Source organism: Aptenodytes patagonicus, chromosome W (genome assembly GCF_965638725.1).
Source record: "Aptenodytes patagonicus chromosome W, bAptPat1.pri.cur, whole genome shotgun sequence".
Taxonomy (NCBI): Eukaryota; Metazoa; Chordata; class Aves; order Sphenisciformes; family Spheniscidae; genus Aptenodytes; species Aptenodytes patagonicus.
The window spans coordinates 43424592-43568770 of NC_134981.1; the positions used below are offsets into that span (position 1 = coordinate 43424592).

The following is a 144179-nucleotide window of genomic DNA, read 5'->3' on the forward strand; positions in this document are numbered from 1 at the left end:
GATTGGCTCAGCCTTGGCCAGTGGTGGGTCCACCTTGGAGTCAGCTGGCACTGGCTCTATCAGACATGGGGGAAGCTTCTGGCATCTTCTCACAGAAGGCACACCTGTCGCCCTCCCGCTACCAAAACCTTGCCATGCAAGCCCAATACAGAAAGCGAGAAATCAGAATAGAGAGAGAAAGGGAGATCTAGAAAGCGAGTGTCATAAAGCGAGAACGCAAGGAAGGAAGAGAGTGAGAGCAAGAATGCAAGAGCAAGGGAGAGAAAACAAGCAGAAGAGAGAGGGGGAGAGCGAGAGTGAGAGTAAAAGTGAAAGTGAGAGCAACCGAGAGCAGGGAAAGATAGCGAGAGAGAGCACGAGGGCAAGCAAGGAAGTGACAGCGAGATCGAGAAAGCAAGCATGAGAGATTTCAAAAAGAGAGAGAGGAAAAGCAAAAGAGACACCAAGAAAACAAGCGAGAGGAAGTGATGGAGCGAAAAAGCAAGAGAGAAAGCAAGCACACAAAAGCAAGTGAGAGTAAATGAGAGCACGAGCAAGAGTGTGAGACCACAAGAACATGAGAACACAAGCAAGAATGCACGGGAGAAAGTGAGTTAGTGAGAAAGTGACAGTGTGAAAGTGAGAAAATTAGTGCAAGAAAGTGATACAGTAAGAAAGTGTGAGAGCAAGTGTGGGAAACTGAGCGCATGATAGAGAGAAAGCAAGATAGAGCATCGAGAGAGAGAGAAAGCGAGAGCGAACACAGGCACAAGAAAGTGAATGTGGAAAGGTGAATGCCAGTGCACTAGTGAGAAAGCAAGAGTGAGAGAGCATGCACGAGAGAGGGAGAGTGCGAGGGAAATTGAGCGAGAAAGCAAGATAGAGAGAGAAAGTGAGCGCTAGAAAGTGAGCGTCAGAAAGTGAATGTGGTGGGTTAACCTTGGCTGGACACCAGGTGCCCACCAAGCTGCTGTATCACTCCCCCTCCTCAACTGGACAGGGGAGAGAAAATACAAACCAAATAAAGTGAGAAAGCGAGAAAGGAAGAGAGGGTGAGCAAGAACACAAGAGCAAGGGAGAGGGAAAAAAGCGGGGGGGGGGGGAGAGCGAGAGCAACCGAGAGCAGGAAAGAGCAAGAACGAGCGCAAGAAAGCAAGCATGAGAGTGTTAGAGAGAGCAAAAGAGGCCAAGGAAGCAAGTGTGAGAAACTGAGAAAGCAAAAAAGCGAGGAAACGAGCACAAGAAAGCAAGTAAGAATGAGTGAGATCATGAGCAAGAGTATGAGAATGCAAAAACATGAGAACGGAAGAAAGAATGCGTGAGAGAAAGTGAGTTAGTGAGAAAGTGACAGTGAGAAAGTGAGAAAGAGAAAGGAAGTACAAGAAAGCAAGAGTGTTGAAGTGAGAAAGTGATCATGAGAAAGCTAGCTGGAGAGTGAGCGCAAGAGAGTGGGAGCGAGAATGAGAAGAAGAAAGCAAGTGCAAGAAAGTGATAAAGTGAAAAAGCATTAAAGTGAGAAAGTGAGCATGAGAAAGTGAATAGGAGCGAGTGAGCACAAGTGAGAAAGCATGAGACGAAGTGAATTAGTGAGAAAGTGACAGTGATAAAGCGAGAGTGAAAAATGAGTGCAAGAAAGCAAGTGTTAAAGCGAGAAAGTACGAGTGCGAGAAAACGAGCAAGAAAATGGTAACTGTCACCTGACACTAGGGGGACAGACAGGTTCTTTAAGGGGTCCTTGGCAGAATGATGATGGCACTAAGTTGTAGTTACAATTGAAGCTTTATTTTTTTAACAGGTTTTTATGATTAGCATAGCATAGAATTTATGATCAGAATAGCACAGGCTTTCTACAAGCAGAATCAGTGTAGCACAATTTTATAAGTAGCATAGCACAGAATTTTATAGCACCACTTAGCTTATGGTTTCTAATCACCTGGACCCTCTGCAGATCGGGTCAAATCTTAATACTTGGCTTGCCATATCAATATAACAATCATAATCTAGACTCAAAAGCACATAAAAGAATACGAGTCACTTACTCAATCCTTGGAGGAAGCAGACGACGGTGGAGGCGTCCCTGGCCACCGGGAGGTCACGGGTCTCACTGTCCAGCAGCAGTTCCGGTCCAAGTTCCCACTTAGGACTTGTAACTGCTTGATTTTATAGACAGTGCTCTGTGTGCTGTTGCGCTTCCCTGTTCTGTGACGGGGTCATCACCACCACCTGGTTGGCCGGGTGCCTGGGACCTTCAAGGCTGGTAAGGAGGGGAGTAGTCGGCCTGGCGCCCAGGAATCTTGAGGCCGACAGGGAGGGGAAGAAGAAGAAATCTGTTTGATTTGCCTACTTGGTTCACAGGACCTTCAGGGCCTGATAATGAGGGGAAAGGGGACTAATACGTGACCCACTCAGTCACAGAGAATGGCCATTTGCCTTATAAAATGGCGTTAGTTATGTGCTAACCATATTACCAGGGGTCAGGAGCAGAGGGTACCGGTCACAGTAATGTGAGAAAGCGAGCAAGAAAGTGGTAAAGTGAGAAAGTGAGTGCCAGGAAGTGAGTAGGAGTGAGCGAGAGCACAAGAAAGTGAGTAAGAGCAAGAGTATGAGAGCCAAGAGGGAGAGCAAAAATTTGAGAGGGAGAGAGCTAGAAAGCAAGAAAAGTGAAAGCATGAGAGAAAGCGTGAGCGCGAGGTAAGATGTGAGCAAGGGGGCACAAGCAAGTGCAAGTGAGAGAAAGCATAAGCAATCGCTTGTGCAAGAATGTGAGAGAGAGAAAGCAAAAGAGGGATAGTGCAAGAGGGCGTGAAAGCAAAAGATGGAGAGAAAATAAGAGCAAGATAAATTGATGGAAAGCAAGAGCGTGTGAGAATGCTTGAGAGTGAGAAAGTGAGTGCAGGCAAGAGCGCAAGCAAGAGAGTAGAGGTGAGAGCGAGAGAAAGAGAGTGAGAAAGTGAGCACAAGAAAGAGTGAGCAAGAGAAAGCAAGCTCAAGGTGAGCAAGAGCAATAGTGAGAGAGAGTGAGAGAGAGAAATCAAGAGAACAAGCGAGAGAGAGCAAGAGCATGAGAGAAAGCAAGCATGAGAGAAAGCAAGTGTGAGAAAGTGAGACAACAAGAGCGAGCAAGCACAAGAGTTAGTAAGCAAGCGAGAGCGCAAAAGCACTAGAACAAGAGAGAGAGTGAGAAAGTGTGAGAGCAAGTTAGAGTGCAAGTGAGAAAGTGAGAGCAAGAAAGTGAGAATGAGAGATAGTGAGAGCAAGAGTGGGAAATTGAGCGCAAGCACATGAGTAAGAGAAAGTGAGCATGAGAGAGAGCAAGAGTGACTGACAGCAAGAGAAAGGATGAGAGAGAAAGCGAGAGTGAGAGAAAAGCGAGAGCAAGAGAAAGTGAGAGAGCGCCAGAGAAAAGGCGTGATATATACATAGAGAGAGAAAGCAAGAGATAAAGCGACAGAGAAAATGAGAGCAAGAAAGCGAGAGAGCAAGAAAACTAGCATGAGAGCGAGCACGAGAGCAGCTGAGAGCGTGTGAGGGAAAGAGAGAGAGACAGCAAGAGCAGCACAGAGTTAAGGACAAGGTTTGTGACATAACATTGTCTCTTCCATGTAATTCTCACGTCATAATGATTTCCAGGCTCATGTTCTCCTTACTTTGGGGAGACAGCTTTATTGTGAAAAATATTTCTTGCGTGAAATATTGTTTCATAGTTTATTTTGTGCTAATTTATATTTGGACTGAACCTGTACACTCTTTCACTCTTCCTACTCTTGCAGTGCTGCCCCTTTCCCTCTGAGATTTTTCTTTTTCTTCATCCTTTCTCCCTACATATTCTGGTGGATTCTCCTTTCTGCTCTCCCACTCTCCACAGAAAAGGAAAGCACCGTGCAAAGCTCTCCATGTTTGTCCTCTCCCTCTTTTCACTCCAGATGATTTCTTTGATAAGTAACATCAAGCACATTCAGACAACTATCTCCTAAAAAAGGATGAAATGTGATCAGTTAATTTACTTTTGTTTTGTTTTCAAGTCAGCTGATTCTGTTGGGTTTTTTTTCTACAGACTGACAGTCGTCTTTCCTCGGGTCTTCTAATGTGGCCTAGATAATTTCTCTGTACATTTTCCTTGATGCCATTCTCTACCGCCAAACTACTAAAGCAAAGAATAAGTTAAGAAGGATGCAAAACAGACTGGATTTTGAAACATCAGGTGAATGTTCCCTTCCTCAAGCCATCCCACAAAAACGCACAAGATAAGCAGGTTTAGCACTTCCACTACTGGAGCAGCAGCACTAAATCTTAACCACTGCCATGAAACCAGACATTCAGAAGCAGCCAAATGCAACAACCAAAGGCAACTTCTGAGGAAGGAGAGTCATTGAGAATGATCCGTGTGTTCTAGATGGGGAAACTAAGGTGACTGTTGATTGATTTAAGTCATCACTCTGATGCAAAGAAAAATGGCCAAAGAATTGCTTGATAATGATTCATAGCTCAGTTACCTGCATCTCATAACTTATCCTACACCTCCCAAGCTGCTCCCATGGTTAGAGGCAGATGAAAATGCCTACAAAAGTAGCTCACAAATATTTCTATACTTAAGTATCATATATTTAACAATGATGCCTAGCTTTTACAAGATTAGAAGCGAGTACCTCAGACAACTAGGGACTCCCCCTGCTCCTCTCAAAAATGGAAAGTTTTCGATATTCTAGTCCTGAAGATACAGCTAGATTTTGCCTGAGAGCCCTTATGATGGAATAAAGAGGGAAGAACAGGAAAACTTCACTGGCAGAATAACTGGAGGAAAAAGCATAATCTGTCTGAGGGGTCTCAGGAATTTGAAAAGTTGGAATTAACCTCTGGCTAAAAACTGTAATGCAATACAGACAAAAATCAATTATGCAAACTTTATTAAATGTGTTCTTCTGAGGATCTATCAGATATGTTTTTGCTGCACTATTACAGTGTTCAGTGTAATCACCCATCATGACCCAATTAACAGACCAAAGCACTGCAAACCACTCATGCAATCTGTCAGTCCCCAAAAAGGGTAATCAATAAAATCATACTTGCCAACTGCTCAGACTACATGCAAAGAAATGTGCACTTTTGTCTGCCAAGCTTTAACTTTCTTTAATGGTATTACCATTGTACTAACTCTACTTATCTTTCAATTTTAGATCTGATTTTTCCTACAATAGCTAAACTTACTACTCAGTTACATTTCTGTAACATAGCTCCACTTTAAGATTAGTCTTCCTCTCAAAGATTTTTTTTCTAGTTTTTTTTCTGCTGTTCTCATTGAAGCTCATTTTTGCTACTGTTTTAGCATATATTCCTCTTTAAAATGAAGTTTAACATTAAAAATTCACTTTACTCAGACTAACCTCCCAAGCATCCACAATTTCAGAATTTGATCATGTTGTACATTTTCTGTTTCAGATTCTTTGGTAGCACTGAAAGAGCTGGAAACAATAGTGATGTTATCCATCGACAACTCTTTGCTTAGGAAGTATTACCTGCAGTATTGACCTTCATACTACAAAGACCCATTTGATCCATAAAACTTAACATTACTTTGTCATTGACCTTAAGGTTGGTTGTTTTTTTTTTTTTTAACTGTGACTTACCAAATGAAAATACACTTTGAAACCCACTTTGATTTTTTCAGACCATAGTTTTGTGCTCTGGATAGCTTTTTCATCTTTTCAAAAGCAAATTATACAACCTGACATGACCTAACTTTATCTGAAATTAACCTGTTTTTATCAGCTCACATTTCTCCAGGTACTGTGTATTTTTGAAATTTATTTTATGCAGCTTATGGCCCTTCTACTGTTTTCTTGTAATTCTTAAAGATTATATTTGCCCACAAAAAACCAAAATTATTTATACTGCAATCACTGAACCACTCAGAACCTTCCTCCATCTCCAGACAGTAACATCTGCATTTTGAGCAGTTTAAGAATAACTGTTCTCCACTCACTTCTCCATTCTTCCCAGAAGAAACAATATGCCTAGTAGAGCACTTTTAGAAAGAGTTTTAAGAGTTTGGCTGTTATTTGTTTTGCAATACTTTCTAGTAGCCCCAATCAGCAATTAAGTCCCACTGCAATAAGCATGCTCATCAAGAGAGAGCATCACCCAAGAAAACTGACCAAGTATGAGTCAGTGTATATTTTGGTATATTTTAAAATAGGCCATTAGTGCCCCAAAATTTAAGATTTGGCTCAGTATCCCGGTTTATGCACTTGTACTTGATTCCAGATTTGCTTTGGTATTAAAGGCCTGTCAAACAGAAGATTAGGCGAGCAGCTCCGGTGCCAGCACGATCCACAGTGGAGCACTCCAGCATGGTGTAGAGGTGGGTTTCCTGAACCAGGGAAACCTCAGGGGAGCGGAGAGACCCACCAGGAGCCCGCAGCTTATGCGAGAGCAGCTGACAAGACCTGGGTGGGGCCAGGAGCAACCGCAGCCAAGCACCCACACCTATGAAAGCAACTCCTAGGGAGCGCTAGTGACCAGGAGTGCTGCAAACAGGGCGTGGTGCATCAGCAAGGGTGTAGTGTGGCAGTTTAACAGGGCATGGTGCGTCAGCAAGGGCATGGCATGGCAGTTTGCGTGGAAGGGCACACAGGAAGGGCGCTGTAATTCTGCCGGCTCAATCAGGCAGCAATGGTATCTACCTGGCAGAAGGCCGTGTCCTCTCTAAACTCTGCATCTGCCATGACTGACGCAGCTTCCCAGACAGAGCTCTGATGGGAACATGCTGCTACCCAGATGTCAAGCTGCAGGGTGTGCCCTACTCTTATGCCAGTACTGGCTGTAGTAAGTACACCTGTGGGAGGTGCGCCCAGGTAGAGGAACTCCTCCGCTTAGTGGCAGAGCTCCGGGAGGAGGTGAGTAGGTTGAGGAGTATCAGGGAGTCCAAGAGAGAGATAGACTATTGGAACCGCATCCTAACTTCCCTGGGACAGACCTGTCAGGCAGACAGGACACATGATACGGAGGATTCCCTATCCTCTCTCTGCCTGGCAGAATGCAGTGACTTAAGGGATAGGGGGCAAGGGCAAGGGGTTCCTGCCTGGCGCAGCAGGCGCGTCTCCTCCGTGACTACCCCACCTTCCCAGGTGCCTTTGTACAATAGGTATGAGGGTCTGCAAGCAGAACTGAACAATGACGAGGATGATGGTCCATCTAGGTTGGGGGTGTCGCCAAGGCTAAGCCAGCCTACGCCCTGCATCAAAACCACTTGCATTAAGAAAAAAAGATGGGTCACTGTCATAGGAGACTCTCTCCTGAAGGGAACAGAAGGCCCAATATGCTGACCAGACCCACTTCTTAGGGAAGTCTCCTGCCTCCCTGGGGCCTGGGTTAAAGATGTGGCGAGAAAACAACTTCTGACCCTGGTACAGCCCTCAGATTGTTATCCATTATTGATTTTTCAGGTAGGCACCGCTGAAGTTGCAACTAGAAGTCTGAGGGCAATCAAGAGAGACTTCATGGCCTTGGGACGACTGGCTAAGGGATCAGGAGCCCAAGTAGTGTTCTCCTCGATCCTTCCAGTTGCAGGGAATGATGAGGGAAGAAACAGGAAGAGCCAGCAGATCAACACCTGGCTCCGAGCCTGGAGTCACCAGCAGAATTTTGGGTTTTTTGATCACGGGTTGATCTACATGACACCAGGCCTGCTGGCAACAGATGGGGTACACCTGTCTCAAAGGGGGAAAAGGATCTTTGTGCAGGAGTTAGCAGGGCTCATTGAAAGAGCCTTAAACTAGATTTGAAGGGGGGAAGGGATAAAACCAAGCTCGCTAGAGATAAGCCTGGGGGTGGCACGCTAATGTTTGAGGGACAGTGTGCTAGCAAGGTCTTTTGGTCTGCTCCATTATGTGCTGAGTACACTGGAGCACATTTGAAATGTCCCTATACTAATGCGCGCAGCACCTTAGCTATCTCAATGGGGGTAGGGGATGGAGATCCACGCAGCAGCAAAGACACAAGGGTTATTGATGCATTAGAAACCATGGAAGCACCTGAGAATAGTCACATAGGAATTAGGGCTTCTCCCCCAAAGAAGGTGGCAGGATCAATGGCCCAACTGAAGTGCATCTACACCAATGCACGCAGCATGGGCAACAAACAGGAGGAGCTGGAAGCCATTGTGCAGCTGGAAAACCGTGATATAGTTGCCATCACGGAAATATGGTGGGATGACTCGCACAACTGGAGTGCTGCAATGGATGGCTATGAACTCTTCAGAAGGGATAGGCAAGGAAGGAGAGGCGGTGGGGTAGCCTTGTATGTTAGGGAGTGTTTTGACTGTCTAGAGCTTGACGATGGTGATGAAAGGGTTGAGTGTTTATGGGTAAGAATCAGGGGGAAGGCCAACAAGGCAGATATCCTGCTGGGAGTCTGTTATGGACCACCCAACCAAGATGGAGAGACAGATGAAATATTCTATAAGCAGCTGGGAGAAGTCTCACGATCGCTAGCCCTTGTTCTCGTGGGGGACGTGAACTTACCAGATGTCTGCTGGAAATGCAATACAGCGGAGAGGAAACAGTCTAGGAGGTTCCTGGAGTGTGTGGAAGATAAGATAACTTCCTGACACAGCTGGTGAGTGAGCCAACTAGGGAAGGCGCCCCGCTGGACGTGTTGTTTGCAAACAGAGAAGGACTTGTGGGTGATGTGGTGGTTGGAGGCCGTCTTGGGTACAGCGATCATGAAATGATACTGTGTTTGATTCTCGGAGAAGTAAGGAGGGAGATTATCAGAACTGCCACCTTGGACTTCCGGAGGGCAGACTTTGGCCTGTTTAGGAGCCTGGTTGACAGAGTCCCTTGAGAGGCAGTCCTGAAGGGCAAAGGAGTCCAGGAAGGCTGGACATCCTTCAAGAAGGAAATCTTAAAGGCGCAGGAGCAGGCCGTCCCCATGTGCTGAAAGACGAGCCAGGAGGGAAGAAGACCAGCCTGGCTGAACAGAGAGCTTTGGCTGGAACTCAGGGGAAAAAAAGGAGAGTGTATGACCTTTGGAAGAAGGGGCAGGCAACTCAGGAGGACTACAAGGATGTTGTGAGGTTATGCAGGGAGAAAATTAGAAAGGCCAAAGCCCAACTAGAACTTAATCTGGCTACTGCAGTAAAAGACAATAAAAAAATGTTTCTATAAATACATTAGCAACAAAAGGAGGGCTAATGATAATCTCCATCCTTTATTGGATGCGGGGAGAAACATAGTGACAAAGGCTGAGGAAAAGGCTGAGGTACTTAATGCCTTCTTTGCCTCAGTTTTTAAGACCAGTTGTTCTCAGGTAACCCAGCCCCCTGAGCTGGAAGTCAGGGATGGGGAGCAGAATGAAGCCCCCATAATCCAAGGGGAAATGGTTAGCGACCTGCTAAACCCCTTAGACACACACAAGTCTATGGGGCTGGATGGGATCCACCCAAGGGTACTGAGGGAGCTGGCGGAAGTGCTCACCAAGCCACTTTCAATCATTCATCAGCAGTCCTGGCTAACCAGGAAGGTCCCAGTTGCCTGGAGGCTTGCCAATGTGATGCCCATCTACAAGAAGGGCCGGAAGGAGGATCCGGGGAACTACAGGCCTGTCAGCCTGACCTCGGTGCCAGGGAAGATTATGGAGCGGTTCATCTTGAGGGCGCTCACAAGGCATGAGCGGGACAACCAGGGGATCAGGCCCGGTCAGCATGGGTTTATGAAAGGCAGGTCCTGCTTGACTAACCTGATCTCCTTCTATGACCAGGTGACCCGCTTAGTGGACAAGGGAAAGGCTGTGGATGTTGTTTACCTGGATTTTAGTAAAGCCTTTGACACCATTTCCCACAGCATCCTCCTGGAGAAACTGGCTGCTCATGGCTTGGATGGGTGTACTGTTCGCTGGGTAAAAAAATGGCTGGATGGCCGGGCCCAAAGCGTTGTGGTGAATGGAGTTAAATCCAGTTGGCGGCCAGTCACAAGTGGTGTTCCCCAGGGCTCAGTATTGGGGCCGGTCTTGTTCAATATCTTTACCAATGATCTGGACGAGGGGATCGAGTGCACCCTCAGTAAGTTTGCAGGTGACACCAAGTTGGGCGGGAGTGTTGATCTGCTCGAGGGTAGAAAAGCTCTGCAGAGGGATCTGGACAGGCTGGATCGATGGGCTGAGGCCAATTGTATGAGGTTCAACAAGGCCAAGTGCTGGGTCCTGCACTTGGGTCACAACCACCCCATGCAGCGCTACAGGCTTGGGGAAGAGCGGCTGGAAAGCTGCCTGTCGGAAAAGGACCTGGGGGTGTTGGTCGACAGCCAGCTGAACATGAGCCAGCAGTGTGCCCAGGCGGCCAAGAAGGCCAATGGCATCCTGGCCTGTATCAGAAATAGTGTGGCCAGCAGGAGTAGGGAAGTGATCGTGCCCCTGTACTCGGCACTGGTGAGGCCGCACCTTGAATACTGTGTTCAGTTTTGGGCCCCTCACTACAAGAAGGACATTGAGGTGCTGGAGAATGTCCAGAGAAGGGCAATGAAGCTGGTGAAGGGTCTAGAGAACAAGTCTTATGAGGAGCGGCTGAGGGAACTGGGGTTGTTTAGCCTGGAGAAGAGGAGGCTGAGGGGAGGCCTTATTGCTCTCTACAACTACCTGAAAGGAGGTTGTAGCGAGGTGGGTGTCGGTCTCTTCTCCCAGGTAACTAGCGATAGGACGAGAGGAAATGGCCTCAAGTTGCGCCAGGGGATGTTTAGATTGGATATTAAGAAAAATGTCTTCACTGAAAGGATTGTCAAGCATTGGAACAGGCTGCCCAGGGAAGCGGTTGAGTCCCCATCCCTGGAAGTATTTAAAAGCCGTGTAGACATGGCACTTAGGGACATGGTTTATTGATGGACTTGGCAGTGTTAGGTTTATGGTTGGACTCGATGATCTTAAGGGTCTTTTCCAACCTAAATGATTCTATGGTTAGTGTTACTACCTTTTATTGCTTCTACCACCTTTACTCTTCTAATCATCTGGAAGATATCTATAGGCCGCAGGGAAACATTGTGTTCTCAATGCATTTTTTTCTTTTAATTTATTAGAAGTATAGTGAGAACTCTGTATTCATAGAATCATAGAATGGTTTGGGTTGGAAGGGACCTTCAAAGATCATCTAGTTCCCACACCCCTGCAGGGGGCAGGGACATCTTTCACTAGATCATGTTGCTCAAAGACTTGTGTAACCTGACCTTGAACACTTCCAGGGATGGGGCATCCACAACATCTTTGGGTAACCTGTTCCAGTGTCTCACCACCCTCATCGTAAAGAATTTCTTCCTTATATCCAATCTAAATCTACCCTCTTTCAGTTTAAAACCATTACCCCTTGTCCTGTCGCAACAGGCCCTGGTAAAAAGTCTCTATCTTTCTTATAAGCCCCCTTTATGTATTGAATGGCCGCAATAAGGTCCAGAGCCTGATATTTAGTAAAGATCTCACTTTGAGAAGTCAGTATTGTTCACATTCGATTTCATTTTAGTAGTCTGAAGAACCATCTTGCCTTTAATTTTAATAGATTAATGTAAGACATTATAATTTTCAAAAATAAGACAAGATTAAAAGCTTTCTTATGTCTGAGATTTTGCTTCTTTTAGAAGTAAAAACAGGAAATCAGTATATGAATTTAAGAGTTGTAATTAAGAACATTACAAATCCAACTTAAAACAATATGGCTCTTGAATGATTATGTACTTTGCAAGTGTAACTGCAAGTGTAAAACAGTTAAGCAATGTTATCAGGTGCAATCACTTTCAGAAGCAAGCCACCAGATGGAAAAAGTACTAACAAATTTTTCATGTTTGAACTTGGCAAGACAGCCACCAGCCTCTCTATAGATGTAGCTATACAATTACTGTACAGGACCAAAGTAACAATATGCACAAAATGTACTAACAATTGTATGTCTGATTTCCTGAAACAACAGAAGAATCCTAACTGTCTAAATATTTCACAGAAGTATAAGATTCCTGCTTTCAAGTTTTAATGATTCCTGGTCTAAAGTTGTATTTTTAAATGTCCTCGTTCTTCTACACAGCAAAAGACTCCACAAAAATAGGTATTTATATCACTCTCTTTATTTTTCAGCCAGAAATACATTTTCATAGGGTGTTTCAATAAATAGTGGTGTTTATTCCTTAGACAAAACTCCATCACTCTGGCATCTGACCATCTTCTGTTTTTCAAACTAAAGACTACATAGGAAAAGTTTACTTTAGAGATCATTGTTGAATACATTAAATTTACAGAGGTGCAGTTAACTCTTTAAAATACACATCAGTTGTAAATATTCTAATAAGCCAGAAAACATTAACCAAACCAGTAAAACATAGTCTACTGGGCTCCTCTTCACTGCCTTCAGTTACAATTGTGGAGTAAGTGGCAGAATGAAAAGAACTCTTCATTTTCCACAACACATGCACTGACTAGTACTTGCTATTCATTCTGAAGGAGAAACAAAAAAAACTGAATTGTACCAGAAACAACTCATCAAATAAGTTATGTTTCAAAACAACGTGATCTTAATTTTAACTTCTAACCAAAATGAAGTTGCACACTGCTTCAGTAACAGATCACACCTAAAAATGTCTAAAAACTTTTTTTAATTTTTAAACATAAGTTACTAACATGTTTTAAATATATCTAAGAATACAGCTGTCAAAACTGCATTTGATGTCATATTTGGACAAAAAATTCTTAAGCAACAAATGAAGCCAGTGTATTCAATCTACTCTGTTGAATAATCCAGAATCAGCTCTTCAGGGCTGATACAGAAACACTTCACTTGCACTCCATCTAAAAATCTGCCTTCCGGATCTTAATAAAAGTGTTCAGTGCTTCAAATAAACTAAATTTCCAAAGCAATGCTAGAGTTATTTGACATCTTCCATTATTACTATACTACATAAAAATAATGAATTAAAATGAAAAACTTTATTGACATACTGATGCAGACATTCTAGTGTATTTACTGGAATCTGAAGTGAATCCTTGTTTACATGTCAAGACAACGTAAAAAATAAGTCATATTAACAAAAAAACCCAAACCCTTCTCAAAAATATTTTTTAATATTCCAAATACTTATTCCAAACTAGTTTTATAAAATAGAGGAGGCAAAACAATTACTTCCATGCAGAAACTAAAAAAATAATTTAATAGGTTTAAAGTAACAAATGAACAAAGGTTTATGAATGAATTTCCCCCTCACCACCAGTGCAAACCCAGTTTCAAAATGTTTGAATGGGATGGTTTAAAATAACAAGTGATCTAATTTAGCCAAGCTCACATTCCTTCCCATGATGTAAAAAATCATACATACATTTTACTGTAGAATACAGTAAGAAACAAAAAGATAACTTGAGTACTTATCCAAGAGCAATTTCTAACATCAAGCCAAAATTAGCAACAACCAAGCAGACCATCAATTTTTCAGTATTAAATTACCATAAATACTAGATAACTGTACAAAAGAAAAAAACCCAAATCCAAAAACCAAAAGCCTTTTCTTTGTTAAAAGGTGTCCAAAGAAATATCCACCAGCTGCAGTCAAATTTGCATTAGAAGCTGCTTGCTCTGGAAAGATTTTTTCCCCTCCAAGTATTTATAACACAATGCACTGTTAGAACTGTATTCAAATAAATTACTTTCTGATAACATTTAGCTGATACCATCTACAATGTGGACAGTCATGTACACAGAATGACAGTGGATTTTTGCAGCAACAGAGAAATAACCAGAAACTGGTTCTAAATTCTAGATTATAGTTCATAGTTCATGTGTTATTTCTTGCAAACATACGGTCCCCTCTAAGGGTAAGGTGTTGGAGCTGGTATTGTAGCATGTCTGTGTCAGCAGGTTCCTCGATGCTCATTTTGTCTAAATTGAGGTAGTCCAGGGATTTAGAGTGAGCCCTTTTACCTTTTAAAAGGCAAAGAGGCAGGGGACCATGAAGTGCCTTGTAAGGTTCATATGGTAAAGCCTTAGTGCATTTATCCCCTGAGCTGGGCATCCGTCTCCTCCTCCTCCCATTTACTGCTGGGATCTCATATGGCTGATAGTACCTACTTCTAGTTTTGTACAAATGGGAGGAACATGCAAGTCCTGAATCAAGCTGTTTAGAGTGCAAGTTAGGCCTAGATTCCCCTTTATTATCTTCATTTCCTGTATACTTTTGGGCTAATTTTAGCAGCTCCTCTCCAGTCGTGAAGCCAACCAGGTAGTTAGAATCCATACGAAGGATCTGATAGCCTGAAACTGTCTGTCGCATTGGTGAGCAGGGGGTACTGGAACATCGTGGTTTCTCTGCTTCTGTTTTGCCTGCAGAACTGTCCTCTGCAAGAGGTACAGGGAGGGTAGATATGGTAGTTCTGGACTCTCCATTTATGTCCATTTTAAGCAAAGTGCTATTCTCCTAAAAGTAAAACAGAGATTGATCACAAATAGAGCCTTTAGCCAATAAAGGAGCTGAGAGAGGATCTCAGAAATCAGATTTTTTATCACCCAGAAACCATAACCAGTACTTCTCTATTCAGTTTTGTCTTACACTCTACAGAGTGTCTCATAAAAAAACTGTCACTGACATCTGCCTTTTAAAATTATTTTGGCCCCCTTTTTAATAACAAATACTATAAATATACTCTTGATATTCTTAAATATGTTAAAAACATATTCTTGAGTAGTACCGTACAAAAAACTGAAGTATCTTTCCACTTTATTTTTTAATCCTTTTAGTCTATTTGATCCCTTGTAACCCCTTTCCTTTGAGGCCATCTACATCCATTAGCTCATCCACAGTAACACTTCCTGTATTCAGCTGCATATTTTTTCCATTCACAATAATATCAGTTAACATACCTTTAAAAAAAAAAAAAAGGCATCTAACAGTTACTACCTCAGGCATAACCATGGACTAGACCTGACCTACTAGGTACTGCAATGTTTCCCTGTGGTTGGTTGACCTTGTCTGGCCGCCAGGTGCCCACCAAGCCACTCTATCACTCCCCCTCTTCTACAAAGATGGGGGAGAAAAATACAACGAAAAAGCTCGTGGGTCAAGATAAAGACAGGGAGATCATTCAGGAATTACCGTCACGGGCAAAACAGACTTGACTTGGGGAAATTAATTTAATTTATTGCAAATCAAAATCAGAGTAGGATGAGAAATAAGAACAAATCTAAAAACTCCTTCCTCCCACCCCTTCCTTCTTCCCAGGCTCAACTTCACTCCCGAATTATCTACCTCCTCCCCCTGAGCAGTGCAGGGGGATGGGGAACGGAGGTTGCAGTCAGTTCATAACATGTTGTCTCTGCCGCTCCTTCCTCCTCATGCTCTTCCCCTGTCCAGTGTGGAGTCCCTCCCATGGGAGACAGTCCTTCATGACATTCTCCAATGTGGGTCCTTCCCATGGGCTACAGTTCTTCAAGAACTGCTCCAGCATGGGTCCTTTCCACAGGGTGCAGTTGTTCAGGAATGGACTGCTCCAGCGTGGGTCCCCCATGGGGCCACAGGTCCTGCCAGAAAACCTGTTCCTGCATGGGCTCCTCTCCACAGGGTCACAGGTCCTGCCAGGAGCCTGCTCCAGCACAGGCTCTCCACAGGGACACAGCCTCCTTTGGGCGCATCCACCTGCTCCGGCGTGGGGTCCTCCACGGGCTGCAGGTTGGATATCTGCTCTGCTGTGGACCTCCATGGGCTGCAGGGGGACAACCTGCCTCACCATGGTCTTCACCATGGGCTGCAGGGGAATCTCTGCTCTGGCGCCTGGAGCACCTCCTCCCCCTCCTGCTTCACTGACCTTGGCATCTGCCAGACTGTGTCACATTTTTCTCACTCCTCTCACAACTGCTGCACAGCATTTTTTACCCTTTCTTAAATATGTTATCACAGAGGCAGCCCCAGCATCACTAATTGGCTCAGCTTTGGCCAGCGGCGGGTCCGTTTTGGAGCTGGCTGGAACTGGCTCTGTCCAACATGGGGGCAGCTTCTTGTGTCTTCTCACAGAAGCCACCCCTGCAGCCCCTCCCGCTAACCAAAAATCCCACAGTGTTTTGGTAATATATTTATAACAAAGTAAACAGTATACTAGTGTTCAATAAATATACCATAAGATTCTTAGAAGTATCTTAAGAATAACTAATGTTCAGATTTCTATGGACTTTTTTTGTTTTTCATTATTTTTGGAAACAGACTACTTTGCCCTGACTTTTCTCCCCTCACAGCTATTCCAAAATCTTCAGTTCAGTGCCTTTACAGATACAACTTTCCACCACTAGCCATTACCATTTTTAACATGGAAAGATAAGGTTGATATCACAGCAATTATATGCAAGTGGATCCCAGAACACTTTGAATTCTGCCTTGAATGTCATCTACACTATCTCTGTGTAGCTATTTCACAAAATGCAAAGGTCACATCTGTTTCCAATCCACCTTTCCTTCATTGTCAACCTCACCTTTGCTCTAAACAGTAGCTAGTGACTCTCTAGCAAATAGATTTCAGAAAAAAAAATCTACATAGCTTTGTAATGTTTAAAGGCAACGAGACTCAAAGAAGAAAGAAAAGTTAGTATGTAAGTGTCCAGCAGAAAAAAAGTTCATTATAGGAAATTGTAAGACACATTAATGGTTTAGTAACATTTCATAAATGAGACCGCCTTTACAGCGTGCTATTACCAGTTTGCAAACTTTTAAAGCTCCTACTTGATCCCATCCTGAGGCTTGAGAGGTCACAGACAGAGAAGCAAAGGTGTAACAAGCAAGGGAAGGAAAGTACCACCTCCTTTTCAGTACTTTATTCAATCATTTGGAATTCGACACCCCTATATAAAATAGGAGTAAAACAAACAAACAAAAAAACCCCCATCAAGGTTAACCACCATTCAATTGTCTTAAAATAAGAGGGGAAGCTTCGTGCAAATCTCACTTGCAAAAAAAAAAAAAAAAAAAAAAAAAAAATCTATCCTAATGCAAAATTTAAGCCTACTTTGTTTCTGTTCAGGGATTGTGAAGGAGCAGCTTAAGTAACGCTCCCGCCTCTACTACCCTGCTTAGTCTCAAATCAACCTGCTGCTTCACTCCCATTCTAATTAAATAGGAGTAAACAAAATCCTCATAGTTTTGCTAAACAGGATTTATTTGCTAGTCATCGACAAAAAACTTCTATTATGGAGACATTATTACTTTAATTGTTTAGTCTTAAATGTCCTTTTCCATTTCTTATAATTGTGGTCTAATTAGGATTCTTCATTATCAGTTTTGTACAGCATTGCTTTTACAGATAAGTAGATACACTTCATCCAGCACATTTTAAAACATTTTGTATTAAAAATACAGATAATGCAGCAAAAATGAAACAAAAAATGAAAATACTATATTAAACATAACACTGACATTTTTCACTGAAGAAAAAACTACATAAAAACCTCAATAATGTTGCTTGTTATATTTAATTTGCTTTCTGAAATATATTTATGGAGTCAATTCAAACTTTCAAAATAGCAGAAACAAATGTTATTTCCTACTTTAGCACCGTATCTAGACATTGAGACAATAAATACAGTGAGGTTTCAGCACACAGAGTTAAAGATACTCATGACAATTCCTTATGTAGAAATTATAGTTCCTGCACCATCAAGAATCAAGGTTACTGGAAACGTAGCACAGAAAAGAAAAAGCATTAAAACTTTTGGCTACCATGGACTTTTAGCCAAGAAACAAATATTTAACTGTTCCTGCTCTTTTAATTCCTAGCTTTTATCCTCCACTTCAGAAATATTTCCAGTAATCTTCTAGGAAGATTCAACTTTTTTTGTTAAAAAGCAGAAACAACACTAGAAGAAGTATAAATAAAATAGTTTTACAGCAAGGTTAGAAATTACTCTCATTACCTAGACACATATGGGATTAAAAACCAGCAAACCTTCCCACCCCCCCAAATATCACTTGCTAAAGCGATGATGCGTGCTCTAAGGACAGGGAAGGATGAAGGGATGCCCCCATGCAAAGCTAAAAAAGCCTTAAGAGCTGGAAAGCAAAACAAAGGCTCTTCTCAAAATACAGCTTATAAAATTAATTTACTTTAGTTCAAAACATGGGTGTGTGTATTGGGTTTGCGTGGCAAGGTTTTGGTAGTGGGGGGGGCTACAGGGGTGGCCTCTGTGAGAGGATGCCAGAAGCTGCCCCCATGTCAGACAGAGACAGTGCCAGCCAATTCCAAGACAGAGCCGCCGCTGGACAAAGCTGAGGCAATCAGCGACGGTGTTAGCACTTCTGTGATAACATATTTAAGAGGGGGAAAAAAAACCTGCTGCGCAACAGCAGCCGGGAGAGAGGAGTGAGAATATGTGAGAGAAACAACTCTGCAGACACCAAGGCCAGTGAAGAAGGAGGGGGAGGAGGTGCTCCAGGCGCCAGAGCAGAGATTCCCCTGCAGCCCATGGTGAAGACCATGGTGAAGCAGGCTGTCCCCCTGCAGCCCATGGAGGTCCACGGTGGAGCAGATATCCACCTGCAGCCCATGGAGGACCCTACGCCGGAGCAGGTGGATGTGCCCAAAGGAGGACTTGTGATCCCATGGAGAGCCTGTGCTGGAGCAGGCTCCTGGCAGGACCTGTGACCCCATGGAGAGGAGCCCACGCTGGAGCAGGTTATCTGGCAGGACTTGTGACCCCATGGGGGACACAAGCTGGAGCAGTCCGTTCCTGAAGGACTGCACCCCGTGGAAAGGACCCATGCTGGAGCATTTCGTGAAGAGATTGAGGTGGAAGGACTGGCAAAGACAACGTGTGATGAACTGACTGCAACCTCCATTCCCCATCCCCCTGTGCTGCTCGGGGGGAGGAAGTAGAGAAAATCAGGAGTGAAGTTGAGCCCAGGAAGAAGGGAGGGATGGGGGAAAGTATTTTAAGATTTGGTTTTATTTCTCATTATCCTACTCTGATTTGATTGGTAATAAATTAAATTAATTTCCCCGAGTCGAGTCTGTTTTGCCCGTTACGGTAATTGGTGAGTGATCTCCCTGTCCTTATCTTAACCCACGAGCCTTTTGTCGTATTTTTCTCCCCTGTCCAGTTGAGGAGGGGGAGTGATAGAGTGGTTTGGTGGACACCTGGCATCCAACCACGGTCAACCCACCACAATGTGTACCCTGTTAACAAAAGTCAGTCAACTTTTGAAAATAACTACAAGCAGGAGGGAAGGGGGCAAGAGGTCTTTGTGGAACAATCATAGAATCATTGAATCATTGAGGTTGGAAAAGACCTCTAAGATCATCGAGTCCAACCGTCAACCCAACACCACCATGCCCACTAAACCATGTCCCTAAGTGCCTCATCTACACGTCTTTTAAATACCTCCAGGGATGGGGACTCCACCACTTCCCTGGGCAGCCTGTTCCAATGTTTCACCACTCTTTCAGTAAAGAAATTTTTCCTCACGTCCAATCTAAACCTCCCCTGGCGCAACTTGAGGCCATTTCCTCTCGTCCTATCACTTGTTACTTCGGAGAAAAGACCAACACCCACCTCGCTACAACCTCCTTTCAGGTAGTTGTAGAGAGCGATGAGGTCTCCCCTCAGCCTCCTTTTCTCCAGGCTAAACAGTCCCAGTTCCCTCAGCCGCTCCTCATAAGACTTGTTCTCCAGACCCCTCACCAGCCTCGTTGCCCTTCTCTGGACACGCTCCAGCACCTCAACGTCCTTCTTGTAGTGAGGGGCCCAAAACTGAACACAGTAGTCGAGGTGCGGCCTCACCAGGGCCGAGTACAGGGGCACGATCACTTCCCTACTCCTGCTGGCCACACTATTTCTGATACAGGCCAGGATGCCATTGGCCTTCTTGGCCGCCTGGGCACACTGCCGGCTCATGTTCAGCCGGCTGTCAACCAGCACCCCCAGGTCCTTCTCTGCTGGGCAGCTTTCCAGCCACTCTTCCCCAAGCCTGTAGCGCTGCATGGGGTTGTTGTGGCCAAAGTGCAGGACCCAGCACTTGGCCTTGTTGAACCTCATACAGTTGGCCTGGGCCCATCGATCCAGCCTGTCCAGGTCCCTCTGCAGAGCCTTCCTACCCTCGAGCAGATCAACACTCCCGCCCAGCTTGGTGTCGTCTGCAAACTTACTGAGGGTGCACTCAATCCCCTCATCCAGATCATCAATAAAGATATTAAACAAGACCGGCCTCAGTACTGAGCCCTGGGGAACACTGCTCGTGACCGGCCGCCAACTGGATTGAACTCCATTCACCACAACTCTCTGGGCCCGGCCGTCCAGCCAGTTTTTGACCCAGCGCAGAGTCCACCTGTCTAAGCCGTGAGCCACCAGCTTCTCTAGGAGAATGCTGTGGGAGACAGTGTCAAAGGCCTTACTGAAGTCCAGGTAGACCACATCCACAGCCTTTCCCTCATCCACTAGGCGGGTCACCTGGTCATAGAAGGAGATCAGGTTGGTCAAGCAGGACCTGCCTCTCATGAACCCGTGCTGGCTAGGCCGGATCCCCTGGTTGTCCCGCTCATGCCTTGTGAGCGCCCTCAAGATGAACCGCTCCATAATCTTCCCCGGCACCGAGGTCAGGCTGACAGGCCTGTAGTTCCCCGGATCCTCCTTCCGGCCCTTCTTGTGGATGGGCGTCACATTGGCCAGCCTCCAGTCGTCCGGGACCTCCCCCGTTAACCAGGACTGCTGACAAATGATGGAGAGCGGCTTGGCGAGCACCTCTGCCAGCTCCCTCAGCACTCTCGGGTAGATCCCATCTGGCCCCATAGACTTGTGAGCGTCCAGGTGGCATAGCAGGTCATTGACTGCTTCCTCTTGGATTACGGGGGGTTCATCCTGCTCGCCGTCCCCGTCTTCCAGCTCGGGGGGCCGAGTACCCTGAGGATAACTGCTCTGCCTGTTAAAGACTGAGGCAAAGAAGGCATTGAGTACCTCAGCCTTTTCCTCATCCTCAGTGACAATGTTCCCCCCTGCATCCAATAAAGGATGGAGATTCTCCTTGGCTCTCTTCTTGTCATTAATATATTTGTAAAAACATTTTTTGTTGTCTTTAACGACAGCGGCCAGATTGTGTTCTAGCTGGGCTTTTGCCTTTCTCATTTCTTCTCTGCACGACCTAACAAGATCCCTGTACTCTTCTTGAGTCGCCTGCCCCTTCTTCCACAAGCGGTAAACTCCCCTTTTTTTCCCTGAGTCCCAGCAAGAGCTCCCCGTTCAGCCAGGCCGGTCGTCTTCCCCGCCCATTCTTCTTACGGCGTACAGGGACAGCCTGCTCCTGCGCCTTTAAGACTTCCTTCTTGAAGATCGTCCAGCCTTCCTGGACCCCTTTGCCCTTCAGGACCGTCTCCCACGGGACTCTCTCAACCAATGTCCTGAACAGGCCAAAGTCTGCCCTCCGGAAGTCCATGGTTGTGGTTTTGCTGCCCCCCCTCCTTACTTCACCAAGAAGCGAGAATTCTATCATTTCATGGTCGCTAAGCCCAAGATGGCCTCCGACCACCACATCTCCCACCAGTCCTTCTCTGTTTGTAAGCAGCAGGTCGAGCGAGGCACCTCCCCTGGTAGGCTCACTTACCAGCTGTGTCAGGAAGTTGTCTTCCACACACTCCAGGAACCTCCTAGACTGCTTCCTCTCTGCCGTGTTGTATTTCCAGCAGACGTCCGGGAAGTTGAAGTCCCCCACGAGAACAAGGGCTAGCGATTGAGAGACTTCTGCCAGCCGCTTGTAGAACGCTTCATCCGCCCCTTCATCCTGGTTGGGTGGCCTATAACAGACTCCCAGCAGGATATCTGCCTCGTTGGCCTTCCCCCTCATCCTTACCCATAGACACTGAACTGTACCATCATCACAATCGTTGAGCTCTATACAATCAAAACACTCCCTAACATACAGGGCCACCCCACTGCCTCTCCTTCCTCGCCTGTCCCTTCTGAAGAGTCTGTAGCCATCCATTGCAGCACTCCAGTCATGAGAGTCACCCCACCATGTTTCTGTGATGGCGACTACGTCATATCTCTCCCGCTGCACAATGGCTTCCAGCTCCTCCTGCTTGCCGCCCATGCTGCGTGCATTGGTGTAGATGCACTTGAGCTGGGCTATCGATTTCGCCCCCGGCATCGGCACGCCACCCCTAGGCTCATCTCTAGCGAGCCTGGTTTTATCCCCTTCCCCCTTCGAACCTAGTTTAAAGCCCTCTCAATGAGCCCTGCCAATTCATGAGCCATGATCCTTTTTCCCTTGTGAGACAGCTGGACTCCGTCTGTCACCAGCAGGCCCGGTGCCATGTAAACCTCCCCATGATCAAAAAAGCCAAAATTCCTCCGATGGCACCAGCCCCTGAGCCACGTGTTGATCAGGTGTGTTTTCCTGCTCCTTTCGGTATCCTTCCCTGCCACTGCAGGGATAGAGGAAAACACTACCTGTGCTCCAGATCCTTCAACCAGTCGCCCCAGTGCCCTGAAGTCCCTTTTGATCGCTGCAGGACTTCTCTCTGCAACCTCATCACTGCCAGCCTGTATAACCAGCAGCGGGTAGTAATCAGAAGGCCGTACTAAACCAGGGAGCTTCCTAGTGATGTCTCTGACCCGGGCCCCAGGGAGGCAGCAGACTTCCCTGTGGGACGGGTCCGGTCGGCATATCGGGCCCTCTGTTCCCCTCAGAAGGGAATCGCCTATGACAATTACCCTCCTTTTTTTCTTAGCAGCAGCAGTCATAATGTGTGGGGCTGACTGCCTCACCCTAGGCAACCCCCCAGATGGACCTTCATCTACATCCTCATTTGCCTCGCCCTCAAGTTCCAGGGCCCCATATCTGTTGTGTAAAGGCAACCGGGAAGGTGAGGGAGGCTGGGCGGGGGTTCGCCTGGCACGCCGAGCAGGGACCCATTTCCATCCCCCCCCGTCGCTTAGGTCCCCTCTTTCTACCTGGTGGCAAGAAGGCAGGGGATCCTCTGCTTCTCGCGGAGCCTCCTTCTGCTGCCTCTGCCTCAGGGACGGTAGGGTGCAGCTCCACCAATCTATCTCCCTCTCACACTCCCGGATACTCCTCAACCTTTCCACCTCCTCCTTCAGCTCTGCCACCAGGCCGAGCAGATCATCCACCTGGTCACACCGCACACAGGTGGTGTCTCTGCTGCCCTCCGGTACAGCTGACAGGCTCAGGCACTCCCTGCAGCCAGAGACCTGGACAGCTGTATGCTTGCGTGTGAGCTCCATCTGGGTCGCCACATTCCTTCTGGCGACGGCTTTCGGCCGAGTGGAAACCATAGCCGGTCCTCTTCTCGGTAGCCTACGATTACCAATTGAATTGGCCTCTGGAGCCGGGCTGCGCCTTGCCCGCTCGCCTTCCCTGCGCGAACTGACGCGCCGCGCTCCAGGTCGCTCGCGCTCCCTGGTGCTGCTCTTCTAAGTGAGGGGGTTAGGCTGTTCCTGTCCCCGCCCATGCTGAGTCAGAGCTGCCACTCGTCAGGAACGCCCTCCTCCGGCTCGGGGAATGGGGGGGCTGGGGCTCCCTCTCGCTCCCTGCGCTTTTGCTTTTCGCGGTTTTTGCCGCTTCAGGAAGGGTCCCCCGTCGCGATCCTCCGCTCCGGAGCCCTTCGCCTCGGTGGCTTCGCTGAAATGGCGGGTACAGTGGGTTTTTAAACTGCCGCCGCCCCTCCTGTCCCCGCCCACGCTGAGTCAGAGCTGCCGCTCGTCAGGAACGCCCTCCTCCGGCTCGGGGAATGGGGGGGCTGGGGCTCCCTCTCGCTCCCTGCGCTTTTGCTTTTCGCGGGTTTGGCCGCGGTTTTTGCCGCTTCAGGAAGGGTCCCCCGTCGCGATCCTCCGCTCCGGAGCCCTTCGCCTCGGTGGCTTCAATGACCCCCTCACTCGTCAAGAACAGTACAAAGGAAAATCAGGAGAAAAATCTTCAAGTCAGCAACCAGTACTTCCATTTTAAAAGATTATTTCTTCAGATCACAGTTGCCCTTTCTTCTTGCTTCTTAAGGAGAATGAGAGCAATGTCAATTCAACACAATTTATAATTAAGTCTTTACTATAGAATCAAAACAAGATGAACAAGATGGCATATGCTTTTCTTTGCTGCTTCTTCACACATTTAAAAAGAATAGGAAATAATTGAATTCACTTGACCAACAACCATTAAAAGTGCTTCCAGAATACAGTTCACTTGATTAAGATTTTACAAGATTTTCATTATTTTCTTTCAATTTTAAAGCAGGCTTTTAAATTATATTATAAATTATAATTAAATTATAAATTAAATTATAAATTAATCTGACCCAATCCAGCTAAATATCAAAAAAGTTGGCTAAACCACAGAGAAAAGGAATAATGAATACAAAGACTAGGTTAATTATAAATAATTGTATTATCTTAAAGAATACATTAATATGCTTGGGATAGAACTCTGAGGGCCAAACCAACAAAAATAAAAAACCCCACACCTTGCACATAAAAAAGCTTTCTGATTTTTGAATATTTACCAAAGTGGCAGATACCACTCAAGGATTAGTATGTTATGAATGAAAAACAGAAGTGCATTACACATCAATGTCACATTATGTTAGATGAACTAATTTGAGCAGCCTTTATTTTTATGATGAGCATTAGATTTCTGTATATCCAGCTACTGATTTATTATTATTATTCTTTACAGATTTATCTGCTTTTATCCATCAGATAGCAATCCTGCAGGTAGCACTGTTTGTTAAGAACCACAAAGATCTCTCTCACTGATAAAATACTCTAATTGCAACAAGCTGATGGCTGAATGGAAAGATAGCAATAGAGTCAGCACACACCAACTCTGCACAAGGGTCAAAAACATTGGCTAGAGATAGCAAATCAAGCAGGACCAGTATTCACATTTCCCCTTCTCTGTTCTTCTATTACTTCTAAATATATACAACTCACTTAAAACATATGATATTTCTCTGTAAAACATTAGGAAAGAACACAGGAAATAAAGTCACCCACCCAACACATGTAATTATAAGAGAACTGCAACAAGTGAAGTCAACACATTTTTTATTAAATTTTTTTATTACATAATAGGTATCCAAGATAAGAAGTGAGAGATACCTTGCTCCCAGCTTCCAGCATAAATTTCCTTCCCCCCCCCCCCCCCCTTCTGCAGGGAGAAAAATTTACCATTTGCCCCGGAAGTCACTCCCCTCTTCTGGTCACATCATCTGTTGTGATTGGCTGGCAGGACCAGCCACCCCTACCAGTTTACCCAGAAGCATGACAGAAAAGGAAGCCCCCACTTTTGACAATGTCATTCCCCATGTGTTTTCACATTGCTTTGTGATTGGCTGACGGCCATTTTTGACACTGTCATACCCACATATTCTCAGAACTCCCTCTGATTGGCTGCCTGCTTCCTTTGTACCAGGAAGGGCTCAGATATAAAAATATACACATTTATATACAATAGATGGAATAAAACATATATAGAAATATATATAAAGGAGTGTACAAAGATGTATCAAATATATGTTTTATTTATTTATACATAGATACACTATTTTCTATATATACTTATACATGTATCTACATATGTGTGTGTATATACACAATTATAAAGATATAGACATTAAATATATATAAATGAGTAAAAGCATAGGTATAAAATGGCTAAAACATTCTTTAATAAGACCTAATGGCATGAATAATTAAAGTTTAAATCACAGCATCACAGAATGGCTGAGGTTGGAAGGGACCTCTGGAGGTCATCTGGTCCAACCCCCCTGCTCAAGCAGGGCCACCTAGAGCCGGCTGCCCAGGACCATGTCCAGACGGTTTTTGAATATCTCCAAGGAGGGAGACTCCACAACCTCCCTGGGCAACCTGTGCCAGTGCTCAGTCACCCTCACAGGAAAAAAGTGTCAATCAGTGACACTGGGGCTGCCTCCATGATAACATATTTAAGAAAGGGTAAAAAATGCTGCACAGCAGTTGTGAGAGGAGTGAGAAAAACGTGAAACAGTCTGGCAGATGCCAAGGTCAGTGAAGTAGGAGGGGGAGGAGGTGCTCCAGGCACCGGAGCAGAGATTCCCCTGCAGCCTGTGGTGAAGACCATGGTGAGGCAGGTTGTCCCCCTGCAGCCCATGGAAGTCCACAGTGGAGCAAGATATCCAACCTGCAGCCCGTGGAGAACACCACACTGGAGCAGGTGGATATGCCCTGAAGGAAGCTGCAGCCCAGGGAGAGCCCAAGCAGAAGCAGGCTCCTGGCAGGAATTGCAGCCCGTGGGGGACCCACGCTGGAGCATTCTGTTCCTGAAGGGCTGAACCTTGTGGAAAGGACCCATGCTGGAGCAATTTGTGAAAAACTGCAGCCTGGGGGAAGGACCTACTTTGGAGAAGTTCATGAAGGACTGTATCCTGTGGGTGGGACTCCACCAGGGGAACAGCGTGAAGAGGAAGGAGCGGCAGAGTACAAGAGTCGGGAGCGAAGTCGAGCCCAGGAAGGAGGGAGGGGTGGGGGGAAGGTGGTGTTTTTAGATTTGTTCTTATTTCTCATTATCCTGCTCTGTGATTATTTGGCAATAAATTAAATTAATCTTTCCCAAGTCGAGTCTGTTTTGCCCATGATGGAAACTGGTGAGAACTCTCCCTGTCCTTATCTCGACCCATGAGCTTTTTCATCTTATTTTCTCACTCGGTCTTGCTGAGGAGGGGGAGTGAGAGAGCGGCTTGATGGGCACCTGACAGCCAGCCAAGATTAACCCACCACAGGTGCCAAAAGGCGGGGGGGGGGGGGGGCACAGACAAGTTGGAACGTGCCCAAGGGCTATGAACCCCTCCTAGGAATCACATCAAGGGGCCCCCTGGGAAAACCCTGTCACATGCAGAGAAGAGACCAATCCTGTGAGCTGGACTGAGAAGCTCCTGCATCTGGACCCAGACCATCAGGATGACCATACAGTGTTACTGGGGCAAAATTTGGGCTTTGCGCAGCTCTGCAAGGCACAGGCAATGCTGGCTGCAAAAATGGAAAACCAGAACAAAATGCCAACTTCAGAAGAACATGTGTGTGAGGAAAATAAGAAAAAGACCCTAAGGCATTCCTGAAAAAGGCCACGCAAACCAGAAGAACTGGCCAATGGGCCTGTGAATCGCAAACTGGATTTTGACTTGTCACACAGAGACCTTTGCCCATGGTTGTGAGTGATCATACAGCTACTACCTGTAAGACTGTTATGGGTTGTAGGCTGGTGCTATACGCTGTTAGGAATAACTCATTCTCTAAGTATTATACCAATTAGTCTTTATAGTATGAAATTGTATTAACTTTCTTAAGAGAGAGAGAGATATATAGTTTACATTGTATACTGAATAGCCACGCTTAAGCAAGCAAACTAAAGGACCCCAGCTCATTACAAGGAGGAGGACAGCCCCACCCTGGAGATAAGAACTTTGCTTCTTGGAATCTTAAAGCTGTCCATGATGGATAAAAGATACCCCTGGATAACCAAGATAACGCCAGCATCCTAGCCCCTCTAACACCTCTGTGAAACCCTCCCATTGTCTGGCGTCATAGATAAGTAACTATAGCAAGACCGACTCCAGGAAAGTCTAGATCAACAGAGAAGCATGTGGATGATGACATCATAGAAATAGAGTTGCTTTGCGAAGTTTTACTAAGATTAGTAAACAGTAGTGTGTGTGTGTGTGTTAAGTAGCGATTAGTCAATTCATGTTGTATCTGAACGCTTGAAAGGTATAAGAACCCTGTGTAAAACCACATTTGGGGTGCCCACATTTGGATGGGACACCTCATGCGCATGAATAAAAGAATTACTCTTGTAATTCTATACTTTGCATCCTAGTCTCTCTCCTTGGTTGGGAAAAAGGGTTGGGGGATTTTTAAGCCAAATGACAGTTTTAGATATCCCAAGACCTGTTTCCTCCTTTTACATGATGAACATTATTATGGTGTTAAGGATGTCAGGAACGTATTTAGGGCAAGAAACTTTTGTGAGCTTTGTCATACATTGTATAACCATGGCCACAGCTGTAAATATTATTGCCAGCTCTGCTTGTCTCGCAACTATGCAGTTAACTTGGGGACAAGGATAAGGTGCCCCAGCTGCAGGCTGTTGTGCAGGTCTGGGAAACGTTTACAGAGGCACAAGGCCCTGGCTATTAAAAAACAAATTGATTGTTTGGCTATGATTTTCTGTTAAAAGTGTAAGACCTATGTAGAAAAATAGCATGGATGTAAAGGCTGGAAGTGCGGAATGTGCTATGAAGAGTTCTGTAACGTAAACTAGTACCAGTGTTTCATGCCCGTGATCAAAACTCCAGTGTGGGGATGGGAATCTCTGGAGTTTGACTTTAATGAGTAAACATTGTACCACCTGGCACGAGAAGGCACATAAACAGAAGATATGCTGCAGCTGAAAGGAGGAAAAGGAATGTGCTGCAGCTGGAAGGAGAAAACAAGATAAAGGCCATGAAGGCATTTTGTGGGAAGAAGAATGGGTCAGTCTGCTAGAGCATAGATGTGTGTGAACATGAGGTTATAACCTCTCTGCAAGCTGCAGGTAGTGCGTGTACACTTCTGCTTGCCATGAAAGATGCGATCAAAGAGCAATAAAGGTCTTTGGCTACTGTCTGCCAGAGTCTGTGCCGTTTAAATCCCTACATTCCAGAAGCAGGGCAGGGCTATATTATCTATGACATGGAATGTATGCAGGAAACCAGAACACGTGTCCCGAACTACATTTTTGCCATGGAATTACACCGGATGCACCTTGGGATGAAGAAGGGGCAGAAAGGAAAACTGAAGGAGAATGGGAGTTTAAAGGGTACACATACCTGACTTGCAAGAACTGAGTTACTATTGCCAACAAGACATAAAAAGTCTGAGGGAGGCCTGCAGATCATACAGGAATGAGATTATGGTGAATACCCATTGCACATTCTATGAGAAAGAGGACAATGAAAAGGTGAAGGTTTATTGCTGTATAGATCTATTTCAGTATACAACACTGGCCTCTACTTGCATGTCCACATACCGGTTTATGTTCCTTAAACGTAACACAGTTGCACTCCTCCCTCCAGATGGCAAGCATTGGAGGAAAAAAAGATATTCATCCCACTCTATTTAATGGCTTAAGTATGCAACTGAAAAGGAAAATATTCAAATCCATCAAGCATTACAAGATGGTGAATATCAAGTAGGATCCTACTTATTGGGTGGCTATGCAGTCATTGATGGGGTGCCGATAGCTTTTGATCTTAATAGGTGCTTTTTCCATGGCTCTATCAAATGCTACCATGAAAATGACTGGAATCCTCTGGCAGGGGCCACCTTCAGATATTTGTATTGCACAATACAACAAAAAATGGACTACCTAAAGAGAGCAGATTTTAACATCAGATCTATATGGGAGCAGGAGTGGGTTGCTATGACAAAATCAGATGGGGAGCTTGCAGAGTTCTTAGCCAGGACCAAGCTGTGTGAAAGGCAAGATGCTAACTGCAATACGACTTGCTTAGAAGAATGAACACTACCTGAGACTATGAGCTTTTACCTCAGGGTCGATGTGACCTGAAGACCCAACCTAAGCCAGCTCTTACCAGCTGAGAACACCCCGTACAGACAATAAAACAATAGAAGATTTACCCTTCAATGAAACCAGGCATATAACCATGGCCAGAACCGCAATCGACCAGAATCCAGGATAAACCCCCACACACCTGCATGGGACATCGGTTTAGAACAATGAAGATGAACACACCACTGACCATATGTCCGCATCACCTGCACGGGACAAGCACGTACTGATTCTGCATGGGAGAAGTACATACTGATTACGTGACCAATAGTAACTGATTAGCCCACCCCTTAACATGAGTAATTTGATCGGTCTACACAACTGTATTATAACATATTTAAATCCTGCTTTCCTCTGTATCGGGGTCCTCCATGCATTAGGCTGGGGCACCGCTATGTGCATAACTAAAATAAGAGAATAAATTCCCTTGGTAATTTTATGCTAAGCATCCTTGTCTCCCTCCTTGGCTGGTGAAGAACTGACTCTTATAACTGCCCACACTGTGCAGAGATGTGCTTTTCGGCAGCAGGACAAATGCCATTTTTCTGTATTACGAAGAAGCCCCCAATGAAAAGATACATTACGATGATTTCACTAGTATCTATCCCTTTATCAGCAAAATAAAACAATACCCTCTGGGGTACCCCAAAGCTATTTTTGAGAATTTTGACAACTTGGCAACCTACTTCAGGATGGTCAAAGTAAAGGTGTGCCCACCTTGTAGGTTCTTTTTCCCCCGTGCTTCCCGTGAGGGTAAATGGAAAGCTATTTGTTTCCCCTGTGCCACACTTGTGCTGAAACCTGCTAGGCCCTCTGCACCCACAGTGATGAAGTAAGAGCCCTTGTGGGTACCTGGTGTTCCCCAGAACTGAACAAGGCTCTGGAGAAGGGCTACAGGGTTCGTGAAATCTATGAGGTTTAGCATTTTGAAAAGAGGGGCAGCAGTCTTTTCTCAGATTATATAAAACTCCACCTCCGCCAGAAGCAGGAACCTTCAGGCTGCACAGCCTGGTGCACAGATAATGATGATATGTTGAAGATTACAGGCAGAAAGAAGGTGTCATTTTGTGGCCTGAACATATTAAGAAAAACCCTGTCCAAATGCCAAGTTGCAAAGCTGTTTTTCTCTGTGGAGAAAATTTGGACAGAGATCCTACCTACCCAACACCACCATAGTAAGAGAACCAGATGAGGTATATGGTTACCTATTTTCTCTGGTTTATGATGTGTCTTCTTGTAATTTTATTGACAAGGATGTGGTCGTTGTCTCATGGAAGAACGCCAAAGGACACGTGACCCTGGAGTGTAACACTAACATTTTTATAGCTTGCTTCACCACAGCATATGTGCATTTAGAGCTTTACAATTTCTTAGATGCCCTGCAAGACAATTGCCTTTATCATGACACAGACTCTGCGATATCTGTGAGTCATCCATGGGATTGAAACCCACCCACTCAGGGACTATTTAGGCAAGCTGACAAGCAAGTTGCTGCCAGATGAGAACGTTACTGAGTTTGTGTCATCAGGCCCCAAATCCTACAGCTACATGCAGTTTAAAGGAAAGTGTTGTTTAAAGGTTAAAGGCATCATTCTAAATGCAGCAAACGGATTACGGCATAAATCCAGACAGTGACAACCCTAAAAAGATCATGATAGAGTAGCATTCTATTGTCAGGAACAAACAGAAGTGGACAATAGAAACCAGGCACCCCTGGAACATGCAGAAGGTGGTCTACGACAAGAGTACCGACTAAAAATTTTAAAAGCCTCCCCTATGATTTTTGATTATGGACATGCACTGGAAGCACCCCTTTTCTGCTATTCTAGCAGGGCCTAGCAACTGTGCAAAAAGTTATTTTGTAAAAAGTATTTTGGAGTATGTCGACTGCTTGCTTTCTGTTATGCCTGAGAATATTGTGTGGTGTTACAGATGTTGGCAACCGTTGTATAAGACCACTCTATAAATATCCTTTTATCTAATTTGTGGAGGACTTACCTGAAAGCCTTACTGATAGCCATTTATTTCTCCCTAATGAAGTAAATATGGTTGTGATATATGATTTGATGAACTGCTTGTGTGAGCAATGAAATTGAGAAAGCTTTTACTAACTATATCACAGGAATCTTAGCATCCTGTACAGTGTCCAGAATTTTTTTTCCAGGGTAAAAAGAGCTGCGCCATCACCCTCAATACAAAATATATGGTGTTATTTAAGAACCCCCAAGATAATCTCTAGGTTGTGTCCCTAGCCAGGCAGATCTATCCTGGCAAGGCCTGGTTCTTTTTAGAAGTGTTTGAAGATGCTATGAAGGCACCTGTGGTGGGTTGACCCCAGCTGGAGGGTAAGCCCCCACTCAGTCACTCGCTCGCTCACTCCCCACCACAGCAGGATGGGGGAGAGAATCGGAACAGAAAAAGCGAGAACAAAAAAAATTGTAGGTTGAGATAAAGATGGTTTAATAAGTGAAGGGGGGAAAAAAAAGAAAAAAAAAAACGTGATGCAAAAGCAATTACTCACCACCAGCAGATTGATGCCCAGACAGTCCCCGAGCAATGGCTACTTTGGAAAAACTCCCCCCCCCCCCAGTTTTAATGCTGTGGATGACATTATATGGCATGGAATATCTCTTTGGTCAATTTGGGTCAGCTGTCCCGGCTGCGTCCCCTCCCAGACTCTTGTCCACTCCTAGCCTACTTGCTGCAGGGGCAGAGTGAGAAACAGAGAAAGCCTTGACTCTGTGTAAGCACTATTCATCAATAGCTAAAACATCAGTGTGTTATCAACACTGTTTTGGTCACCAGTCTGAAACACAGCAACATAGGGGCTGCTATAAAGAAAATTAACTCCATCCAAGCTAAACCTAGTATGGCACCATATGGGTACCTGGTTGTCGATTAAAATGCTTCGACTCCTGAGGCTTTTAGGCTAAGAATTGGTCTTTTCCCACCAGAGTGCTGGCCATTTACATATTGGGGAAAAAAAAGACCGGTTTCAGCACTGACTGACACCCTGTGTTGCTATCGGTGCAGACTCAGGAGCATGATGTCCCACTGTCTGAAGAGTAACCTGTCCCTCCTGGAAGTGTTGATCCAGTTCTCCCCCTGGAAGAGAAAAGCAATACTCTGCTTCTGATGACCTGATAAAGGTCATTTCTGAAGTTGCACTGAATACCTTGAAGGGGAACATTCCATTAACACCCCACCAGATACACGTTCTGAAAAAGGGGCACAAATTCATTAAAAGCCTGAGTAGTAAAAGTGTGTCCTTCAAAAGAAAGAAGCTACTGGTGAAGGAAGCTGGTGGCTTTATCGGTCCTCTTCTAAGTTTTGCTCTTCTGCTCATCAGGGGACTTTTGGTAAAGCAGTGATGGAATATGCAGAAAAAAATGTATCCGGTGCCTGCAAACTGTTTGGAGCAGCTAAGGATGCCACTATTACCCAGGGAAGACATGAGGGCTGATGCAGTCCACTCTTTGGATGCTGAAATGAGGGACATTCTCCAAAAACCAGTCTTGACGGCCTACGAGAAAGCTAAAGCGTATACAGCCGCTCTTCAGAAGTACTTGGCACACATGAAGGAGACCGATCAGGAAAGGGGGGAAAAAAAACTCTTTTTCCAGAACAAAACAAGGCAGAAGCAGAAAAGCCCTTTGGGACTCCTGAGAACCCTGACCCTGTTGTCCAGGAAGTGTTTGATAATGTGCATCCATGATATAGGAAGAATGCACAAGTGCTCTGATGTGAGCAGCCAGAAAGGCAGCCTGGTTAGAAGGGGAAAACTGCTGAACAAGGGAAAAAGCCTGCCAGCCTGGGAGCTGTGAGCCTGGCAACCCGGCCTTGGAACCAGAAACATCCTTGCAAAGTGCAGCTGGCCTCTTTGAAGTATAGCTGGGGTACCTAGAAACCAGAGACATCCTGAGATACCATCAGTAAGCACAAAAACATCATCATCTATTGGCTGTTCCAGGTGAAAAATAGAAATTAACATCACCTATTGGTTGCATCCTACGCCCTCTTATGTCTCTATGATATAAAAAGGACTTAATTTTTATCCAAAATGGAGCTTCTCTCTCTGAGAACTTCCCATGCTGCACATACTTTTCCTTTCCTAAACAGGTTGAATTCCGCACGAACTTTCTATGAGATCTTGGACTCTCACTGGAGATGCCTGGCTGACTCCAGACTCTGTGACGTGGATCGTCTCTGAAATGAGACTCTGTCTGTTATCTTATTGGTCCCCCTTTGGGGGCCCACTTTCGGGGTTGGTTCAGTTTGTCCTCCCCCACCTTTGAGATGGTTTGGCCCCTTCTGAAATCAAATTCACTTGATACCAGTATTATATATCCACATAAGTAATCTATCATAAGTATATCTGCTGTTATATTGTTGATAAGTTGCTTCACTAATGATAAGTTTGTAGTAACCTGTAATAGTATATACCTACTTGGTTGTTGCTGTTATTGATTGTTGCTATATGATTGGTTGCTACTATTATTGATTGTTGCCATACTAATGATTAATACTATATTATTGATTGCTGATAGTAATTTGTAATAACTTGACTATATATATTCACTTTATTAATCATAGGTAAACTTGCTAGTGGTGATTTGTATAGTATTTGTGGTAATCTGTAATAAAGTAGAGAAATTTAGAGGATAAAAGCCTCTGTGTCCTTGTGTATTACGGAATCCTACGAACTGACGGTTGCGCTCTCTACACATCTGCAGGCCGGGCAACCCTTTAGGTCATGACATGCTCCTAGGTAAACTAGGGCAACACAAGCATATTTCTTCTTGGGACAACCAAGGAAGTTTTGTATACAAAGGAGATGTCATCAGGGGGTCCAGCCTGCTTGACAGTCCAAGGCATCCTTCAGACTCGTGCCCCTCTTCTAGCCTGAGAACACCTAAAAGATGGAATGTTTTTATGAAAGCCATGGCTGCGATGAATGTCCAGTCTTCTGCCATGGGTCATACGGCAAACCGGGATCTCTTGGAACAACTAAAAGTGACAGAGGAGGACCAAGAAGCACCACACACACGATCTAAGAAGAGAAAGATACCCAAAACAAGCCCAGTGGCTCACCCTGTAAAATTTACTGTTGAAAATAAATATTCATAAAATCCTTAAACTTTGTTGTCTGTAGCGTCCATTTAAAAAAGAAACATATTGGGGGGGGGGTGTTTAAAGAATATACACACAAACACAAAGCCCTGCAGTTGGGTTGTAAGTTTTATTTACAGAATACATTTATGAAAATCATTACAAGAGATGCAGGCCTGGGTATTCTGAAACATTTTTTCAGTAGCTCTGGTCACGGCAAAAGCTCCATGCTCATATTTTACAAAAGGCATCACCATCTGGTCATTTTGTACTAGATCGTTAAAATACAGTTTTAAAAGCTCTTCAAAAGGTAGTCCATTGTTACAGTGATGTAGGAAAAAGACACAGTGGTATCCACAGGCCGTGGAGAGGGGATGCTGCAGTTGCTTCCTGTAGCAAGCAATATCCATAGCATTGTGTTTTAAAAAGGACATGATGCTTTCAGGAAAGAGAGTGCTTTTTGAGGGGGGGGATAGCCATACAAGTCAAAAAACTCTGTGCGGTTCTGATCTGCCAGGAAAATTCTAGCCAGTGCTCTCCAGATCGGTTATGTAGATGCATATTCACAACCACACTCACTGGTCTTGGAGAAACATGGGCCCTAAGGAGCCAGTCGCACGGGTACACGCCTAGAAATGGTTTTATGGCATTGAGATCTGCTGAAAAAAACCAGGAAAGCTGTTTGGTGTCTATCCTCACATATAGTCAAAGAGCAGGTGTCTCCACCGGTTTATTTGAAGATGTTGTCAAATACAAATACATCGTACACAATCATATTAACAGTGGTGGTCAAGGCCCCTGTAAAGTGTACTTCTACTCTCAGGTTTTCTCTTTTAATCAGGGAAATAGTGATCTGCACATTCTTGGTCTGGAGACAGGTCAAAGGCGAACAGGGTATAGCCACAGGTGAACTCTTCCCTGTCAAGCAGCAGGGAATGGTCTTTCATATGGCTGCCAATCATCTGAACAAGCTACATGCATTCTCTCACACAGCAGTCATTCTCAAAATCAGGCTGCAGTTGTTCACCATCCACGTAGAGGGCCACAAAATGTACATCATAATATTTAAAGTTGAAAGAGTTCTTAGCATAATTGCTGCTAAAAGCATTGTTAACCGAAAAATAAAAAGCTTGGGCAGCTGCCTCAGGAACAAATTTTCCTAGTTGCTGACACGACTGCTGGCTGGTATGCTTAACACTTTCATGTCCACCCAATCCACTGTGTATTTAACTTTGGCTGTAAGTAATGCCTAAGTGTGCCCCAAACACACTCCAGGCATCCACCTGCCCTTTCTTCACAAATGTTGAGGCATAGGTAATAATCAGCTTTCAGGCTCCCGCTGCCTGGGACCTCATCAAACAAAAGCTGTCTTTGCTGCACATCAGCTTAATTTTATATCCACACCGTTCAAAAAAGCTTGTCTTGAAAGAACAGATCACTGTGGAGGGGTCCTGATAGTTCAATCCTCCTACTCTGGGCCATCAGAGCCGAGCATTGCCTAAATCCCTGATTAACAACACCATCCAGCATGACTGCTTCCTGCTGCCCAGCTGTGTAGAACAGCCTTGTGGAGAAATGTGTGGACAAAGTGACACGACTGTAATTGAGAAACAACTCAATGAAGGCACAATAGAGGTAGCAGTTGTTGCTCTGGCTTATCAACTGGTTCCTGTCCTGGTTTCGGCTGGGATAGAGTTAATTTTCTTCCTAGTAGCTGGTATAGTGCTGTGTTTTGGATTTATCATGAGAATAATGTTGATAACACACTGATGTTGTAGTTGTTGCTAAGCAGTGTTTATACTAAGTCAAGGACTTTTCAGCTTCCCATACCCTGCCAGCGAGGAGGTGCACAAGAAACTGGGAGGGAGTATAGCCAGGACAGCTGACCCAAACTGGCCAAAGGGATATTCCATACCATATGACGTCATGCTCAGTATATAAGCTGGGGGGAGTTGGCCGGGGGGCAGCGATCACTGCTCAGGGACTGACTGGGCATCAGTCGGCAAGCAGTTGCATCACCTCTTGTTTTTTTCCTTCCTGGGTTTTGTTCCTCTCTCTCTCTCTTTCTTGTTGTTTTACTTTCCATTACAATTTATTATTGTTGTTGTTGTTATTATTTTATTATTTCAATTATTAAACTGTTCTTATCTCAACCCACGAGTTTTCTCGATTTTGCTCTTCCGATTCTCTCCCCCATCCCACCGGGGGGGGGAGGGTGGGCAAGCAGCTGTGTGGTGCTTAGTTGCCGACTGGGGTTAAACCACGACAGTTCCCTAGTGTAACATCCAACTGGCTGAAAATACAGATCAGTGGATAATTCACGAGGCCCACAGCTTCACCAGCAAGGTTGGACCTGTCAGCTTTTTCAGTCCTACAGCAAAGGTACAGCAGGGTGTTCAGATCTCTGCAATCTTCCCCATTCCCAGCTAGGAAAAAGTCCAGAGGTGCAGACTATGTAACAGTGGAAAGTGGAGCCACCTCAATGAACAGGCTTTTCTCAATGATGGTCTATGTTGGTGACACTTCAAACAAATCCAGCTCAGATTTGGTACATTCTTCTGAGCAGCCATGAACGAAAGCCACCCCTTTTAAAATATATCTATCTCCTTTATCCAGCGGTAGAATGGGCCCTCTTTCTCCAAGTTTTCTATTTCTTTTGTAACATTGGGGCTGGCTTGTTCTTTTTCTTCTTCTTGTCCTGGTCAGACTGTTGTCTGGCACCTCCCCGTATTGGGTTTACGTGACAAGGTTTTGGCAGCATTGGGGCTGCAGGGGTGGCTTCTGTGAGAAGATGCCAGAAGCTTCCCCCATGTCAGACAGAGACAGTTCCAGTCGGCTCCAAGACGGACCCACCACTGGCCAAAGCTGAGCCAGTCAGCAACGTTGGTAGCACCTCTGTGATAACATATTTAAGAAAGGGTAAAAACTGCTGCACAACAGCAGCAGAGAGGAGGGAGAATATGTGAGAGAAACAACTCTGCAGACACCGAGGTCAGTGAAGGAGGAAGGGGAGGAGGTGCTCCAAGCGCCGGAGCAGAGATTCACCCACAGCCCATGATGAATACCATGGTGACACAGTGTAGGGCACGAGAAGACTTTGTTACTGTAGCGCAGGATAGTTCACCTCTCCCATCTGAGTATGTAGAGTCCCAAGCATGTCTTATCTTGTCACGGTAACCCAGGATAGTTCACTTCCTCCCATCTGCACCTACCTTTGCACGAGCACCAACCTGACGTCCAGCTAGACATGCATTACATTAGTGAGTTTGCTAATGAGCAAAACAAGATGTTGCATATGTATGATATGTTAATCAGTGCGAGTTTTATTATCCACCCCTGCGGTGCTTTCCCTTGACCTTCACTCCCGAGCAGGGCTCTGCTGCTTTGGGTCCCCATTTTGACTAGCATCGGTGTCCTGGGGCTCCCACTGTGGTAATGCTATGCTTTCAATAAAGCCAAAGCTTTCACATGCTGAATGTCATGCCTCATCCCTGAGGGATCCGCAGCTGCTTTTTGCGCATAACACACAGGTTGTCCCCCTGCAGCCCATGGATGTCCATGGTGGAACAGATATCCACTCTGCAGCCCGTGGAGGACTCCACACTGGAGCAGGTGGATGTGCCCTGAAGGAAGCTGTGACCCTGGGGAGAGCCTGCGCTGGAGCAGACTCCTGGCAGGAACGGCAGCCCGTGGAAAGGAGCCCATGCAGGAGCAGGTTTTCTGGCAGGACCTGCAGCCCCATGGGGGACCCATGCTGGAGCAGTCCATTCCTGAAGGACTGCAGCCCATGGGAAGGATCCATGCTGGAGCAGTTCTTGAAGAACTGTAGCCTGTGGGAAGGACCCATGCTGTAGAAAGTCATGAAGGACTGCCTCCCGTGGGAGGGACTCCACGCTGGAGCAGGGGAAGAGCATGAGGAGGAAAGAGTGGCAGAGAGGAAGTGTTATGGACTGACCACAATCCCCATTTTCTGTCCCCCTGTGCCCCTCAGGGGGGAGGAGGTAGAAGAGTTGGGAGTGAAGTTGAGCCCGGGAAGAAGGGAGGGGTGGGGGGAAGGTGGTGTTTTTAGATTTGTTCTGTCCTGCTCTGTTTAATTGGCAATAAATTAATTTCCCCAAGTTGAGTTTGTTTTACCCGTGATGGTAATTGGTAAGTAATCTCCCCGTCCTTATCTTGACCCATGAGCTTTTTCATCTTATTTTCTCACCCTGTCTTGCTGAGGAAGGGGAGTGAGAGAGCGGCTTGGTGGGCACCTGGCAGCCAGCTAAGGTTAACCCACCACACCCCCTTTTTCTTTTAAAGGGCTGGTATGGGCCTTTCCTCTGGGGTTGTGACACAACTCTCCTTCTTTTAAGGCTTTTTCTTTCGATATAAGCAAGTCCTGAGCCTTCCTGATTTGCCCATGTTTTCAACTTATCCGTGACAACCTTGGAAACATTACTAAACACATTTTTTTGCAATATCTTGAGCAGCACTTTTAATGTGTGGCTTAACAATTTCCAAGCCCCTTTTCACAAGCAGAATGGCTTTTCTAAACAGGCTACAGAATATACCTCCAGCACCTACACCATACATCACAGCAATGCTTTGAAAAACAGGGAGACCATTGCCAGCCTGGGCTCTATAGTAATTCAAGTACAAGGATGGATCCCTGTAATTTTTTACCACTACCATTTTGGTGTGGTTTCTTAAAATATCACAGGCTTCCAGGGCTGAAGATGTAGCTTCATAATCACCTTCCCAAAGCAAAATAAGACATGTTTGCTGTGGTCAGTCTTTATTTCAATGCTGATCGTGTCGATGTGGTGGCAGCTTACCGGCACATAGTATGGCTTATCATATGTCACTGTGACAATCTCATTATTATCATCAGTCAGAACACAACACAATAATGGAACCGCAAAGTCCCCAAATCCACATAGAGACTGAGCAAGTCAAACCCTCTGGTGATGTCCGCCTGCTGTGGGTTAACCTTGGCTAAGGGCCAAACTCCCACCCAGCTGTCCTCAACAGGACAGGGGGAGAAAATAGGATGAAAAATCTTGTGGGTCAAGATAAAGACAGGGAGATCACTTACTAGTTACCGTCATGGGCAAAACAGACTCTATTTGGGGAAAATTAATTTAATTTATTGTCAATTAAAATAGATCTGCATAGTGAGAAACAAAGCTCCCCCAAAATAAAACACCTTCCTCCCCACCACCCCTCTTTCCCAGGCTCAACTTCACTCCTTCATTCCTGATTCCTCTACCCCCCCCCAAGTGGCACAGGGAGGATGGGGAGGTTACAGTCAATACATAGTAGTTCCTCTCTGCCGCTTCTTCCTCACGCTTTTCCCCCTGCTCCAGTGTGGGTCCTTCCATAGCCTACAGTCTCATCAGGAACAACCTGCTCCAGCATGGGCTCTCCATGGGCCATGATTCTTTCAGGAAACATCCAGCTGCTCTGATGTGGTGTAGCACGAGAAGCAGATGCAGATTCCTCAGGGGCAAGGCATGACACTCAGCGAGTGGAAGTTTTGGCTTTACTGAAAGTGTAGCGTTTTCGCAGTGGGAGCTCCAGGCACCGACACAAATAGAAAACGGGGAAAACCCGATGCAGCAGAGCTCCGCTCATGGCGAGGCTCAAGGGAAAGCACCCCAGGGACAGATAATAAACATAAGCTGATAATAAACATACATGTGCAATGTCTTGTTTCTTTCATTAACAAACTTGCTGACGTAGTACGTATCTTGTTGTCTGAGTTCCAGGATCCGCATCTGGCCACGTCGCTGCTGGTGCCCCGTGCAAGGGTGCGGGTGGCTCCATCAGTATAAGATGTACTTTGGACTCTCCATGTTTGGCTGGAGAAGGTGAACTGTTCTGGGTTACCGTGACAAAGTCTTCTCACACCCTACATGTGGGGTCCTCCATGGGCTGCAATGTGGATATCTGCTCCAGCATGGTGTCTTCCACAGGCTGCAGGGGAAATAACTGCTCCAGTGCCTGGAGCACCTCTTCTCCCTACTTCTCTGACCCTGGTGCTCACGCTGCTGTTTCTCCATCTCCCCCCACCCTCCCACCTCTCCTCCTCTGCCTGTCCAGCATTCTTGCCCTTTCTTACTTATGTTTTCAAAGAGGCACCACCAACTTCACCGATTAGCTTGGCTTTGGCCTGTGGCAGGTCTGTTTTGGAGCTGGCTGAAACCAGTTGTGTCTGGCACAAGGAAGCCCCTGATCTCTTCTCACAGAGGCTACCCCTGCAGGCTCCCCCCCCACCAAAACCTTGCTACATACACCCAATACACTGCCACAAAGGGAACTTTCTTAGCAGCAGCACCCGGAAAAGCCCCCAAAATATGTGCCGGATCCCCAGTTGTAGAAAAAGCGTAAGGCTTTTCATCCCTTTTGAGCTTTGTTTTCCTTATGACAAGGTCATAGACCAGGCCCACTGCTGGGGAGTTGACGGCTGAAGCTTTGCTGTGTGGGTTAATGTCGTGGTTTAACCTCAGTTGGCAACTGAGCACCACGCAGCCAATCGCTCACTCCCTCCCCCTGCCCCGGTGGGATGGGGGAGAGAATTGGAAGAGCACAAGTGAGAAAAACTCGTGGGTTGAGATAAAAACAGCTCAACAATTAAAATAAAATGATGATAATAATAATATGATAATAATAATAATACACAAAGCAAGTGATGCACAGTACAATTGCTCACCACCCGCCGACCGATGCCCAGCCAGTCCCCGAGCAGCGGTCCCCCCGGCCAGCTTTCCCCAGTTTATGTACTGCGCATGACGTCACATGGTATGGAATGTCCCTTTGGCCAGTTTGGCTGTGCCCCCTCCCAGCTTCTTGTGCGCCTCCAGCCTTCTCAGTCGGTAGAGCATGGGAAGCTGAAAAGTCCTTGGCTAGTGTAAGCATTACCTAGCAACAACTAAAACATCGTTGTGTTATCAACTTTGTTCTCATCCTAAATCCAAAACACAGCACTGTACCAGCTACTAGAAAGAAATTAACTCTATCCCTGCCAAAACCAGGACAGTTAATAAGATGGTTCATACATTGGCTGATTGGAACAAATGCCAGAGCAGTGCGAGGAGCACCAGCAGCGGCGGCAGCAAGCCACGGGACACATGGACAAGTAGAGGCTTGTATGAACAGGGGGTGTTCCCCAAGCAACTGACCCCAGACCCACTGATTGGAATAGACAGCAAGGGGCGGAGCCTGCACCCAGCAGCATGGGAGATTTAAGCAGGTGAAAACAATCAGCCCAGCTGATTGCAGCAGATGAGCATATATATTCCCAGTGGGCAGGTATGTGGTAGTGGGTAGGCTGTGTGTGGCAATATGGTGATTGCTCAGCAAAAAGCTGTGTCCTCTGCTTCTCCTGAGCTTCTAGCACCTGGTAGAACCAATATAGCCATGCAGACAGAGCTCCTGTTCAAGCATACAACCCAGGTTTCTGGCTGTGGGATGTGTGAAGGGATATTCCTAGAGGTGGAAAGTGATTGCAAGCAAGCCTGTGGGAGGTGTGACCAGATTGATGAACTGCTCTGCTTGGTGGCCGAGCTGCAGGAGGAGGTCAGCAGACTGAGGAGTATTCGAGAGTCTGAGAGGGAGATTGATCAATGGAGCTGTGCTCTGCCATCTCTGGTACACAGAAGCCAACTCAGCGTGGCCACTACAGAGGCAGGTCCTGGATCTGCTTTGTGCCAGGAGGAAGGCAGTGTCACAAGGGATAAGGAGGGATGGAAGAAGGTTACAGCACGGAGCAGTAAGAGAAACCCCTCCTTACCCTCTAAGTTACCCTTACAGAACAGGTATGAGGCCCTGGGTATGGTAGATGAAGTGCATAATGAGAAAGAGGAGGAACCTGCAGAAGCAGTCTTGCCAAGATCAGAGACACCAACCCCTCACAACAAAACCTGCATTAAAACCAGTGCTGAGAAGAGACAATGGCGAGTTATGGTCACTGGTAATTCCTTCCTATGCGGAATAGAAGCACCTGTTTGCAGACTGGACCCTCTTTTCAGGGAAGTTTGCCGCCTCCCTGGGGCTTGAATTAGGGACATCACCACAAGACTGAAAAGCCTAGTTCAACCTTCAGACTACTATCCATTCCTGCTCTTTCATGTGGGTACAAATGATGTTGCAATAAAAAGTCTGAGGTCAATCAAGAGAGACTTCAGAGCCCTAGTGTCCTGGTTTCGGCTGGGATAGTTAATTTTCTTCCTAGTAGCTGGTACAGTGCTGTGTTTTGGATTTAGGATGAGAACAATGTTGATAACACACTGATGTTTTAGTTGTTGCTAAGTAGTGCTTACACTAGTCAAGGACTTTTTAGGTTTCCATGCTCTACCGACTGAGAAGGCTGGGGGTGCACAAGAAGCTGGGAGGGGGCACAGCCAGGACAGCTGACCCAAACTGGCCAAAGGGATATTCCACGCTGTATGATGTCATGCTCAGTATATAAACTGGGGGAGTTAGCCAGGGGGTGGGGACCACTGCTAGGTAACTGGCTGGGCATCAGTCGGTGGGTGGTAAGTAACTGCATTGTGCATCACTTATTTTGTATATTATGTTATTATTATTATTATTATTATTTTCCCTTCCTTTTCTGTCCTATTAAACTGTCTTTATCTCAACCCACGAATTTTACTTTTTTTCCCTCTGAGTCTCTCCCCCATCCTGCTGGGGGGGGGGGAGGGAAGGAGTGAGCAAATGGCTGTGTGGTGTTTAGCTGCCTGCCAGGTTAAACCACAACACCTGGGAAGAATGATAAAAAATTCAGGAGCATAGGTAGTGTTTTCCTCCATCTTCCCAGTAATGGGGAGAGACTTCAGAAGAAACAGGGGAGCCCAGGATATCAATACCTGGGGTCCAGGACTGGTGCCTCCACCAAAACTTGGGGTTTTTAAACCATGGAAGAGCCTTCAAGAAACAAGGTATGCTGGCGCCTGATGGGATCCACCTGTCCCGATGAGGAAAATGCATCTTTGGGCTTAAGCTGGTGGGACTGATTGAGAGCGCTTTAAACTAGAATCGATGGGGGAAGGGGATACCAACAGGATTGAGGTAGGTAAGGCAAGGGTTGGCATGGCATTGCCTGAGGGTGGCAATGCTAATGGGAACATTTACGCTGCTCCTGGGACCATGGAGCATATCTGAAATGCTTGTACACCAATGCACGCAGTATGAGAAACAAACAGGATGAACTGGAAGCATTAGTCAGCTCCCAGAGCTATGATATCATTGGTATTAGTGAGACTTGGTGGAATGAGTTACACGATTGTAGTGATGGGATGGAGGGCTGTTGAGGAGGGTTAGGCAGGGCAGGCAAGGTGGAGGAATTGCACTATAGGAAAGGGAGAGGTTTGATTGTACAGCCCTTGCAGTTAGTGATGATGTGGTTGAGAGCCTCTGGGTGAGGATTAGGGGGATGGAAAACAAAGGAGATGTTGTAGTGGGTGTCTACTTCTGATCGCCCAGCCAGGATAATAGCACTGACGAGTTATTCTATAGGCAATTAGGAGAAATCTCTGGATAGGTATCCCTTGTCCTTATGGGAGATTCCAGATTCTGATGGAGCGACTACATCAGTGGACACGGGAAGGGCTACAGATGTCGTCTATCTGGACCTCTGTAGGGCCTTTGACATTGGTCCCCCACAACATCCTTCTCTCTAAACTGGAGAGGTATGGATCTGATGGGTGGACTGTCCGGTGGGTGAGGAATTGGTTAGATGGTCGCATCCAGAGGGTAGTGGTCAACGGCTCAATGTCCAGATGGAGATTGGTGATGAGTGGCGTCCCGCAGGGGTCTGTATTGGGACCGGTACTGTTTAATATCTTCATCAATGCCATAGACAGTGGGATCGAGTGCACCCTCAGCAAGTTTGCAGATGACACCAAGCTGAGTGGTGCGGTCGACACGCCAGAGGGACGGGATGCCATCCAGAGGGACCTGGACAAGCTCAAGAAGTGGGCCCGTGTGAACCTCATGAGGTTCAACAAGGCCAAGTGCAAGGTCCTGCACCTGGGTCGGGGCAACCCCCGGTATCAATACAGGCTGGGGGATGAAGGGATTGAGAGCAGCCCTGCCGAGAAGGACTTGGGGGTACTGGTGGATGAAAAGCTGGACATGAGCCAGCAATGTGCGCTCGCAGCCCAGAAGGCCAATCGTATCCTGGGCTGCATCAAAAGAAGCGTGGCCAGCAGGTCAAGGGAGGTGATTCTCCCCCTCTACTCTGCTCTGGTGAGACCTCACCTGGAGTACTGCGTCCAGCTCTGGAGTCCTCAGTACAGGAAAGACACGGACCTGTTGGAGCGGGTCCAGAAGAGGGCCACAAAAATGATCAGGGGGATGGAACACCTCTCCTATGAAGAAAGGCTGAGAGAGTTGGGGTTGTTCAGCCTGGAGAAGAGAAGGCTCCGGGGAGACCTTATTGCAGCCTATCAATACTTAAAGAGGGCTTATAAAAAAGATAGCGGCAAACTTTTTAGCAGGGCCTGTTGCAACAGGACAAGGGGGAATGGCTTTAAACTAAAGGGGGGGAGATTTAGACTAGATATAAGGAAGAAATTTTTTACGCTGAGGGTGGTGAAACACTGGCACAGGTTGCCCAGAGAGGTGGTAGATGCCCCATCCCTGGAAACATTCCAGGTCAGGTTGGACGGGGCTCTGAGCAACCTGATCTAGTTGAAGATGTCCCTGCCCATGGCAGGGGGGTTGGACTAGATGACCTTTAGAGGTCCCTTCCAATCCAAACTATTCTATGATTCCCAGACATCAGCTGGGAATATCATACTGCTGTGACAAGCAAGTCTGGGAAATTCCTGAAGTTTGTAGGAGATAATTTCTTGTCACAAGTACTCAGTGAGCCAACTAGGAAAGATGCCCTCCTAGACTTGCTGTTTGTGAATAGAGAAGGACTCGTGGGGGATGTGATGGTAGGTGGCTGTCTTGGCCACAGTGATCACGAAATGGTTGAGTTGAAAATTTTCAGTGTAATGACAAAAAAGGACAGCAGAGTTGCTAACCTGGACTTAAAGAGAGCAAACTTTAAGCTATTCAGGAAGCTAGTCAGCAGAGTCCCCTAGGAATCTGCCTTTGAGGGCTTAGGAATCCATGGGTGCTGGTCAGTCTTTAAGAACCACCTTTTAAAAGCACAGGAGCAGGCAATCCCGTTGTGTCGAAAGTCAAGCAAGCGAGGCAGAAGACCAGCTTGGCTGAACAGGGACCTCCTTGTGGAGCTCAAGAGGAAAAAGAAATTGTATGATCTCTGGAAGCGAGGTCAGGCTTTGCAGGAAGGTTACAGAGCTGTGGTTCGTATATGCAGGGAGAAGACATGAAAGGCCAAAGCTCGACTAGAGTTGAAACTGGCCAGTGTTGTGTCAGATAACAAGAAGGGCTTTTTTAAGTACATTAATAGCAAGAGGAGGTCCAGGGAAAACATTGGACTTGTTGAAGATGGTCATCTGACTAATAGGGATGAAGAAAAAGCAGAGGCATTCAATACTGGTTTTGCTTCAGTCTTTAATAATACAGATAGACTTTGGGCTGCCCAGTCCCCTGAGTAGGAGGACCACAAGTACGGGAACAGTGACTTTCCATTTGTGGACACTGAAATTGTAAGGGACCAGCTGTATCAGCTGAATGTTCACAAGTCCAAGGGGCCAGATGGGATTCATCCCAGAGTACTGAGGGAACTAGCGGATGTTACAGCAGGACCCCTCTCGATCATCTACTAAGGATCTTAGGAGTCTGGGGAGGTCCCTGCTGACTGGAAGCTAGCCAATGTTATTCCAATTTACAAGAAGGGCGTGAGGGAAGACCCAGGGAACTACAGACCTGTTAGTCTAACCTCAGTTCCTGGAAAAATTATGGAGAAGATTATACTGGGTACTACTGAAAGGCACTTAAAGAACAATGCAATCATCAGGCACAATCAACATGGGTTTACAAAGGGAAAGTCCTGTTTAATTTGATAGCCTTCTACGATAAGGTCACCTGCCTAGTGGATGAAGGGAAGGTGGTGGATGTAGTTTTTCTGGATTTTAGTAAGGCTTTTGATACTGTCCCTCAGCAGCATCCTTCTGGACAAGTTGTCCAACTGTGGGATGAGCATGTACACGGTGCACTGGGTGAAGAACTGGCTGAAGGGCAGGTTTCAAAGGGTTGTAGTGAATGGGGCTACATCTGGCTGGCGACTGGTCACCAGCGGTGTTCCTCAGGGCTCAATTCTAGGGCCAGTTCTGTTCAATATATTTATCAATGATCTGGATGCAGGAGTTGAATGCACCATTAGCAAGTTTGCTGATGATACCAAACTGGGAGGTGCTGTTGACTCTATTGAGGGACAAGAGGCCTTGCAGAGGGATCTAGATAGATTGGAGCATTGGGCAATCATTAGTGGCATGAAATTTAACAAGAACAAATGCTGGATTCTGCACCTGGGATGGAGTAATACCAGACACAAGTATAGATTGGGAGAGGAGTGGCTGGAGAGCAGCCCGGCAAGAAAGGGATCTGGGGGTGCTGGTCGACAGCAGGCTCAATAGGAGTCAGCAGTGTGCCCTGGCAGCCAAGAGGGCAAACCACATCCTGGGGTGCATCAAACACAGCATAACCAGCCCGTCAAAAGAGGTGATTATCCCACTGTATTCAGCGTTGGTGTGGCCTCACCTTGAGTACTGTGTGCAGTTTTGGACCCCACAATTTAAGAAGGATGTGAAGGTATTTGAATGCATCCAGAGGAGGCCAACAAAGCTGGTGAAAGGGCTGGAAGGCATGTTCTATGAGGAGCAGCTAAGGACTTTGGGTTTGTCTAGTTGGGAGAGAAGGAGGCTGAGGGGAGACCTCATTGCTCTCTACAGCTTCCTGAGGAGGGGAAGTGGAGAGGGAGGTGCTGATCTCTTCTCCCTGGTATCCAGTGACAGGATGTGTGGGAATGGTTCATAGCTGCATCAGGGGAGATTTAGACTGGACAGTAGGAAGCATTTCTTTAGAGAGAGGGTGTTCAAACACTGGAACAGGCTTCCTAGAGAGGTGGTCGATGCCCCAAGCCTGTCAGTGTTTAAGAGGCATTTGGACAATGCCCTTAATAACATGCTTTAAATTGGTCATCCTTGAAGTGGTCAGGCAGTTGGACTAGATGATTGTTGTAGGTCCCTTCCAACTGAAATAGTCTGTTCTATTCTATTCCATCAACATGGAGAGGGATGGATAATAGCCTTTCTGCAAAGTATACTGCCATGTCTTACCCTGCAGTGCTATTTCAAAGATGGCATCCTTACTGATATTATTGCAGCTGTGCAGGTACTGTATTTCCACCAGCCCCATCTCCCACTTCCCTGAGAGCTCCAGGGGCCTCTCCAGCTGCACGGTGGAGTTTGAGCTGGTGTTTTGCGGGAAGATCGTGGCCCTGGCTTTGCTGGGTAGGGTGATATAGAAACCCCCGTCCACCATCCTTTTTCCCCCTGCTCCAACCCAAGTGTTGTCCTGGACTTGGGAGGCTTCTACCCAACTGAAATTTCTGGGGCCAGCCATGCCACTTAATCAGCAGCTGTTTCTTTCTTCCTTTCCCTTTGGCAGCAATGATGATCTCAATTTTGTAGATTCTGTCATCGGGATTCACTTTTTTGAAGTTCGTCAGGGTAAAATGCCCCTTTGATTGCTTCATGATCATAGTCTATTAAGTGGTACACAGGTATCTATCACCTTCTCACAATTTCAGCTACTAGAAAAATTTTATCTGTGAACATCTGCTCATAACCCTTCTTAAATCTCTTTCTTGTTCTAGACACCCTGACATGGTCTCCCTTTTTCAGCAAAGGAGCAGATTCTTTAATTTTAAACACCCCCCCACATACAGTTTTCCAAACCCTTGCAGAGTTTAAAGGGTTCACATCCACAGGCCTGGCTCTGACAGTTCTGTGGAAGCTATGGTTATAGCTTTTTATAAACGCTGACAACACATCAGTGTAGCAGAACATGTTGCACAGTGTAAAATATCTCCACATCTTGGTTTTGAGCATCCTGTTAAACCACTCTATGACAGAGGCTTTTATTTCATCATTAATAACAAAATGGTGAACATTACACTGCTTTAACAGCTTGTTTAAAGGCTGGTTTAAAAATTCTTTTCCCCGCTCGGTCTGTAATTTCTGAGGCTTGCATCCCCTGCTAAAAATTGTTTTAAAAGCCCTAGCTATTTCAGAACCTGTTTTACCTTTTAGGCCAATGGCCCAAGCATGCTTGGATTAAACATCTATCACCACTAAGATGTACTTAACACCATCATTGTGTTTAGAAAACTGTTGCATAGCCACCAAGTCTGCTTGCCATTGTGCATCCACCTCTGCCACAATCATCTTGCCTTTTTTTTTTTTTTTTTTTTTTTTTTTTTTTTTAAGTGCTTTCTTGCCTCCTGGTATAAGCTGCAAGCATCCTGGTTTGCAAGCCAGGTTGCCACTTGGCTTCTGTTCAGATCAGCCATTTGCCTTTTAGCGGCTTCAAAAGGGATTTATACCCCCAAAGCTTCCCACCTCCCCAGGAGCACAATAAATCTCTTTTAACAGAAGTGGCATCATAGACATGTCTACCGACATGCTGCTACTACACACATGTACGAAAGGAAACACTGGACAATCAATTTAACTCAAGTACAAAGAAACTTTGTTAACAGGGTATGAGGGGAGTTGGTTGCCATTCAAGACTTCTCCAGGATTTTTCCTTTTTTTCCCTTCCTTGAACATCACTGTCACTTCTATGCCCTTTCTTCAACTGCTATAGGCCCAGACAGAAACACAAACAGATAATAGTACAGTTTGACTTCTCCTTCCTCAGTCAGCTGGAGCTGTTTGATACGTTCTATAAGGTTATCATCAACCTAAGGACAAGGAAAGACATATAGCACTAGCCTGCACCCCATAATGGTCTTGCAGGTAGCTGCGAGATCCCCCCAACCATGGGCAAAGGGAGCTCCCCCAACACCACCATCATCACCATCACCCACCCTCTATGTGATACTCGCCTCAAAATCTAATTTGTGATTCATGGGCACATTGCCCAGTTCTTCTGATTCACATGGTCTTTTTATGAATCCCTTAGGGTCTTTTCCTTACTGTCCCCATGCATGTGTTCTAAAGTTCACATTTTGTTCTGGCTATCCATTTTCATAAACAGCGTTGCTTGTGCCTTGCAGGACCACACAAAGCCCAAAGTTTGCCTCAGTAACACTGCATGGTCATCCTGTTAGGCTGGGCCCAGATGCAGGGGCCTCTCAGTCCAGCTTAAAGGATTGGTCTCTTCTTTGCACATGACAGGGTTCTCCCAAGGGGTCCCTTGGTGGACCTCCTAGGAGGGGTTTGTAGCCCTTGGGCACATTCAGACTTGTCCATGCCCCCTCCATCCTCATGAAGTCCCCACCCCAGACATGTTAGGGCTTGTTCTGTAGCCTTTTAAAGCGGGGGACTCCAAATCTGCCTTTTACTTTTGTTTAATTACTTTCTATTCACATTTAAACTTTAATTACTCATGCCATTAGCTCTTATTAAAGAATGTTTTAGACATTTTATACCTATGCTTTTACAGATATATAACTGCTATATCTTTATAATTGTGTATATATACACACATAGATACATAAGTATATTAAAAATAGTGCATCTATATATGTCTATTTAAAACATATATAGAAATATAAGGAGTGTGCAAATGATTATATAAAAAAATATATACAATAGATGGAATATCTGAGCCCTTCCTGATGCAAAGGAAGCAGGTAGCCAATCAGAGATCTGAGAATATGTGGGTATGACACTGTCAAAAATAGCCATCAGCCAATCACAACACAGTGTGAAAACACATGGGAAATGACATCAGAAGTGGAGGGCTTCCTTTTCTGTCATGCTTCTGGGTACACTGGTAGGGGTGGCTAGTTCTGCCACCCAATCACAGGGCTGTCTGAGAACACATGGGTATGATGGGGTCAAGAAATGGCCATCAGCAAATCACAGAGCAGTATGAAAACATGGGTTATGATGTTTAACAAAATGTGCAGGGGACTGCCTTTTAGGGGAAGAGTTTTCCTGGCCTGATGTATTTCTGGGTAAACTGGTACAGGTGGCTGGTCCTGCCAGCCAATCACAACAGATGACATGACCAGAAGAGGGGAGTGACTTTTGGTGGGCCAGAACCACAATATATGAACACTTTCCCCCATACACTACATTACTAAGTTGATGTTCCTAACCAATATCGATAGCCATTTGCTATTACTCATCACTAAACTAGGACACGTGTAAAAAGTTGATACATACTGTAAACAAGACATTTTGTTTCTCTAGTTAGCAACAATTCAAAACAGTAAGTTAAAAAGAGTTTTTCATTATTATTGCATTTTATTTTTCCACATCCTTTACTTTCATCTTCTCATCAACTGAAAATTAAGTTTAACTTTCAAAGTCATCTCTCCAGTTTCAGGATAGTTGGCTTGGAAAAAAAAAAAAAAAAACCCAAAACACAAACCACAACACACAAAAAACCAAACCACAAACACACCCCACCCCACCCCCACGACTTCACAGGAAATATTCAATTAACTTTAAGACTCTAGCTTTCTCCTTCTGTCTTTATTAAATAATGTATTACAAATTTCATTGAATAAATACTGCTTTTTTTCTTTCCTCTTTAAAAATTAAATGCTATTAACAATAAAGGTCTTCACTGCTTTTATGTTGGACAAGAAACATGTTTGGTAGTAAATTATGTTGTCATGCCTGAAAATGCAGAACCACAGAGATTATTTTGAAACTATCAACCTAAACAAAAGCTATATTATACTCTGCCTTTTTCTAGGGACAGCTATTCAAAGACAGACACTATTTTTAAATAAGACCTACTCTTAAAGTTGTTTGGAAGAAAAATATCATGTTTAATCAACACAGTTAGCTTTAGGGGTTTTGGGGTTTTTTTGGGTGGGTGTGTGTCCCCCAACTGAAGCACTTAAAATAACTAGTTCTTTGTCTTAATGTGATTGTGGTGGGTTAACCTTGGATAGATGTCAGGTGTTCATCAAGCTGCTCTATCACACAGGTCATAGTTTAACCTCAGTCGGCAACTGAGCACCACACAGCCACTTGCTCACTCTCCCCCTGCCCTGGTGGGATGGGGGAGAGAATCGGAAGAGTAGAAGTGAGAAAACTCATGGGTTGAGATAAAAACAGTTTAATAATTGAAATAAACAGTAATAATAATGACAATAATAATAAGAGTATACAAAGCAAGTGATGCACAATGCATTTGCTCACCACCCACCGACCGATGCCCAGCCAGTCCCCGAGCAGCAGCCCCCCCGGCCAGCTTTCCCCAGTTTATGTACTGAGCATGATGTCACATGGTATGGAATGTCCCTTTGGCCAGTTTCGGTCAGCTGTCCTGGCTGTGCCCCCTCCCAGCTTCTTGTGCACCCCCAGCCTTCTCAGTCGGTAGAGCATGGGAAGCTGAAAAGTCCTTGACTAGTGTAAGCACTACTTAGCAACAACTAAAACATCGGTGTGTTATCAACATTGTTCTCACCCTAAATCCAAAACACAGCCCTATACCAACTACTAGGAAGAAAATTAACTCTATCCCAGCCGAAACCAGGACACACCCCCTCCTCAACTGGACAGGGGGGAGAAAATATGACAAAAGGCTTGTGGGTTGAGATAAGGACAGGGAGATCACTCAGCAATCACCATCACAGGTAAGACAGACTCAACTTGGGGAAATTAATTTAGTTTATTGCCAATCTTATCAGAGCAGGATAATGAGAAATAAGAACAAATCTAAAAATACCTTCCCCCCACCCCTCCCTTCTTCCCATGCTCAACTTCACTCTCTACTTCTCTATCTCCTCCCCCTGAGCGGCGCAGGGGGATGGGGGTTGCAGTCAGTTCATCACACCTTGTCTTTGCCACTCCTTCCTCCTCACACTCTTCCCCTACTCCAGCATGGGGTCTCATCCACAGGAGAGTCCTTCAAGAACTGCTCCAGCATGGGTCCTTTCCACAGGGTACACTCCTTCAGGAACAGACTATGCCAGTGTGGGTCCTTTCCATGGGGCCACAGGTCTTGCCAGAAAACCTGCTCCAGCATGGGCTCCTCTCTATGGGGTCACAGATCCTGCCAGGAGCCTGCTCCAGCACAGGCTCTCCATGGGATCACAAGTCCTCCTTCGGGCACATCCACCTGCTCCGGCATGGGGTCCTCCACAGGCTGCAGGTGGATATCTGCTCCACTGTGGACCTCCATGGGCTGCAGGGGGACAGCCTGCCTCACCATGGTCTTCACCATGGGCTGCAGGGGAATCTCTGCTCTGGCGCCTGGAGCACCTCCTCCCCCTCCTTCTTCACTGACCTTGGTGTCTGCAGAGTTGTTTCTCCCACATATTCTCACTCCTCTCTCCCAGCTGCTGTTGCGCAGCAGTTTTTTTTCCCCCCTCTGTCCTGGTTTCAGCAGGGATAGAGTTAATTTCCTTCCTAGTAGCTGGTACAGTGCTGTGTTTTGGATTTAGGGTGAGAACAATGTTGATAACACACCGATGTTTTAGTTGTTGCTAAGTAGTGCTTACACTAGTCAAGGACTTTTCAGCTTCCCATGCTCTACCGACTGAGAAGGCTGGAGGTGCACAAGAAGCTGGGAGGGGGCACAGCCAGGACAGCTGACCCAAACTGGCCAAAGGGATATTCCATACCATGTGACGTCATGCTCAGTATATAAAGCTGGGGGAAGAAGGAGGAAGGGGGGAACGTTTGGAGTGATGGCGTTTGTCTTCCCAAGTAACCGTTACGCGTGATGGAGCCCTGCTTTCCTGGAGATGGCTGAACACCTGCCTGCCGATGGGAAGTAGTGAATGAATTCCTTGTTTTGCTTTGCTTGCGTGCGTGGCTTTTGCTTTACCTATTAAACTGCCTTTATCTCAACCCATGAGTTTTCTCACTTTTACCCTTCCGATTCTCTCCCCCATCCCACCGGGGGGGAGTGAGCGAGCGGCTGCGTGGTGCTTAGTTGCCGACTGAGTTTAAACCACAACACCCTCTTAAATACGTTACCACAGAGATGCTACCACTGTCACTGATTGGCTCAGCTTTGTCCAGCGGCGGCTCTGTCTTGGAACTGGCTGGCACTGGCTCTAACGGACAAGGGGGAAGCTTCTGGCATCTTCTCACAGAAGCCACCCCTGTAGCCCCCCCCCCACTACCAAAACCTTGCCACGCAAACCCAATACAGTGATATAATCTGCAGCAGGTACTGTTTCTTGGAAAGGTGTGTCTCATTTCACTTACACCATCCACACTTCAGAGGGTCACTTTCTCATGCTTACTGAAACTACACAATATAATGACCTTTCAAGTTTTACTCTCTGCCTCCTTCTCAAACATCCCTCCCCATACTTAAATGCTACTTAAAAATTAGTGTTTGTTTACATGCAATGCCAGTATGGGACTAACATTAATAGAAGTCCAACAGCTCACTCAAATATAATAAATATGATTTACACTTATAACTAGTGCCAAGAGAAAACAGAGCCAGAGTCATTTGGATTGGAAGGGATCTTTAAAAATCATCTAGTCCAACCCCCCTGCCATGGGCAGGGACATCTTCCACTAGACCAGGTTGCTTGAAGCCCCATCCAACCTGACCTTGAACACTTCCAATGACTGGCCAAACATTGACCAGGAATACTCAGTTCATCTGACTACCATAATATATTGCATTTGCATCCTATTATGCAAGCCTGGTGGCAAGACAGGCAGCATATGGGTGGTCAAAGATGAAGAGATTATAAAGAAAGCCATATTACGATGCCAGTACAGTCATACAAGAATTTAATTTCAGTGATCACACAGCCATTGTCCACTTCCCTCAGAGTGACTGCAAGTACCACATCCTCCTCCATCCTCATAACCACTCTCAGAAAACAACAAAACCAAAAAAGACCCAGAACACCAACATACCACATAAGACAGAATACGTTTCAAAATACACCAACAGCAGCAACATTAAGTTGGGTGGTGGGAAGAGACGCTTTCAGTAAGGGAAACAACAGGGGAAAAGGAAGAAGAAAAAAATAAAAATAAAAATCAATTCTGCACATCTCTACTCCTTGCCCCTCTTTATGGGAATGCTCCAAGGAATTCTACTGTATTCAGAGCAATGTCAGAAGGCAGCCAACTACTGGTAGAAACAGCACGTCTTTCTCCCATCACAGACCACCTCCATCATTCCTACTGAGATATGCTTAACTGCAGTCTTCTGACATTAGTTCATTTCTACATGCAACTATGCAAGCATGTATGTACAGTGATGTACAGCACCACCCTAGACAGACACCGTAACAAGCCAAGACATCTTCACAGAAAACATCTATTAATATACATTATTTGCTATTTTCTGTGCAATAGGTACACATGCACTCTCACTTATGTCAGCTAAAACCCTACATAAAATTGCATATAAATAATAACTAGATAAGTGTCGTGGTTTAACCTCAGTCGGCAACTGAGCATCACACAGCTGCTCGCTCACTCCCCCCCGCATCCCGGTGGAATGGGGGAGAGAATTGGAAGAGCACAAGTGAGAAAAACTCGTGGGTTGAGATAAAAACAGTTTAATAATTGAAATAAAATGATAACAATAACAATATAATAATAATACACAAAGCAAGTGATGCACAATGCAATTGCTCACCACCCGCCAACCGATGCCCAGCCAGTCCCCGAGCAGCGGCCCCCCCGGCCAGCTTTCCCCAGTTTATGTACTGAGCATGACGTCACATGGTATGGAATGTCCCTTTGGCCAGTTTGGCTGTGGCCCCCTCCCAGCTTCTTGTGCACCCCCAGCCTTCTCAGTCGGTAGAGCATGGGAAGCTGAAAAGTCCTTGGCTAGTGTAAGCACTACCTAGCAACAACTAAAACACTGGTGTGTTATCAACATTATTCTCCTACTAAATCCAAAACACAGCACTGTACCAGCTACTAGGAAGAAAATTAACACTGTCCCTGCCAAAACCAGGACAATATCCATCCCTTATTCTATACCATCTACGTCATGCTCAAGTCTCATATTTTCCAGTACATTTTCATTAATCACCACCCCTTTTTCTTGAGTTTCTTTTAACATATACACACACACACACAGAGATATCATTCCCTTAGTCTATGGGCCATCCCTCTAAAATGTTCGGTGAGTTCATTTAGTCCATGACTTCAGGCTCCCTCTGTCGTAATAATCTTCCAGGGCAGGAAAGATGGAGATGGTATGCGGTGTTGGATTGTTTCGCATGGAAGTCATACAGTCACAAGCCCATCTGTATGTTGCATCTCTTCCTTGGTGACCTGAGGTGTCATGGGCCCACGGAGCCACTCCTTGGCTCTCCAGTCAACAAATCAGCTTATGGATGGGAATCAGGGAGTCTCGGTTGGTGCGATATTGCCGCCGGTGCACCGTGGTGGTAGCGATTGGCACCTGTTGGTCTTCGACCTTCAGCAACACCACAACAGAGGGGTCCTCCGAGAGACCAGGCAAGGTGGACAGCTGTTTAATTTCCTCCGTCTCCAAGGCAGCTATACCAAAAGCCCACCGGTACCCTTTTGGGTCCTTGAAATACCCTCTCCTGAGGTAGTCTATGCCAAGGATGCACGGAGCCTCTGGGCCAGTCACAATGGGGTGCTTCTGCCACCCGTTCCCAGTTAGACTCACTTCGGCTTCCAATACAGTTAGCTGTTGGGATCCCCCCGTCACCCCAGAAATACAGATGGGTTCTGCCCCTTTGTAGCTTGATGGCATTAGGGTACACTGTGCACCGGTCTCCACTAGAGCCTTATACTCCTGTGGGTCTGATGTGCCAGGCCACCGAATCCACACAGTCCAGTAAACCCGGTTGTCCCTTTCCTCCCCCTGGCTGGAGGCAGGGCCCATCTAGTCCTCGTCACAGTACTTGTTTCTCACTACTTGTAAACACGAGTCAGAAGTTTCATTAAGATCAGAAGTGAGATCAGCCCTTCTACTCTCTCTGGGGAACTGCCCGCTGGAAACTGGAGCAGCAATTTTCCTGGAAGAACCTCTTTCTGTGATTGTTTTCCCTTGCAATTCACGTACCCGTGCCCTTAGGGCTGAGGTAGGTTTTCCGTCCCACTTCTTCATGTCCTCTCCGTGGTCACGCAGATAAAACCATAGGGTGCCCCGTGGTGTGTACCCTTTATATTCTCTCTCTTGAGCAAAAGAACGCTGACTCCTAATAGCCGAGATAATGGTCCGTACAGGTGGGGAGTAGGACCTATCCTCTCTGAGTTGCTGGAACTCCCGGGACAGTTTCTCCACAGCTGAGATGAGGGAGGAAGAGAGACTTTCTTCGTATTGCCAGAGTTGACCAGCCAATTCATCCTCCATTTGTTCCTCTCCATCTTCCCAATGAGTTGGCATATGACGATGGTGCGCTTCTTACAAACTTCCGCCACATGGGTCGTGTCCACTTCACTTCATCTGGATCTTTGGATAGCTGTTCATTGCTCAGGTCATCATAAATCACCTCCAGCACAGCTAATTCCCTCAGGAACTGGATACCCTTCTCCATGGTGATCCACTTGCCTGGGCGACATATGACATCTTCCTTGAAGGGATACCTTTCCTTCACGCTTGACAAGAGTCGCCTCCAATGGCTGAGGACTCGTGTCCCTTTTCCAATTGCTTTGTCAATGCCCCTTTCCCTAGAAAGGGATCCCAGCTGCTTGGCTTCTTTACCCTCTAATTCCAGGCTACTGGCCCCATTATCCCAGCATCAGAGCAGCCAGGTGACAATATGCTCACCTGGACGACGGCTGAAATCTTTTCATATATCTTGCAGCTCACTCAGGGATAGAAATCAGGTGGTTACTACCTCTTTCATGAATTCGTCCTCCCCGAGCAGTTGCCAGCCCTCCTCCTCCTGTTCTCGTGATGGCCCTTCTCCAGGGTAGTCTGCCTCGTCCGCTTCTTCCTCTGGCTCCCTTTTAGAAGAAGTTTCTTCCCCCCTTACTAAATGAGCCGACTTCCGCTTCCAAGATTTCTTCTTGTGTGTAGGGGCAACTGATACCAGCACAGGTTGGCTTTTTGGTTAAGCCACAGGGCGTGTTGCCAGGGCCTGAGCGGCTGCAGGGCCTGTTCCTCAGGTCTGAGTGGCCGCAGGGCCTGTCATTTTACCATCAGATCCAGAGACCTTCTCTTCCCTTTGAGGGTACTGAATGGTGTTGAACAGGGCTCGGTAGGCATGGGCCAGGCCCCAGCACGTTGCAATGATCTGCATCTCTCTGGAGTTGCCAGGGTGACAGCATACTTTGTCCAAATATTCCACTAACTCTTCAGGATTCTGCACTTGCTCAGGGGTGAAGTTCCAAAACACTGGGGGTGCCCATTGGCCTAGGTACTTGCCCATCTTGTCCCACACACCCTGCCACTCATAACTATGCAGCCTTGGGGCAGATCTCTGGATGATATTCTTAAATTGCTTACCAACTTTAGACAAAACCGAAACAATATTCCTAAGAAGTACCAATAGAAGTATCTTAACTACCCAAGGATGTTCAAAATACTGAAAAGTTACTGTAATGAAGGAGGAAACATCATAGAAGAAGGTAGTGACACTGCCATTCTGCATTTCCTCCGTAAAAAAACTCTCAGAAAAGTTACTGTAATTGCTAGTTGTCTCCACGAAGTGGTATCCGTTGTACAGTAATGGTTTCATTGTGAAATTCAGATACCAAATTAATCCCAAGGTCAGTGTGTTAAAAATAAACCTCCCGAGCGGAATATCACCAATCACTGCAGGCCACAGCAAACTGCAAAAACCAACACTAATCTCTAACACGTACAGCAAAAAGCAAGCACGATGCAGATTACACAAATCAATATCGAGAACAGAGGAACCAACATTGTGACCCACAACTGTTAACAGATATAAATTCCTATTGTAGTGTAAGCATTACCTAGCAACAACTAAAACATCGGTGTGTTATCAACATTGTTCTCATCCTAAATCCAAAACACAGCACTGTACCAGCTACTAGGAAGGAAATTAACTCTATCCCGGCAGAAACCAGGACAATAAGAAAAATTAAGACCTGAGATTATTTTCCTACATAGCTGTAGGACGCTTGAAACATCAGTACTTTAACTGTTCAGAGACACCCCCTTCCCCAATATCTTAATATGCAAAATAAACCTGCCAATAAACGAAAACCACTTAGCAAGCTTCATATACTGTAAAGCAACATTTTAATGTACATTAGAGTGCACAAATGCAATCTGTGAGTATCATGGATGATGTAACTGACATTTAAACAGAGCTTTGACCCTCCATTTAACTTTCACTAAAAAAAAAACCCAAAAACACCCCACAAAAAAACCCCAAACCAAAACCCACCACCTTCTACTACAGTGCTATATAAAGTTACCCATAGAAAGCTGGGCACTAGTATACCTTGTTACTATTAGTCTGAATAGTAAGGTTATAGTCAGATTTAGCACTTGTATAAGAGTATTAAGAATGGTATAATTGGGACTGCTGTTTGTTTTAAGTTGCAACTTAAAAGAATTAAGCAGTTATTAAGAGATACAGGTGCTAACATATGTTAATTCTGGCTTTCCCACCAGTTTTGACTGTTTACAATAGCTGGTGCAAAAAATACATTTGATCAATCTCACTACAAGCTTAAGGACTTACATAAAAACTCCCAAGGTTTCTGCACAAAGGTATCAGAATTAATACCTTTTTTTTCCCCTCCTAGATTTGCCAGAACAGCTTCACTGCTCTGCTCTTCACTGCCTAATTCTTATTTCCATTGTATTTTAAAGCATTTATAGGAGAAGAAAATGTGCGTCTGAGAGAGAGCACACAGGGCAAAACAGGCCTGCAGACCCTTCCACTGTAGCAGGAAAAGAGCTCCCCAAATTCATTCCTGTCTTGCTGACAACACTACAATAGTAAGTACAGATAGGAACTCTACTCAGAGAAAAGGAAAGTGAAAACATATATAATCAGGATCTCCGTGCTGCAGGGGAAAATCCTGTCTACGTAAAAACACCGGGTGCTGCAAGGGCTCGAGAAGCACCATGCAGCTGTGAGAGGACGGCTACTCAGCCTCATGAAGAACGTGTCTGCTACCTACCCTGCACCCCCTGCCCCGCATAACCGTATTTCCTACGCCTCCTGCCCGCTGCTGCCTAGTCTCACGGCGCGGCCCCGGAGTGATCGAGGTCTATTCGAGAAACGACTTTAAAGACAGGGAGCAGCTGGCGAAAGCTGCCAGCCCTACCGTGAAGCTCAGCTGCGTTACGAGGGGGCAGCGGCGTTACCGCCTCCCGCTGAAGCGCCAAGCGCGAGCGCACCCCACCCCCACCGCTGCCGCACGCGGAAGCGTAACGCTGCGCTCAGCACCCTGACGCGACAGGAAATCCGCAGTTAAAGCCGCGCCCACAGCCCAGCCAGTACGCGCGCACCCACCTGCCCGCGGCCCGACAGCCAGGAAGCACACACACACACTCCGAGCCGCACATCTGGGTGATTTAATTGCACCGCCCCGGTAGGCTCCACGGGGGATGCAGCCCTCACACGACCTTCGCGAATAACGCTGGGCGCCCCGCTGCCGCCACTCCGCAACACCGCCCAGTAGCGCTTCGCAGCATCCGCCCGCCGCCCTTCGGTCCCACCGCACGGCACCTTTCCCGCCAGCCGCCACAACGTCTTGGCCAGCCGCACGGTGCGCTAGTCTGCCCGGCTTCCCACGGCCCCTCCCCAGGTACCACCCGTCGCCCGCGCTCTAGCAGGCACAGGCAGGGCCCGCCGCGGAGCCCGAACTGCAACCCCGGCGGCCCAGCGAACCGACACCACCCCCACCTCCTACCAACGATCCAGGGCGGCAGAACTCCGACACACAGCGAGAAGAGATAACAAAGCTCAGAGCAGGGTGCAGTCCACTACGCTCGCTGGAGCTAAGGGTGAAAATAAACCGCCCTCCCTACGCTCGCGGCCCGTGGGGTAATGAATGCTTCTAGCCAATCACGACAGACCATGTGACCGAAAGAGGAGCGTGACATCCGGAGCAAATGGTACAACTGCCTGTCTGCAGGGACAGGTATTTCACCAGAAGCTGGTGGTGTGGTACTTGTCACTTCTTATCTTGGCTGAAAGTTGTCCCTGTACTGCTCGCATGCATATATTATGTATACTTGGAAATTCCATTTTCTTTTGCTGTCACCAAAACATGCTGTTGGAATTATGTACTTATAGAGCAAAGGGTTTTGGAAATAAATATTTCCAATGTGCAATAAAAAAAGTGAAATATTTAGTTGAAAGGGAAAAGTCAGGTTAAAACTGAGCTATGTAAGAGTATCTACAAAGGTGCCACATTGCACTATCTAGAGCAGGGGCAGCTAGCCTGTAGACCTTGATCTGCATGCAGCTTACAGGCTCTTCCAGTGCAAGCTGGTGATCCTGCTGCATGCACTGCCAGCCCCAGATTACAAACACAGTGATGGGGAATTGTCTCCCACCAACTTGCACCCAGAGTCACCCTCTCAATTTTCTACATGGTTGTTCTTAACCATATGACAATTTTGTATTCAGCTGAAGGGGCTTAAAAAAATGTTACTTCACTATGCTCTTGAAGGTCCCCTAGAATAGTCAGAGATACAGACGGATACCATGTTTGCAGAGACGGAAAAGGGGGAAAAAAGTCACAGCAAGACTAAAACTAGATAAAGCTCATGAAAGGTACCAAGGAATTGTAGACATTCTTCACCAACTCCTGCTATTACTTGAGATGGATACCAAACTATTCTAAGACACAAAAAGCAAATAGGGAAAATATTAAATTGTTGCATCACATGAGGTAACGTTCAGATGGACCAAGAACAAAATTTAACACAGATTTTTTTTAAAAATTAAACATAAGAAAATAAAATTATGCATAAGGTTTATGTTACGATCCTGTAGGCCACAAGTATCGTGGTTTAACCCCAGTAGGCAGCTAAGCCCCACACAGCCGCTTGCTCACTCTCCCCACAGTGGGATGGGGGAGAGAATCAGAAGGGTAAAAGTGAGAAAATGCATGGGTTGAGGTAGAGACAGTTTAATAGTAAAACAAAAGCTGTATGCCCAAGCAAAGCAAAATAAGGAATTCATTCACTACTTCCTATCAGCAGGCAGATGGTTAGCCATTTCCAGGAAAGCAGGGCTTCATCAAGTGTAACGGTTACTTGGGAAGGCAAAAACCATAACTCTGAACGTCCCCACTTCCTCCTTCTTCACCTAGCTTTTATAAAAGAGAACATACGAGAAAAGGCTTGTGGGTCAAGATAAGGACAGGGAGATTACTTACCAATTATCGTCACAGACAAAACAGACTCGACTTGGGGAAATTAATCTAATTTATTGCAAATCAAATCAAAGCAAGATAATGAGAAATAAGAACAAATCTAAAACCACCACCTTCCCCCCACCCCTCCCTTCTTCCCGGGCTCAACTTCACTCCCTACTCTTCTACCTCCTCCCCACAAGGGGCACAGGGAGATGGGGAATGGAGGTTGTGGTCAGTTCATAATGCTTCATCTCTGCCACTCCTTCCTCCTCACTCTCTTCCCCAGCTCCAGCGTGGGGTCCCTCCCACGGGAGACAGTCCTTCGCAAACTTCTCCAACGTGGGTCCTTCCCAGGGGCTGCAGTCCTTCAAGAACTGCTCCAGCATGGGTCCTTTCCACAGGGTACACTCCTTCAGGAACGGACTGTGCCAGTGTGGGTCCTTTCCATGGGGCCACAGGTCTTGCCAGAAAACCTGCTCCTGCGTGGGCTCCTCTCCATGGGGTCACAGGTCCTGCCAGGAGCCTGCTCCAGCACAGGCTCTCCATGGGATCACAAGTCCTTCTTCGGGCACATCCACCAGCTCTGGCATGGGGTCCTCCACAGGCTGCAGGTGGATATCTGCTCCACTGTGGACCTCCATGGGCTGCAGGGGGACAGCCTGCCTCACCATGGTCTTCACCACGGGCTGCAGGGGAATCTCTGCTCTGGCGCCTGGAGCACCTCCTCCCCCTCCTTCTTCACTGACTTTGGTGTCTGCAGAGTTTTCTCTCACATATTCTCACTCCTCTCTCCCAGCTACTTTTTTGCAGCAGTTTTTACCCTTTCTTCAATATGTTATCACAGAGGCGCTACCAACATTGCTGATTGGCTCAGCCTTGGCCAGCGGTGGGTCCGTCTTGGAGCTGGCTGGAACTGGCTCTGTCTGACATGGGGGCATCTTCTGGCCTCTTCTCACAGAAGCCCCCTCTGCAGTCCCCCTGCTACCAAAACCTTTCCATGTAAATCGAATACACTTAAATACGTTTTCATAGAGGCGCCACAAACTTCACTGATTGCCTCAGCTTTGGCCTCTGGTGAGTCCCTTATCAAGCTGCCTGGAACTGGCTGTGTCTGGCACAGGGCAGCCCCTGACTGTGGAGGAGTGGCTGGTACAGCAGGGGCACGATCTAGTATCCCTGAGCAACCCATGTTTTAAACAGTAGCAGGGGTATGCTGACAAAGACGGCTGGTGACCTTGACCGTCCTTCCCTGGGCAGAAGAAGGAACCTCGCCACGCGATAAACAACAAAAGCGAAACAACATCCGGGATGGGAGGAGGCAGAGATCGGCGGGACCAGCCGGCAGCTACCAATGAGAAGGGTGTTGTGAGCACATGTACGGCTGTGATTGACCAATCATAGGTTGTTATGAAGCGCGTGTCCGAAGGAGCTGTGAGCGCGTGTATAGCCGTAGTTAGCCAATCATAGGTTGTTAGGAAGCGCGTGTCCATAGTGGATAACTATATAAGCCCTGTTATAAGTATAAATAAAGGAGAATGACCATACTCATATTGGGACCTATCATTACTCCAGATTCGCAACTCCCGCTCCGCCGTCGACACCGAACAGGGTAAACTCCGACATCTGGTAGCAGAGGATGGTGAGACGTGCGTCTTCGAGACTGCGGTAAGAGCAGCGAGAGAAGGGGAGCGGGAAACTAGCGACTGGGAGTTGTACTATCCTGGCGATCGGAGGGGATAGATAACGGAGCAGCCTGATCAACTGCCTCCCAGCGGGATAGCTGCCAGCACGGAAATAGAGGCGGCAGCAACGTTGCTTGCGAGTATCCTCTCCAAGAGAGGGATAGAAGCAACGGTAAAACAACTTTGTAAGTTGGTTAAATTAGGACAGCGTTGGGGTCATTTTAAGGACACCCATACGATCTTTTCCGTGCTCGAATGGAGAGAATTAGAAAATACTATGTGGGAACAGACTATTGAGGGGGATGAAAAGACGGAAAAGGAAATCAAAGCAGTGCGAGAGCTGTGGAGATCTGTCTTAGAGACTCTGAAAGCCATGAAGGCGGAGAGGGAGGTGGCGTGTGCTGCTGCTCAGATGCTGGCCCCGGAGCCTCCGCCAGAAAAGCCAAAGAGCACGGAGTCTAGACTCTCACGGTTTTTTGGGCTGTTGGCGGTAAGAGGAATGTCGGGAAGCCCATTTAAAACTGTACAGGAGCTCAAGGACAGCGTTGAGTGTCGCTCCGGTTTGTCCGACCCGGCTAAAACATGTCCCCCGGGTCTCCCGGCTACGACCCATTGTCCTAAGAGTCCGGAAGTTGCCGATGGGGAGGCTCACCAGGCAACTGAGGCGGTCGCGGAAGAGCGACGACCTGGGGAGGAGGAGCGGCTGGTTCCGTTGACTCCTCCCTGGCCAACAGCCCCGCCTCTAGAAGTCTCTTCAGGTGCTTCTACTCCGCCACAGGGTGGCAGCAAAGAACAGAGTATGGCTGAGACTAATGAGCTCCTGAAGAAGGTAGTACAACAGTTACAGGATTTAACAATTACAGCCCAGAGGGGAGGTATGGAACACCTGTCCGGGGCGTCAGGGGGATCCCTACCCCCTTGCCTCTCTGGGCCACCAGCGGCGGTTCAGCCCAGACGCTGGAGCGAAGTGGCTAGAGACGCTATTTTGGATGGACAATGGCAAGCGGCATCTGACCTTGGAGCAGGCGCCTTTCCCGTGTTACAGGAGAATAACGGACATAAGTGGGCACCTCACGATTGGAAAATTTTGCAGCAAGCTAAGAACACTGTGTCTCAATATGGGATAAAATCGGAAGCCTCACGTCAGATTGTAATTTGGATTTTTTCGGCGGATTTAATGTGCCCTACTGACTGTCAAAATCTCATGAGACTTTTATTGTCACCCATGCAATATCTGTTGTGGGGGTCACTGTGGACTCAGCGGGCGACCAATGCTGCTGCTCAGCACCAACAACCAGGAGATCCGTTATACGGAATAACGTCGGAAATGCTTGTCGGCGGAGGGAAATTTGCGGATGTAAATGTTAGAATCATAGAATCATAGAATCATTGAGGTTGGAAAAGACCTCTAAGATCATCGAGTCCAACCGTCAACCCAACACCACCATGACCACTAAACCATGTCCCTAAGCGCCTCATCCACACGTCTTTTAAATACCTCCAGGGATGGGGACTCCACCACTTCCCTGGGCAGCCTGTTCCAATGTTTCACCACTCTTTCAGTAAAGAAATTTTTCCTTACATCCAATCTAAACCTCCCCTGGCGCAACTTGAGGCCATTTCCTCTCGTCCTATCGCTTGTTACTTCGGAGAAAAGACCAACACCCACCTCGCTACAACCACCTTTCAGGTAGTTGTAGAGAGCGATGAGGTCTCCCCTCAGCCTCCTTTTCTCCAGGCTGAACAACCCCAGTTCCCTCAGCCGCTCCTCATAAGACTTGTTCTCCAGACCCCTCACCAGCCTCGTTGCCCTTCTCTGGACACGCTCCAGCACCTCAATGTCCTTCTTGTAGTGAGGGGCCCAAAACTGAACACAGTATTCGAGGTGCGGCCTCACTAGGGCCGAGTACAGGGGCACGATCACTTCCCTACTCCTACTGGCCACACTATTTCTGATACAGGCCAGGATGCCATTGGCCTTCTTGGCCGCCTGGGCACACTGCCGGCTCATGTTCAGCCGGCTGTCGACCAACACCCCCAGGTCCTTCTCTGCTGGGCAGCTTTCCAGCCACTCTTCCCCAAGCCTGTAGCGCTGCATGGGGTTGTTGTGGCCCAAGTGCAGGACCCGGCACTTGGCCTTGTTGAACCTCATACAGTTGGCCTGGGCCCATCGATCCAGCCTGTCCAGGTCCCCCTGCAAAACAGCTGACATTTCCCAACAACATGTTGCAACTATCTGCCAAGCTGGCCCTGGATGCCTTCCTTGCTCTGCCCGGGTCTTCGGCACCGTCGTTTGGCTCGGTACAACAAGGCGCCACTGAGACATATAGCCATTTTGTCGACCGACTGTGGGGGGCAGTAATGAATCACCCGGATCTGGGGGAGGATAATAAACAACAAATGTTTCGCATTTTGGCCTTTGATAATGCCAATAATGCCACTAAAAACATTTTGGCCACGCTACCCAAAGGTGCAGGGGTAGAAGACATGCTCATGCGAATAGAGCGTGCTCAAATTCGAAAACAGAATGAAGTGATGGCTGCCACATTACAAACCGCCATTAGGGAACTAATACAGCCATTGGCAGCCTACCTTACAAACGCTGGAACTGACCGCGGTAATGGACCGGTCTGGGTGCCCAGCAGATCTGTGAAGCCTGCGTTATCATCAGGACAAAGAGAATCAGAGGATCCGTAACCGTAGAACTTAGCTCATGTGATGAGCTTTCCAAAAACGGTGGTAAAAGATAAGATAAGTTGTTTAGAGTGCCTACGGTGGGTATTGTGTCAGTGTTACCATTGTGATAAGAAGTGGTGGGCCCGGTGCACGCGCGCACAAAGGTGGTGTGAAACTTGCTATCTGAAAGAAATAGTGCTGTATAGAATATTAATAACCACTGGACACGAAATAGTTAATACGCCTGCTTTCGCTGAGAGTAGCCATAAGTGGATTAGCTCAGTCCACGAAAACATCAAATTGATTATTGTTTCTGGGATTGAATAATAAATAAAAAAAAAAAAAAAAATAAAAAAAAAAAAGAATGGGAAATAACGAAGATCTAATGTCAAAGGCGATTCGCCTAGAAGGGAAAACGGTGAGCCGGGCAGATGTGATCGTAATTGGGCTAATCTTAATAATCCCAGGGTCGGCAACTATACATCGCATTAACCCTAGGGAAAATATGTGGGTAACCTGGGCAAATAAAACAGGGCAGCCCGCGTTTTGCCTTTCCCTCGCCTCAGCAACTGAGCCATTTAGGACTTGTTTGTTAGGTATGCCTGGATATAAGGAGGGTGACTTTGCCGGGTTTAGTAATGGCAGCTGTACTAATGTGACTGCAACTAGCAACTGTAGTGCTGAATTGATAAAAGGATTAAATCACTCGCTACCCTGGGATCCCCAGGAGTTGGAACTGTTAGGGTCGATGCGAGTTGGAAATACATCTAAAAATTGGACTCAGACATGTTTTATATTTGGGGGACCCCTACAGACGGGTATCCACTTCTACCAGGCAAGAAATTGGACAGGGTGGACTAATGTCACCTCCCATGCATCTTACTACAAGTATCAGGATGCGGGCGATTTTTGCGGTACCAACGACAGTGGTAATAGCTATGGTTTAGGAGCGGCTGGAGCAGAAACAAAGGGAGGAATAGGGATCTGGAACAATGGTACCCCAAAGGCGTTGCCCCCACAGGTATTTTTAATATGCGGGGACAGAGCCTGGCAGGGTATCCCAGCAAATGCTGTAGGAGGGCCATGCTACTTAGGAAAATTGACCCTGCTGGCCCCGGGAGAAAATTGGTGGAAAACCATAACAAGAAAAGAGCAGCAACAAAGACAAAAAAGAAACGCCATACCGAGAAAAGAGCAGCAACAAAGACGAAAAAGAGGCGCCACGGGTCTTTCCCCTGACTGTCGTGATGACGTAACTCTGCCTAGCGACGCCGAAAAAATCTTCCTTTCACTATTTGTACCAGGCGCTGCAGCTGGGAGGGCCCTAAATGAGGTAGGGAAATTAGCTTGTTGGGCTAAAAAGCAGGCTGATGTGACAACAGAGCTTATTGAAAGATTACTTGCAGATCAGGATAGCTTGCGCCATGCGATTTTGCAGAATAGAGCCGCTATTGACTTTCTGTTATTAGCACAAGGACATGGGTGTGAGGATTTTGAAGGGATGTGTTGTATGAATCTGTCTGACCATGGGGAGTCAATTCACAAACAGCTACAATGGTTAAAGGACCATGCCAAGAAGATTCAACAAGATCAGGGGTTATTGAGTACCTGGCTTAAGAATATATTTGGGGAACTGCCATCTTGGATAATAAGTTTAATAAAAGAAAGCTTACGCATTTTAATTGTTATATTAATAATAGGTATATGCTTTTGTATAATTTTTAGCTGTGTGAAGAAAACAATTATGAAAATTGTTAATCAAGTCTGGGTTGCTCAAAAACAAGAAGGGGGAATTGTGGAGGAGTGGCTGGTACAGCAGGGGCACGATCTAGTATCCCTGAGCAACCCATGTTTTAAACAGTAGCAGGGGTATGCTGACAAAGACGGCTGGTGACCTTGACCGTCCTTCCCTGGGCAGAAGAAGGAACCTCGCCACGCGATAAACAACAAAAGCGAAACAACATCCGGGATGGGAGGAGGCAGAGATCGGCGGGACCAGCCGGCAGCTACCAATGAGAAGGGTGTTGTGAGCGCATGTACGGCTGTGATTGACCAATCATAGGTTGTTATGAAGCGCGTGTCCGAAGGAGCTGTGAGCGTGTGAATAGCTGTGATTAATCAATCATAGATTGTTATGAAGCGCGTGTCCAAAGGAGCTGTGAGCACGTGTATAGCCGTAGTTAGCCAATCATAGGTTGTTAGGAAGCGCGTGTCCATAGTGGATAACTATATAAGCCCTGTTATAAGTATAAATAAAGGAGAATGACCATACTCATATTGGGACCTATCATTACTCCGGATTCGCAACTCCCGCTCCGCCGTCGACACCGAACAGGGTAAACTCCGACACCTGACCTCTTCTCACAGAGACCATCTGTGAGCGCCCCCCCACTACTAAAGCCTTGCCACATATACCCAATACAGAAAGGCACTCAGACTCTGTAAAGTATTATTTAAAATGGTATGTATTAGATCTAACACTATAAAGAAGGAGAGAATAGCATAAATAATCTTACGTCCGTTCAGATGCTGAGAACCCCGAACTGTGCAGCATCAAACAGGCTCCTGATCAGGGTGCAGCACGTTGTGCATATCCCGTCTGTAGAAAGGGTTTCTCCATTTTGGTCGTTTGAGCTCTTATAGGATTTTCTTACAAGAAAACAACTCTTTTCATCCTTTCATCTATCAAGCAGAAAGGATGTTCTCATGAGAACTTCTTGCTGCACTTTTAGAGAAAGGCAAGGCTACACAGGTGGCATAATTGGCATTACCAAGTGGGAGCTGCATGAAGGCTGCTCTGTTACAATGAGCTGGCTAAATTTATCCTGCAGTCAAGGGATATGCGCAACACAACACAGGCCTGAAGGCCATGCTGTACATGCAGCACAGTGCAGCACAGCACGGCTCAGCTCAGCACAGGCCTGGGCCTATTCAGGTTAACTGTTATGTGGATCACTAACTCCTTGATGTACAATGGTCTTCCGGTCAGGATCACTACACTGGAGTATCATATAAAGTAGGGAAATGATCTAACAAAACACTGGTAAAACCATTACTAAAAGTTTGTATCCAGTCACTGTCCACATTTTGTAGATGTGAAAATACCAGAGAGGTTATAGGCAGAGATGAGCAATATTTCAGTGAAGAGGAAGTCACTAAGAGATGATTACTTGATCCCTTATTGTAGTTATTTAAAAAGTGAAAAAATATATCATACTAAAGCTTTTAAAACTTGCTGGCAAAATTATCAGAATAGGTAGAAGTTGAACTTTCAAGACTGAAATTCCCTAATTGAAGAGTAATTACACTGGAGAACTTCCTTGAGAAGTTGATGGATTTTCAGTACATTGGCTCTTCAAAAAGGTGTTTGGTTTTTTTAATAGATGTGCTTGAATTCAGGTTCTGTGAGAAAGTCTGCAAGCTGTGGGTGTCAATGGTTAAGCTGGATTGAGCTGAGGTTCTTTTCTGAGTTTAGACTCTGTGAACCTGCTTGTCTGTCCCCTTGCTCCCCCACATCTTAGGGAGCAATGACTGAGTGGTCCTCTGAATACATGCGGTATTTGCAGCTCTTGTTAAGACAATGCTTATAATCAAGTCCCATATTCTAGAGCTTCAGTCACCTGCAGAGGGGGATCAGGAAAGACATTTTAACTCTTAAGGACCAGCTGACTACATGCCTTCTGCTTCTTCCGATCTAGCATGTTGGTCATAACTGGAAGAAGTTGCAGAGCAGCATGGACCCACCAGTCCTCTGCTGTACTTAGCCGTTGTGTGATGCCCTGTGCCCAGAAGCACACTGTTCACACAAGGACTGCCTTTCAGGGTGCTGTGACACCCCTGCTCATCTCAGGCCTAGGCGTTGCCTGTCCTGCTCCAGTTGTTACCAGTGCCTAAACTGCCACCCTGCCAGCTCTTCCGCACAGACAGCAGGACCTGAGGAGTGGTTTGTCAAAGAAAGGGAAGTGGGGAGAGCAGGAGGGAAGAGGGTGAGGCAAGAGGAAGGCAAGGTGCCAGCTGGCGCAGGACACAGGGTACATACCACTTTCCTTCAGGGTGAGGTGAGCTGCCAGCTGCTGGTCCATTACCCCACAGGGTGCGTGCAGCAGTAGGGGAGGCTGGGGCCAGAGATGTTAGAAGTTAAATGGCCTTCTCTCCCACCATTTTCTTTTACTTCTCCTGCTTGCTAAGTCTACTCATACAAAATTTATCAACCCAAACCTACTCTTGAAACTCTATTTCTCTTTTTTGTGTAAATTGTATGCTTAGTCATGCTGATCTCATCTACTGGCTGTCACATCTGCAAGATAAGCCAATTGTAGTTCCTCAGTATTTTGTTTGTGATCCTCTTCATTTATAAAATAAAGTTTCCTGGATCATGTTTGTTTTCTGTTTAAAGTGGAATTAATAAGGAGAATTAAAAAATGAACTGGTTAAGTAGTTCTGGCTTCTCACAGCAGCAACATATTATTAGAAGTTGACTTATCTTCTTTTGCAAAATACTCAGTAGTTCCTTGTTCTATATAAATCATATGGTACAATGTTTTATTGTCCAGTATACTGCATTGCTTAAGGGCTTAATACTTCACCTGTTCATAAGAAAAAAAACCCTAGCTATTCTGTAGTTATTTTTATTGGTTATTGTGTGGAGACTGTTGTTTTGCATCACTTCCTTTATTACTTTATTAATACAGTATGTCTTTGACTTCACAGTTCTCTCTTTTTTTACAATATTGTATTGGGTTTACATGGCAAGGTTTTGGCAGTGGGGGGGGCTGCAGGGGAGGCTTCCTGAATGAAGCTGCAGCCTGTGGAGAGCACACATTGGAGCAGGCTCCTGGCAGGAACTGTGGCCCATGGGGGACCCATGCTGGAGCAGTCCGTTCCTGAAGGACTATACCCCATGGAAAGGACCCATGCTGGAGCAGCTCATGAAGAACTGTAGCCCATGGGAATGAGCCACGTTGGAGAAGTTCGTGAAGGACTGTCTCCCATGGGAGGGACCCCCATGCTGGAGCAGGGGAAGAGCGTGAGGAGGAAGCAGTGACAGAAACGACGCATTATGAACTGACCACAATCCCCATTCCCCATCCCCCTGTGCCGCTCAGTGGGGGAGGAGGTAGAAGAGTCAGGAGTGAAGTTGAACCCGGGAAGAAGGGAGGGATGGGGGGAAGGTGGTGTTTTTAGATTTGTTCTTATTTCTCATTATCTTGCTCTGATTTGATTTGCAATAAATTAGATTAATTTCCCCAAGTCGAGTCTATATTGCCCGTGACAGTAATTGGTGAGTGATCTCCCTGTCCTTATCTCAACCCATGAACTTTTTCATCGTATTTTCTCCCCCTGTCTAGTTGAGGAGGGGGAGTGATAGAGTGGCTTGGTGGGCACCTGGCAGCTAGCCAAGGTCAACCCACCACATTAAGAAAGGGCAAAAAATGCCAGACAGGCAGAAGAGGAGGGAAAAAAAACAGTGAGAAACAGCAGAGGGAATACCAAGGTCAGATAAGGAAGAGGAGGAGGTGCTCCTTGGCACTGGAACAGATATTCACTGCAGCCTGTGGAGGACCCATGCCGGAGGAGATATTTTCCTGATGGAAACTGTGGCCCATGGAGAATACACACTGGAGCAGATTTTTTCCTGAAGGACTACAGTCCATGGGGAACACATGCAGGAACAGGGGAAAAGTGTTAGAAGGAAGGAGTGGCAGAGAGAGAAACCGTTATGTAATGACCATAACTTCCCCCCCTCCCCCAAGCCCCTCTGCAACACTCAGAGGCATAGAGGAGTGAAGTTGAGCCTGGGAAAGAGGGGAGGAAAGGTGGTGTTTTAATATTTGTCTTCTTGTTTGAGCCTGTCAACCCTTTGAGCCCTGACGTTCAGCCAGCGCACCGTGTACCTGCTCATCTCACAGTTGGACAAATTGACCAGAAGGATGCTGTGAGGGACAGTATCAAAAGACTTACTAAAATCCAGAAAAACTACAGCCACCGCCTTCCCTTCATCCACTAGGCGGGTGACCTTATCGTAGAAGGATATCAAACTGGTTAAACAGGACTTTCCCTTTGTGAACCCATGTTGACTGTGCCTGAGGATTGCATTGTTCTTTAAATGCCTTTCAATAGCACCCAGTATGATCTTCTCCATAATTTTTCCAGGAACTGAGGGTAGACTAACAGGTCTGTAGTTCCCTGGGTCTTCCCTCACGCCCTTCTTGTAAATTGGAATAATATTGGCTAGCTTCCAGTCAGCGGGTCCTCCCCAGACTCCCAAGACCTTTGGTAGATGATCGAGAGGGGTCCTGCTGTAACATCCGCTAGCTCCCTCAGTACTCTGGGATGAATCCCATCAGGCCCCATGGACTTATGAACATTCAGCTGATACAACTTCGACACAAAGGATTGCCTGCTCCTGTGCTTTTAAAAGGTGGTTCTTAAAGACTGACCAGCACTCGTGGACTCCTAAGCCCTCAAAGGCAGATTCCCAGGGGACACTGCTAAGTAGCTTCCTGAATAGCTTAAAGTTTGCTCTCTTTAAATCCAGGTTAGCAACTCTGCTGTCCTTTTTTGTCATTACACTGAAAATTTTCAACTCAACCATTTCGTGATCACTGTGGCCAAGACAGCCACCTACCATCACATCCCCCACGAGTCCTTCTCTATTCACAAACAGCAAGTCTAGGAGGGCATCTTTCCTAGTTGGCTCACTGAGTACTTGTGACAAGAAATTATCTTCCACAAACTTCAGGAATTTCCCAGACTTGCTTGTCACAGCAGTATGGTATTCCCAGTTGATGTCTGGGAAGTTGAAATCTCCCATAACGACAAGGGCTACCGATCCAGAGGTTTCTCCTAATTGCCTATAGAATAACTCATTGGTGCTTACGTCCTGGCTGGGTGATTGGTAGCAGACACCCACTACAACATCTCCTTTGTTTTCCATCCCCCTAATCCTCACCCAGAGGCTCTCAACCACATCATCACTAACTGCAAGGGCTGTACAGTCAAACCTCTCCCTTACATACAGTGCAATTCCTCCACCTCGCCTGCCCTGCCTATCCCTCCTGAACAGCTTATAGCTCTCCATCCCATCACTCCAATCGTGTGACTCATTCCACCAAGTCTCACTAATACCAATGACATCATAGCTCTCAAGTCGAGTCTGTTTTGCCAATGACAGTAATTGGTACGTAATCTCCTTGTCTTTATCTTGATCCATGAGTTTTCTCATCTCATTTTCTCCCCTTGTCCTGCTGAGGAGGGGGAGTGAATGAATGGCTGGGTGGGTGTTTGGCTGTTAGCCAAGCCAAACCTACCACACTTTATTACTGGGATCGTAACAGACCAGCACCTTCTGGTGCAAAACATCCAGGGACTGATCAAAGTTGCTGTTACTGCAACTAGCCTTGCAAAAAATTGCCTTACTTCCCTTCTTAATTAATAAAAAAGAAAAGGGAACAGGAAGGGAAAGTATAACAGCATTGTCCATTTTTTTCTCTAGATATTAGTTCATTGGGAGCTGAATGATACAGTTGTATATCAGGTATTTCTAATTCCCCTGGTTTGGCATTGAGCCAGATTTTGTTCCTAAATCTGTGGCTTTAAAGACACATTCTTAAGTACATAGCTAATGCTTGATACCCTCCTGGGGAATGCATAGATGTCCTCAGTACAAAATCCATGCTCCATTCTGGTTCGTCTAGAAGACTTCAGCTCGTCATGGTCTTGCATTTCAGAGAAGAGTGTCAGCATTAGATATACACCTAGAATAGCCTCTCTCTATGCATCTAGATGCACCTAGAGTTTACATCTCTCTGAAATTCTCAGCTAGGACAACTCAACAGAGAAACAAAGAACAAGGGTTTAGTAAGAAATTTTAACTACAGTCTCTTTAGCTTTGAAAGCACGTAAGGATCATTGGTTTTACAAACTAACAAAACTGTTTTAAGCACTAAATCAGTAAATAAATACAGAAAACGGGGAATATATCTGGTTAAGCAGCAGCAGTATAAGAAAACTAATTGAGAGTATATTTCAGTGTTGTTATAATGCTTGTGTTGCTCACAGTACAGAAATACAGTTTGTTTCCTGGTGAAATCTGCAATATTGCATTTAGCCTGAGTCAGAAATCTCCTCTTCCTATGTTGTCCTGCAGTATGTGAGGCTATGAAATCCTTTGAGTCAGTATATCACAACTTCCCCCCAACAAATATTCAAGTAAACATATAGTTTTGCACATGACATGTGACCAGCCAGAAGGAATATTTTTGTAGTTATGTGGTAATATGATTCTGCCAATGAGTAAGCGATAGCACTTAGCCCACTTGCTGTTGACCTAGTTGTCAAGCTTTGAGATGGACTTCCATGTAGTTGTGAAGGTTGATAGGAGGGGAAAAGCTCAACCCACGAGCTTTTTCATCTTATTTTCTCCTACTCACTGTCAGGGCAATGTGAGAAACAGAAAAGGCCTTGATGCTGTGTAAGCACTGCTCAGCAATAACTAAAACATCCCTGTGTTATCAACACTGTTTTCATCACAAATCCAAAACATAGCACTATACAAGCTACTATAAAGAAAATTAACTCTATCCCAGCCAAAACCAGTACACCCATATAACTCCCCTGTATGGCCTGTCTGTAAGCCTAACGGCACCTAGTGTTTGACAGTAGATTATCGTAAACTGAATGAAAATACTAGACCCTTACATGTTGCTGTCCAATCTATCACAGATCTTGTTTTCACTATAGAGCAAGCAGCCCATCCTTGGATGGTGGCCCTGAATGTAAAGGATATGTTTTTCATGGTCCCATTACAACCTGAGGATCAAGAGAGATTCGCTTTCACTTGAGGCGGAATACAATATACTTTTACCAGATTACCCCAAGGATTCAAACATAGCCCTACATGGTCACATCAGGCTTTAGCTAGGGAATTAGAACAAGTCCCACAGGAAACAGGTAATAGTATATCAATATATAGATAACATTTTAATTGGAGGAGATTCCCCCGATAAGGTCCAAATAATGCGTGATTCCATCCTAGTCCATCTGGAAAATAAGGGAATTACTATCCCTGAAGCTAAACGACAGGGACCTAGCCAAACAGTTCGATTTTTAGGCATAACTTGACAAAGTGGCAGGCAGTGTGTTCCCTCTGATACCTTGCAGCAAATATCCGAGTTGAGCTCACCCTGCAATAAAAAGGAGCTCTGATAAGTCCTAGGAACTTTAGGATTCTGGCAAGCTCATATTGCAGGGTTTAGTATAATTGCTCGACCCTTATGCGATCTGTTGAAGAAGCATGCTACCTGGGAATGGACAGTTACTCATGAAGAGGCACTTTGTTTATTAATACACAATGTTTTAGAATATCAGGCTGTGGGCCCAATAATACCAGGGGCCTCCTTTAGCCTACGTAAAGGACTCACAGAAAAAGGATATCAATGGGGATTGTGGCAATGAGCTCCTGATAAGGCCCAATTAAGTCCCATACGGTTTGGGTCAAAGGGGTGGCAAGGTTCACAATCACGGTATTCGCCCTGGGAAAAATTGCTGCTGGCTACTTATGTAGCTCTATTAGATACTGAACCCATCACATTAGACGCACCCTTAGAAATATGGATGCCATTCCCCATCCTCAAAAGAATCAGAGCATCTGCTCCCATTCCCCAGGGAATTGCACACTCCAATACAATCCAAAAGATGGTAATGTACATAGCACATTGCAACTGGGTCAAGGAGAGAACAGGACTTACAGGGAAGCTGGCAAAGTACAATATCCAGTGCAAGAGGATGCTGAGCCACCCCTTGATATGCTGCTCTCACCCATTCAAAATGCACCACCCCCATATGATTTACAAAAGGATACCAAGGTTTGGTCTAATGTCTGGACCATGTCTGCTCAAAGGATTAAAGGGGAATGGAAGGGAAGGGCTGCCCTCCTGCGGCCCTTGGATGGGACAGCCAAAACACAAGAGACAGAGGGATCAGCTCAATTGACCGTGCTCCAAGTGGTAGTGCTAGCTGCTGAATGGGGCACCTGCACAATATAAACTGATTCCTATGCAGTATGGGCTGGGGCCACTCAATGGCTCCCATACTGGAAAGCTGAAGGATGGAAAATTAAAGGAAGTTTTCCTTGCATATTATAAACACCCCTTCGAAGCACCATGTAGAAGGTGCTCGACCACCAGGCTAACAAACATCTTGTTTCTGAATGGTGGATATCTAAATTATTTAATATCCAAAAGGAATGAAGCAGTTTTGTTTTTCTTTCACGTAACTCTAACTGCAACATCAGCAACTGGGAACTCAGATGATCTTCCTTGGATTCTTGATTCTACCATATTCGACCTCTTTGAGCTACTACTTGGTAGAGCCTTTGACTCCTAAAGTTTTCTCTCCTGCTTTGGGCCTGCCCTGACAGTAGAAATAGTATCTATTCCCATATGATTTATTAACATTTGCAAACCAAACCCAAAAGTTTAGTCATTTTTTAACAGATCTTATAAGGATATTTGGCTAAGTTGAAATATGGTAACAATTTATTTAAAAACTAAACAATATGTTTTAAGTATGTCATTTAATAAAATCCCATCTTTATTTTTTATGTTGCAGTAGTAAAATGAATTTTAGAGAGTGTAACAATTATTCCTTGATTTGCTTTTTTGGCCAATTTCACTTTTAGCATAATTAAGCTGACTTTAGTAGGAATTAGTGGCAGTTCACACAGAAGGGTGCAAAGAAGGGGGCTGTCGTGGTTTAACCTCAGCCGGCAACTGAGCACCACACAGCTGCTCGCTCACTCTCCCCCTGCCCCGGTGGGATGGGGAGAGAATCGGAAGAGTAGAAGTGAGAATAACTCGTGGGTTGAGATAAGAACAGTTTAATAATTGAAATGAAATAAAATAGAATAAAATAGTAATAATAATAACAATAATAATGAAAGAATATACAAAGCAAGTGATGCACAATGCAATTGCTCACCACCCGCTGACTGATGCCCAGCCAGTCCCCAAGCAGCGGTCACCCCTCTCCCGGCTAACTCCCCCCAGTTTATATACTGAGCATGACGTCACATGGTATGGAATGTCCCTTTGGCCAGTTTGGCTGTGCCCCCTCCCAGCTTCTTGTGCGCCTCCAGCCTTCTCAGTCGGTAGAGCATGGGAAGCTGAAAAGTCCTTGACTAGTGTAAGCACTACTTAGCAACAACTAAAACATCGGTGTGTTATCAACATTGTTCTCACCCTAAATCCAAAACACAGCACTGTACCAGCTACTAGGAAGAAAATTAACTCTATCCCAGCCGAAATGAGGACAGGGGCCTTAGCTGAATTCATACCACTGTAACAGTCTCGGATATGGCAGTGACATGCCACAGAGCAGTTTCATCAGCAGGTGTTGCAGCAACTGTCCCTGCCAGGGTAGAGGCTTCAACGCAGACCAAGCTTCAGATGGTGGATGCAGCCCTAGAAGTCCCAGGCTGCAGGGAGTGCCTGGGGCCTCTCTGATAACAAGAGATGTCCCTCTGTCCTGCAGGAGGTGTGCTGTCTTGGAGGAGCTGTGCCACCGAGTGGAGGAGTTACAGGAGGAAGTGAGTAGGCTGCTGTCCTGGTTTCAGCTGGGATAGAGTTAATTTCCTTCCTAGTAGCTGGTACAGTGCTGTGTTTTGGATTTAGGATGAGAAAAATGTTGATAACACACTGATGTTTTAGTTGTTGCTAAGTAGTGCTTACACTAAAACACTGTGTGTTAAACCACAACAGTCCTTTTGGCACCCAACGTGGGGCCCGAAGGGTTGAGATAATGACAGATCTGACCAGAGCGTGCTAAGGCAAATTTGTTATAAGCATTCATTATATTGCTTTAATAGTCGCTGGTCACAATGGTGATTAATTTACTCTCAAAGTTGTCGTGCTTGCTCTAAAAGTTGTGCTATGTAACACCTTACTTGCTGTATATGTTCCCTGTTGCGCTGTTGTTGTGGTTGAACCCGGCAGGCAGCTAAACACCACACAGCCGTTTGCTCGCTCCCTGCCCCACCCCCAGTGGGATGGGGAAGAGAATCGGGAAAAAGCCATAAAATTCGTGGGTTGAGATAAAGACAGTTTAATAGGACAGAAAAGGAAGGGAAAATAATAATAATGATAAAAGAATATACAAAGCAAGTGATGCACAATGAAATTGCTCACCACCCACCGACCGATGCCCAGCCAGTTCCCGAGCAGCGGTCACCCCTCCCCCGGCTAACTCCCCCCAGTTTATATACTGAGCATGACGTCACATGGTATGGAATATCCCTTTGGCCAGTTTGGGTCTGCTGTCCTGGCTGTGCCCCCTCCCAGCTTCTCGCTGGCAGGGCAAGAGAAGCTGAAAAGACCTTGACTAGTGTAAGCACTACTTAGCAACAACTAAACCATCAGTGTGTTATCAACATTATTCTCATCCTAAAACCAAAACACAGCACTATGCCAGCTACTAGGAAGGAAATTAACTCTATCCCAGCCGAAACCAGGACAGTATTCACCCCTTATTCTGTACCATCTACATCATGCCCAGGTCCCACACTTTCCAGTACATCCCAATTAATCACCACCACTTTTCCTGTACTTTATATACACACACAGATATCATTCTCTTAGTCTATGGGCCATCCCTCTAAGATGTCCGCTGAGTTCATTTAGTCCATGGCTTTGGGTTCCATCTGTCATAACAGTCCTTCAGGGCAGGAGACATGGTGTGTGGTGTTGGATTTTCTTTTGCATGCTGAAGCCAGTTTCGGTCCCATCACCACTGCACTTGTCCGGTTCTATCATCGCTGCACTTTGCTCAGTTTCATCAAAGTTAATTCTTCATTAATCTAAGTGATTCTTACTGTAATACCATTGATATGGCATATGGCAACCATAGTAGTGATGATATGCAGTATTATATAGCAATTAACATCATACAGTTCAAATCATTGGCTATTCTCACTCAAAATCAAATCCCCTTGAGGTACACATCGGACTTCCCCATCCTCCTGCATCACCCACCAAGTGCACCCAGGTCCTTGAGCAAAAGTAATCCCATGGATGGGTTTGCCTTTGCCCGAGGCAGGAATAACCCAGACTGTTTTCCCCAACATATTTTTTTTCATGTGCACTACAGGGACTTTATTCCCATCTACAGTACGTAAAAGTTCTGACTGGGCAGGGCCAGCTCGATTGGCAGATCCCCTAGTGTTGACTAACCAGGGGGCCTTTGCTAAATGTGTATCCCAATGTTTGAATGTCCTGCCACCCATTGCTCTCAGCATAGTCTTTAACAGTCCATTGTATCGTTCAATTTTCCCGGAGGCTGGTGCATGATAGGAGATGTGATACACCCACTCAATGCCGTGCTCTTTGGCCCAGGTGTCCATGAGGTTGTTTCGGAAATGAGTCCCATTGTCTGACTCAATTCTTTCTGGGGTGCCATGTCGCCATAGGACTTGCTTTTCAAGGCCCAGGATAGCGTTCCGGGCAGTGGCATGGGGCACGGGATATGTTTCCAGCCATCTGGTGGTTGCCGCCACCATTGTAAGCACATGGCGCTTGCCTTGGCGGGTTTGTGGGAGTGTGAGATAATCAATCTGCCAGGCCTCCCCATATTGCTATTTCAGCCATTGTCCTCCATACCAGAGGGGCTTTAACCGCTTGGCTTGCTTGATTTAGAATCATAGAATCATAGAATAGTTTCGGTTGGAAGGGACCTCTAAAGGTCATCTAGTCCAACCCCCCTGCCCCCCCTTCCACCCTCTATAGGCTTCCTTTTTGTGTTTGAGTTTGTCCAGGAGCTCCTTGTTCATCCCTGCAGGCCTTCTGGCGTTTTTGCCTGACTTCCTCTTTGTTGGGATGCATCGCTCCTGAGCTTGAAGGAGGTGATCCTTGACTATTACCCAGGTTTCTTGGGCCCCTCTTCCCTCCAGGGCTTTGTCCCATGGCACTCTACCAAGCAGATCCCTGAAGAGGCCAAAGTCTGCTCTCCTGAAGTCCAGGGTAGTGAGCTTGCTGTGCGCCCTCCTCGGTGCCCTAAGGATCTTGAACTCCACCATTTTGTGGTCACTGCAGCCCAGGCTGTCCTTGAGCTTCACATTCCCCACCAGCCCCTCCTTGTTGGTGAGAACAAGGTCCAGCACAGCACCTCTCCTCGTTGGCTCCTTGTCATGCACCGTATAATACCAAAAGAAGGGGCGGGGAAACGACCACTACTCAGACTCCACAATCAGGCGGGTACTATATGGTGACAGTTTATTATGAGAGCCAGAATCCTTAAGCAAGCATACAGGTTCACGAAATAGTAACACATAACACAACACAACTACGTACACAGTGAGGGTAATACGACCGGTCGATAAGGATCAAGCCGGTGGTCACAGACAGTTCGGGGATCTCAGTCCAGCTGAGAGGGAGCTCCGAAGAGCCTCCTCCAGTCTGCGTCCTTTATGCTTTTGTTGCTTCATGGTCTCGGTCGATAAGCCCTTGATTGGGTCTTATCTTTTACTCAAATGCGCCGTCTTTTCCCCTTCCCTCTTATTTTAACAATGAGGAGCCGTAACTGCTATCTCATTAAACTAAGTGCTCAGTATCACAAGTTGGTTTTACTTTTAACTTTATGCGGGCAAGATTCTCCTTTTACTTCCCCACCTTAGGTTTTCTCTCTCTGTGGGTTCAAATATGTTTCAGAGCCTGGGTCTTTAGGCCCTTGACATAAGTTTAAGCCTCAGAAATGCGAGAGGTGTGGCAGAGGCGGACTTATCAAGGATGACAGTGTCCGAACAGGCGAGAGCTATGGGGCCTTCGCTCCATCCTGTCCCCCATTTCTCCAGAGTCATTGCTCCCTTGTGTCCAGCTACAGGGGGGGCACGGGCATCACACTCCTCTACCACTTGGAGAAGGAAGTTATCATCGACACATTCCAGGAACCTCCCGGATTGCTTATGCCCTGACGTGTTGTCCCTCCAACAGATGTCGGGGTGGTTGACGTCCCCCATGAGGAGCAGGGCTTGTGAGCGTGAGGCTGCTCCCATCTGTCTATAGAGGGCCTCATCCACTCGGTCTTCCTGGTCAGGTGGCCTGTAGCAGACTCCCACCGTAATGTCACCTGTCCCTGTCTTCCCTTTGATCCTGACCCATAAGCTCTCGGTCAGCTCCTCATCCATCCCCAGGCAGAGCTCCATGCGCTCCAGCTGGACATTGACATAGAGGGCGACACCCCCTCCTCGTCTCCCCTGCCTGTCCTTCCTAAAGAGCCTGTATCCCTCCATCCCAACACTCCAATCATAGGAGCCATCCCACCATGTCTCCGTGATGCCAATAAGGTCGTAGCCCTGCATGCGTGTGCACGTCTTGAACTCCTCTTGTTTATTCCCCATGCTACGTGCGCTTGCATAGAGGCATTGAAGTTGGGCCCCCGATGAAGCTGTCTTACTGGCTGGAGTTCCTTTGTGCTGCTCCTCAGGCGCTCACCTGCTGACCCTTCTCCAGGCTCTGGGCATCTATTGCTGGCCCTGGCATCAGACTGGTAGGAGTGGGATGGATTGAGGTTCCCTTCCCCCGGCATCTCTTGTTTAAAGCCCTCTTCACCAGCTTGGCAAGCCTATGACTGAAGATGCTCTTCCCCTCCTCTGACAGATGGACCCCGTCAGCCCCCAGTAGACCAGGTTTCTCAAAGCGAGTCCCATGGTCTAAGTAGCCAAACCCCTGGCTGTGGCACCAGTCCCGTAACCATTTGTTGACTCGCCAGATTCGACTGGCCCTTTCAAACCCCTTCCCTTTGACCGGCAGGATTGATGAAAAAACTACCTGCGCTCCTGAGTACCTTACTGCTGCTCCCAGGGCTCTGTAGTCCTTCTTGATAGTCCTCAGACTGCTCCTGGCTCTGTCACTGGTGCCCACGTGAAACAGCAGCAGCGGATAATAGTCAGTGGACTGTACGAGGCTTGGTAGCCTCTCGGTGACATCCCTGATACAAGCCCCCGGTAAGCAGCACACCTCTCTAGAGAGTGCGTCCGGTTGGCAAACAGGTGCCTCTGTACCTCTCAGAAGAGAGTCGCCTACTACTATCACCCATCGCCTTTTCTTAGTGGCGCTGGTTGTTATACGGGGGGCAGTTCGGGTTGCCTTACTCAGCTCCAGCGCTTCTCCTGGTGTGACAGGACTTTCCTCTTCAGCCTGCAGAGCGGTGAAGCGGTTCTGCAAGGGCACCTCAGGCTTCGGGGGAAGTCTCTTCCTCCTGCTGGTCCTTGCCTTTGCAGCACGTTTCACATTCATGGATAACCTGTGCAATAGTGTCCATGGTCAAGTCCACCCCTCGATCACGAGCCCATCTGTATGTTGCATCTCTTCCTTGATGGCACCCTGAGGTGTCATGGGCCCACCGAGCTATAAACAATTCACCCTTATGTTGCCAGTCCAGATCCACCTGAGCCACTTCAATCTTAGCAGCCTGATCCACCTGCTGGTTGTTTTGATGTTCTTCAGTGGCCCGACTCTTAGGTATGTGAGCATCTATGTGATGGACTTTTACAACCAGGTTCTCCACCCGGGCAGCAATATCTTGCCACAATGCGGCAGCCCAGATGGGTTTGCCTCTGCGCTGCCAGTTGCTCTGCTTCCATTGCTGTAACCGCCCCCACAGGGCATTTGCCACCATCCATGAGTCAGTATAGAGACAGAGCACTGGCCACTTTTCTCGGTCAGCAATGTCTAAAGCCAGCTGGATGGCTTTCACTTCTGCAAACTGACTCCATTCACCTCCTTCAGGAGTTTCTGTGACTTGTCGCATAGGACTCCATACAGCAGCTTTCCACCTCCGATGCTTTCCCACAATAAGACAGGACCCATCAGTGAACAGAGCATATTGTTTCTCATTTTCTGGTAGTTTATTATACATTGGGGCCTCCTCAGTGCGTGTCACCTCCTCCTCTGGCGATATTCCAAAATCTTTCCCTTCTGCCCAATCCATGATCACTTCCAAGATTCCTGGGTGACTGGGGTTTCGTATTCGAGCCCGTTGTGTGATCAGTGCGACCCACTTACTCCACGTAGCATCAGTTGCATGATGTGTACAGGCGATCTTCCCTTTGAACATCCAGCCTAGCACCGGCAGTCGGGGTGCCAGGAGGAGCTGTGCTTCAGTGCCGATCACTTCCGAAGCAGCTCGAACCCCTTCATAGGCTGCTAATATCTCTTTTTCAGTTGGAGTATAGCGGGCCTCGGATCCTCTGTATCCCCGACTCCAAAACCCTAGGGGACGACCTCGAGTCTCCCCTGGTGCTTTCTGCCAGAGGCTCCAGGTAGGGCCATTCTCAGGTTCTGCTTCCTCCTCCTCCTGTTCTCGTGATGGCCCTGGTTTATCTTCATCCCTTACTAAATGAGCTGATTTTCTTGTGTGTTTCTTCTTGTGTATAGGGGCGACTGATACCGGCACGGGTTGGTTCTCTGGTTCAGCCGCAGTGCCTGTCACCGGGGTTTGAGTAGCTGCACTGCCTGTCATGGGGGTTGGAGTACCTGTGGTGCCTGTCACCGGGGTTTGAGTAGTTGCAGTGCCTGTCACCAGGGTTGATCTATGGATGGTATTCTTAAATAATTCTTCCTGGGTATCAATGGTATTATAGTAAGAATCACCCAGATTAATGAAGAATGTACTTTGATGAAACCAAGCAAAGGGCAGCGATGATAGAACCGGACAAGTGCAGCAATAATGGAACCAAAACTGGCTTCAGCATGGAACAATCCAATACTACATACCATCTCTTCTGCCCTGAAGGACTGTTATGACAGATGGAGCCCAAAGCCATGGACTAAATGAACTCAACGGATATTTTTTAGGGATGGCCCATAGACTAAGGGAATGATATCTGTATGTATTTATCAAAAGACAGGAAAAGTGGTGGTGATTAATGGGAATGTATTGGAAAGTGTGGGGACCTGGGCATGATGTAGATGGTATAGAATAAGGGGTGGATACTGTCCTGGTTTCGGCTGGGATAGAGTTAATTTCCTTCCTAGTAGCTGGTATAGTGCTGTGTTTTGGTTTTAGGATGAGAATAATGTTGATAACACACCGATGTTTTAGTTGTTGCTAAGTAGTGCTTACACTAGTCAAGGTCTTTTCAGCTTCTCATGCCCTGCCAGCGAGAAGCTGGGAGGGGGCACAGCCAGGACAGCTGACCCAAACTGGCCAAAGGGCTATTCCATACCATGTGACGTCATGCTCAGTACATAAACTGGGGGGAGTTGGGCAGTGGGGACCAACTGCCTGCCGCTCAGGAGCTGGCTGGGCATCGGTCGCAGGTGGTGAGTAATTTCATTGTGTATCGCTTATTTTGTATATTCTTTTATCGTTATTATTATTTTCCCTTCCTTTTCTGTCCTATTAAACTGTCTTTATCTCAACCCACGAATTTTATGTTTTTTTTCCTGATTCTCTCCCCCATCCCACTGGGGGTGGGGCAGGGTATGGTGTTTAGCTGCCTGCCGGGTTAAACCACAACAGGGTTTTTGTTATAGGTTGCCTGACCTGGAAGAACAATCGGATGAGGCCCTCTACAGACAGATAGGAGCAGCCTCATGTTCACAAGCTTTGGTCATCATGGGAGATTTCAACCACCCTGATATCTGCTGGAGGGACAACACAGCAGGGCATAAGTAGGTTCCTGTAGTGCATTGATGATAACTTCCTTCTCCAAGTGATACGGGAGCCAATGAGGAGAGGTGCTCTGCTGGACTTCATGCTTACCAACAAGGAGGGGCTCACTGCGGATGTGAAGGTCAAAGGCAGCCTTGGTTGCACTGACCATGAGATGGTGGAGTTCAGGATCCTGAGGGGAGGGAGGAGGGTAAAAAGCAAGCTCACAAGCCTTGACTTCAAGGAGAGACGACTTTGGCCTCTCCAAAGACCTGCTTGGTAGATTTTCATGGGATAAGGCCCCGGAGGGTAGAAAGCTGTTGGGTAGGGCCCAAGAAAGCTGTTTAATATTCAAGGATCACCTCCTCCAATCTCATGAGTGGTCCATCCCAACAAGCAAGTAATCAGGCAAAAATGCAAGGAGGCCTGCATGGATGAACAAGGAGCTCCTGGTCTAACTCACACACAAAAAGGAAACATAGAGAGGGTAGAAGCAAGGACAGGTAACCTGGAAGGAATATAGAAACGTTGTTTGAGCATCCAGGGATGAGGTTAGGAAAGCTAAAGCCCAAATGGAATTGAATCTGGCCAGGGATGTCAATGGCAACAAGAAGGGCATCTGTAAGTACATAGGGAACAAAAGGAAGACTAGGGAAAACGTGGGCCCACTGCTGAAGGAGACGGAGGACGTGGTTACACAGGACATGGAAAAGGCTGAGGTACTGAATGCCTTTTTCACCTCAGGCTTTACTAGCAAGACTGGCCTTCAGGAATCATGGAATCCTAGAATGGTTTGGTTTGAAGGGACCTTTAAAGATCATCTGGTCCAACCCCCCTGCCATGGGCAGTGTCATCTTTCATGAGATCAGGTTGCTCAAAGCCCCATCTAACCTGACCTTGAACAATTCCAGGGATGGGGCATCCACAACTTCTCTGGGCAACCTATTCCAGTGTCTCACCACCCTCATTGTCAAGAATTTCTTCCTTATGTCCAATCTAAATCTACCCTCTTTTAGTTTAAAACCATTGTCCCTTGTCCTGTCACTACAGGCCCTGGTAAAAAGTGTCTCTCCGACTTTCTTAGAAGCCCCCTTTAAGTATTGAAAGGCTGCAATAAGGTCTCCCCAGAGCCTTCTCTTCTCCAGGCTGAACAACCCCAACTCTCTCAGCCTTTCTTCAGAGGAGAGGTGTTCCAGCCCTCTGATCATTTCTGTGGCCCTCCTCTGGACCCGCTCCAACAGGTCCATGTCTTTCTTGTACTGGGGACCCCAGAGCTGGACGCAGTATTCCAGGTGGGGTCTCACCAGAGCAGAGTAGAGGGGGAGAATCACCTCCCTTGACCTGCTGGCCATGCTTCTTTTGATGCAGCCCAGGATACGATTGACTTTCGGGGCTGCAAATGCACATTGCTGGTTCATGTCCAGCTTTTCATCCACCAGTATCCCCAGGTTCTCCGCATAAGTGCTCTCAATCCCTTCATCCCCCAGTCTGTACTGATGCTGGGGATTGCCCCGACCCAGGTGCAGGACCTTGCACTTGGCCTTGTTGAACTTCATGAGGTTACCATGGGCCCACTCCTCAAGCCTGTCAAGGTTATCTTATCCCAGGTCCCAGAGATCAAGGGGAAAGTCTGGAGCAAGGAAGGCTTACCCTTGGTGGAAGAGGATCAGGTCAGGGAATATTTAAGCAAGCTGGACATATGTAAGTCCATGGGCCCTGATGGGATACACCCACGAGTGCTGAGGGATCTGGCAGATGTCATTGCGAGGCCACTCTAGATAATCTTTGATCAATCATTGGGAGAGGGGCCCGAGGACTGGAGGAAAGCAAATGTCACTCCTATTTTCAAGAAGGGCAAGAAGGAGGACCCAGGGAACTGCAGGCCCGTCAGCCTCACGTCGATCCCTTGGAAGGTGATGGAGCAGCTAATCCTGGAAACCATTTCCAGGCACATGAAGGACAAGAAAGTCATCCTGAATAGTCAGCATGGCTTCACTAAAGGGAAGTCATGCTTCACCAACTTGCTAAACTACGATGAAGTGACTGGCCTGGTGGATGAGGGGAGAGCAGTGGATATTGTCTACCTAGACTTTTGTTTTTGTTGTAAGGCTACACAGCCTACACCACTAATGGGATTTTAAAAGTTATCAAGAATCTGAAGACAAATAAGACAGAAGATCTAAATATTCTTATAGCCACATATTAAAAGACTGATAGGAGACAGCATACAATAAATAGTAATAAGCTTATGAAAGGAGCAGTTATTCCCTCTTCTGGAGAGACATGTATTACATCAGGAGAAGATTTAGTTAGACACATGCACCCAGATCAAATAGACTTTGTTGGAAGCAGAGGTTGGAATTATATTAGGAGGAGCCTTGATCTGGTACAAAAATGCACATCCCCCTCATGATCTTCGTTTTTCTTTGTTGTTGGGTTTTTTTGGTCCCTTTTACTGAATAGAATGGAAATATGTAGGTGCGGTGCTTCAGAAAATGGCTTTGAAATTTCCTTTTTCCTCAGTCATCAGATTATATAGATCAAGAATGTTGTATAAAAATGGATTTCTCAAAAGTATGCTTGATAAAAGATACGTTCAAGACAAAAATAGTCTAAAATACCTCCCTTTCAGACTAATATTGAGATACCTATGTAAAATATGAAAAGTTTCTTTCCCTCACTTCCTTCATTGAAGGAAGAAGGAGGGATCAGAGACAGAACTGCACATCATTGAAGATTGAGTCAGACCTCCATCTAGCTATTTTGCAAGGAACTTTAGAGCTGGAATACTGAATTTGTGACATCCCTAAAGGAACTCTATTCAATTAGACTACAGCACTGTTAAAAATGAGTTAGAAGGCTGACAGAGGTATTAGAATATGTGGTCTAGAATATGTTGGGGTTTATTTCTTATTTATAGATAGATGTTTAAATATATATATTATATATTAATATAATATATTATATTATTATATATTATTTATTAGAAGATAAAAATTAACCCCAGGTAGCCCACTGTTATGGTTTAACCCCAGTCGGCAGCTAAGCCCCACATAGCCACTCGCTCACTCTTTCTGCAGTGGGATGGGGGAGAGAATCGGAAGGGTAAAAGTGAGAAAACTCGTGGGCTGAGATAAAGACAGTTTAATAGGTAAAGCAAAAGCTGCATGCGCAAGCAAAGCAAAACAAGGAATTAATTCACTACTTCCCATCGGCAGGCAGATTTTTAGCCATCTCCAGGAAAGCAGGGCTCCATCATGCGTAATGGTTACTTGGGAAGACAGATGCCATAACTCTGGATGTCCCCCCATCCTCCTTCTTCCCTGCAGCTTTTTATTGCTGAGCACGTCATCATATGGCACGGAATATCCCTTTGGTCAGTTGGGGTGAGCTGTCCCGGCTGTGTCCCCTCCCAACTTCTTGTGCACCCCCAGCCTACTTGCTGGCGGGGCAGTGTGAGAAGCAGAAAAGGCCTTGACACTGCATGAGCACTATTCAGCAATAACTAAAACATCAGTGTGTTATCAACACTTTTTTTATCACAAATCCAAAACATAGCACTATACAAGCTACTATGAAGAAAAGTAACTTTATCCCAACCAAAACCAGTACACCCACTGAAAAGGAATGATGCAGACTTAAGTGAACCACCAATTTACAGAGAACACAAAGGAAGAGTTCAGCTGCAAGGGAAACAGGCAAGAAGGACCTTATAAGGCATGTCCTGAAGAATGAAACAGGTTTGTTTGATAAAGAGACAGCAGTCTAGAAATGTAACAGGGACTAAGATAGATTTCACCCTTCCCTGTTGAATATCTTTACAACTCTGACTTTTCCAAAGGAAAAGTTTCTGACAGATAGGCAAAAGCTAAGCAACAGTACTTTTGATTGAAAACAGTAGTAGAGATGAGTGTTTATCTTCAAATTTCATCAAATCAAATCAAATAGAATGGAAATTTCTGTGAAGTTAAAGATAATGAGATCAGAAATGCAATCTGATCTTGTTCTAGAGGCCCTCAAAACAGCACAAACATTCAAAAGCAGACAGCAAAAGTAGCTGAGAGTTCAGATTGAATGTATTAGGCAGTCATGTTATTGGCTGCTTTAACCAGAATCTGGTCACAGAACTCTATGGTAAATGTTTAACTCTGAATGGATCAATGATTTGGTTTTTTTTTTAAACACACAAACAAAATTTAATATTTTTAGTTTATATGAAATAGAGGATACTGCCTGGACATTGGCATTGAGATACAGAGCTAAGGGACTTACTGTTGATCTCATCATGTTACATTTCCAACAAAACAGTCTTGCCCCAAGTACCACAGAAAGGAGAATGAAGAACTTTCTAATAGAGGCTGTGGCATACTTCCTAGAAGATATACTTATACATTTTCAAATATTAGTATCTTTGAGAAAATGTTTTATCTAATATTTTCTTATCTGTTTAAATAAGCTACTTCATTATTATAATTTTCACTGTTGCCATTACCCTATCTAAAGGTATTAGTACTAAGCTAAAAAAAAAAAATTACAAAATGTACTACTAAAGGAAATGCACAAAAAGTTTTTGACTCCGAAACAGGTTTTTTTTTTTCAGATAAAGCACCTTTATATGATACCAATATACAAAGCCTGGGGTATTAAAAACAAACTGAAGGGCATCCACAAATAGCATAATTCAATGGAAAAGAAAAATCAAACACGGTCATGTCTTTAGCTTCAGGTAAAAAATGGTCAAAAATTGACTTTAGGTTTGGTTTTTTTTTGCAAGTAATGTTGCAACTTTCTGTATTGCTAGAATTAGCTGCCAATTAGCAGCCAATCTCAAAAATTTTTTTTTAAAAAAGAAAGGTTTTTATTGTAATCATACACACATACAGTCTCTGCTCATGTGTATGATGTTTAATTAGTAAAGGAAAAATATCTTGTGTGTGCAGTAAGCTAATGTTATAAATAAGGCATTAAAAATATTTTCTTTTGATCTCATCAGACTTTTTTAAAAATTTCTGAATCTATAAGCTTTTTGGGGAAGCTTGCCTTTCAACAGTCAATCTCCAGATGTATAGTAGCAGCTATTTAAATTATTTCAGATATTTTTCTGCCTTCCCCAGTTTTGTAAATAGCAGATCTTCAGTTACGAACTGTTACATTTTTGTTTGTTTGTTTGTTTATTACTACCCTTCAACTTAGAAATTCTGCAATTTAAATAAATACATTTCCTTTGCTCATCTCACTCAGAAATAGTTAGAAATACTGTCATAATTAAAAACATACATAACAAAAATCCCATGAATTTTCAGACCATAGAAATTCTTTCAAACACTTCAGAGCTATTATTACTATTAATACAGTATTGCTAGTAAAAGTATTTGTGCAATGCTATGAGTTCTACGTAACTACTAAAATGAACCCACCTACATGGATAGGGAATGTTAAAAAATAGCTGCCCTGAGAAATTATGCAATATGTACGAAAAAAACTTACTGTTGGAAATAATTTAATGAAGTTAGCTATTTTGCCTCTGACAGAAATTATTTACATAAGGTTGGCTTCTCTATTGCTAGCCTTTCAGGCAAAGTTTCAAGTGGTGTTGGTTGAATTTTTGAAGGGGTGTATGTATTTAAAGATTTTTTTCTTCCTGACAGTGGACTCTCATATGTTGGAGAAGTTGAAAAGGAAAAAAAAAAAAGATACACATCAATAAAAATATTCTCACACATTAGCAAATTGCCAAAACCAGCCACAGAACTGTCTATCTGTCCAGTACTATAGAAGCCATATTTACACAACCTGCAACTCAGCCACAGATTTTTGACTCCAGTGTCAAAACATCAAAACGTGAAAGAAAAATCTCCCTTTTACTTCAGAAAGCGACATGATAGCCTCCTTGGCAGCATGAAGCTAAGCCAAGGTTCAATAATAGTTGCCTTGCCAGAAGGCTGGCAACAGAATTAGTGCTACTTCCAGTAGATTATGAACATGCCACTGGAATTGACATGTAGTCCAAAATGTCTAAGAAACATGTAGACAGCTCCCAAATGTGTTAAGACAGCAGAAGGATTTATCTATAAGCAGATTACCTCTACATAAGTAGAACATACATAAGGAGGGTAATTGTCGTAGGCGATTCCCTTCTGAGGGGAACAGAGGGCCCAATATGCTGACTGGACCCATCCCCCAGGGAAGTCTGCTGCGTCCCTGAGGCCCGGGTCAGAGACATTACTAGGAAACTCCCTGGTCTGGTACAGCCTTCCGACTACTACCCGCTGTTGGTTATACAGGCTGGCAGTGATGAGGTTGCAGAGAGAAGTCCAGAAGCAATCAAAAGGGACTTCAGGGCACTGGGGCGACTGGGCGACTGGTTCAACTCTCTCAACCAGCGTCCTGAACAGGCCAAAGTCTGCCCTCCGGAAGTCCATGGTTGTGGTTTTGCTGCCCCCCCTCCTTACTTCACCAAGAAGCGAGAACAATCTGTGGGTGTCTACACCTAGACAGGTGTACTCTGTGCTGGGTCAAAAGCTGGCTGGACGGCCAGGCCCAGAGAGTTGTGGTGAACGGAGTTACATCCAGTTGGCGGCTGGTCACGAGCAGTGTTCCCCAGGGCTCAGTTTTGGGGCCGGTCTTGTTCAATATCTTTATCAATGATCTGGACGAGGGGATCGAGTGCTCCCTCAGGAAGTTTGCAGACGACACCAAGTTGGGCGGGAGTGTTGATCTGCTCGAGGGTAGGAAGGCTCTGCAGAGGGACCTGGACAGGCTGGGTCGATGGGCCGAGGCCAACTGTATGAGGTTCAACAAGGCCAAGTGCCGGGTCCTGCACTTCGGCCACAACAACCCCATGCAGCGCTACAGGCTTGGGGAAGAGTGGCTGGAAAGCTGCCTGTCAGAAAAGGACCTGGGGGTGTTGGTCGACAGCCGGCTGAACATGAGCCGGCAGTGTGCCCAGGTGGCCAAGAAAGCCAATGGCATCCTGGCCTGTATCAGAAATAGTGTGGCCAGCAGGAGTAGGGAAGTGATCGTGCCCCTGTACTCGGCACTGGTGAGGCCGCACCTCGACTACTGTGTTCAGTTTTGGGCCCCTCACTACAAGAAGGACATTGAGGTGCTGGAGCGTGTCCAGAGAAGGGCAACGAAGCTGGTGAAGGGTCTGGAGTCTTATGAGGAGCGGCTGAGGGAACCGGGGCTGTTTAGTCTGGAGAAGAGGAGGCTGAGGGGAGACCTTATCGCGCTCTACAACTACCTGAAAGGAGGTTGTAGCGAGGTGGTTGTCGGTCTCTCCTCCCAAGTAACAAGCGATAGGATGAGAGGAAATGGCCTCAAGTTGCGCCAGGGGAGGTTTAGATTGGACGTGAGGAAAAATTTCTTTACTGAAAGAGTGGTTAAACATTGGAACAGGCTGCCCAGGGAAGTGGTTGAGTCCCCATCCCTGGAGGTATTTAAAAGACGAGTAGATGAGGCACTTAGGGACATGGTTTAGTGGACATGGTGGTGTTGGGTCGACGGTTGGACTCGATGATCTTAGAGGTCTTTTCCAACCTTAATGATTCTATGATTCTATAACTGTGAAAAGAAATTTTTCCATTACACTGACAGAAGTCATTCCATTTTGAGAACAGAGCGCCTATGACCTTTATACAAAGGTGACAACCAGACCACCCCAAAAGTATGACAGTTTTCAAAATGTATTTTTTCCTCTCGTGTACTGTAAATTATGAACTGTTTCTAAAGAGACACTATCTTCCTAGATCCTAACTAGTGTAACAAAACATTTTAAATAGCTAAGAACTTAAAAATACCTATGATCCTCTCTGAGTTCTTTTTCAATAACATCAGTTTTCTTAAACTGCTTATCTTCCTTATCAGATATAGGAATCCAAATTATCAAATTAGCTGCTGATCCAAATCTAAAGTGTATAAACTTAGAATAATGAAAGGAAGGAAAAATCCTACCATCTACATTATGGCATCTGAGGGGAGTGGTGCGGGGAGCAGCGTCTGAGGGGAGCAGCACGGCAATTTGCGTGGAAGGGCTGCACGGGAAGGGCAGTGCACTCTACCAGTTTTCGGGCTGCTGCCTGCTCCGCTCACCCGCAGGCTTAGGCTGCAGCCCCAATGGTCAACCCAGCTAGATTGTGGCTGTGCAAACATACCCAGCAGCTTGAGGTCTCCATGGAATTAGAAGGGCTTATTAGGTAGTGCTTTGATATCGTTGGAGCCATGGTGGTAGAGACCACGCAAGGGCTGTCCTCTGCAGCAGACAAGAATCAGCTACCTACTCAGGCTAGCCTGGGATGAGTGGAGGCGGCCACCCAGACAGAACTTCCTACCAGGGAAGCTGCTGTCCAGGTGTAGGTATGCAAAGACTGCACCCCACAGTCCTGGGTGGAGGAGGGTGGAAGCTCCACCTGTGCAAGGTGTGCTCTGGTGGAGTCACTCAAGCAGCGGGTGGAGGAACTGCAGGAGGAAGTCAGCAGGCTATGCTGTATCAGGGAGGGAGAAAAAGAAATAGAATATTATTCGAGACTTTGCAAGAAGAAATATTAGGGCCCCATGGCACTGACCTCCAAGGACTACCCGACAAAGAGTGTCAACTGCGAACAGACAGCACCTTGGAGAAGGAGGCGCCATGGTCTCTGGTGACCCATGGGAACAGGATATCACTTCACTCCCCTTCCTCGTATGTACCAACCAGCAACAGATATGAAGCCTTGGCAGTGGGTGAAGCCAATGAACAAGACTCGCAGGGAGAAACCGCACCAGCAGCACATACTAAAAGCTGCAAAAGGAAGCCGTGAGTGCTAGCAGTGGGTGACTCTCTGCTGAGAGGCTCTGAGGCACCCATCTGCCGGCCTGATATACAGTCAAGGGAAGTTTGCTGCTTGCCAGGAGCCAAGATCCGGGATGTCACAGAGAGATTGCCACAACTGGTTAAAAGCACAGGCTACTATCCCCTACTTCTTTTCCATGTGGGCACCAATGACATGGTAAAGCAAAACCTGGGGAAGATCAGGCAGGACTTGAGAGCCCTGGGGGCACAAGTGAAGGGGACAGGTGCCCAAGTGATCTTCTCCTCTGTCTTGTCAGTCAGGGATAGAGGTGCAGGCAGAAGTTGATGCATCATGCAGATCAACACCTGGCTTCGTGGCCAGTGTCATCGCCAGGGCTTTGGTTTCTACAATCACGGGACGTTCTTTGATGAAATATTTTATAAGCAGCTGGCAGAAGTCTCACAATCGCTAGCCCTTGTTCTCGTGGGGGATTCAACTTACCAGATGTCTGCTGGAAATACAATACAGCGGAGAGGAAACAAGCTAGGAGGTTCCTGGAGTGTGTGGAAGATAACTTCCTGACACAGCTGGTGAGTGAGCCAACAAGGGAAGGCTTGTTGTAGTGGATGAGGGAAAGGCTGTGGATGTTGTTTACCTGGACTTTAGTAAAGCCTTTGACACCGTTTCCCACAGCATCCTCCTGGAGAAACTGGTTGCTCATGGCTTGGACGGGTGTACTGTTCGCTGGGTAAAAAACTGGCTGGATGGCTGGGCCCAAAGAGTTGTGGTGAATGGAGTTAAATCCAGTTGGCAGCCGGTCACAAGTGGTGTTCCCCAGGGCTCAGTTTTGGGGCCGGTCTTGTTCAATATCTTTATCAATGATCTGGATGAGGGGATCGAGTGCTCCCTCAGGAAGTTTGCAGGTGACACCAAGTTGGGCGGGAGTGTTGATCTGCTTGAGGGTAGGAAGGCTCTGCAGAGGGATCTGGACAGGCTGGGTCGATGGGCCGAGGCCAACTGTATGAGATTCAACAAGGCCAAGTGCCGGGTCCTGCACTTGGGTCACAACAACCCCATGCAGCGCTACAGGCTTGGGGAAGAGTGGCTGGAAAGCTGCCTGTCGGAAAAGGACCTGGGGGTGTCGGTCAACAGCTGGCTAAATATGAGCCAGCAGTGTGCCCAGGCGGCCAAGAAGGCCAATAGCATCCTGGCCTGTATCAGAAATAGTGTGGCCAGCAGGAGTAGGGAAGTGATTGTATGTTTGTACTCGGCACTGGTGAGACCGCACCGGTGAGACCGCACCTCGACTACTGTGTTCAGTTTTGGGCCCCTCACTACAAGCAAGACATTGAGGTGCTGGAGAGTGTCCAAAGAAGGGCAACGAAGCTGGTGAAGGGTCTAGAGAAGAAGTCCTATGAGGAGCGGCTGAGGGAACTGGGGTTGTTTAGCCTGGAGAAAAGGAGGCTGAGGGAAGACCTCATTGCTCTCTACAACTACCTGAAAGGAGGTTGTAGCGAGGTGGGTGTCGGTCTCTTCCCAAGTAACAAGTGATAGGACGAGAAGAAATGGCCTCAAGTTATGCCAGGGGAGGTTTAGATTGGATATTAGGAAAAATGTCTTCACTGAAAGGATTGTCAAGCATTGGAACAGGCTGCCCAGGGAAGTGGTTGAGTCCCCATCCCTGGAGGTATTTAAAAGACGAATAGACATGGTGCTTAGGGACCTGGTTTAGTGGTGGACTTGGCAGTGTTAGGTTTACAGTTGGACTCGATGATCTTAAGGGTCTTTTTCAACCTAAATGATTCTATGATTCCATGAATACAGCCTATTGTGGAGAGATGGGGTCCACCTATCTAGAAAAGGCAGGAGAATCTTCACTAGCAGATTGACTCACTTAGCGAATCATGCTTTAAACTAAATAACTTGGGGGATAGTGTGATACCTTGTCCTGGTTTCAACTGGGATAGAGTTAATTTTCTTCCTAGTAGCTGGTACAGTGCTGTGTTTTGGATTTAGCATGAGAATAATGTTGATGATACACCGATGTTTTAGTTGTTGCTAAGTAGTGCTTACACTAGTCAAGGACTTTTCAGCTTCTCATGCCCTGCCAGCGAGAAGCTGGGAGGGGGCACAGCCAGGACAGCTGACCCAAACTGGCCAAAGGGATATTCCATACCATATGACGCCATGCTCAGTATATAAACTGGGGGGAGTTGGCCGGCGGGGCGGTGACCTCTGCTTGGGAACTGGCTGGGCGTTGGTTGGCGGGTGGTGAGCAATTGCATTGTGCATCACTTATTTTGTATATTCTTTTATCATTATTATTATTATTATGTTCCCTTCCTTTTCTGTCCTATTAAACTGTCTTTATCTCAACCCATGAATTTTACTTTTTTGTTCCCAATTCTGTCCCCCATCCCACTGGGGGTGGGGAGTGAGCGAATGGCTGTGTGGTGTTTAGCTGACTGCTGGGTTAAACCACATCAGAAGGAAAGTTCTGTTCTTCCAGTATGTAAATATTTCCCAAAACAGAAACTAAACATGCAAAGCTTTTTTTATTGCTATAAAGATAATTTTGTCAAAAGATGGTGCTGACAGGTTCTGCAGTTCTGAATTTCTGTAATGTTAGCAACATCACAAACATTAAATAACAAAAATAAACTTTTCAATGCTAATTAACATTTCCATTTTGGTTTTGTATTTAATCTGAAATTTCATCATTTGAAATTGTTCATTAATTAATATCCCCCCTCAAATGAATATATAGCTAATAAAGTAATACAGCAAACTCTTCTTTTCTATCGTCAGAATTTGTGCCATACGCTGTGATGAATAAGCTTTTTATTTAGTTCATTGACACCCACTCTTCTCAATCAGTTAAAAAACAGAAAGGAAATTTCTAACTTTTTCCTGTTTACACATCTAATTTCTTTAGTCTGAACTTAATAAACTGGTGTTACAGAAAGAAATACACATTATTCTTCCAAGCATTTGAGTAATTTCAGTATCACTCATGGGATTATTCATGATTTACACTTACATCAGGCATATGATAACACCCCACCTGTTTTTTGCCTGGCAGAATTTAGCCTTAGCAGGCTCTCATTTAAACTAACTTGCATAATGTAATATTGGAAAGTCCTCATCTTGGGTCTTCTATTAAATACAAACCCAGAATTTTGCTGGGTTTGAACACTATAACAGAATCTCATGAAAGCAGAGACACTACATGTTAATATTTGGAACTGAAATAAAAATCAAGTGGATGATGAATGATGTGTATTTGTGTACAACAATATCTGAAAATATCAAGCTTGTTTGCAACATAAAACTAAGCACGTGCTGCTATAGCTCACACATACTGATGACTGCCATGCATACGTATCAGTTTCTTCTATGAGATACTCATCACATGCTGGCTTTCCACATCAGCAAGTAAGACTAAGCACAATCAGTACCACAGAAACCAAAATGCAAGTAAAACAAATAAAATACTTGCATGGTTTTTGCTGTCATAGAAACTGAAGGGAATAAATAATAGAATTATAGAATCGTAGAATGGCCCAGGTTGGAAGGGACCTCGAAAGATCATCTGGACCAACCTTTTGTGGGAAAGGGAGCTTAGATGAGATTATCTAGCACCCTGTCCAATCGCGTCTTGAAAACCTCCAGTGATGGGGACTCTACCACATCCCTGGGGAGGTTGTTCCAGTGATTGATTGTTCTCACTGTAAAAAATTTCTTTCTTATGTCAAGATGAAACCTCTCCCGGTGCAACTTGTACCCATTGCCTCTTGTCTTGTCCATGGGGCTCCTTGTGAAGAGAGAGCCTCCGTCCTCTCTGTAGCCGCCCTTTAAGTACTGGAATACTGTGAGGACGTCCCCCATGAGCCTTCTCTTCTCCAGGGATAAAAGTCCTAACTCCTCCAGTCTCTCCTCATAGGGCAGATTCTCCAGCCCTTTGATCATCTTTGTGACCCTCCTTTGGACCCTCTCCAGTCTGTCTGCATCTTTCTTGAATTGTGGGAACCAGAAATGGACATGGTACTCCAGGTACAGCCTGACAAGTGCTGAGTAGAATGGGATGATCACATCTCTATCTCTGCTAGTAATGCCCCTTGCGGATGCAGCCCACAATCCGGTTTGCCTTTGTTGCTGCAGCGGTGCACTGCTGACTCATGTTCAGCTTGCTGTCCACCAGGACCCCTGGGTCCCTTTCAACAAAGCTGCTCCCCAACCACACAAATCCTAGCCGGATGGGCAGTCACTATATATTTATATTTAATCTGAATCAAAGACTACCCCCAAGCACTCCTGAACAAGTGTTTAACTGAACAGAAAGACTTGTGTGGTGGGTTGATGCCAGGGTCCCACCAAAGCCGCTCTATCACTCCCCTTCCTCAGCCAGACAGGGGAGAGAAAAATATAATGAAAAGCTCGTGGATCGAGATAAGGACAAGGAGAGATCATTCACCAATTACTGTCACGGGCAAAACAGACTCAACTTGGGGTAAAAAATTAATTTAATTTATTACGAATCAAATCAGAGTAGGATAATGAGAAATAAAACCAAATCTTAAAAACACCTTCCCCCCACCCCTCCCTTCTTCTCAGTCTTAACTTTACTCCTGATTTTCTCTATCTCCTCCCCCTGAGTGGCACAGGGGGATGGGGAATGTGGGTTACAGTCAGTTCATCACACGTTGTCTCTGCCACTCATTCCTCCTCAGGAGGAGGACTCCTCACACTCTTCCCCTGCTCCAGCATGCTGTCCCTCCCACGGGAGGCAGTCCTTCATGAACTTCTCCAACATGGGTCCTTTCCATGGGAGACAGTTCTTCACAAACTGCTCCAACACGGGTCCTTTCCACGGGGTGCAGTCCTTTAGGAACGGACTGCTCCAGCGTGAGTCCCCCTTCGGGTCACAAGTTGTCCTGGTTTCGGCTGGGATAGAGTTAATTTTCTTCCTAGTAGCTGGTATAGTGTTGTGTTTTGGATTTAGTAGGACAACAACGTTGATAACACACCGATGTTTTAGTTGTTGCTAAGTAGTGCTTACACTAGCCAAGGACTTTTCAGCTTCTCATGCCCTGCCAGCAAGAAGCTGGGAGGGGGCATAGCCAGGACAGCTGGCCCAAACTGGCCAAAGGGATATTCCATACCGAGTCACAATGGGGCCAGTCACAATGGGGTGCTTCTGCCACCCATTCCCCGTTAGACTTACTTCAGCTTCCAATACAGTTAGCTGTTGGGATCCCCCCGTCACCCCAGAAATACAGATGGGTTCTGCCCCTATATAGCTTGATGGCATTAGGGTACACTGTGCACCCGTGTCTACCAGAGCCTTATACTTCTGTGGGTGCGATGTGCCAGGCCACTGAATCCACACAGTCCAGTAAACCCGGTTGTCCCTTTCCTCCCCCTGGCTGGAGGCAGGGCCCCTCTAGTCCTCATCACAGTACTCATTTCTCATTTCTTGTAAATACGATTCAGAAGTCTCTTCATTAAGATCAGAAGTGAGATCAGCCCTTCTACTCTGTCTGGGAAACTGCCCGCTGGAAACTGGAGCAGCAATTTTCCTGGAAGAACCTCTTTCTGTGATTGTTTTCCCTTGCAATTCGCGTACCCGTGCCCCTAGGGCTGAGGTAGGTTTCCCATCCCACTTCCTCATGTCCTCTCCGTGGTCACGCAGGTAAAACCATAGGGTGCCCCGTGGTGTGTACCTACTATATCCTCTCTCTTGAGCAAAAGAACACTGACTCCTAATGGCTGAGATATTGGTCCATACAGGTGGGGAGTAGGACCTATCCTCTCTGAGTTGCTGGACCTCCCGGGACAGTTTCTCCACAGCCGAGACGAGGGCAGAAGAGAGACTTTCTTCGTATTTCCGGAGTTGACCAGCCAATTCATCCACCATTAGTTCCTCTCTGTCTTTCCAAGTTATTACTGCCAATGAGTTGTCATATGAAGATGGTGCACTCCTTACAAAATTCCACCACATAGGTCGTGAGCACTTGACTTCATCTGGATCTTTGGATAACTGATTGTTGTCCAGGTCACCATAAATCTCCTCCAGCACGGCTAATTCCCTCAGGTACTGGATACCTCTCTCCATGGTGGCCCACTTGCCTGGGTGACTGTCCTGGTTTCGGCAGGGATAGAGTTAATTTCCTTCCTAGTAGCTGGTACAGGGCTGTGTTTTGGATTTAGGACTAGAACAAAGTTGATAACGCACCGATGTTTTAGTTGTTGCTAGGTAGTGTTTACACTAGTCAAGGACTTTTCAGCTTCCCATGCTCTACCGACTGAGAAGGCTGCAGGTGCACAAGAAGCTGGGAGGGGGCACAGCCAAACTGGCCAAAGGGACATTCCATACCATGTGACGTCATGCTCAGTACATAAACTGGGGGAAGCTGGCCGGGGGGGGCCGCTGCTCAGGGACTGGCTGGGCATCGGTCGGCGGGTGGTGAGCAATTGTACTGTGCATCACTTGCTTTGTGTATTATTATCATATTATTATTATTATCATTTTATTTCAATTATTAAACTGTTTTTATCTCAACCCACGAGTTTTTCTCACTTGTGCTCTTCCAATTCTCTCCCCCATCCCACCGGGGGGAGTGGGGAGTGAGCGAGCGGCTGCGTGGTGCTTAATTGCCGACTGAGGTTAAACCACGACAGTGACATATGACATCTTCCTTGAAGGGATACCTTTCCTTCACGCTTGACAAGAGTCGCCTCCAAAGGCTGAGGACTCGTGTCCCTTTTCCAATCGCTTTGTCAATGCCCCCTTCCCTAGAAAGGGATCCCAGCTGCTTGGCTTCCCTACCCTCTAATTCCAGGCTACTGGCCCCATTATCCCAGCATCGGAGCAGCCAGGTGACAATATGCTCGCCTGGACGACGGCTGAAATCTTTTTGCATATCTCACAGCTCACTCAGTGATAGGGATTGGGTGGTTACCGCCTCGTTTATGAGTTCTTCCTCTTCTTCCTCCCCGAGCAGTGGCCAGCTCTCCTCCTCCTGTTCTTGTGATGGCCCTTCTCCCGGGTGGTCTGTCTCGTACACTTCTTCCTCCAGCCCCTTTTTAGAAGAAGCTTCTTCCTCCCTTACTAAATGAGCCGACTTCCGCTTCCAAGTTTTCTTCTTTTGTACAGGGGCGACTGATACTGGCACAGGTTGGTTCTTTGTTTCAGCTGCAGGGCCTGTCGCCGGGCTTGGAGTGGCCGCAGGGCCTCTCATTTTATCGTCAGATCCAAAGACATACTGTCCTGATTTCGGAATATGCTGGGGATGACAGTCTGGGTTATTCCTGCCTCGGGCAAAGGCAAACCCATCCGTGGGATTGCTTTTGCTGAAGGACCTGGGTGCACTTGGTGGATAATGCGGAAGGATGGGGCAGTCCGAGGTGTACCTCAAGGGGATTTGATTCTGGGTGAGAATAGCCCATGATTTGTACTGTATGATGTTAATTTTTACGTAATATTATATGCCATACCAATGGTATTACAAAAAGAATCACCCAGATTAATGAAGAATGAACTTTGATGAAACCGAACAAAGCACAGTGATGATGGTACCAGAACTGACTTCAGCATGAAACAATCCAACACCACATACCATCTACATTTTTCCTGGCCTGAAAGATTATTATGACAGATGGAGCCCAAAGTCATAGACTAAATGAACTCAACGGACGTTTTAGAGGGATGGCCCACAGACTAAGGGAATGATATCTCTGTGTGTATATATATCAAAAGACAGGAAAAGGGGTGGTGATTAATGGGAATGTACTGGAAAGTGGGGGACCTGGGCATGACGTAGATGGTATAGAATAAGGGGTGGATACTGTCCTGGTTTTGGCTGGGATAGAGTTAATTTCCTTCCTAGTAGCTGGTATAGTGCTGTGTTTTGGATTTAGTAGGAAAATAATGTTGATAACACACCGATATTTTAGTTGTTGCTAAGTAGTGCTTACACTAGTCAAGGACTTTTCAGCTTCCCATGCTCTACCGACTGAGAAGGCTGGGGGTGCACAAGAAGCTGGGAGGGGGCACAGCCAAACTGACCAAAGGGACATTCCATACCATGTGACATCATGCGCAGTACATAAACTGGGGAAAGCTGGCCGGGGGGGCTGCTGCTCAGGGACTGGCTGGGCATCGGTCGGCGGGTGGTGAGCAATTGCATTGTGCATCACTTGCTTTGTATATTCTTCTTATTATTATTATTACTATTATTAGTAGCAGTAGTATTTTATTTTATTTCAATTATTAAACTGTTTTTATCTCAACCCACGAGTTTTCTAACTTTTAGTCTTCCGATTCTCTCCCCCATCCCACCGGGGTAGGGGGAGTGAGCGAGCGGCTGTGTCGTGCTCAGTTACCAACTGAGGTTAAACTACGACACAAGTCCTGCCAGAAAACCTGCTCCAGCGTGGGCTCCTCTCTTTCCATGGGTCCACAGGTCCTGCCAGGAGCCTGCTCCAGCGTAGTCTTCCCACAGGGTCACAGCCTTCTTCGGGCACATCCACCTGCTCCAGCATGGGGTCCTCCATGGGGTGCAGGTGGATATCTGCTCCACCGTTAATCTGCATGGGCTGCAGGGGGACAGCCTGCCTCACTGTGGTCTTCACCACGGGCTGCAGGGGAATCTCTGCTCTGGCACCTGGAGCACCTCCTCCCCCTCCTTCTTCACTGACCTTGGTGTCTGCAGAATTGTTTCTCTCACATATTCTCACTCCTCTCCCCGGCTGCATTTGTGCAGCAGTTTTTTTTCCCCTTTCTTAAATATATTTATCACAGAGGCACCACCACCGTCGCTGATTGTCTCGGCCTTGGCCAGCGGCGGGTCCATCTTGGGCATTGGCTCTATCGGACATAGGCGAAGCTTCTAGCAGCTTCTCACAGAAGCCACCCCTGTAGCCCCCCCGCTACTAAAACCTTGCCACGCAAACCGAATACATTTTGTTTACATTTCTATTCTATGATCTCTGTTTATGAAACACTCACTTATGCTTAATTACTTCATTATCACAGCCTGTCCTATGAAATTAAGGACCCTTATTACTGCTATTTTGCTAGAGATTACAGCCAGTATTGTTGTTTAGCATCCATTAGTTTTGGGCACTTACCTTGAAACATCTCAAAATGTGATTTTACAGGGTACTTAATGTTATATTACCCCTCATATTTTCAAACCATAACTACAGCCAGTTTCAGTAGGAATGGTGTTTATGCAGCATTACTACAAGGTTTAGCTTAATTTATTTGTTTTGTCCATCCTGAAATATTAGGAAAACAGATCAGGAAATCAATACTTCTCACAGGTACCCAGTTGCCTAGAGTCCTTCAGTAACTCTCTGATAGAGACTGGAGTAAAACACACTTTTATCAGATAGCATTAAATTGCCTTAGACCATGAAACTGTATTATTTTCTTTACATTATCCTCTGTTTCACTTACTATACACTGTCTAACCTCTAAAACAATGAGGTGGATGTCCAGTGGGGTCTTTTTCTCTACAACCTATTTCACCATCGTTCTGCACTGCGGAGGAGGTTGGGTGCAGGGTTCTTTCTGGATCTCAATAAGAAAGGCACAACAGCAAATAGAGCAATAAAATTGCTTTAATAATATGATACAAATAGGAAGAGAAATAGATAGCAAGTAAATCTTATATCCCTTCAGATGCTGGGAACTCCACTTTGTGCAGCATCAGACAGGCCCCAGGTAGACAACCACAGCATGCTGCCCAGACCCCATCCGTGGAGGGGCTCCATCTCCCTCCCATACCATGGTGCCTTTTATCTTGTGTAACAAACAAAACCATGTGTCTTCTCCTGACAGGCTGGAATGTTCTCTCTTTCATGATGTCCACCAGAGCGCAGCACAGACTGGCATGGGGCATTCCAGTATGTTCCTTTACATTGTTGCATACATGGGGTCATACAGTGGTTACTTGTGCTAACATACAGGCTTCTGAAGCCTTAAGTACAAGTCCCAATAGGGCAGACATGGCTTGCCCAAGATCACTAACTCTTCAAACACAATGTCTTCCGCAAGGCTCCCAATACAACCACCAGGACTGCAAGTCTATGATAGCATACTTCAAGACCACTTTTATACAAATTAAATTCTGAATGCTGGGCTCAAACTATAATATTATTTTTAATATAGGAGGTTTAATGGTATTTCAGTTAAAAAACACTACTGTGAAAAGGGGGCATTGTGAGCCAAGCTGGGGCATTTGAAAAGCAATCTTAAGTACACTTGGGTTGAACTCCACCATTTGAGCTTCTGGAATAACTTGTGTTCACTGTAATCAGGAAATAATGGGGGCTGAGGTAAAAAAAATATACTGCCAGTACAGTCGACCAATACTAACAGCAAAAGAATGGCAACCCTGACTTTTGCTTCAGATTCCATCACAAGAGGTGAAAATATACAAGCTGCTTTTTTGGTACTAACTTCTAAATTCCCTAAGCCAGACACAAGCAAAAATGTACTTTTGTTAGTGTCACAGTAAACATTAATACCAGAAATAAGATAAAAGTCCTGTCTCTTTCTCTCTCATGTATGTGTAAGTAGCATATACATGCATACACACATGCCTTTCTGAAACAAAAATCTAATCTAAGTTTTGGCTAGCATTTTTGGATTATATGCTGCAACTAAATTTTCAGTTCAAGCCAGCCTTGAAATATTTTTTTAAAACTTAATTACACGTAATTATACTGCCTTTACTTGAAAAAAATATTTGCCCTTTCTTTCTGCTTCAAAAGAAAGTTTTTTATTATCTAATGCACACAAAATGAGATATAGGATATACTACAGGGTAACCTTTTAAAACATGAGCCATAGGTCAACATTTTAAATAATGTACCTCTGATTAACTATCATCAGCTATATCTTCTCTCTTTGTTATTAAGAAACAACTCTTGCTATTATGTCTATACAGCTTTCAGGTACAGCAGCCGACTATCTCAATAGAAAAGGCTACCTTACTATTGAAACAAACCTAAGCTCCTTGTAGTATGAGGAGTCAAAAAAAATCATGCCATTACAATAAATTTTGGTCAATTACATACTTATTTTTCAAATACAGTAGCTAATGTATTATTCAAATATGTGAATGAATATACAAATATTTTAGTTTATGTGATTACATCTTTTAAGTAATTACTCTCGTACAGAAACTGTCTTGGCAATGTATACTCCTGTTGCCCTTTTTGTTCAATAAAACATATCGCCTATAATTCCTTAGTTATCATAATGCCACTGCTTCAGAGAAGGTGTTTGCAGACCGTTAGCTACCAGAGGTCATGAACTGCTTTACTTCTACAAATTGTATTTTTGTCATATCCTCTGCATCTTGGGAATATAGTAGCTCATGTTAGCTTTGAGAAGAAAGATTGATTATACTATGCCACACAGACTACAGCAGGGATAGTTTTAGACAAACAGAATGAAACACATTGAGGCCTTTTTTTTTCCACAAGGAAAGAAGAGATAGCTAGCAGACATTATGGTGAATACTATGAACAGATAATAGCTTTTTCAGTACTATATCTGTTGAATCCAATTTATTCAAGCTTATATTGATGAACAAAAAATAAATATAAGAAATATTTGCATTGCTGGACAGAAGACACTTTGTGCTTCAGCAGGAACAGGAAACACTCAAATATGCACAAATGTCTAAATCAATTGCATTTCCTACAATAATTAATTTTCTATGAACAGCTTCTCCCCACCTAACGGTGACATCACTGCTTCAGAAAATATAATGAGGTCATCTTCAATAAGGTAAGCTTTGTTAATTTTAACATTAAAGGGATTTAGCTTTGTCTTTGTTCATGCTGAGTGGTGGTTCACTTTGTGATGATTGATATTTATTTCTATATATTTACATGGCTTATTAATGTGCTTTTGATTAGTGAAGGTGACAAAATTGAGATTCACATATGAATTGAGAATTTACAGTAAAAGCAATGATAACTCCTGGAGGTGCCAATATGACGAACTGACTGCATGTAGAAGGAAGTACATCTTTGAAACCTATGTGCAGGTAATCATTTTATAGAAACATTCTTAGCAGAGAGATATTTTCATATAGAATCATGGAATAGTTTGGGTTAGAAGGGATCTTCAAAGATCATCTAGTCCAACCCCCCTGCAATGAGCAGGGACATCTTCAACGAGATCAGGTTGCTCAGAGCCCTGTCCAGCCTGACCTTGAATGTTTCCAGGGATGGGGCATCTACCACCTCTCTGATAGAGACTGGAGTAAACCACACTTTTATCAGATAGCATTAAATTGCCTTAGACCATGATTCTAGAGAAAATGGCATCAGTATATATTTAAACTGCTCTTCCCTCTCCTCTTTTCTCCAGTACTCCTCTCATATTCCTTGGTGCGTCATCAACTATGCACATGTTCTGATGAAAGGAGATAGAACTGTATCATTCATTATGTCGCTATTCATATACTTCTCTGTCAACTTGGAGCAAGTTTAATTTAAAATAATTGCAATTAACTTCTATGTTTATTTTCAACAGCTATCATTTAAGACAGTCTTTTTCCATATTCAGGTGTATCCATTCATTGTCCAACCACATGGGTTCTAAACCAGTGACACTTAATTTCATTACATATTAAGACACCTCCTAAAGAGAAGATAGCATCGCCATCTTGAGAGTGAGCTTCTGTGAGGAAAAACATTGGTGTAACAGGAAATATTAAAAATTAGTGAAATTAAATTCTTTCTTAACCGTTATGCATGGACGTGAAACAGAAGGCTCTTCTGTATTGTTACATAATCCTATTTCAATAGAAAAATCAACTGGTATGAGAAAGAGATTTCTCTGGAAAATACTACTTTATGAAGCAGACAATGCAGGCCTCTGTAAATGTGATCTCTTTCTGCTTTTTTTCCTATGCCATATAGGTTGATTTCTTTTATTGGGGAGGAGGAGGAAGCAAAACAGACCATCTGAGCAGAAAGGAACAGCTTGCTAGTATTATCTTGGCAGAAAACAAGAAACACAAATGCATTTCTACACATAATCAATACCTTGGAAAAAATGGTTAGAAGAATGGAGCAAATATAGAAAACCTACCCTATATCCGTATCTGTAGTTCTGCTTTCACCACTGAACACACACCTAGCTGCTAGGATATCATTAAAGCTAACATCTACAGGATGTTCTACTGGATAGAATGCCTGAAAAAGAGAGGATGATTCACCAGAATTGGTGACAGTGTCTCACATCATTCACATGAATATACACACACGAGAATAACAGTACTACACATCTGAAAAGTAATTTCAAAAAGTTTTTGGCATCATAATGTCACAAAAATACTTGGCAGTCTTCATTTCTAGTGGGACACCACCATATACCAGTGGAATTATCATGATGCAAACCCTATGGGTATATAAGTGCCAGTTAAACTGACTAGTTTTAAGTAAACATAATTAAAATTTAAATTTAGAATAAAAAAGCAACCAACCTGTGGTAGTTGTGGACTCTGTTTACCAATCAATGTCCATTGACTATTTCTCACTCTGTATCCACTTACTACCTTACCTATAACATAAAAATGTGTATGTGAACATCAAATATACTTCTGAAAAAAACCCCACCATACTGTAAGTTTAGTATTTTTCTATTAAATACTTGATATTCCTAATGTCACAATAAAACTCTTACCTAGTTGGGCGTGTGTCCTGGTTTCGGCAGGGATAGAGTTAATTTCCTTCCTAGTAGCTGGTACAGTGTATTGGATTTAGGATGAGAACAAAGTTGATAACGCACCGATGTTTTAGTTGTTGCTAGGTAATGCTTACACTAGCCAAGGACTTTTCAGCTTCCCATGCTCTACCGACTGAGAAGGCTGGAGGTGCACAAGAAGCTGGGAGGGGGCACAGCCAAACTGGCCAAAGGGACATTCCATACCACGTGACGTCATGCTCAGTACATAAACTGGGGAAAGCTGGCCGGGGGGGCCGCTGCTCAGGGACTGTCTGGGCATCGGTCGGCAAATGGTGAGCAATTGCACTGTGCATCACTTGCTTTGTGTAATATTATTATTATTTTTATTACATTATTATTATCATTTTATTTCAATTATTAAACTGTTTTTATCTCAACCCACGAGTTTTTTCTAACTTGTGCTCTTCCAATTCTCTCCCCCATCCCACCGGGTGGGGGGGAGTGAGAGAGCGGCTGCGTGGTGCTTAGTTGCTGACTGAAATTAAACCACGACAGTCCTTTTTGGCGCCCAACGTGGGGCACGAAGGGTTTGAGATAATAACAGGTTAACCAGAGTGTATTAAGGAACTTATATCTGTTAGTAGTTGTGGGTCACAATGTTGGTTTCTCTGTTCTCGATATTGATTTGTATAATCTGCATCGCGCTCTTTTTCCTGCTGTACATGTTAAAGATTGGTGTTGGGTTTTGCAGTTTGCTGTGGTCTGCAGTGAATAGTAATGTCTCGCTTGTGAGGTTTGTTTTTAGAACATTGACCTTGACGTTAGTGTGGTATGTAAACTTCGCAATGAAGCCGTTACTGTACCACGGAGACCATTTCGTGGAGACAACTAGCAATTGCAGTAACTTTTCTGAGAGTCTTTTTACGGAGGAAATACAGAATGGCAGTGTCACTACCTTCTTCTATGATGTTTCCTCCTTCATTACAGTAACTTTTCAGTATTTTGAACATCCTTGGGCAGTTAAGATACTTCTATTAATACTTCTTGGGAATATTGTTTCGGTGTTGTCTAAAGTTGGTAAGCAATTTAAGAATATCATCCAGAGATCTGCCCCAAGGCTGCATAGTTATGAGTGGCAGGGTGTGTGGGATAGCATGGGCAAGTACCTAGGCCAATGGGCACCCCCAGGGTTTTGGAACTTCACCCCTGAGCAAGTGCAGAATCCTGAAAAGTTAGTAGAATATTTGGACAAAGTATGCTGTCACCCTGGCAACTCCAGAGAGATGCAGATCATTGCAACGTGCTGGGGCCTGGCCCATGCCTACCGAGCCCTGTTCAACACCATCCAGTACCCTCAAAGGGAAGAGAAGGTCTCTGGCTCTAACAGTAAAACAACACGCACTGCGGCCACTCAGACCCGGGCAACGCGCCCTGCGGCCACTCCGACCCCAGCGACATGCCGTGCAGCCACTCAGACCCTGGCAACAGGCCCTGCAGCCACTCCGACCCCAGCAACGTGCTCTGCAGCTACTCAGACGCCGGCAACAGGCCCTGCGGCAGCTCAAACCCGGGCAACACGCACTACGGCCACTCCAACCACGGCGACAGGCTCTGTGGCCACTCAGACCCCGGTGACATGCACTGCGGCCACTCAGACCCCGACGACATGCACTGCGGCCACTCCAATCCCGGTGACAGGCCCTGCAGCCACTCCGACCCCGGCGACAGGCCCTGTGGCCACTCAGACCCCGGCGACATGCACTGCGGCCACTCCAACCCCGGTGACCGGCCCTGCGGCCACTCAGACTCCGGTGACATGCACTGTGGCCACTCAGACCCCAGCAACACGCCCTATGGCTGAACCAAAGAACCAGCCTGTGCCGGTATCAGTCACCCCTGTACACAAGAAGAAATCTTGGAAGCGGAAGTCGGCTCGTTTAGTAAGGGAGGAAGAAGCTTCTTCTAAAAGGGAACCGGAGGAAGAACTGTACGAGTACCCTGGAGAAGGGCCATCACGAGAACGGGAGGAGGAGAGCCGGCCGCTGATCGGGGAGGAGGAAGAGGAAGAACTCATAAACGAGGCAGTGACCACCCGATCTCTATCCCTGAGTGAGCTGCGAGATATACGAAAAGATTTCAGCCGTCGTCCAGGCGAGCATAGTGTCACCTGGCTGCTCCGATGCTGGGATAATGGGGCCAGTAGCCTGGAATTAGAGGGTAGGGAAGCCAAGCAGCTGGGATCCCTTTCTAGGGAAGGGGGGTTTGACAAAGCAATTGGAAAAGGGACACGTAACCTCAGCCTTTGGAGGCGACTCTTGTCAAGCGTGAAGGAAAGGTATCCCTTCAAGGAAGATGTCATATGTCGCCCAAGCAAGTGGGCCACCATGGAGAAGGGTATCCAGTTCCTGAGAGAATTAGCTGTGCTGGAGGTGATTTATGATGACCTGAACAATGAACAACTATCCAAAGATCCAGACGAAGTCAAGTGCACACGACCCATGTGGCGGAAGTTTATAAGGAGCGCACCATCGTCATACGCCAACTCATTGGCAGTGATGACCTGGAAAGATGGAGAGGAACAAACAGTGGATGAATTGGCTAGTCAACTCCGGCAATACGAGGAAAGTCTTTCTTCCTCCCTCGTCTCGGCTGTGGAGAAACTGTCCGAAAAACTGTCCCGGGAGATCCAGCAACTCAGAGAGGATAGGTCCTACTCCTCACCTGTACGGACCAGTATCTCGGCTATTAGAAGTAAGCGTTCTTTTGCTCAAGAGAGAGAATATAAAGGGTACACACCACGGGGCACCCTATGGTTTTATCTACGTGACCACGGAGAGGACATGAGGAAGTGGGATGGGAAACCTACCGCAGCCCTAGGGGCACGGGTACGTGAATTGCAAGGGAAAACAATCACAGAAAGAGGTTCTCCCAGGAAAATTGCTGCTCCAGTTTCCAGTGGGCAGTTCCCCAGAGAGAGTAGAAGGGCTGATCTTACTCCTGATCTTAATGAAGAGACTTCTGACTCGTATGTACAAGAAATGAGAAATGAGTACTGTGATGAGGACTAGAGGGGCCCTGCCTCCAGCCAGGGGGAGGAAAGGGACAACCGGGTTTACTGGACTGTGTGGATTCCATGGCCTGGCACATCAGACCCACAGAAGTATAAGGCTCTGGTAGACACCGGTGCACAGTGTACCCTAATGCCATCAAGCTATATAGGGGCAGAACCCATCTGTATTTCTGGGGTGACGGGGGGATCCCAACAGCTAACTGTATTGGAAGCCGAAGTGAGTCTAACTGGGAATGGGTGGCAGAAGCACCCCATTGTGACTGGCCCAGATGCTCCGTGCATCCTTGGCATAGACTACCTCAGGAGAGGGTATTTCAAGGACCCAAAAGGGTACCGGTGGGCTTTTGGTATAGCTGCCTTGGAGATGGAGGAAATTAAACAGCTGTCCACCTTGCCTGGTCTCTCGGAGGACCCCTCTGTTGTGGGGTTGCTGAAGGTCGAAGACCAACAAGTGCCAATCGCTACCACCACAGTGCACCGGCGGCAATATCGCACCAACTGAGACTCCCTGATTCCCATCCATAAGCTGATTCGTCGACTGGAGAGCCAAGGAGTGATCAGCAAGACTCGCTCACCCTTTAACAGTCCCATATGGCCAGTGCGGAAGTCTAATGGAGAGTGGAGACTAACAGTAGACTATCGTGGCCTAAATGAAGTCACGCCGCCGCTGAGTGCTGCTGTGCCAGACATGCTAGAACTTCAATACGAACTGGAGTCAAAGGCAGCCAAGTGGTATGCCACAGCTGATATTGCTAATGTGTTTTTCTCAAGCCCTTTGGCAGCAGAGTGCAGGCCACAGTTTGCTTTCACTTGGAGGGGCGTTCAGTACACCTGGAACCGACTGCCCCAGGGGTGGAAACACAGCCCCACCATTTGCCATGGACTGATCCAGACTGCACTGGAACAGGGTGGAGCTCCAGAACACCTGCAATAGGTTGATGATATCATCGTGTGGGGCAACACAGCAGGAGAAGTTTTTGAGAAAGGGAAGGAAATAGTCCAAATCCTGCTGAAGGCCGGTTTTGCCATAAAGCAAAGTGAGGTCAAGGGACCTGCACAGGAGATCCAGTTTTTGGAATAAAATGGCAAGATGGATGTCGTCAGATCCCAATGGATGTGATCAACAAAATAACAGCCATGTCTCCACCAACTAGTAAAAAGGAAACACAAGCTTTCTTAGGTGTCGTGGGTTTTTGGAGAATGCATATTCCAAATTACAGGCTGATTGTAAACCCTCTCTATCAAGTGACCCGAAAGAAGAACGATTTCAAGTGGGGCCCTGAGCAACGACAAGCTTTTGAACAAATTAAACGGGAGATAGTTCATGCAGTAGCCCTGGGGCCAGTCCGGGCAGGGCAAGATGTAAAAAATGTGCTCTACACCGCAGCTGGGGAGAACAGCCCTACCTGGAGCCTCTGGCAGAAAGCACCAGGGGAGACTCGAGGTCGTCCCCTAGGGTTTTGGAGTCGGGGATACAGAGGATCCGAGGCCCGCTATACTCCAACTGAAAAAGAGATATTAGCAGCATATGAAGGGGTTCGAGCTGCTTCAGAAGTGATCGGCACTGAAGCACAGCTCCTCCTGGCACCCCGACTGCCGGTGCTGGGCTGGATGTTCAGAGGGAGGGTCCCCTGTACACATCATGCAACTGATGCTACGTGGAGTAAGTGGGTCGCACTGATCACACAACGGGCTCGAATAGGAAACCCCAGTCGCCCAGGAATCCTGGAAGTGATCATGGACTGGCCAGAGGGCAAAGATTTTGGAATATCGCCAGAGGAGGAAATGATGCGTGCTGAAGAGGCCCCAATGTATAATGAACTACCAGAAAATGAGAAGCAATATGCCCTGTTCACTGATGGGTCCTGTCGTATTGTGGGAAAGCATCGGAGGTGGAAAGCTGCTGTATGGAGTCCTATGCGACAAGTGGCAGAAACTGCTGAAGGAGAAGGTGAATCGAGCCAATTTGCAGAAGTAAAGGCCATCCAGCTGGCTTTAGACATTGCTGACCGAGAAAAGTGGCCAGTGCTCTGTCTCTATACTGACTCATGGATGGTGGCAAATGCCCTGTGGGGGTGGTTGCAGCAGAGCAAATGGAAGCGCAGATGGAAACCCATCTGGGCTGCCGCATTGTGGCAAGATATTTCTGCCCGGGTAGAAGAACTGTTTGTAAAATCCGTCACGTAGATGCTCACATACCCAAGAGTCGGGCCACTGAAGAACATCAAAACAACCAGCAGTTGGATCAGGCTGCTAAGATTGAAGTGGCTCAGGTGGATCTGGACTGGCAACATAAGGGTGAATTGTTTATAGCTTGGTGGGCCCCTGACACCTCAGGGTGCCATCAAGGAAGAGATGCAACATACAGATGGGCTCGTGATCGAGGGGTGGACTTGACCACGGACACTATTGCACAGGTTATCCATGAATGCGAAACATGCGCTGCAATTAAGCAAGCCAAGCGGTTAAAGCCCCTCTGGTATGGAGGACGATGGCTGAAATATAAACATGGGGAGGCCTGGCAGATCGATTATATCACACTCCCACAAACCCGCCAAGGCAAGCGCCACGTGCTTACAATGGTGGAGGCAACCACCGGATGGCTGGAAACATATCCCGTGCCCCATGCCACTGCCCGGAACACTATCCTGGGCCTTGAAAAGCAAGTCCTATAGCGACATGGCACCCCAGAAAGAATTGAGTCAGACAACGGGACTCATTTCCAAAACAACCTCATGGACACCTGGGCCAAAGAGCACGGCATTGAGTGGGTGTATCACATCCCCTATCATGCACCAGCCTCCGGGAAAATTGAACGATACAATGGACTGTTAAAGACTACGCTGAGAGCAATGGGTGGTGGGACGTTCAAACATTGGGATACGCATTTAGCAAAGGCCACCTGGTTAGTCAACACTCGGGGATCTGCCAATCGAGCAGGCCCTGCCCAGTCAGAACTTTTACGTACTGTAGATGGGAATAAAGTCCCTGTAGTGCCCATAAAAAATATGCTGGGGAAGACAGTCTGGGTTATTCCTGCCTCGGGCAGAGGCAGACCCATCCGTGGGATTGCTTTTGCTCAAGGACCTGGGTGCACTTGGTGGATAATGCGGAAGGATGGGGAAGTCCGATGTGTACCTCAAGGGGATTTGATTTTGGGTGAGAATAGCCAATGATCTGAATTATGTGATGTTAAGTACTAATTATAGTTATAATATTTATACTAATAATACACAGATATACTAATCATACTAATAATATTATATGCCGTACTAATGTTATTACAATAAGAATCACCCAGACTAATGAAGAATAGCTTCAGTGAAACCAAGCAAAGCACAGTGATGATGGTACCAGAACTGACTTCAACATGAAACAATCCAACACCGCACACCATCTCCATTTTTCCTGCCCTGAAAGATTATTATGACAGATGGAGCCCGAAGTCATGGACTAAATGAACTCACCGAACGTTTTAGAGGGATGGCCCACAGACTAAGGGAATGATATCTCTGTGTGTGTGTGTGTGTGTGTGTGTATATATATATATATATATAAAAAAAGGGGGGTGGTGATTAATGAAAATGTACTGGAAAATATGAGACTTGAGCATGACGCAGATGGTATAGAATAAGGGGTGGATATTGTCCTGGTTTCGGCAGGGATAGAGTTAATTTCCTTCCTAGTAGCTGGTACAGTGTTTTGGATTTAGGATGAGAACAAAGTTGATAACACACCCATGTTTTAGTTGTTGCTAGGTAATGCTTACACTAGCCAAGGACTTTTCAGCTTCCCATGCTCTACCCACTGAGAAGGCTGGAGGTGCACAAGAAGCTGGGAGGGGCACAGCCAAACTGGCCAAAGGGACATTCCATACCATGTGACGTCATGCTCAGTACATAAACTGGGGGAAGCTGGCCGGGGGGGCCGCAGCTCGGGGACTGGCTGGGCATCGGTCGGCGGGTGGTGAGGAATTGTACTGTGCATCACTTGTTTTGTGTATTATTATTATTATCATATTATTATTATCATTTTATTTCAATTATTAAACTGTTTTTATCTCAACCCACGAGTTTTTTCTCACTTGTGCTCTTCCAATTCTCTCCCCCATCCCACCGGGTGGTGGGGGAGTGAGTGAGCGGCTGCGTGGTGCTTAGTTGCCGACTGAGATTAAACCACGACAGCGTGTATGAACTCTAAAGGCAAAAACGTGCATTGGAATCCTTTTGTAATGGCAGGCAACGTCTGCATCAACGACTGTTAAAACATGATGGCAATAAACAAATTAAAACACATTACTTACTGAACAGAGGAAAGATGCTGGATAATATCTTACATTTCTGTAGTAGCTACCTCAAGACTTCTGTAAAGAAAACCTAATAAATATACTACGTGTACACATGACTTGAAAATTACTTTCTGCAATGATGTGCATCCAAAACGGGGCTGAAACTCAGTAGCATTTTTTCTAGTGTACACTACCTTACAGACTACGTTGACAGACACTTAAACATACATACAGTGGATGAACAATCTAAACAGGAGGAACTCAAAATAAACTGATAGATACCTTATAATGAAGGCCTAATTTTAAGATTATATAGTTATAGGCCCAGTCTTAAAGATTCAGAGTTAGATGCAGACTTTGGCAGAGAAGTGCTATACAAACAATATCTACAGGCTGGTGGTTGTGTTAGGTGCAAAACCAGTAGCTAAGGGAAAGCCTAGAGAGAAATTCCTTTGCAGTTACCTCTCAGAGAGGTATCTGGGGACTGACTGTCTCATTCCTATCACATCAAACTCGATGTATTACTTAAGGATTGCAAATTTGATTGAACATCAGAAGACACAGTTATCAACAGATATGGAACTGGCTTTGTTTCCTCTTCCCCTCTCATCCCCTGCAACTGAAAATGTCATTTCTGCATTAATAAAAAATTTCTACAGAAAAACCCCCGCAGTTTGATATGTTGTTATATAGAAGAGCAAAATATGTTAAGTTTCAGTTCAAATTAAAAAAGATTTCAAGCTGCTGAATTCACCTTATAGTTGGAGTCAGTTGAACATTTGACTACCTTGTCCTATTAGGCATCAACACTGTAACTGGGACAAGTGGAGTCCTCAGGTATCTAATTTACAACTCCAGTATAGCACAAGAAAATACAAGTTAAGTGTTCAACTTAAAATAGAATGTTCAGTGCAAGTTTAAAGAAATTATATTGGGAATATCCAATCTGAATTTCTAATAAAATCCATTGAGTAAGATTCTGAACTGAAACTGTTTGGAAATTTTGTTCTAAAATGTTTTTTACCTTTAAACCGAGTAGGAATAATAATTAAAACAAAAGAGCAGATCCTTACTGGCAAGGATTAATTTATTAAAATTGAATTTTTAGTAAATCAGAAGTTTATAGCATGAATAAAAAAATTCAGATGAAAAAGAATCCAAAATATTTCAGAAGTTGTATACTTTTGGATTTTAGGGATTGGGTTTTTTGGGAAAATAGGACTTTTTTGGTAAAATATTGTTTATGAGGAAAATAAGTCAAAGAAATACTCTTAAAAAACCTAGAAACTTTTAATGTTATGCAGATCATTATTCTTTTATGCAACACTGATAGCCTCTGAAGATCTAGCAATCTGGAAATGTGATGCAATTTTTAAATTATACATTTTTTTTTTAATAATTTGTTTCACTTAGCAATTAACTCTTCGATCTACAGTTCCGTAAGTCTCTGCTGAATTTTCTTCCACAATCAGCAGAAAAAATAAAATCAGATGCTGAAGTTATAAAATAACTTTGTAGGATTATAACTTACCTTTCTCACCTGGTGGTATTATAGTGTTCACAGACATCATAAGATACATTCCAGCAATCAAAGGCTGCCTGCAATTCAAAACCCAAGCTCTGCTAAACAAGTTCTTTGTAAAAGCAGACTTTTGTTTTAAGTGACATGATGTGCAATACTGTTTAACAACACCAATTTTTTTAAATGTTGGATTATTTTTGAAACTGGTCTAAAAACAGAGAAAGGAGCTGTTACATAGCACTTTTCCTTCCCTCTTTTTTATACTGACCTACAATTTTTAAAGCATCTTCTACAAAGCATGTGAAATAGGGCAAAATAACCATCTACCTAATTTCTGTCCTTTTCACAAATTTGTATATATGAAGCTCCCAAACTGGATTAATTCAGTACTGATAACATGGTATCAAGTTTCTTAGCATGAAAGAAGACTTCTACCAACAGATGATACATAGCTTCAAAATTCTTAAGACTGTGATGTATGTAATATTATGTATTATATTTTTATTTCACATATTTTCAGAAGAGTTTAAAGTAAGGGTTTCAATGCCTTCTGTTCTGATGAAAAAAGTCGTAATAGAAAAAAGTATTTTCAAATATTTTTGATGTGTCAGATGTAAAGCTATACCAGAACAGTCCTTGTGTTTATCTCTACAAATCATGAAATAGTTTAATAATTAGCAAATGAAAGTGTGCAAAAAACTTTCACATTAATAACATTACTGTATTAAAAACATGCCAGAAGACAAAATACATTTTAATCTTACTGTTTGCAGTAAAAGTAGCAAACACTCATACTGTGGCAACATTACTTAAATTTGCACAAACCTGAACATCATAGCACTGCATTTAAAGCTAAATCTGTAATATATAGCAAAGCTCTGGTGGATGAAAAACTGTTTTTTTGGCACTAGAAATTGCAGATCTTTATGAACTAGCATCTGAGAGATGAAATAGTGCCATTTTTACACTAGCAGAAAAAGTTATTTTGCATCTAACAAATTTGTATTTTGACACAAATGAAAAAAAAAGAAAGATATATGGAAAAGCAATAATTTCAGCCATTAATAATGAAGTAGCCAGAAATCCTTATAATAAAATCAGCATATGAACTTGAGATATCAAATACAAAAAATGGTTCTATTTAATGTTGGATACCCTAGAAGGAGAGCAAAAATAGTTAAATCATTTGTTAATATGCTCTATTACCATTCTCTAATATGTTTGACATTTTAATTTAAAGATACTGTTGTCTTGATAGCTATTCAATTTCAATCAGTACATTAAAAGCAGACTTTGGACTTTGATCTTTGTTCTTTTTTTAAAAAAGTTTCCTTTTCTTATGTTTTACACAAAACCCAGCTATAGTTAGATGATGAATATAACACTAAAGCAAGCAAACAGAACAAGCTGGAAAAATATCCTTTAACCCCATAAACCTGCAGTAAGAAAGAACAGAGCTGCTATGGCTCAGCTGACAAGTGGTAACCTGAGAGAGATTTTCCTCCCATCAGTACCTAGATTCACACATGAAACAAAGCACATTTGAACAGAAGAAAGGATAGTGACTAGAGTGGGACAAAATAGGGAGGGCTAACAAATGAAAAAATATCAGCTTCATTTTTTTAAACATTAGATATTTTGATCACACAGCATTTCATTATTAACTGATAATCTTCAGTTTGGCTTTTACCACCATTGCTATTAGATCTTACTTTCAAATATGTTCATAAATTAGACAAAGTAAAAAATGAATGATTCTGACTCACTATTTTTACATAATGTACAATTAGTACATATATTATGATAGTGAAAAAGTTGCTAATCCAATTTCACTAGGTTCTCATAATGCTCATCATCATGGCATCTGAAAATTCTTATGTTTCTCCAGTTGTGTGTCTCCCAAAAGACATTTATGTATTTAATAATTTCAATAAGTAAATCACAGTAGCTGTACCCTTAAAAATAGCAATGAAAACAGGAAAGCCTTCACTGTATGCGCAAAATAAAAATTTGAATGTAGCTTTTTTTGTCTTGTGATCAAGACTACCCACTACTGTAGTTGCGTCAAATGTTTGGAAAACGTGTCTAATGAGAATTTTTGAAATTAAGTGTGATGAAGTAGAAGCAAAGCAGCTGAAAATTCAATTTCTGGTAATTCAGAAAGAAAAGCATATCCATTCAATGCAGATGGAATTTCTGAGTATATATCTCAAGCTACATGTAATTCTTCCTCAAATACAGAGAATTCACAGACTTCAGTACATATATTCTGTATAATGGGTTGAATATGGGTCTGGCAGAGTATTGACAAACACAATTCACTTGCAACCAAAGTATTGTAAGACCACATACACATACACATACACAAAAGCGAACATAGTTAGCCAGTTATTGTTGCTATATTGCCCATAGATTCGGTTCTATTAAACAGCCAAATGAACAATATACTGTAGAAAATAGAGATTTTCAGTAAAATAGCACACATTCATATGCACAAGGTTTTGTGCTCATATGCATGTTTGTACAGAAAAATACTAGACACTGAAAAATTAATTTAAACTTTAAGAGATAAATTGTCCAATGTAAATTATGGCACATTTTAAATATAGCCTTCAAAAGCTTTAAAAAAATTACTTTTAAATCAATAAACATCAATAAAGTTCTTGGATAAGATTCTGACTTGCAGTGCTATATCAAGAGTAAAATAATGGATGGATGTATTGGTCTAGACTTGTAAGAAATTACTACAGTATGTTATAATTTTGTTTGTAGTTATATTTAGCCATGCCTGAGCTAAACATCTTCCTAACAACTATAAATTTATGCTGGAAGTGCTGTTTCTTTGCTTTTCTTTCTCTACAGCTCACCTCCTTGAAACACTCAAAGCTGCTGAACATTCCACCCAAGAAAACTGACAACAGCGAGGCTATGTGAGTTAATGGTGCCAACTCCTTTAGAGCTTCACTGTGAGACCTAAGCAGAAATATCCTTAAACATTGCACAAACCAAACAAAATCTTAAAGTCTTCCTCCTAGTCTGTCAGTCCAGCTTGTCCAACTACTTTGATTTTTTTTCTTTTAGCTATCCAGCAAATACGCACCTCTCTAGGACAAATAAATTATTAACTTCTATTTGTGCTGTGGCAAAATAGGAAAATGTATTTATGTACCTCACAGACAGGTTTATCTCAAAGACAATTCTCCATGCAGAGTTTCCAACATAAGTCAAACCTGAAGCTGTGCTTACCACTGCCTTTTGTGTGCTGTACAAATATAAGTCATTTATTTACCAGTGTAAAAAAATATTAATCATGCATTTTAAAGCCTAACACTGGCTTCAGATTTTAAATGCATCATTTATTTTAAAATTTGTACATGATAACTTTATAATGGTAATTTTAAGTTCAACTGCAACCATATGTTTGCAGCTATATCACCTATGCTACTCCTGTGATGTTTTCTAGGAGAAATATCTCAAATACTGGAAATGGTCACAAGTTATAAAACGAAACATGAAGAGCTGAGAATATGCAAAATTATTTTAATCAAAGTACTCTAATGTTAAGCCTTCTGGTTATCAGAGAGAAGCATGCTATATACAGTCTTCAAGTAATAGTAAAACTCAAATGACAGCTTACAATTCACATGTTTATGAATAAGAGACCACAGTTATTTCTAAGACATCTCCCAGCTTGGTAGCCAAAATTAATTAGACCCCTCAATGAAACCAAACCAAACCAAACCACAAAAAACAGGTATATCTGTGGTATTTTATATGTAATGTGGGTAACATAAAAATTGTAAGGAATGACAGCTGGAAGAAATAAATATATATTCAGTGAAGTGTATGAGTTTGAAGGAGGAGCTGAGACTACAAATATTATGTGTCCCTTATGCTAAACACCCCCCCCCACCAGCAAGATGAACAAAACCTGCTCCAGCGTAAGCTACTCTCCACGGGGCCACAGGTCTTACCAGAAAACCTGCTCCAGCGTGGACTCCTCTCCATGGGGTCACAGGTCCTGCCAGGAGCCTGCTCCAGCACAGGCTCTCCATGGGATCACAAGTCCTCCTTCGGGCGCATCCACCTGTGGGGATGGGAATCTCACTAACGGACATTCCTGAGTTTGATTTTAATGAGCAAACACTGTACCACCTGGCATGACAAGGCACTTAAGCAGAAAACAACGGAGAAAGGAATGTGCAGCTGGAAGGAGAAAAACAAGATAAAGACCATGAAGGCATTTCGCATGATCAGAAAGAACGGGCCAATCTGCTAGAGCATAGATGCACGTGAACACAAGGCTATAACCTATCTGCAAGCTGCAGGTAGCGCGTGTATAGCTGTAGTTAGCCAATCATAGGTTGTTAGGAAGCGCGTGCCTATAGTAGATAACTATATAAGCCTTGTTATAAGTATGAATAAAGGAGAATGACCATACTCATATTGAGATCCATCATTACTCCGGATTCGCACTCCCGCTCCGCCGTCGACACCGGACAAGGTAAACTCCGACATCCACCTGCTCTGCAATGGGGTCCTCCACAGGCTGCAGGTGGATATCTGCTCCACTGTGGACCTCCATGGGCTGCAGGGGGACAGCCTGCCTCACCATGGTCTTCACCATGGGCTGCAGGGGAATCTCTGCTCTGGCGCCTGGAGCACCTCCTCCCCCTCCTTCTTCACTGACCTTGGTGTCTGCAGAGTTGTTTCTCTCACATATTCTCACTCCTCTCTTCCGGCTGCTGTTGTGCAGCAGTTTTTAACCCCTTCTTAAATATGTTATCACAGAGGCATTACGAACATTGCTGATTGGCTCAGCTTTGGCCAGCAGTGGGTCCGTCTTGGAGCCGGCTGGCACTGTCTCTGTCTGACATGGGGGCAGCTTCTGGCATCTTCTCACAGAAGCCACCCCTGTAGCCCCCCTGCTGCTAAAAGCTTGCCACGTTGTCGTGGTTTAACCTCAGTCGGCAACTAAGCACCACGCAGCCGCTCGCTCACTCCCCCCCGCATCCCGGTGGGATGGGGGAGAGAATTGGAAGAGCACAAGTGAGAAAAACTCGTGGGTTGAGATAAAAACAGTTTAATAATTGAAATAAAATGATAATAATAATAATATGATAATAATAATAATAATACACAAAACAAGTGATGTACAGTACAATTGCTCACCACCCACTGACCGATGCCCAGCCAGTCCCCGAGCAGCGGCCCCCCTCGGCCAGCTTTCCCCAGTTTATGTACTGAGCATGACGTCACATGGTATGGAATGTCCCTTTGGCCAGTTTGGCTGTGCCCCCTCCCAGCTTCTTGTGCCCGGCTAGCTCAGTCGGTAGAGCATGGAAAACTAAAAAGTCCTTGGCTAGTGTAAGCATTACCTGGCAACAACTAAAACATCGGTGCATTATCAACTTTGTTGTCATCCTAAATCCAAAACACAGCACTGTACCAGCTACTAGGAAGGAAATTAAATCTGTCCCTGCCGAAACCAGGACAATATCCACCCCTTATTCTATACCATCTGCGTCATGCTCAAGTCTCAAATTTTCCAGTACATTTTCATTAACCACCACCCCCTTTTTTTCAATATATATATATACACACACATAGAGATATCATTCCCTTAGTCTGTGGGCCATCCCTCTAAAACGTTCGGTGAGTTCATTTAGTCCATGACTTCGGGCTCCATCTGTCATAATAATCTTTCAGGGCAGGAAAAATGGAGATGGTGTGCGGTGTTGGATTGTTTCATGTTGAAGTCAGTTCTGGTACCATCATCACTGTGCTTTGCTTGGTTTCACTGAAGTTATTCTTCATTAGTCTGGGTGATTCTTATTGTAATAACATTAGTATGGCATATAATATTATTAGTATGATTAGTATATCTGTGTATTATTAGCATAACTATTATAACTATAATTAGTACTTAACATCACATAATTCAGATCATTGGCTATTCTCACCCAAAATCAAATCCCCTTGAGGTACACATCGGACTTCCCCATCCTTCCGCACTATCCACCAAGTGCACCCAGGTCCTTGAGCAAAAGCAATCCCACGGATGGGTCTGCCTCTGCCCGAGGCAGGAATAACCCAGACTGTCTTCCCCAGCATATTTTTTATGTGCACTACAGGGACTTTATTCCCATCTACAGTACGTAAAAGTTCTGACTGGGCAGGGCCAGCTCGATTGGCAGATCCCCTGGTGTTGACTAACCAGGTGGCCTTTGCTAAATGCGTATCCCAATGTTTGAACGTCCCGCCACCCATTGCTCTCAGCGTAGTCTTTAACAGTCCATTCTATCGTTCAATTTTCCCGGAGGCTGGTGCATGATAGGGGATGTGATACACCCACTCAATGCCGTGCTCTTTGGCCCAGGTGTCTATGAGGTTGTTTTGGAAATGAGTCCCGTTGTCTGACTCAATTCTTTCTGGGGTGCCATGTCGCCATAGGACTTGCTTTTCAAGGCCCAGGATAGTGTTCCGGGCGGTGGCATGGGGCACGGGATATGTTTCCAGCCATCCGGTGGTTGCCTCCACCATTGTAAGCACGTGGCGCTTGCCTTGGCGGGTTTGTGGGAGTGTGAGATAATCAATCTGCCAGGCCTCCCCATGTTTATATTTCAGCCATCGTCCTCCATACCAGAGAGGCTTTAACCTCTTGGCTTGCTTGATGGCAGCGCATGTTTCACATTTATGGATAACCTGTGCAATAGTGTCCGTGGTCAAGTCCACCCCTCGATCACGAGCCCATCTGTATGTTGCATCTCTTCCTTGATGGCACCCTGAGGTGTCAGGGGCCCACCAAGCTATAAACAATTCACCCTTATGTGGCCAGTCCAGATCCACCTGAGCCACTTCAATCTTAGCAGCCTGATCCACCTGCTGGTTGTTTTGATGTGCTTCAGTGGCCCGACTCTTGGGTACGTGAGCATCTACGTGACGGACTTTTACAACCAGGTTCTCCACCCGGGCAGCAATATCTTGCCACAATGCGGCAGCCCAGATGGGTTTCCATCTGCGCTTCCATTTGCTCTGCTGCCATTGCTGCAACCACCCCCACAGGGCATTTGCCACCATCCAGGAGTCAGTACAGAGACAGAGCACTGGCCACTTTTCTCGGTCAGCAATGTCTAAAGCCAGCTGGATGGCCTTTACTTCTGCAAATTGGCTCGATTCACCTTCTCCTTCAGCAGTTTCTGCCACTTGTCGCATAGGACTCCATACAGCAGCTTTCCACCTCCGATGCTTTCCCACAATACGACAGGACCCATCAGTGAACAGGGCATATTGCTTCTCATTTTCTGGTAGTTCATTATACATTGGGGCCTCTTCAGCACGCATCATTTCCTCCTCTGGCAATATTCCGAAATCTTTGCCCTCTGCCAATCCATGATCACTTCTAGGATTCCTGGGCGACTGGGGTTTCCTATTCGAGCCCGTTGTGTGATCAGTGCGAACCACTTACTCCACGTAGCATCAGTTGCATGATGTGTACAGGGGACCCTCCCTCTGAACATCCAGCCCAGCACCGTCAGTCGGGGTGCCAGGAGGAGCTGTGCTTCAGTGCCGATCACTTCCGAAGCAGCTCAAACCCCTTCATAGGCTGCTAATACCTCTTTTTCAGTTGGAGTATAGTGGGCCTCGGATCCTCTGTATCCCCGACTCAAAAAACCCTAGGGGACGACCTCGAGTCTCCCCTGGTGCTTTCTGCCAGAGGCTCCAGGTAGGGCTGTTCTCCCCGGCTGTGGTGTAGAGCACGTTTTTTACATCTTGCCCTGCCTGGACTGGCCCCAGGGCTACTGCGTGAACTATCTCCTCTTTAATTTGTTCAAAAGCTTGTCGTTGCTCAGGGCCCCATTTGAAATCGTTCTTCTTCCGGGTCACTTGATAGAGAGGGTTTACAATCAGACTGTAATTTGGAATGTGCATTCTCCAAAAACCCACGACGCCTAAGAAAGCTTGTGTTTCCTTTTTGCTAGTTGGTGGAGACATGGCTGTTATTTTGTTGATCACATCCATTGGGATCTGACGACGTCCATCTTGCCATTTTATTCCTAAAAACTGGATAACCTGTGCAGGACCCTTGACCTTACTTTGTTTTATGGCAAAACCGGCCTTCAGCAGGATTTGGACTATTTCCTTCCCTTTTTCAAAAACTTTTCCTGCTGTGTTGTCCCACACGATGATGTCATCAATGTATTGCAGGTGTTCTGGAGCTCCACCCTGTTCCAGTGCAGTCTGGATCAGTCCATGGCAAATGGTGGGGCTGTGTTTCCAGCCCTGGGGCAGTCGGTTCCAGGTGTACTGGACGCCCCTCCAAGTGAAAGCAAACTGTGGCCTGCACTCTGCTGCCAAAGGGACTGAGAAAAATGCATTAGTGATATCAACTGTGGCATACCACTTGGCTGCCTTTGACTCCAGTTCGTATTGAAGTTCTAGCATGTCTGGCACAGCAGCACTCAGCGGTGGCGTGACTTCATTTAGGCCACGATAGCCTACTGTCAGTCTCCACTCTCCATTAGACTTCTGCACTGGCCATATGGGACTGTTAAAGGGTGAGCGAGTCTTGCTGATCACTCCTTGGCTCTCCAGTCGACGAATCAGCTCATGAATGGGAATCTGGGAGTCTCGGTTGGTGCGATATTGCTGCCGGTGCACTGTGGTGGTAGCGATTGGCACCTGTTGGTCTTCGACCTTCAGCAAGCCCACAACAGAGGGGTCCTCCGAGAGACCAGGCAAGGTGGACAGCTGTTTAATTTCCTCCGTCTCCAAGGCAGCTATACCAAAAGCCCACCCGTACCCTTTTGGGTCCTTGAAATACCCTCTCCTGAGGTAGTCTTTGCCAAGGATGCACGGAGCATCTGGGCCAGTCACAATGGGGTGCTTCTGCCACCCATTCCCAGTTAGACTCACTTGGGCTTCCAATGCAGTTAGCTGTTGGGATCCCCCCGTCACCCCAGAAATACAGATGGGTTCTGCCCCTATATAGCTTGATGGCATTAGGGTACACTGTGCACCGGTGTCTACTAGAGCCTTATACTCCTGTGGGTCTGATGTGCCAGGCCACCGAATCCACACAGTCCAGTAAACCCGGTTGTCCCTTTCCTCCCCCTGGCTGGTGGCAGGGCCCCTCTAGTCCTCATCACAGTACTCGTTTCTCATTTCTTGTAAATGCGAATCAAAAGTCTCTTCATTAAGATCAGGAGTAAGATCAGCCCTTCTACCCTGTCTGGGGAACTGCCCGCTGGAAACTGGAGCAGCAATTTTCCTGGAAGAACCCCTTTCTGTGATTGTTTTCCCTTGCAGTTCACGTACCCGTGCCCCTAGGGCTGAGGTAGGTTTTCCATCCCACTTCCTCATGTCCTCTCCGTGGTCACGCAGGTAAAACCATAGGGTGCCCCGTGGTGTGTACCCTTTATATCCTCTCTCTTGAGCAGAGGGACGCTTACTCCTAATGGCTGAGATACTGGTCCATACAGGTGGGGAGTAGGACCTATCGTCTATGAATTACTGGATCTCCCGGGACAGTTTCTCCACAACCGAGACGGGGGAAGATGAGAGACTTCCTTCGTATTGCCGGAGATAACCAGCCAATTCATCCACCGTTTGTCCCTCTCCGTCCTTCCAGGTTATCACTGCCAATGAATTGGCGTATGACGATGGTGAGCTCCTTACAAACTTCCGCCACATGGGTCGTGTGCACTTGACTTCGTCTGGATCTTTGGATAGCTGTTCATTGTTCAGGTCATCATAAATCACCTCCAGCACAGCTAATTCTCTCAGAAACTGGATACCTTTCTCCATGGTGGCCCACTTGCTTGGGCGACATATGTCATCTTCCTTAAAGGGATACCTTTCCTTCACGCTTGACAAGAGTTGCCTCCAAAGGCTGAGGACTCGTGTCCCTTTTCCAATTGCTTTATCAATGCCCCCTTCCCTAGAAAGGGATCCCAGCTGCTTGGCTTCCCTACCCTCTAATTCCAGGCTACTGGCCCCATTATCCCAGCATCGGAGCAGCCAGGTGACAATATGCTCGCCTGGATGACCGCTGAAATCTTTTCGTATATCTCGCAGCTCACTCAGGGATAGAGATCGGGTGGTCACTGCCTCTTTCATGAATTCTTCCTCTTCTTCCTCCCCGAGCAATTGCCGGCTCTCCTCCTGCTGTTCTCGTGATGGCCCTTCTCCAGGGTCGTCTGTCTCGTCCACTTCTTCCTCCAGCCCCCTTCTAGAAGAAGTTTCTTCCTCCCTTACTTAACAAGCCGACTTCCGCTTCCAAGATTCCTTCTTGTTTACAGGGGCGACTGATACCGGCACAGGTTGGTTTTTGGTTCAGCCACAGGGTGTGTCACCTGGGTCTGAGTGGCTGCAGGGCGTGTCGCCGGGGTCTGAGTGGCCACAGGGCCTGTCGCTGGGGTCGGAGTGGCCGCAGGGCATGTCGCCCAGGTCTGAGTGGCCGCAGGGCCTGTTGTTTTACCGTCAGATCCAGAGACCTTCTCTTCCCTTTGAGGGTACTGAATGGTGTTGAACAGGGCTCGGTAGGCATGGGCCAGGCCCCAGCACGTTGCAGTGATCTGCATCTCTCTGGAGTTGCCAGGGTGACAGCATACTTTTTCCAAATATTCTACTAACTTTTCAGGATTCTGCACTTGCTCAGGGGTGAAGTTCCAAAACCCTGGGGGTGCCCATTGGCCTAGGTACTTGCCCATCTTGTCCCACACACCCTGCCACTCATAACTATGCAGCCTTGGGGCAGATCTCTGGATGATATTCTTAAATTGCTTACCAACTTTAGACAAAACCGAAACAATATTCCCAAGAAGTATTAATAGAAGTATCTTAACTGCCCAAGGATGTTCAAAATACTGGAAAGTTACTGTAATGAAGGAGGAAACATCATAGAAGAAGGTAGTGACACTGCCATTCTGTATTTCCTCCGAAAAAAAACTCTCAGAAAAGTTACTGTAATTGCTAGTTGTCTCCACAAAGTGGTATCTATAGTACAATAATGGTTTCATTGCGAAATTCAGGTACCAAATTGAGCCCAAGGTCAATGTTTTAAAAATAAACCTCCCAAGCGGAATATAACCAATCACTGTGGACCACAGCAAACTGCAAAAACCAACACCAATCTCTAACATGTACAGCAAAAAAACGAGCACGATGCAGATTAGACAAATCAATATTGAGAACAGAGAAACCAACATTGTGACCCACAACTGTTAACAGATATAAATTCCTTAATGTGCTCTGGTTAATCTGTTATTATCTCAAACCCTTCGTGCCCCACGTTGGGTGCTGAAAAGGATTGTCGAGGTTTAACCTCAGTCGGCAACTGAGTACCACACAGCTGCTCGCTCACTCCTCCCCCCCGCCCCCGGGTGAGATGGGGGAGAGATTCAGAAGAATAGAAGTGAGAAAAAGTCGTGGGTTGAGATAAAAACAGTTTAATAATTGAAATAAAATAATAACAACAACAACAATAATAATATAATAATAACAATACACAAAGCAAGTGATGCACAGTACAATTGCTCACCACCCGCCGACCGATGCCCAGCCAGTCCCCGAGCAGCGGCCCCCCCGGCCAGCTTTCCCCAGTTTATGTACTGAGCATGACGTCCCATGGTATGGAATATCCCTTTGGCCAGTTTGGGTCAGCTGTCCTGGCTGTGCCCCCTCCCAGCTTCTTGTGCACCTCCAGCCTTCTCAGTTGGTAGAGCATGGGAAGCTGAAAAGTCCTTGGCTAGTGTAAGCATTACCTAGCAACAACTAAAACATCGGTGCATTATCAACTTCGTTCTCCTCCTAAATCCAAAACACAGCACTGTACTAGCTACTAGAAAGAAATTAACTCTATCCCTGCCGAAACCAGGACAACTGGACATGCTAGATCTCCAATATGAACTGGAGTCAAAGGCAGCCAAGTGGTATGCCACAATTGATATCGCTAATGCGTTTTTCTCAGTCCCTTTGGCAGCAGAGTGCAGGCCACAGTTTGCTTTCACTTGGAGGGGCGTCCAGTACACCTGGAACCAACTGCCCCAGGGGTGGAAACACAGCCCCACCATTTGCCATGGACTGATCCAGACTGCACTGGAACAGGGTGATGCCCCTCAGCACCTGCAATACATTGACATCATTATTTTGTGGGACAACACAACAAAGGAAATGTTTGAGAAAGGGAAAAGAATAATCCAGATCTTTATTAAAGCTGGTTTTGCAATAAAACAAAGCAAGGTCAAGGGACCTGCACAGGAGATCCAGTTATTGGGAATAAAATGGCAAGATGGGCATCATCATATCCCAATGGATGTGATCAGTAAAATAACAGCCGTGCCTCCACTAGCTAACAGAGATGTAACCCAAGCTTTCCTAGGCATTGTGGGTTTCTGGAGAATGCATATTCTAGGTTACAGTCAATTTGTGAGTCCTGTCTATCAAGTGACCTGAAAGAAGAACTGAGGAGTGACAAGCCTTTGATGAGATCAAACAGGAGACAGTTTGTGCAATAGCCCTTGTTCCAGTCGGACAGGACCAGCTGTGCAAAATGTGCTCTATACCACAGCTGGGGAGCAGGCCCCCACCTGGAGTCTCTGGCAGAAAACACCTGGAGAGACCCAAGGTCGACCTCTAGGTTTTTGGAGCTGGAGGTATAGAGGATCCAAGGCCCACAACACCCCAACTGAAAGGAGATACTAGCAGCATATGAGAAGGTTCATACTCACTTCAGGAGTAGTTGGTACAGATGCACAGTTTGCAGAAGTGAAAGCCCTCTAGCTGGCTCTAGAGATTGCCAAATGAGAAAAATGGCCAGTGCTCTACCTCTGTACTGACTCATGGATAGTGGCAAATGCCCTGTGGGGGTGGCTACAGCACTGGAAGTAGACCAATTGGCAGTGTAGAGGTAAAGTCATCCGGGCTGCTGCATTGTTTCATTGCTGCCTGAGTTCAGAACCTTGTTGTAAAGGTACGTCACGTAGATGCTCACATGCCCAAGAGCCATGTCACTGAAGAACATTGAAACAACGAGCAGGTAGACCAGGCTGCCAGAATTGAGGTGGCTGAGGTGGACCTGGATGGGGAATGTAAGGGCGAATTTTTCATAGCTTGGTGGGCCCATGTAACACCAGGACATCTAGGGGGAAATGCAGTATACAGATGGGCTCATGATCGAGGGGTGGACTTGATCACCAATGCCATCTCACAGATTATCCATGAATGTGATACATGCACCATAATGAAGCGACCTAAGTGGGTAAAGCCTCTCTGGTATGGAGGTCAATGGCTGAGATATCAATCTGGGGAGGCCTGGCAGATTGATTATACCACACTGCCATGTACACACCAAGGCAAACACCACATGCTTACTATGGTGGAGGTGAGTACCAGATCGCTAGAAACATACCCTGTAACCGATAACATTGCCCAAAACATCATGCTGGGCCTTGAAAAACAAGTTATGTGGTAACACAGTACCCCAGAAAGAATTGAGTCAGACAACAGAACTCATTTCTGAAAAAAACCTCATAGACTCCTGGGCCAAGGAACATGGTATTGACTGGGTGTATCACATCCCCTATCATGCACCGGCCTCTGGAAAGACTGAAGAATACAATGGACTGTTTATAACTATACTGAGAGCTATGGGCACCAGGACATTCAAGCACTGGGATGCAAATTTAGCAGACGCTACTTGGCTGGTTAACACCAGAGGAACTGCTAACCAACCTGCCCCTGCTGAAGCACAACCCCTATGTACTGTAGAAGGAGATAAGGTACCCATAGTGCGTGTAGGGAACCAGCTGGGAAAGACAGCATGAGCTGCTCCTCCTTTGGGAAAAGGCAAAACCATTCATAGGATTGCTTTTACTCAAGGAGCTAGGTGCACTTGGTGGGTAACACGGAAGGATGGGGAAATCTGGTATGTACCTCAAGGAGATTTAACCTCAGGGGAAAATAGCCCATGATCAAGTTGTATGTTATAGGAAGTAATACAACAGGACCCACTCAAACCAATGGAGGATGAGCCTTGTAAGAAGCTGGGCAAGTGCAGCAGTGACCCGACTTGAGCTGGCTTTGGTGCCCAGTAACTCCACGCAACACACCACCTCTCCTGTCCTGAGTGACCACCATAACAGATGGAGCCCAAAGTCATGGACTAAATGAACTCAATGGACATTTGATGGACAGTTGATGGGGATGGCCCATAGACTAAGGGAATGATATTGGTGTATATATTAAAGGACGGGAAGGGGATTGGTGGTTGATGAGGGTGTATTAGATAGTATAAGACCTGAGCATGAAGCAAATGGTATGGAATAAGGGGTGGAGATTGTACTGGGTCTGGCTGGGATGGAGTTAATTTCCTTCATAGTAGCCCATATGGTGCTGTGTTTTGTATTTGTGACCAAAACAGTGTTGATAACACACCAGTGTTTTGGCTATTGCTGAGCAGTGCTTGCACAGTGCCAAGGCTTTCTCTGTTTCTCACTCTGCCCCACCAATAAGTTGGGGGTGGGTAAGAGGTTGGGAGGGGACACAACTGGGACAGCTGACCCGAATTCAACAAAGGGATATTCCATACCATATGACATCATGCTCAGCAATAAAACTGGGAGGAGGGGAGTCTTTCCAAAGTAGCCATTGTTTAGAGACTGTCTGGGCATCAGTCTGCTTGTGGGAGGTGGTGAGTGATTGCCTTTGCATCACTTGGTTTTTTTCCCCTCTTTTTTTTTCTTCACTTATTAAACTGTCTTTATGTTGATTCATGAGGGTTTTTTTGCTTTTGGTCTTCCGATTCTGTCCCCCATCATGCTGGGGTGGGGAGGGAGGGAGCGAGTGGCTGGTGGGTGCTTAGTTGCTGGCCAGGGTCAACCTACCACAAAAGCCAAAGCCTGTTGAAAGACTGATTACTCAGAATATCCCTGAGCATTCAGTTTCACCTTTAGTCTTTCAATAGAATTAAAAATTAAGAACAATAGAAGTAACACATAGGCAAAGCATGCCAATCTGTTATGTTACTGTAATTTTTCTTTATTCTTGCAATCCAAATTCTGTCAGTACGGCTGTGCTTTTGTATCATATTACAGACCTTGGTTATAAATGAGAATCCAAGATAATGTAATTCCCCAACTAGAATGTAATACTGGAAGGGACTGCCTGTGTGATCAATTTCAGCTTTCTCATAGCCACAAACAACAGGCAGTAGTTATCAAATCCAGAACAGTCTTCAAATATGCATATAAATAGAGGGGGACAAGGCAGCCCAGCTGGCTCCTGCTGAGAGACATGAACAGAGAAAGGAATGAATAAGAGAAAGAAAGATCAGAAAACTAAACATAAGGTCACATGACTGAATAAAGAAAATTCACGAGCATAAAAATAACTGAGATGTAAGTCTCACTAATTCATAGAATCATAGAATCATAGAATCATAGAATGGTTTGGGTTGGAAGGGACCTTTAAAGGTCATCTAGTCCAACCCCCCTGCCATGGGCAGGGACATCTTTCACTAGGTCAGGTTGCTCAAAGCCCCGTCCAACATGACCTTGAACACTTCCAGGGATGGGGCATCCACAACTTCTCTGGGCAACCTGTTCCAGTGTCTCACCACCCTCATTGTAAAAAATATCTTCCTTATGTCCAATCTAAATCTACTCTCTTTTAGTTTAAAACCGTTGCCCCTTATCCTGTCCCTACAGGCCTTCATAAAAAGTTTCTCTCCATCTTTCTTAAGTATTGAAAAGCTGCAATAAGGTGTCCCCAGAGCCTTCTCTTCTCCATGCTGAACACCCCCAACACTCTCAGCCTTTCTTCAGAGGAGAGGTGTTCCATCCCCCTGATCATTTCATGGCCCTCCTCTGGACCCACTCCAACAGGTCCATGTTTTGTGCTGGGGACCCCAGAGCTGGACGCAGAACTCCAGGTGGGGTCTCACTAGAGCGGAGTAGAGGGGGAGAATCGACCTGCTGGCCACGCTTCTTTCTATGCAGCCCAGGATACGATTGGCTTTCTGGGCTGCGAGCGCACATTGCTGGCTCACATCCGATTTTTCATCCACCAGTATCCCCATGTTCTTCTCCACAGGGCTGCTCTCAGTCAATTGATGCCTCACTCTCTATCGATACTGGGGATTGCCCTGACCCAGATGCAGGGCCTTGCACTTGGCTTTGTTGAACTTCAAGAGGTTCCCATGGGCCTACTCCTCAAGCCTGTCCAGGTCCCTCTGGATGACATCCCTTCCCTCAAGCATATCAACTGCACCACTCAGCTTAGTGTCATCCACAAACTTGCTGAGGGTGCACTCAATCCCACTATGTCGTTGATGAAGATATTAAATAGCATTGGTCCCAGTACGGACCCTTGAGGGACACCACTTGTTACTGATCTCCATTTGGACATTGAGCCACTGACTGCAACTCTTTGGATGTGGCCATCCAGCCAATTCTTTATCCATCTAACAGTCCATCCATCAAACCCATATCTCTCCAATTTAGTGACAAGGATGTTGTGTGGAACTGTCAGACAATTCCTTCATATATGAAAGAATATATCTGATGAAGTAAACTAAGCAGTGGAAAGATAAAGGGGCAGGAAACTGTAAGATGCTGAGACTGTGATCCTTTAAATTCCATTGGTAAATGGTTATTTGTATGAATCAAACCCATAACTTCAGTGTTCATAACTACTCACTAGTAGCAATAATGGGCAATTAGAGGGTTACAAAACTGGAAATGTCCTGTTGGGGTTCAGAGAGCAGGAAACATATGGGCTTCATTTATACCATGCCCTGGGTATGAAACTACAGTCCAATACCAGTGAGACATTAATAGAGGGCAGACCAGCATTAACTTCCCTTTTATAGCATTGCTTCTCTCTGGAAAGGACAGTGATGTGCAGACCCAGTGTGAGGATGTGACAGAGGTATATTTAAATTATTTGGAAAGGAACCTGTTTACTGCCTGAGGAAACATGACATTGTCATTCCAGTTTGAAGTAAGGATTTGATTCCCTAGGCTTAATTAGAAAATAGACTTCAGCTCATGAATTGCAATAGGAATGTTATTGACTGAAGAATATAAATATGAGATCTGGATAACTCCAAATAATTATCCTGTTCAACTTTAGCTCCTTTGATTGGATGGCCAGTTAATCCTCAGGAGATCAAGGATTATGGAGTATTCTTCTCAGTCCAAGTCTAAAATCCACAGTTTTTATCCCTTCTTCTGGCCAATTATAGAAGAAAATTTGACTGTCCTTGCTAAAAATCTTCTTTTCATCCCTCGGAGTAGCTTCACACTGAATAACTCTTCCCACCCACTCTGTTCCTGTGTTGCTTGGAAACCTCCAGCTTCATTATTTCCCCTTCCTTGAAGTTGCCATCCCATTAAAAACAACAGAGAGCTATGAGAGAAAACACATCAGAAAAACTCTTCATACATTTTTCAGCGACTTTGCATAGGGAAGAAAAATTAGGCCTCCAAAATTTCATTTTTGAATTCAAAGTGTTGACCAAGTCTAGAGGAGACAGATATTTTTTGTTTAAGAGAAACTGGATGGTGCTCATCAGAGGGATGGGAACACAAACATGAAATAAAATCTGTGAGAGGTTTTGAGGGATTTGGTAAAACCAAAAGTTTGTCTGCAGGCAGCAACTTGTAAAAATCTTTTCTTGTGAAATCTTTTCTTCAACTCACATCCGTTAATGAAAGAATTGTACTGCGCACATTTGCAATGCTTATTTTAGAATAAATCCAATGTACATAAAAGATAAAGGAAAGGGGAGAATGAAGAGCTTATCACAGTATCATTGTTTATGGAAAAATAACAGATGAAAAAGTGTATATGCACTATAGCAATAAAGCACCAGTAAGCACTCTGTTTTTTAATTATTATGACAAGCATTTGTTTAGTGCATATCTCTGTATTATGGGGGACTTTGGATGATCCCATGCTGAACTAATCATACGATGCTAAGTTATCAGGATGCTATAGTGATATTTGCTAAGATAACATGAGAGCAACTGAACAAATTCACCAGAGATATAAGCAGCTGTTCAGAGCTGTAAATCAGTTTTCCAGAGCTGTGCCTCATTATATCAGGATTTCATTTTGAAATGAGCAAGTGATTGTAACTCTTGTTGGGATAAATAAGATAAGTAGAAACTTTGCATAAGCTAAATCTGATTTTGAAGCATTGCTCCTGTCTCTTATCTTCTTATAATAGCTGCAGTGCAATCATACTGTTTAAGTGCAAAATAAAATAAAATAAATTTTATTTTAATTAGTTTGGTTTATATCTTTATCCTTACATCAATTTAAAAATAGTTCAATACTGGTATTATATTCACCCAGCATTTGTGTGCCAATTGTTCCCCTATAAGGCACACATCTGGAGTCACAGGGAGTGTTTGCATTGTTTGAGTTTGTGTATGCTATTGCAAAGTAAACATGCAATAATAAATTAGAAATTATTGAGTTGCCATGACAGCTATTTCCCCTTTTCAGCAGCTAGCATGAGATCTGTAACTATTATTATATACCTGGGACACAGTACTGTAGCTTTGTGCAGATTAATATTTAAGTTAGCACTGAACCAGAGCATTACATATTAAGGTAATGTGCTCTCTCTAAGGTAGCCTTTTAGAATACATTAGTTATCTCATCATTAGTTAACAATGCCTTCTACTGTACAGTTCTAATAGCTTAAGGCAATGTTGTAAAAAAGCCTGAATATTTAAGGTTTCTAAGTCTTTACGTTTTACTTGATTATATTTACTTATAAAAACATATGCCTATATATTTAAGAGCTATGAATTGTGTAATATAAACATCATTTGTGTGTATTAAAGTTATTAAAGGTGTATTAAAGATATTAAAGATGTATTAAAGAAAGAGGATTAACTGTAAAAAGGAGAAAGATTAATTTAGCACAGATTATGACATAATAATGAGAAACAGAGGCAATGCTAGTAAATTTATGATTAGTAAGTGAAAATTAATCCATGAATTACCTACACAGTGGTACTCAATAAATTAAATTATCTTCATCGTTTTGCTTTGTTGTGTATTTTATTTATATCAAATAAAATCTTAACTTTTGTGCCTTTTGCCTTTTGATTAGATTTTTTCCAGATCTTGGAACAGCTCAGTTTAATAAAATCAGAACTGCATGATTACTCTGCCAGCTTCAAGTGGCTTCCTTACTTTTATATGAGGGTAGATTTGCATCACATTAACATTTGCTATGGTTGACTACAGAGGTGTACTGAGTTTGGTTGGGATGGAGTTAACTTTCTTCATAGCAGCCCATATGGTGCTGTGTTTTGCATTTGTGACTAAACCAGCCTTGATTGATAACATACTAATGTTTTGGCTATTGCTGAGCAGTGTCTGCACAGCCTCAAGGCCTTTTCTTTTTCCCACTCTGCCCCCTGAGCCTTGCTGGTGGTATGCAAGAGGTTGGGAGGGGACACAACTAAGACAGCTCACCCAAACTGACCAAAGAGATATTCCATGACATATGTCGTCGTGCTCAGCAATAAAAAGCTCAAGGAAAGAAGAAGGAAGGGGGGACATGTGTGGTTATGGCGTTTGTCTTCCCAAGTAACCATTATGCGTGATGGAGCCCTGCTTTCCAGGAAGTGACTAAACATCTGCCTGCTGATGGGAAGCAGTGAATGAATTCCTTATATTGCTTTACTTGTGCACGCAGCTTTGCTTCACTTATGAAACTGTCTTCATAGCAAATTTTTTCACTTTATTCCTGTAGCTTCTTGGCCATGTGACAGACACATTTGGTGATGTGCAGGGGCACAGCTGGCAGGAGCAGGGCGAAGGCTGTCAGCAGAGCTGAAGAGCGAGCGGCTGTGTGTCAGCCGCTCTGTGTGCCTCAGAAAGCCCCAGAGGCTGACATATGGCAGATAGCTCCGAAAGCTGGACTTTCTCAGCCTTCTTGATATCCTTGTTAAGAAAAGGAAGTATGGAGACTGCATGCTTGAGAGGTCTCCAGGTAATGAGTGAAAGTAATTTTGGTACTCAGCAACCCATATAACTCAGGAGTACAACTGTATTTCTTTTTGACATATATGAAGCTGAGGAAGTTGAGGCATCAAAGCCATTCTCCAAAGCCATCCTCCTCCAATTATGCATCTAAAGCTTTTCAGCCCAATCTGTCAGATTATAAAATATTCTCTAGATACTCATTTGCTTATATTTAGTCCTATCCTGCAGCATCTCTTGCCTTTCTGAAGCTTTTCTTTCAACTTGCTAGTGATAATACACTTGATATTATTGACAGTCATAGGCCTAAAGGAAAACATTAAATTGTACATATGTTTACTCCCATTCTTTGTTTACATTATATTTTGAGATCAGAGAATGAATAGGAGGTTTTGTGATGGTTCACTCCATGAAATTTCCCTTTTGTGTACTAGCTAGAAAGGTTCACAATGGGTTGATTTTTCCATCAAGCATAATTAAACCCACACTCTCAGGGGGAAGCAAATTATTTCCTTGAGTCAGATGAGAAGGGTTTCTTGAAAGCAAGACTTTTCAGTCCCTTTATCCTATATTTGAAAGACTGTATTAGAATTTTCTTAGGCCAAACTGGTTTCAAAGCATGTGTGCTCGTTTTGGCTGGGATAGAGTTAATTTTCTTCGTAATAGCTAGTATGGGGCTATGTTTTGGATTTGTGCTGGAAACAGTGTTGATAATAGAGGGATGTTTTTGTTATTGCTGAGCAGTGCTGACACAGCATCAAAGCCTTTTCTAATTCTCACACCACCCCACCAGTGAGTAGGCTGGGGGTGCACAAGAAGCTGGGAGGGGACACAGATGGGACAGCTGACCCCAACTGACCAAAGGGATATTCCATACCATATGACATCATGCTCAGCATATAAAGCTGGGGGAAGAAGAAGGAAGTGGGGGACGTTCAGAGTTATGGCGTTTTGCCTTCCCAAGTAACAGTTACAAGTGATGGAGCCCTGCTTTCCTGGAGATGGCTAAACATCTGCCTGCCAATGGGAAGTAGTGAATGAATTCCTTGCCTGCGCTTGCGTGCACGGCTTTTTCTTTACCTACTAAACCGTCTTTGTCTGAACCCACGAGTTTTCTCACTTTTACTCTTCTGCTTCTCTCCCCCATCCCACTGGGGGCGGGGGGGGGAGTGAGCGAGCGGCTGTGTGGTGCTCAGTTGCCGGCTGAGGTTAAACCACGACAGTCCTTTTTGGCACCCAACGTGGAGCACGAAGGGTTTGAGATAATAACAGATTAACCAGAGCGCATTAAGGAAATTATATCTGTTAACTGTTGTGGGTCACAATATTTATTCATCTGTTCTCGTTACTAGTTTATCTGATCTGCATCATGCTCTTTATTTTCCTGTACATGTTAGAGATTGGTGTTGGTTTTTGCAATTAGCTGTGGTCTGCAGTGATTAGTGATGTTTTGCCTGGGAGGTTTGTTATTAAAACACTAGCTTTGAGCTTAATCTGGTATTTCAGCTTTGTACTGAAGCCATTACTGTACTTCGGGTACCACCTCGTGGAGACAATTAGCAATTATAGTTCTTCCTCTGAGAGGTTTTTTATAGAGGAAATACAGAATGGCAGCATTGCTACTTCTTCTATGATGTTTCCTCCTTCATTACAGTAACTTTTCAGTGTCTTGAACATCCTTGGGTAGTTAAGATACTTCTATTGGTATCTCTTGGGAATATTGTTTCAGTTTTGTCTAAGGTTAGCAAGCAATTTAAGAATATCATCCAGAGTTCTGCCCCAAGGCTGGATAGTTATGAGCGGCAGGGTGTGTGGGATAGCATGGGCAAGTACCTAGGCCAGTGGGCACCCCCAGTGTTTTGGAACTTCACCCCTGAACAAGTGCAGAATCCTGAAAAGTTAGTAGAATATTTGGACAAAGTATGCTGTCACCCTGGCAACTCCAGAGAGATGCAGATCATTGCAACGTGCTGGGGCCTGGCCCATGCCTACCGAGCCCTGTTCAACACCATTCAGTACTCTCAAGGGGAAAAGGAGGTATCCGGATCTGACGACAAAAAGACAGACCCTGCAGCTACTCCAACCCTGGCGACAAGCACTGCAGCTACTCCAACCCCAGCAAGAGGCACTGCAGCTGAACCAGAGAACCAACCCATACAGGTATCAGTTGCGCCTATACACAAGAAGAAACACTGGAACTGAAAGTCAGCTCGTTTAGTAAGGGATGATGAAAAAGCAGGGCCATCATGAGGAGAGAAGGAGAAAGAGGAATAATTCGTAAACGAGATGGAAACCACCCAAGCCCTATCCCTGAGTGAGCTGCGAGATATGCGAAAAGATTTCAGCCGTCGTCCAGGCAAGCATATTGTCACCTGGCTGCTCTGATTCTGGGATAATGGGGCTGGTAGCCTGGAATTAGAAGGTAGGGAAGCCAAGCAGCTGGGATCCCTTTCTAAGGAAGGGGGCACTGACAAAGCAATTGGAAAAGGGACACGAGTCCTCAGCCTTTGGAGGCGACTCTTGTCAAGCGTGAAGGAAAGGTATCCCTTCAAGGAAGATGTCATATGTCACCCAGGCAAGTGGACCACCATGGAGAGAGGTACCCAGTACCTGAGGGAATTAGCCGTGCTGGAGGTGATTTATAAGCAGTTATCCAAAGATCCAGACGAAGTCAAGTGCACACGACCCATGTGGCGGAAGTTTGTACAGAGCGCACCATCGTCAAATGCCAACTCATTGGCACTAATGACCTGGAAAGACGGAGAGGAACAAACAGTGGATGAATTGGCTGGTCAACTCCGGCAATACGAAGAAAGTCTCTCTTCCTCCCTCATCTTGGCTGTGGAGAAACTGTCCCGGGAGGTCCAGCAACTCAAAGAGGATAGGTCCTACTCCTCACCTGTACGGACCAGTATCTCGGCTATTAGAAGTAAGCGTTCTTTTGCTCAAGAGAGAGAATATAAAGGGTACACACCACGGGGCACCCTATGGTTTTATCTACGTGACCACGGAGAGGACATGAGGAAGTGGGATGGGAAACCTACCGCAGCCCTAGGGGCACGGGTACGTGAATTGCAAGGGAAAACAATCACAGAAAGAGGTTCTCCCAGGAAAATTGCTGCTCCAGTTTCCAGCGGGCAGTTCCCCAGACAGAATAGAAGGGCTGATCTCACTTCGAATCTTAATAAAGGGACTTTTGATTTGCATTTAGAAGAAGTGAGTAATGAATACTATGACTAGGACTAGAGGGGCCCGGCCTCCAGCCAGGGGGAGGACGGGGACAACCGGGTTTACTGGACTGTGAGGATGCGATGGCCTGGCACATCAGACCCACAGAAGTATAAGGCTCTGGTAGACACCGGTGCACAGTGTACCCTAATGCCATCAAGCTACAAAGGGGCAGAACCCATCTGTATTTCTGGGGTGACGGGGGGATCCCAACAGCTAACTGCATTGGAAGCCCAAGTGAGTCTAACTGGGAATGAGTGGCAGAAGCACTCCATTGTGACAGGCCCAGAGGCTCCGTGCATCCTTGGCATAGGCTACCTCAGGAGAGGGTATTTCAAGGACCCAAAAGGGTACCGGTGGCCCTTTGGTATAGCTGCCTTGGAGACGGAGGAAATTAAACAGCTGTCCACCTTGCCCGGTCTCTCGAAGGACCCTTCTGTGGTGGGGTTGCTGAAGGTCGAAGACCAACAGGTGCCAATCGCCACCACCACGGTGCACCGGCAGCAATATCGCACCAACCGAGACTCCTTGATTCCTATCCATAAGCTGATTCGTCGACTGGAGAGCCAAGGAGTGATCAGCAAGACTCGTTCACCCTTTAACAGTCCCATATGGCCAGTGCGGAAGTCTAATGGAGAGTGGAGACTAACAGTAGACTATCGTGGCCTGAATGAAGTCACGCCGCCACTGAGTGCTGCTGTGCCAGACATGCTAGAACTTCAATACGAACTGGAGTCAAAGGCAGCCAAGTGGTATTCCACAGTTGATATCGCTAATGCGTTTTTCTCAGTCCCTTTGGCAGCAGAGTGCAGGCCACAGTTTGCTTTCACTTGGAGGGGCGTCCAGTACACCTGGAACCGAGTGCCCCAGGGGTGGAAACACAGCCCTACCATTTGCCATGGACTGATCCAGACTGCACTGGAAGAGGGTGGAGCTCCAGAAAACCTACAACACTTTGATGACATCATCATGTCCCTTTGTAAAAGGGAAGGAAACAGTCCAAATCCTGCTGAAGGCCGGTTTTGCCATAAAACAAAGTAAGGTCAAGGGACCTGCACAGGAGATCCAATTTTTAGGAATAAAATGGCAAGATGGACGTCGTCAGATCCCAATGGATGTGATCAACAAAAGAACAGGCACGTCTCCACCAACTAGCAAAAAGGAAACACAAGCTTTCTTAGGTGTCGTGGGTTTTTGGAGAATGCACATTCCAAATTACAGTCTGATTGTAAACCCTCTCTATCAAGTGACCCGAAAGAAGAACGATTTCAAATGGGGCCCTGAGCAATGACAAGCTTTTGAACAAATTAAAGAGGAGATAGTTCATGCAGTAGCCCTGGGGCCAGTCCGGGCAGGGCAAGAGGTAAAAAATGTGCTCTACACCACAGCTGGGGAGAACGGCCCTACGTGGAGCCTCTGGCAGAAAGCACCTGGGGAGACTCGAGGTTGACCCTTAGGGTTTTGGAGTCGGGGATACAGATGATCCGAGGCCCACTATACTCCAACTGAAAAAGAGATATTGGCAGCCTATGAAGGGGTTCGAGCTGCTTCAGAAGTGATCGGCACTGAAGCACAGCTCCTCCTGGCACCACGACTGCCGGTGCTGGGCTGGATGTTCAGAGGGAGGGTCCCCTGTACACGTCATGCAACTGATGCTACGTGGAGTAAGTGGGTCGCACTGATCACACAACGGGCTCGAATAGGAAACCCCAGTTGTCCAGGAATCCTGGAAGTGATCATGGATTGGCCAGAGGGCAACGATTTTGGAATATCGCCAGAGGAGGAGGTGACGCGTGCTGAGGAGGCTCCAATGTATAATGAACTACCAGAAAATGAGAAGCAATATGCCCTGTTCACTGATGGGTCCTGTCGTCTTGTGGGAAAGCATCGGAGGTGGAAAGCTGCTGTATGGAGTCCTATGCGACAAGTGGCAGAAACGGCTGAAGGAGAAGGTGAATCGAGCCAATTTGCAGAAGTAAAGGCCATCCAGCTGGCTTTAGACATTGCTGACTGAGAAAAGTGGCCAGTGCTCTATATACTGACTCATGGATGGTGGCAAATGCCCTGTGGGGGTGGTTGCAGCAGAGCAAATGGAAGCACAGATGGAAACCCATCTGGGCAGCCGCATTGTGGCAAGATATTGCTGCCCGGGTGGAGAACCTGGTTGTAAAAGTCCGTCACGTAGATGCTCACGTACCCAAGAGTCGGGCCACTGAAGCACATCAAAACAACCAGCAGGTGGATCAGGCTGCTAAGATTGAAGTGGCTCAGGTGGATCTGGACTGGCAACATAAGGGTGAATTATTTATAGCTTGGTGGGCCCATGACACTTCAGGGTGCCATCAAGGAAGAGATGCAACATACAGATGGGCTCGTGATCGAGGGGTGGACTTGACCATGGACACTATTGCACAGGTTATCCATGAATGCGAAACATGCCCTGCAATCAAGCAAGCCAAGCGGTTAAAGCCTCTCTGGTATGGAGGACGATGGTTGAAATATAAACATGGGGAGGCCTGGCAGATTGATTATCTCACACTCCCACAAACCCGCCAAGGCAAGCGCCACGTGCTTACAATGGTGGAGGCAACCACCGGATGGCTGGAAACATATCCCGTGCCCCATGCCACTGCCCAGAACACTATCCTGGGCCTTGAAAAGCAAGTCCTATGGCGACATGGCACCCCAGAAAGAATTGAGTCAGACAACGGGACTCATTTCCGAAACAACCTCATGGACACCTGGGCCAAAGAGCACGGCATTGAGTGGGTGTATCACATCCCCTGTCATGCACCAGCCTCTGGGAAAATTGAATGATACAATGGACTGTTAAAGACTACACTGAGAGCAATGGGTGGCGGGACATTCAAACATTGGGATACACATTTAGCAAAGGCCACCTGGTTAGTCAACACTCGGGGATCTGCCAATCGAGCAGGCCCTGCCCAGTCAGAACTTTTACGTACTGTAGATGGGGATAAAGTCCCTGTAGTGGACATGAAAAAAAATACGTTGGGGAAAACAGTTTGGGTTATTCCTGCCTCGGGCAAAGGCAAACCCATCCATGGGATTGCTTTTGCTCAAGGACCTGGGTGCACTTGGTGGATAATGCGGAAGGATGGGGGAGTCCGATGTGTACCTCAAGGGGATGTGATTTTGGGTGAGAATAGCCAATGAATTAAATTGTATGATGTTAATTGCTATATAATACTGTATATCATCACTTCTGTGGTGGCTATATGCCTTATCAACAGTATCATGGTAAGAATCACCCAGATTAATGAAGAATAACTTCGATGAAACCGAGCAAAGCACAGTGATGATGGAACCAGAACTGACTTCAGCATGGGACAATCCAACACCACATACCATCTCCATTTTTCCTGCCCTGAAAGATTATTAGGACAGATGGAGCCCGAAGTCATGGACTAAATGAACTCAACGGACATTTTAGAGCGATGGCCCATAGACTAAGGGAATGATATCTGTGTGTGTATATATGTCAAAATACAAGTGGTGGTGATTAATTGGAATGTATTGGAAAGTGTGGGACCTGGGCATGACATAGATGGTATAGAACAAGGGGTGGATACTGTCCTGGTTTCAGCAGGGATACAGTTAATTTTCTTCCCAATAGCTTGTATAGTGCTGTGTTTTGGATTTAGGATGAGAATAATGTTGATAACACACTGATGTTTTAGTTGTCGCTAAGTAGTGCTTACACTAGTTGTCACGGAGGCTCACGAAATCAAATTAGGCAGGTGATAGATACAAAAACAAACTTTATTTTAACCAAAGTTGTTAAGTGAAAACTAACTATAAATGAGGCGTCAACACTCCGATAATATCAATAAACCACAGGTTCAGAATGGTGTACAAGGAATTAATACTGCACAGCTGGCTTTCGAAATGAGGATCCAAAATGTGCACAATCACTCACCTATAAGATGAGGGCTCTGAACCTCGAGGAGTTTCATTGGGTGGCGTCCTGACCCAAGGGGAGAGTCTCTGACTGCAGACCCGCTGCTCTGTGGAGGACCGGCTCAACTTGCCCTCCAGCAGGGCTCCTTTTATACCCTAGTCGAATCTGATCTGTGGTCAGTTCTAATTGGCTGAGGGCTTTAACTTTCTTACTCCTCGCCCGAGGTGTATACGTGACGTAATTACTGGCCCAAGGTGTGTACGTGACGTAATTACTGGCCCAAGGTGTGTACGTGACGGTCAGCACTCGCCACCTTAAAGGCGCGAAAGTAAGGGCGTGAAAATTATGGATGCAGCGGTCTTAATGCCCCCAGTCTTTGTCAGGGCGGGTGCACCTGCCACACTAGTCAAGGACTTTTTAGCTTCTCATGCCCTGCCAGAGAGGAGGTGCACAAGAAGCTGGGAGGGGGCGCAGCCAGGACAGCTGACCCAAACTGGCCAAAAGGATATTCCATACCATATGATGTCATGCTCAGTATATAAACTGGGGCAAGTTGGCCGGGGGACAGTGATTGCTGCTCAGGGACTGGCTGGGGATTGGTCAGCAGGTGGTGTGCAATTGCATCACTTAT

The 144179-nt window shown here is 45.6% G+C and overlaps 1 protein-coding gene across 1 annotated transcript; it reads right to left on the reverse strand.

Moving 5' to 3' along the window:
* Positions 1–13057: 13057 nt before the first annotated feature.
* On the reverse strand, positions 13058–61164 carry LOC143172256 (macrophage immunometabolism regulator-like). Its single transcript, XM_076361479.1, has 3 exons — positions 61129–61164; positions 60566–60679; positions 13058–14408 (listed from the first exon to the last, which is right to left on the reverse strand). Exons 1-3 carry the CDS (start codon positions 61162–61164, stop codon positions 13770–13772), a joined length of 789 nt encoding a protein of 262 aa, XP_076217594.1. The 3' UTR covers positions 13058–13769.
* Positions 61165–144179: the final 83015 nt, after the last annotated feature.

Bases quoted from the DNA above. Each gene is read 5' to 3' on its own strand.
- LOC143172256 (XM_076361479.1), bottom strand. From the start codon at position 61,164: ATGCAGCAGGATCACCAGCTTGCACTGGAAGAGCCT. The intron at 60,680-61,128 runs GTAAGCTGCATG...CCGCGAGCGTAG, and splicing joins AGCTTGCACTGGAAGAGCCT to GGAGGGCGGTTTATTTTCAC. The intron at 14,409-60,565 runs GTAGGAGGTGGG...TTTTACTTTTAG, and splicing joins TCTGCCGCCCTGGATCGTTG to GAGAATAGCACTTTGCTTAA.